This window comes from Physella acuta, unplaced genomic scaffold (genome assembly GCF_028476545.2).
Source record: "Physella acuta isolate Inbredline_101_S28 unplaced genomic scaffold, ASM2847654v3 ptg000067l, whole genome shotgun sequence".
Lineage (NCBI taxonomy): Eukaryota > Metazoa > Mollusca > Gastropoda > Physidae > Physella > Physella acuta.
Genome location: NW_026731587.1, coordinates 345,465 through 464,948, shown reverse-complemented (window position 1 = coordinate 464,948; position 119,484 = coordinate 345,465). Strand labels below are relative to the sequence as shown.

The 119,484-nt window shown below is 35.8% G+C and overlaps 3 protein-coding genes across 8 annotated transcripts; 1 reads left to right on the top strand and 2 right to left on the bottom strand.

Annotated features, from left to right (window-relative positions):
- The first annotated feature begins 5,320 nt into the window (after positions 1-5,320).
- Positions 5,321-39,855, top strand: LOC131951893 (FAS-associated factor 2). Of its 2 annotated transcripts, none has more exons than XM_059314320.1 (13): positions 5,321-5,425; positions 14,715-14,899; positions 15,049-15,164; positions 20,015-20,044; positions 20,252-20,352; positions 20,665-20,750; positions 33,604-33,695; positions 33,884-33,985; positions 35,961-36,039; positions 36,791-36,872; positions 38,171-38,260; positions 38,417-38,560; positions 38,847-39,855. In XM_059314320.1, the coding sequence occupies exons 1-13, from the start codon at positions 5,366-5,368 to the stop codon at positions 39,024-39,026; spliced, it is 1,347 nt and encodes a 448-aa protein (XP_059170303.1). In that variant the 5' UTR covers positions 5,321-5,365; the 3' UTR covers positions 39,027-39,855. The 2 variants fall into 2 exon arrangements, with proteins under 2 accessions (XP_059170303.1, XP_059170313.1); XM_059314330.1 differs by having other exon boundaries at positions 5,340-5,425; positions 15,066-15,164.
- A 290-nt stretch (positions 39,856-40,145) lies between these two features.
- LOC131951954 (failed axon connections homolog) lies at positions 40,146-55,220 on the bottom strand. The gene is made up of 7 exons (XM_059314427.1): positions 55,102-55,220; positions 50,877-51,499; positions 50,487-50,619; positions 49,162-49,358; positions 45,062-45,258; positions 40,961-41,086; positions 40,146-40,758 (listed from the first exon to the last, which is right to left on the bottom strand). Exons 2-7 carry the CDS (start codon positions 50,981-50,983, stop codon positions 40,670-40,672), a joined length of 849 nt encoding a protein of 282 aa, XP_059170410.1. The 5' UTR covers positions 50,984-51,499; positions 55,102-55,220; the 3' UTR covers positions 40,146-40,669.
- A 6,798-nt stretch (positions 55,221-62,018) lies between these two features.
- On the bottom strand, positions 62,019-109,097 carry LOC131951834 (protocadherin Fat 3). 5 transcript variants are annotated; one of them, XM_059314248.1, is made up of 20 exons: positions 108,994-109,097; positions 106,650-106,760; positions 105,839-105,919; positions 104,340-104,436; positions 103,365-103,455; positions 94,443-94,513; positions 93,863-94,000; positions 92,651-92,776; positions 91,844-92,026; positions 89,036-89,132; positions 86,498-86,594; positions 86,056-86,150; positions 81,314-81,497; positions 78,239-78,413; positions 72,237-72,470; positions 71,458-71,515; positions 68,347-68,388; positions 63,356-63,385; positions 63,168-63,235; positions 62,019-63,015 (listed from the first exon to the last, which is right to left on the bottom strand). In XM_059314248.1, the coding sequence occupies exons 2-20, from the start codon at positions 106,713-106,715 to the stop codon at positions 62,966-62,968; spliced, it is 1,983 nt and encodes a 660-aa protein (XP_059170231.1). In that variant the 5' UTR covers positions 106,716-106,760; positions 108,994-109,097; the 3' UTR covers positions 62,019-62,965. The 5 variants fall into 5 exon arrangements, with proteins under 5 accessions (XP_059170231.1, XP_059170219.1, XP_059170228.1 ...); XM_059314236.1 differs by having other exon boundaries at positions 108,918-109,077; XM_059314245.1 differs by having other exon boundaries at positions 108,933-109,077.
- Positions 109,098-119,484: the final 10,387 nt, after the last annotated feature.

The following is a 119,484-nucleotide window of genomic DNA, read 5'->3' as shown; positions in this document are numbered from 1 at the left end:
ATCGCGAGTTCAAAAGGTTAACTCGACAACTATGTTTGTTCGTGGTACTAAACATTTTGCGACCATCAAGGTTATAGAATTATATTTATGGTAAAAACGGTTAAATATCAAGGTATCAAGGGAAGCTATTCAAAACAAAGGGATGCAAGCACGTACAAATCTTGGCCGTATCCTGGCATAAGCATGGCGGGACCTTGGCCAATTTATCGCCAAGATAGAGATATTGAAAGAAAGTCACAAAGGAAAAATTTTATCGGAAAGAAGTCACAGAAATAAAGTCACAGAAAAACAGTCGCTAAAATATATTAAGAAATATTTTCATTTAATTGTTGAGAATTGTAAAATTTTGGGTGTTTATTAATCATTAATTTAATGTGTGTGGTGTTTTTATGGTCACATATTTATAAAAATTAAAAGTTGTATGGTTTTAAACAATAATAAGTAAAAATACTAAATGATAATTTACAGAGCATCTTCAACTTTTGTTAGGTATTTAATTAAACACGCGGTAAAAAAATAATTATAAACGAAACTTAAGCACATCATTGTTATTTGCATATGTTTTTTTGCCGTAGGCCTTTCCTTAGTCTGCTTCTCCTCAATCAACCTTGTCCGTCCTTGTTAACGTTTTGCGTCAGTGACAGCCTTTGTACCGTGTCGGCTTTCTGTTTTGATCTTATGCTTTGTTATATAATGAGCAGAGCCGGCGTTAGGGGGTGGCAAACGGGGCGGTCGCCCCAGGCCCCGCGCTTGAAGTGGCCCCGCTCTTCAGCACCGTCACTGTTATCTGAATTAGTTTGTAAACTTAATTAATTGTTGCTAAATTAAATTAAAAAAAAAAACAACAACAACTAAATGGCCGAAGTTGTTGTATGTTAAAACTGAAGCCACGGCTGATGTTAGTGAGTTATCTTCTACATGGACTGGGACAGACCATTATTCTAAAGAAAGACGTTATTGTCACACATTGCTGGCACGGTCGACTCGCAATTGTCCTGAGGTGACTGGAGATGGCGGTCGCGAATTGGCCCCCGACCTGACATGGGAGGTAAAATCGGGAAAACACTAAAGAGATAACCTATTGTATGCGGACCATTGAAGACGTTTTTTTTTTTAGTGAGCAGGCGGGGATGCCTGTAGTAAACAGTCAGTAACCTGATGATGGCTTGCAATGGAAGGGGGGGGGGGGGGGGATGGGGACATGCCCCGGACATCCAGAGTATTTATCCCTAAAATCATAATGTATACACTGTATGGGCATCTTTTGTGTAATTATGCTTATTTACCACGATACGTTTGATAGACATCCATACAGTAATTATGTTCATATTCATTTTATATATTGTCACGTCATCTTTAAATACATTATACTTGTATTTATTTTTATATTTTTGAAGGGCATTTATACAGTATTTATGTCCATATTCATTGTGGTGAACTTTAACGGTATTCGTAAAGTGATAAAGCACATGCTTTTTTTACTTGATTGTAGGGATATTCAGTATAATAGTTAAGACCATAGTGATTCTTGTTTTAAAACAGTGCAGGCATACTAAACAAATTATAAAGTCTATACTGTTTGATACATCGGGCCGAGACTGTTTTATGGTAAAGTTCTCCTGATTTCTCAAACGTCTAAATATATATATATATATATATATATATATATATATATATATATATATATATATATATATATATATATATATATATACTAGACTACCCGTCATCCGTTGGATAAATGTGGGTTTCGGGGGTCATCCATCAAGAAACATCACGTCTGTCACTCAGAGGCATAGCAACCCTTCCCGGCGCCCGGGAACAAACTTTTCGATTTGAACCCCCCCCCCCCCCCCCGCAGGATTTTGATTTGCAACCCCCCCCCCCCCCAAACTTTTGATGTGCACCCCCCCCCCTCAAGATTTCGATTTGAACCCCCCCCCCCACTCAAACTTTCGATTTGCACCCCCTCAACCTTTCAATTTATTTTTCCAACCCATTTTGGCGCCCCCTAAGGTCGGCGCCCGGGGACATATGTCCCCCCCCCCTCCTCGCTACGCTACTGCAGTGTCACTTATCGTCACAAAAAACAGACCCCACATTCAAAAATATGTTTTTTATCTTTTAAAAACACCGAAAACACCGATTTCGGACTATCCCTTCATATACTGACGTCACAGGTGACCTACTCAACTCTACTTCACCTGCCCAGTGTCCCGCCAAGTCTCAGACAACATGTTTTTATCGTTTAAAAAACGATTCCAGCCGAGCATGTCTCTGACCACACTTTCCTTTCATATGCTTAGGACAAAGAAACATATGAACTCTACTTCACCTGCCCTGTATCCTGCCAAGTTCAGATAGGCAACTTTATCATTCACATCTAAAAAAAATTGAAAAAAAAATATCATTGACGAATTGGTCTAGAACCTGTGCCACCCGCATGAGAGCCGATTACACTACCAACTTAGCTATTTACCCGTGACGTCACAAGTGAATTTTTATACTATACTTTGAGTCTCCCTATGCAACTTGATTTCCGCGCGTTGATCTAGAACTAAGTCTAGTAGTAGTAACTTTCAAATTAAATTTTATCTTAAATTAGCCAAACAAAGATGTTTATATAAAATAAAGAAGGTCTGAAATTATCTAGATCTAGATAGAATTATCTAGATCTAGATTCTACTACTCGTTTGCTTAAGTCTTAAGTTTAGTTTTTCTTGCTAGATCTAGAATCTAGATTTTCTAGATCTAATCATTAGCTAATAGCTACGCTAATAGGCCCGGGAGCGAGCATTTCAAAATTACCATATTCCAAACAAAGATTTATATAAAATAATAAAGGTCTAAAATAGTTTAGTATATAGAAAATCATTATTAACTAAATCTAGATAGAATTATCTATATTTTAGATCTACGACTGAGCTATATTTAGAATTTACGTTTATAATTTAGCAAAATTAGCGGTATCGAAGCCGCGTATGAATCTTAAGCTACGCAAATAGGCCCGGATCCAGCATTTCAAAATTTGCATAGTCGAAACAAAGATTTATACAAAATAATAAAGGTCTAAAATATTTTAGTATATAGAAACTCATTATTATCTAAATTTAGATAGAATTATCTATATTCTAGATCTACGACTGGTTTGCTTAAGTCTCGTTTTTTTTTTTTTTTTTTTTTTATTGTATTTATAACTAATAAATCTTTGATTTGACCTAGATTCTAGATCTAGATCTAGATCTATAAATAACTTTCTTGGACAGATTGTAGATCTAGAGAAATTTATCGTAAAACTAAATGAAAAAGACAGTTGAAAATTGATATAAGTGTTGGAACGTAATAAATACAGCAAACGGACGTATTGTTAAAGTTAAAGCCGACAGAAAATTAGCTTTAAAACGCGTTAAACATTGGAATGGGAACACAGTCTTCTTCGATAGGCCCCCATGATTATGGATGTAAAAAAATAAACACATCATGTGACGTCACTGTTTCCGTCGAGTCTAGTGGTTTTTGTAATCTTTTTTAAAAAAAGTGGTTAATCTACCTATGAATAAATCAATAAATTAATTAACGTCTTTAAATAAATTTTTGATTAACAGTCTGTCTTAAAACAACATTTTTTCTCTACCTACATACTATTTTACAGCTGTCCACGATGAATAGAAGTATTCACAATACTCGATCAGCCAAACAAAAAAAAAAAAAAAAACAAACAAAAAAATAAATATTCAAACATGTAAACAAACTTGAGTTTTAGTAGTATAATATATATATATATATATATATATGTACAATAGCCGTACAATTGAAGATAAATTACAACATGCATTATATTATTAAACAGAATACAAATAGAAAAGCATTAAATAATTGACTTACCTAAACTCTTGAAAAAACTGCGTACAGGTAAATAACTGACTCAAAAATGTAATAATGGGTAGAAATGCTGGGAGGGGAGATAATTTGGGGGATATGCCGAAAGAGGGGGGGGGATGTGGCTATTTTTCATGCCCTACAAAATAGTTTTTACATTGTACTAGCGGACCGGGCTGCGGTTACATAGGTAAGGTATTCTTTTTTTAATTTAATTGGGAAAAACTAAAGGTCAAAGTTCACCATTGTTGATTGTTACAACTGAGGCCACGGTTGATGTGAGTGAGTTATCACCCACCTGAACTGCAACAGGAAGACATTAGTGTCACACCTCGATGTGTGCCGGTTCCCCTGGTTATTATTTGACCCGAAATGGCTGGCGATGTGAGTGACTTGAGTGAGCCATCCCACCCCATCCCACCCACCTTTAGTCTGGTATGTAAATTTGGGAAAACACGTAATGTTTAATACCCGTATTAAATATTGTACGTATAACGCAATCAAAACCTACAAACTTCATACTAAATATTTTTACATGTCTTATAAATATTACTATACGCACATTACATTACATTTAATTTGTCGTAAGTTGATTTGCACTTTCTAAATATTTAATACATAAATCTATTAACAAATTCCATGCAAATACACATTTGTGACTTTTTTCGAGTGTCTTTTTTCCTGTGACATTTTTTTTCCTGTGACTTTTTACTTTCTCGTATATACGAAGTATAGAAAAAGTCTTGTAATCGTGCAAAAAAAAAAAAAAAAACCGAGATTTTTGCAAATCTCGACGTTTACAGCTCCCTGAGTCGGAAAAGCATAGTTTTGCAATTTTGTCCGTATGTCTCTGTGTGTGTTAGTGTGTCTGTCTGTCCGTGTGTGTGTAAACACGATAACTTGAGTACCGTTACAACTAGGTTCAATGATGAAATTTCATATATTAGTATTATATCAAAATTGTAGATCCGTAACAATTTTTGAGCGATTTCCAATAACCTGAAGTGGAACCGTTTCTACTTTGAAATTTTCAAAAGCCTATAACTTGAGTACTATTTCAGATAGATAAATTAAAATTTTGAGTAATTTCCGTTGACCGGAAGTAGTAATTTTAGCTATTTCCGATTTCTCAAAAAACGCATGGGAATTTATAAAGTTCTAATAATATTCCGCACTATTATGCACATTTTATTTGGCAATCACTTGTGTGCAATTCTTTTTTCTAAGAGATTTTATTCCATTTTAAAAAGTTGAAGTATTTAAAATCTATTAAAAATCATGTCTATATTCCGAGTTCCGATCCCCTGTTGTTTCATATAAGAAAATTCGAGAAAATTTAGGGGAGATCAATCCCGGTTTATTTTTTCCTACAATCGTTTACCTAGGCCTAGGCCCTAATGAATTTTATTTTGTTTCGAGTCAAAATAAAATAAAATTGAATTCTAATTTTGAAAAGAAAACGGAAGTTTCACGCAACGCAGTAAACATGGACGACGCACAGGATGATTTAAATCCTGAACAAACGGAAAAATTATTACAATTCCAGGTATGTTAGACAAATTAAATTAGGTCTATTTAATACACGAAATCGCATCTAATTACCGATGTTCGACAACGGACTCATCCGGTAATTAGATCAATTGTTTAGGTAGTAAATAGGTAGGCATACGCAGTAAAATAGGCCGAAGCTAAATCCTAGATTTTCTCACTAAATCTAGAATTTATGCAATTTTCGGTAAAATCTTAGTTTAGCGTCGTAAATTCCAACGTAGCTAGAAAGTCTAGTAATGTGCGATGAAGGTAACTAATGAATATTTCTTTCATTTGGCCATATTTATGTCATATTTTACATAATATAACAGATAATTGAATATCACAATCCAAGACCAAACCAGTCATAAATATCCTGAAATAAACTTTAAACTACCCCGTTCGAGACAACAATGAGTAAATATAAGCAGCGGCCATGTTTTAAAAACAATAAATAGTCTATTCGCATGTCTTTTGTGTAGATTTTGTGGTTTAATATGATTGTTTTGTATTGTTTTAATATATGCCGGGGGTCGTCCATAAATGACGTCACACTCATAGGGGGAGGGGGGGTCCGTAATTTTGTGACGTTGTGTGATGAGGGGGGGGGGGGGAGGGGTTCAGATGGTGCGACGTCACACTTTCGCATTTTAAAAAAGCAATGTTAGAAAACGAATTTTAGACGTTATTTTGCGTTTTAAAAAACTGTTTTAATACATTATAATAACAATTGATTAAAATACTCTATTTTGACAGAGTTCAGACAAGATTTTGGAAAAATATAGCTGTTTAAAAACAATTCAACTGCAATTTTGAGGGGGGTTGTAGGCTGAGGTGTGACGTCATTTTAGGGGGGGGGTCTGGCTTTTTGTGACGATGTGTGACGGAGGGGAGGGGGGGAGGTAATAATCATCAAAAAAGCGTGACATCATTTATGGATGACCCCCTGTATAGTAATTTTTCTTTTTTTTTTTTTATAGTTGACATGAATGACTAATAGACCTTATCAGACTTAATAGTGTGCATCCAAGACCACAACAATTGTTGGGAGGTCGAACTTTTGAACACTTTATTTGCAGTAAGCAAATCATTATTAGATCGCTCATAAATGACGTCGCTCTTAAGATAGTAATGACAGCGTGCATTATTTCAGAGCAAACATATGAACATATTGTTTCAGATAGAAATTGTGATTTGTAGTGGGGAGAGGTTGAGTAGAACTCAGCGATGTGATTTTGGAGACGGGTCAGGTTTTTTTTTTTTCGTGAAAACGGGATGGTTGTGGGAGAAAGACCAGCGGTAGAAGTATGAAGCGTCATTCATTGGTGATCCATTTTCTCAGTGGGGACGAAAGAACTATTAAGAAGGGTCAAGAAATGTAAAAAGCTTGCTGAGTCGCATTTCTTGAACCCCACCTTTTTCATTCCCCCACTTAGCACATCGCCACCGAGTTAACGCTCGCACGTGACGTCATGCAACGGTACCGCCGACCGTTAGGCTAATTTTATAGAAAAAAAACAACAAGCACTGCCTTTTTGACGCTTTTGCGACGTTTAATTTGATTACATAAGTTGGTGTTCATTAAACAGCCCCTAACACATCTATCACTCGTCCATTTAAACGTACGTAGTTATTTCTGCAAGCTTGCTGTCTTGAGACTTTCGGCCCTTTAAAAATGTATTAAGCTCACACCGTATAGAACTAGACTACCCATATTAAGCTCCAAAAAAAGCTTGGTGAAAACAGGATGGCTGTCCGATTTTGAAGCTGCTCTGCGCTTTATAAAAACCACAATAAACGATAAGATGACACTTATATTAAAGTAAATTATAGTTCTGAATCTTGATACATTAAAAGTGATATTCGGAAATTAAGAGCCAGACAGTCAACATGATATTTCAATTTAAGTCCAAGAAAATAAATTTCCTCAAACGATGGAACATTACTAAATTTTCGCGCAGTTTAGCGAAATTGAATTTAAGTATTTACGTCATCTTACAAAGCGCGATAGCTTACTGGTGCTCTAACACGGCCCATGCTAATGGCCGTATTCCTAACGCCCCGCATTAGACGCGGCTTATTCGTCGGCAGGCATTTGGTGGCAAGCCTTTTTGACGGGGATAATGTGTTGCGGCCGTTTTGCGGAATGTCTTAAACTAGCAGGCTTGCAACATTTGTGATGATTCGTTTTAAGCAAGGTATACGTATACTAATGCTTATTTATCGTTATTTTGATTGAACAAAGCATTATAGAGGTTCTCCATCAACCACCTAGGTATTTTTCCCCGTTCACCTCCTTTCATGAGACCGACACGTCATAAATTGCAAAGCCGCCTGAGTTGACGTCACAAATCTTCACTCACTCCCGTAGCAAATCATATGTGACATCATTTATGGACAACCCCATATCACTCACTTGTGTACTTGATATTGACAATTTGACAACAAAGGATAACCAACATGTGTCTGGCAGGTGGAGACTTGCGATCGACCATAATGACAACACGCACTTAAGGGGTGGACTGGCTCATTGTTTTAGATGATGTTTTACGAGGGAAGCTGGTGGATAATACATTTTGTCTCTCTGTATATATAAATGATGACAAACATTTATTGTTCTCAAAATTATGGTTAGAGATCTTAGATAAGGCAGAGTGAAGCCTAATTTTTTACATTATGACTTGTGACATTGACGACAAAAATATGAAGGAGGTTGGGGTTTAATTAAGGTAAAGAGAAGTAAAAAAAATGTCATAAATTACGATAGAATTACTAATTGATGAAAAGAAAAACCTGAAATGAAAATAGTGAACATTCAAGCAATAAGAAAAAACTCACAACTATTTAGTAATAGTAAGATCAAATAAACATTAGTAAAAAAAACGTGATTTAATACATGGATACAAGTTGCATCTCACAATGCTTCTAGAATTAATAAAGTTGTTTGTTAGGAAATTCACATTTTAAAAAATGCTTTGTAATACGGACTATACAACAAGACGATCATATTTAAATACATTTTCATATGAATAGAAATGAAAGGGAAGCTACTCTCAATAACATTTTCTTAAGATGGCTGCTGTTTTTAATAGCAAATTTACTATATCGAAGAGGGTTGATAAAAATTAATTTCAGGATATTTAAATTGATTTAACCATCAATGGTGATCTATTATTCAATTATCTATAATACTTTATCAAAATATACGAAAATATACTCATATTTAATGACATATTCATTAATTCACTCTCTCCTACATTACTAGTTTTGGCCGAATTTACGACGCTTAACTAAGATTTTACCCAATTTTCAATTTAAACATGACCACTGAATAATAGACATACATATTTAATCCATAAGCCACTAATTTTGAAGTTTTTAGTTCGTTTTAAACTAAATTAGGCCTACTTAATTTAATATTTATTGACACTCACTGCCATGACCAACACACCTCTCCATGACAACTCTTCTTAAGCTTGAACGTAAAGAAAACCACAAATCAGGTTAGACTTTTTAAGTGGCCATGCACCCAGAGTTCCTCACTAGTAATCATCAAATAGCGGTCACGTGGTTTTTAAAAAATAAAAATAAATTGGTTGTGATACGGACGCCGGTCTTATAAAAAAGGTCGATGCTAGCCGGAATAAGATACGCATGCGCAATGGAGAGAAACTACGACTTGCCTTTGCGGCGATGTTTTTGATGGTAATGCGCATGCGTGTGTTTACAACCGCAGAACCATAACACCAACCCTAATCCTAACCCTATCCCTAATCCTATCCCTAACCCAAGCCCTAATCCTATCCCTAACCCTAATCCTTCCCCTAACCCTCATTCTAGCCCTAACCTTAGCCATAGGTCACTGCGCATGCGCAGAGCTATCTTTTGCCGACTAAGTGGAGACGTTGGGGAGAAAAATCTTCTTCCGAGTAGTCACTTCGTATAAAAAAACAGCTCACAATATTTGATTTCTTTTTTCATAGACTGATAAAACTAATAATGCTTTACGTTCTCGCTCATTTCTGTACCTACACTGTTGATATTTTTTAAATGCTATTAATTTTAATGAAACCAACTTTTGAATTTAGCCTCCGTTCTCCAAACCAAATTTTAAAATGCTTTTCTGGCATATCTAACCCTGCCACCTATGGTTTGACATGGAAATCCCGCCATTTTGCGCGTGGTAAACATTTTTAAATGTAATTAGTTGAAGGTCTCTGGAATTTGGCCGAAAAATCGCCGGAAATCAAACGTCCGGTCCGGGCGCCATATTGTTGTTAGCAACCGACCACGCCTCCAAGTTAGCGAGAAATACTACTAAATCCAGACTCTTGATAGCTAGATCTAAATATATTATCTAGATCTAGATTTCTAGATCTATATCTTCTTACTAATTAAATTACTTGATTTTAGATCTGAATCTTAAATCTAGATATACATTTTTCATGGACCTATTTTTATGTGGCTACAAGTCACGTAACAAGTCGTAATAGTTAGCGAGACTCACTAACTAAAAAAACTTGAAAGCGTCCTTGGTTGCTAACCAGAACATGGCTACGTCACCTTGGCCTACGATTGGGCAATTTTTTCTGCTTTGTTCGAGAGACCACCTTAACATTAAGTTTAAAAATAATTATCACGCCAAAAATGGCGTTTTTTTTCACGTATTTTAAGCTATCTGATGATGACAAAGCTATTTTAGGCAGAATTTTTTTTTTAATTTACTTCCGACCATGGAGGTCAAACGTAAACATGGGTATAGTTTGAGTTGTTTAAAAACTTTAAATAATGGTCTGTAAGGTGTCCAAATGGCACTGTAAGGTAGAGTATTATTAGATTGATCGTTTAGTGAAAAAATATTGTAGGCCCTAATTACTTTGTATCCATTTTAAGAAATCGGCATCTGAAAGCACGTAATTTTTTATTGTGACATCATCGCTTTTGTTACGGAAGCTGTACATTCTCTCGCTGCTTATATAATTGTGTTTTCTTTTCACTTGACACTCTTTTTCAGCTTATTTTGCTAGCGTAATTAGACTAATTAAGCCTAATTATGGATATTTCACCTGGCTTTTGGATTATACTATGACTCTAAAAACCCTTAAACCACAACGATCTTTTATTTATTTTTTTTGTTGATCCCTGGCCTGGAATTAGATCTAGATCTAGTAGTGAGCGTTGGTCTTTGTGTGCTTACTTAGGCTAATGACTTAGGCCTAATTTTTTGTTTTCAACTTTGTTATAGCTTAATAATTTGTCTTAATTCTTATTGATTTCATAAATTTTAATTAGGCTAATTGTAATATTATTTTCACTGGTCTTCGTTGCCCAATTATTTGTTTTCAAATTTGTTATAGCTTAATTAATTTGTCTTAATTCTTATTGATTTCATAAATTTTAATTAGGTTAATTATAATATTATTTTCGCTGGTCTTCGTTGATACATTTATTAGGCTTAGTAATATATTTAATAAATATATTTATATATTTTATTATATATTATTAAGATTTTAGAGGCCTGATAAATTAAATGATTTTAGCGTTGAGTCTAGGTTTACATTACTAATTAGTACTTAGTAAACCAAGTACGCATGGACTAGGACATGTGTGTGCTGTGCCGGGGTTGTGGCAGGCGATGCCTCTCTCGCTGACAAACCAGCGCGAGCGAGCGAGTCGTGTGTCACACTTGGCCTGTGTCGGTGTTTGGAATGCATAGGCATAGGCCTAATTCTCGCTCTCGGGTAATCAATTTTTATGCTCTGACATTTGAAAAATCAAATAGACACACATCTTAATTAAATACATTTAATTTGAACTTTATATTAATCTAGGCCTACAATACTAATTATAACTTGGGATAACAAAGTAGGCCTACTTGGACTAGATTTAGCGCATGCTCACACTGTGCTGTGAGTTTTCTCTCGCTGGTTGATAAAAGAACGCAGGCGGGCTGGCGATGTTTGTAATTTGCATATATCTTCGCTCACAGTCAATAATTTTAATGTGATTGGCCTCTTTTTATTTTATAGGCCTAATTAATTGTATTTGATAGGCTAACATTTCTCGTTGACAAAATTACGCGAGCGAGATGTCTGTCACGCGCACTGCCCGTGACGCTGGTTAGAATGCATTTCTCGCTAACTTGATCAATTTTGATGCTATTGCAGTTTTTTTTTTTTAAATAAATCAAATACTTACAAATCTTAACATTTTAAACTGAACTGAGCAACAACAACATTTTGTAAATAACACACCTGTCACAAGTCAAGTGAGAGAGGAGGGTTAGATTCATTTTACAATGACATCGCTATATTTTATGAATTGCCCTAATAAATTAAGCATTGCTAAAACACACTAGTTAATAAAACATGCACGGGATTGAATATCTTTTAAAAGATTAGATCTAGATCTATACTATAATATATATATTCTTAAACATGTTTTTCATTAATTTGGGTTTAGTTTTCCTTTTTAAACACCCTTCCATTTAAAAAAAAGTTAAATCAAATATTTAAAAATTCTAGAACATAGATCTAATTCCATCATGTGATTTTTATTCTGACGAAGACAGTGTCCATACGAATAGAAAAGTGGTAATAAAATCAAATGTACTGTGCATATTCTGCTAAAATCAAATCAGCTGCAAGGTCAACCCTGCAGAGTTCTCCTCTTCAGATAGGCATATGGTTGTCACGGATTGTTTGGCTTGCAATGCTGGAGTGGCCAATTAATAAAAATCAGTAATTAAGCTCCAGTAATAGGTAGGCCCTAGGTAGTTTTTCTTACTAAATCTGAAATCTAGGCCCCCTACTCAATTTTCAATTTAAACATGACAACTGAATAAAAAAACGTCCATACTTTATCCACTAGGGGTAAAACCTTAGTTTAGCGTCGTAAATTTGGCCAAAACTAGCAATGTGGGAGAGAGTGAATTAATGAATAGGCCTATGTCATTAAATATTAGTCTGGCTCATTGCTGAGATAGCGTGATGACTTCTGACCCTGAAATGTCACTTGTCATTTTTTCGTTTTTTTTTAGGGGTCCTATACACACGACAAATGAATAAACTGCTAATATCGCAAAATCTCATCATTATTTTAATGTGAGATGCTAACTAAATGGACGCCATGCCTTAAAGTGGCCGAAATATTCACGAGGTTTTAATTAATACACGCTATTCTTGTCGAGTACTCTTGGGAAAAACTGAACTGCCGCCTTAAACGGCCCAGTACATGGTCGAAACCCCCTGGTACAGATGCAGAAATATATAATTGAGATATTTATATTGATTAATTACAGATCTGTTGATACATTTTTTTTTAAATCGAATATGAGGATGAGGTACCCATGCAGACATTTCTGTCCGCTTTGTTTACTGTCGTGACGTCATTGTTACGCTAGTTACCTCACAGAAACAACTAGTTTTTGTTTTTTGCGGAATGAACTGTTAAGTCTTGTTTTCTAATTATAATTCAACTGTAGCGTGTGCAGAAAAATTAAAATTGTGGAAATACTTATTGTATTAGTAATTTTATTAGTATATTGATTTTTTTCTTCACTGTGGGCCGACAGTAGCTGCATTGAATTTAATTCGTGACCGGTGGTTAACCTAGTCAACGCTGCGTGGCATATTCGTTTATACAATTTGTGATGCTCGTTCAGTGGCCTTTTTCAGAGCTAGACCTAATTACAGGCGATTTTTACTTATTTGATAGGCCGTTAGTCTTTTTCATTGCTTTGTATTTTAAACAATGCTCGTTCAGCTGCCTTTTTTGAAGTTTATCCAGTAAGCAGTAATTTTTAGCAGGAAACCATTTAGCGAGACTAAACTATATAGATGCGTCTTTGACCATACATTGGTACCACCTTTTATAGTTCAGGCCTGCTAAACAAGATATTGTGGTTTATGTGCATTGGGGTGGGAGTGGAACTGTAGAGTAGCACATTAGGGGGTAGAGATATGGGTCTAAAAATATATTAAACAAATTTCATTATACACACAATACTTTAAATATTAATTTTTGATTGAAGATTGGTACAGAAATTGCCACTAAAGGACTATGTATAATATAATTATATGAGCCAAATGTCTAAAAAAAGGTAATGAAATAATTGTCTGTTTTAAAATTCCGTGCGACTTTAAGTTTCATGGTTTCAAAAATTTCAAATTTTGGTTTCAGGGTTGGTAAAATTTGGGAATTGATTTTCAGGATTCGCTTAAAAAATGAGCGGCACCCCTGCAATTAATCGTAATTGAATGTCCTACACACTACTATATATATTTTAAGTAATTATTAATTTATTGAAAAATGATAATTACTGAGTTTTAAATAAGAAAAAATAGAGTTGATTTTTTTTCAGCATTATTTTTGTGGCATTTAGTTTTGTTTTGAAAATTTCCTATTTGTTCCTTGTAAAGTCACGGTCGTGGGAAGTTAAGTTTTTCATTTGACTGTGTTTTTATTTTCCTTGTTTTCTCTAGATTGTTGAAGACAAACAGAATAGAAACTATTATAGTGATAGGCCTACTAATAAAGTTCTACTATCAGAATATCTACTACTTTTTAATTAATAGTCTAGATTATGTTTGGAATTACAATATATTTTGTACAGAGGAAAGAAAATGAAGCAGTGTTTATTTCCTTTGGGATTAGGCATCTACTTATTGAAAATGCTTAATATTTTAATTGATAACCCATTGGGCTTGGTAGGGTCATCTGTGCGGAAGCTAATTTCGATAGTCCTGGAGCTCAGGGTTATCAATACCGGTAATCAGTATCTATTGATACTTTATTTCTTCATATCGCAAACGTCATATAGCATTCTGCCAACAAGTTTTATAAGACTGTACTTAACATACTCCAGATATCAAGTCCACAATATGAGGCACTAGTACAAACATAAAATTACAATACTTTCATCTTGTCTATACTCATTCTCTCATCTCAAGAGATGATTCAACTCATGACTATATTAGCACACTGTCAAGATCACTCACAGTGTGAGATGGTAATGCTGCCAAGAAAGCTCCACTACCCAGATTCCCAGAGGTCCCATGACACTGCTTACACTAATTATGTGTTGCACTTTTAATAAACAGATATGATGATAAAAACTTAATAGCAACTCATTCTGTGTAGTTATCTTGTAAGTCTGACTACCTTACAAATCAGCAATTATTTTTGTATAATCCTTTTAGTCCTATTCCTAGTGAGTGCTAGTTTTAGGTTTAATATATAATGGTTTTATCTGTAGAAATAAATGACTAGATATATACAGATACTAATGTGTATAACAACTACAGGATTTGACTGGCATAGAACAAATCCAAAGGTGTCGCCAAATTTTGGAAGGACATGATTGGAATATTGAGGCTGCTGTACAGGACACCTTTAATGAACAGGAAGGGGCACCTACAGTGTTTGATAGACCTCCATCAAGGCAGGAAGAAAGGACCCCACTTGTCAACTTGCAGCCTGCTAACCAACGGTAGAAGAAATGAATATTTGTTCAAATATCTCGTCATTTTTACATTTTGATTTGTTCTCCAGAGAGAATTTCCCTGTGAAATTAAGAATCTTATTTTACACATTATATTACAAAATGTATGAATATATAAATGATAATCATATTTTTAGGGTAATACTTTACCCAGGCAGGAGGCCGCAAGGCATATTTCAGTGGACATACTACCTCCTCACTATGCCCATCCGTTTTGTGTGGACTACCATTTTTGACATTCTTAGAGTTTTTGGTGAGTTTTTTTTATCTGGCATTGTCATTCTTGTTGTTGTTATCATTTGAATGTTGTTTGTTTTCTTTGATGTTGAAAACGTCTTACAAAAACAACTTTTAACTATAGCACACTTCTTTTTACCTCTTCCCCAATAATACCACAACACGCTGTGTAGACACAGACCTCGCCTAGTTCAGCTTTCTAGCTCCTGTTGTTTTCTGATTAGACTGTTTTATCTATTAAGAAATTGATCTATTGAAACCTAGGGTATAATACAGTGAAAATAGTATCTAAATAGCATCAATCACTATCACCACAGTTTGCATATGGTTTGCCACTTATTGGCAGTATCAGTGTAACTTAATGTGATATTCTGGAACTACTGCTTTTGGATGAATCAGAAGTTATAAAACTAATATAAACAACTGAAGATCTCTTGAGAATTACATGAATTACACAGCACTATATCTTACATTATACATGTGATGTCAAAATTGCTTGAATGAGATTTGTCTTGATACTATGTTAAAATGCTAAAAAAAACTTATGCAAGTTAACCTTCACATTGATAAAACCTGTATTTCTTCTATTTTGAAACATAAAAGTGTATAAGTTAAATTAAATATTACTTTGGATTATAACATGAAGCTGTTTATAAGTGAGGTCTGAATGTACTCAATGAAGCACATTTTTCATAAACAACAGTATGGCACAATGTAGCACGTTTGGCAGAACAAGATGAAGAACAAATTGCTATCTATCCTAATATATAAAAGCCCCTGTGCGCACTTCTCTCTCTCTCTCTCTCTCTCTCTCTCTCTTTCCCTGTCTGTCTGTCCGTCCGCAAAATATTTTCGCTGGACATCACATCAGAATCTGCAGCGATATATGAAGAACTTTATACGGACTTTTGTTGAAAATAATGTTATATGTTTTAAATGTATAACCACAATTTTTTTAAAGAAGAAAAATAAAAAATAAAGTAGAATGTAGAAAAACAATTTTAATTATGCAACCGGAAAAATGTATATACTTGGGACAAGAACGCATTAACAAAGACGTCGCTTATTGTTTACACTTAAAAAAAAGAGCACGAAACTGATGACGTCATCTTTCGAGTTTAGAATAAAATAAAGAAATGAACTATTTCATTCAAATATGATTTAGAACTACGTACGCTATAAAATTTATACAATACAATTTTGCTCGGGCTAAACTTAAAAAAAAAATTCTATTAGGATTCTAGATCTAGATATTCTAGATAATATAGATCTAGAAATTCTAGATCTAGATGATCTAGATCTACGGAAAAACTAGACTTACACAGATGTAAACCCTACCTAGATCTAGAATCTATTCAAATAATACATTTCTATACTAAAGTATTTCTGGCCTTAATAACTTTATTGAAATCTTTGTTTATCTATGCAATTTGCTAATCTCTATAATATATAAAGCAAAGTTGTCGGGTGCCCGATAGGGCACTTCCCGGCGCCGCAGGCGCTTCAAATTTGGCAGGATCTTGCCTTGGGGCGACAGAACACGGGGGCCGGTTGGCCGAAAAGTCTACGATGAGGGGGTCAAAACTGACCTCGACTGACCGGGGCCTTATATGAGCTATAAATCGAAAAAAATTGGCCACGTAGGAACCTCTTCATAACTTTTGAGGTCGCAGAACAACCCTCGGGCGAATTAATTAAGCATTCAAATTCTCAATGTTTTCGAAAGCCTAAGCGAAGCTGGGCAGCATGCCTAGTATACTACTAAAAGCGATAAAGTTTATATATTTATTTATTTTTTGTATGTCTTTTTTGTTACATGAGAGCATCTGCACTCTATGTAGAACTGTAAAATATGTATATTTATGTACACAATAATCTTTTTTTACCAAACTGTTAAACACAAATTTATTTAAAGCCGTTATTTAATTTATTGATAGATTCATTGGTAGAAACACCACTTTAGTTATAAAAGTTCAGAACAATCAGTGTTTTAAAAGGCAAAAACATGTTTGACGTGTAACGTCCTATTGAGTGTGGTGGTCTGGGTTTTTGTGAAGATGTGTGACAGTGGGAAGGGAAAAGCTAAAAATCGTTAAACAAATGTGACATCATTTAAGGGTGATCCCCCGAAACACACGGTTATTCAAAAATGTGTGACAGTGGGAAGGGAAAAGCTAAAAATCATTAAACAAATGTGACATCATTTAAGGGTGATCCCCGAAACACACGGTTATTCAAAAATGTGTGACAGTGGGAAGGGAAAAGCTAAAAATCGTTAAACAAATGTGACATCATTTAAGGGTGATCCCCCGAAACACACGGTTATTCAAAAATAACAGGTAGTCTAGTACTATTTGAAAACAAAGTGGTTTCTCTGAAGAAGCTTCTTCCCTCCATGCAGAAGACGCAAAACGCCATGAACATAATAGCTGCACAATGTGCTAAAATTACGTTTCTTCTTTCTTCTTTTCGTTGTTAATTTTATTTTTGGAAGGGGATCCCCTCCAGCACAATTAAGTATACGTGTCAACTAGTTATGCGCCATTGAGGTAATTGGCACTGATTTCAGCCTGCTTTCCTTTTTGGATTTGCTTCCATAGCCTTTGTCCACCCAAGAACAAACTACAAGGCAGCAGTTGTTTGATTTTGGAGTTGTCTCACCTAGAAGAGTGGCTGTCCCCAACTAACGAGCCTCATCTGCCTGAGGGTTTGAACTTGTGACTTTTTAGCAGCCATGAGCTTTACCAACTCTACCACGCCGACCCCCTAAAATTACCTATAATACTGTAAATAGTTGCATAAAAGGCTGAAGTTATGCTTTTATAGCTGTGCAATGACATCAAATTACCCTTTTTGCCTTATTCTTTTGAAAAAACTATCTGTACTTGTGGTCAGGCAGTTGCGCTTAGTGGGTCATCAGGGATTGAGGGTTCATAGTCTAGTTATTGTATATCTATGTAGATCTATGGTCTATAAGTATAAATTAATTTTTAAAAATCTTTTTTAAAAGCCTATTTAAATGTACTATTTAAGTATTAATCATGTTATCCCTGTCCCATCATGACAACACGACAACACATAGGCCTAAACAAACATAGGCCTAAACAAACATAGGCCTAAACAAACATAGGCCTAAACAAACATAGGCCTAAACAAACATAGGCCTAAACAAACATAGGCCTAAACAAACATAGGCCTAAACAAACATAGGCCTAAACAAACATAGGCCTAAACAAACATAGGCCTAAACAACAAACATTTAATTATAAGAAAAACCAGGTCACTGTAGTGCATGTACATCTTCTTACTAGAATCGACCATTTAATAATAATCATTAAAAAAGTTTTAAAAAACCCACGTTTTCTGATTGAACTAAAAAGTAGAAAATAAACGCTATACATCACAATAATGCAAGCGATCACTCTACTATAAGCGATGAAAAACGTGGGGCGCTGAAGTAAAAGTTATATTACTATTGATTAGATAATACTATTGACTTTTATTAGGGAGCTTGTAGAGAGTCAACAGTATTAGAAATTGTAAGAAAATCACGGCGCCCCACGTTTTTGATCGCTTATAGTAGAGTGATCGCTTGCATTATTGTGATGTATAGCGTTTATTTTCTACTTTTTAGTTCAATCAGAAAACGTGGGTTTTTTTAAACTTTTTTAATGATTATTATTTTCTACTTTTTAGTCTTTGTCTGTTTGTTTGCATTAAAATCTTGCTATCGATTTTATCTTCTCGCATTCACTTTTGTTTTGGGTAAACGAAGACAAACACTCACAAAGGACGAACACCAAAAAATCCGATGGATTCCATCTGGTCCAAAGTCAATGCTTAAGTCGGGAATGTCTTTATCAATCTGGTCGCGTCTGAAATTTGGCCAATGGCTTTGTTGTGTGAATACGTTACTGACTAGAACACATAGATTTGAACCCGTGTCGAGTGGGATAGCAATCGTGTGCCCAACCACTCGACCATATCGTCTCCCCCAAACTGGCCTACCTCCTGTAACTTTAAACTCGGTTCAAACTAAATTATCTGCCCCTAAGCCTGTGGCGACGTGGGATCGTTCGCTTCACTGCGCGCGAGGTACGCGTCGCTCGTTTTTTTTCTAATGGCTCGCAGAGGAGAATTATATATATAGATTATATAGCGGTCTAAAATGCTCAATAAAATGTTTCCAATGATCAATTTAGTAATAATAACAATTGCATATTCTATGGTCATCCAAAAGAAAGCTTCCCTGAAAATTTCAGCGCGCTAGCTAACTGGGAAGTGCCAGAAATTTCGATCGCAAGATTTGATTGGAAAGACAAACAAACAGAGAAAGCAAGTTAAAGAAAACGTGGGAAAAATAGCAAAAGGTCACAGAATAACCTTTGTCTTTTTTACTTTCTTGTATATGAAGTATAGAGGACGTATTGTAATACTGCAAAAATCATAATTGATATTTTTACAAATCTCGACGTTTTGCAATTTTGTCCATATGTCTGTGTGTGTGTATGTCTGTGAACATCAATAACTTGAGTACGTTACAGCTAGGTTGATGAAATTTCATATATAAGTAAAAGATCTAATTCTCTGCCTTCTTTAAAATTTTGATGAGTATTTTCCGTGTACTGGAAGTAGTACTTTACACTATTTCCGATTTCTCAAAAAACATATTCTTTTTTTATATGAGATTCTATTGTATTTTAAAAAGTTTAATTAAGAATTGATAAAAAATGTCTATATCCAGAGTAGCCATCCCCTGTAGTGTTATTTAAGAATATTCGAGAAAGTGTAGGGGAGATCACTCCCGCTTTATTTAATATGTAATTTTCTATATCTTTGATCCAATAATTTTACCGTTTGTTTCAGTCAGCTTTTTCCGCCCTGACCCTAGGAGATGTAAGTGTATTCATTAATTTTAGTGGTGATTTAAAAGCTCAATAACTCTTTCTGAACGAGTAAATCTTCATTGAATACTTTTTTTTTTGGAAAGTTTGCGTGAAAGCTACAGTGTTTTGTTTTTAGTTTATGTGGATTTAGGTATGTATTTTTGTTAAAGTTATTGTTAAAATGTGAGATGTAATACTTGATTGCATTTGATGGCAGTTATCACAGACCCACTAGGAGATGTTACAAAATTTATTTCATCGTTTGAGTCAAGATATGGCCAGCGTCATCCAGTTTTTTACCAGGGGACTTATAGTCAGGTGCATATTACTTTACTTGTTCCATATAGTTAGGTGAACACTATACTTGTTTGTACTATACAGATCAGTAACCGTAAACACATTACTTGTTCTATACAGTAAACACATTTTTTGTTTTATACAGTAAACAAATTACTTGTTCTATATAGTGAACACATTATTTGTTCTATATTGACAAACACATTACTTGTCTATATAGGCATGTAACCAAATAAAATAATTAAAATCAATAAGTGCTGAAATTTTTTATTGCTATAGAAATCAGCTAAGAAAATTATGTTCCTTTTTTTCTAAATTTTTATTTTGATGCAGGCTTTGAATGATGCTAAGAAAGAGTTGAGGTTTCTCTTGGTATATTTACATAGTGAGGAGCACCAAAACACTGAGCAGTTCTGCAGGTCAGTGTTTTTCTCTTGAACAAAATTCCTTCACAAAGACATTTCACTCAGAAAACCACCTCCCTTTACCCACCAACAAACCACTTTTCTCTCATACACTTGTCCACTACATTCCGAACACTTGTCTTCCATGGTTGTATTTTCAACTTCACCCTGACACCCACCATCCATTGATTTACTTTCCTTATATACTCATCCCTTCACCCTAAACCAGAGACCCACCATCCATTGATTTACTTTCCTTATATACTCATCCCTTAACCCTGACACCCACCATCCATTGATTTACTTTCCTTATATACTCATCTCTTCACCCTAACCCTGACACCCACCATCCATTGATTTACTTTCCTTATATACTCATCCCTTCACCCTAACCCAGAGACCCACCATCCATTGATTTACTTTCCTTATATACTCATCCCTTCACCCTAACCCAGAGACCCACCATCCATTGATTTACTTTCCTTATATACTCATCCCTTCACCCTGACACCCACCATCCATTGATTTACTTTCCTTATATACTCATCCCTTCACCCTAAACCAGAGACCCACCATCCATTGATTTACTTTCCTTATATACTCATCCCTTCACCCTAAACCAGACACCCACCATCCATTGAGTTACTTTCCTTATATACTCATCCCTTCACCCAGACACCCACCATCCATTGATTTACTTTCCTTATATACTCATCCCTTCACCCTAACCCAGAGACCCACCATCCATTGATTTACTTTCCTTATATACTCATCCCTTCACCCTGACACCCACCATCCATTGATTTACTTTCCTTATATACTCATCCCTTCACCCTAAACCAGACACCCACCATCCATTGATTTACTTTCCTTATATACTCATCCCTTCACCCTAAACCAGAGACCCACCATCCATTGATTTACTCTCCTTATATACTCATCCCTTCACCCTAAACCAGAGACCCACCATCCATTGATTTACTTTCCTTATATACTCATCCCTTCACCCTGACACCCACCATCCATTGATTTACTTTCCTTATATACTCATCCCTTCACCCTGACACCCACCATCCATTGATTTACTTTCCTTATATACTCATCCCTTCACCCTAAACCAGAGACCCACCATCCATTGATTTACTTTCCTTATATACTCATCCCTTCACCCTGACACCCACCATCCATTGATTTACTTTCCTTATATACTCATCCCTTCACCCTAAACCAGAGACCCACCATCCATTGATTTACTTTCCTTATATACTCATCCCTTCACCCTAACCCAGACACCCACCATCCATTGATTTACTTTCCTTATATACTCATCCCTTCACCCTAAACCAGAGACCCACCATCCATTGATTTACTTTCCTTATATACTCATCCCTTCACCCTAAACCAGAGACCCACCATCCATTGATTTACTTTCCTTATATACTCATCCCTTCACCCTAAACCAGAGACCCACCATCCATTGATTTACTTTCCTTATATACTCATCCCTTCACCCTGACACCCACCATCCATTGAGTTACTTTCCTTATATACTCATCCCTTCACCCTAAACCAGAGACCCACCATCCATTGATTTACTTTCCTTATATACTCATCCCTTCACCCTAACCCAGACACCCACCATCCATTGATTTACTTTCCTTATATACTCATCCCTTCACCCTAAACCAGAGACCCACCATCCATTGATTTACTTTCCTTATATACTCATCCCTTCACCCTAAACCAGACACCCACCATCCATTGATTTACTTTCCTTATATACTCATCCCTTCACCCTGACACCCACCATCCATTGATTTACTTTCCTTATATACTCATCCCTTCACCCTGACACCCACCATCCATTGATTTGCTTTCCTTATATACTCATCCCTTCACCCTAAACCAGACACCCACCATCCATTGATTTACTTTCCTTATATACTCATCCCTTCACCCTGACACCCACCATCCATTGAGTTACTTTCCTTATATACTCATCCCTTCACCCTGACACCCACCATCCATTGATTTACTTTCCTTATATACTCATCCCTTCACCCTAACCCAGACACCCACCATCCATTGATTTACTTTCCTTATATACTCATCCCTTCACCCTGACACCCACCATCCATTGATTTACTTTCCTTATATACTCATCCCTTCACCCTAAACCAGAGACCCACCATCCATTGAGTTACTTTCCTTATATACTCATCCCTTCACCCTGACACCCACCATCCATTGATTTACTTTCCTTATATACTCATCCCTTCACCCTAACCCTGACACCCACCATCCATTGATTTACTTTCCTTATATACTCATCCCTTCACCCAGACACCCACCATCCATTGATTTACTTTCCTTATATACTCATCCCTTCACCCTAACCCTGACACCCACCATCCACTGATTTACTTTCCTTATATACTCATCCCTTCACCCTAAACCAGAGACCCACCATCCATTGATTTACTTTCCTTATATACTCATCCCTTCACCCTGACACCCACCATCCATTGATTTACTTTCCTTATATACTCATCCCTTCACCCTGACACCCACCATCCATTGATTTACTTTCCTTATATACTCATCCCTTCACCCTAAACCAGAGACCCACCATCCATTGATTTACTTTCCTTATATACTCATCCCTTCACCCTAACCCTGACACCCACCATCCACTGATTTACTTTCCTTATATACTCATCCCTTCACCCTGACACCCACCATCCATTGATTTACTTTCCTTATATACTCATCCCTTCACCCTGACACCCACCATCCATTGATTTACTTTCCTTATATACTCATCCCTTCACCCTAAACCAGAGACCCACCATCCATTGATTTACTTTCCTTATATACTCATCCCTTCACCCTAACCCTGACACCCACCATCCACTGTTTTACTTTCCTTATATACTCATCCCTTCACCCTAAACCAGACACCCACCATCCATTGATTTACTTTCCTTATATACTCATCCCTTCACCCTGACACCCACCATCCATTGATTTACTTTCCTGATATACTCATCTCTTCACCCAGACACCCACCATCCATTGATTTACTTTCCTTATATACTCATCCCTTCACCCTAACCCAGAGACCCACCATCCATTGATTTACTTTCCTTATATACTCATCCCTTCACCCTGACACCCACCATCCATTGATTTACTTTCCTGATATACTCATCCCTTCACCCTGACACCCACCATCCATTGATTTACTTTCCTTATATACTCATCCCTTCACCCTAACCCAGACACCCACCATCCATTGAGTTACTTTCCTTATATACTCATCCCTTCACCCTAACCCTGACACCCACCATCCATTGAGTTACTTTCCTTATATACTCATCCCTTCACCCAGACACCCACCATCCATTGATTTACTTTCCTTATATACTCATCCCTTCACCCTAAACCAGACACCCACCATCCATTGAGTTACTTTCCTTATATACTCATCCCTTCACCCTAACCCTGACACCCACCATCCATTGATTTACTTTCCTTATATACTCATCCCTTCACCCTAACCCAGACACCCACCATCCATTGATTTACTTTCCTTATATACTCAACCCTTCACCCTAACCCTGACACCCACCATCCATTGATTTACTTTCCTGATATACTCATCCCTTCACCCTAAACCAGACACCCACCATCCATTGATTTACTTTCCTTATATACTCATCCCTTCACCCTGACACCCACCATCCATTGATTTACTTTCCTTATATACTCATCCCTTCACCCTGACACCCACCATCCATTGATTTACTTTCCTTATATACTCATCCCTTCACCCTGACACCCACCATCCATTGATTTACTTTCCTTATATACTCATCCCTTCACCCTAACCCAGACACCCACCATCCATTGATTTACTTTCCTTATATACTCATCCCTTCACCCTAACCCAGAGACCCACCATCCATTGATTTACTTTCCTTATATACTCATCCCTTCACCCTGACACCCACCATCCATTGATTTACTTTCCTTATATATTCATCCCTTCACCCTAACCCAGAGACCCACCATCCATTGATTTACTTTCCTTATATACTCATCCCTTCACCCTGACACCCACCATCCATTGATTTACTTTCCTTATATACTCATCCCTTCACCCTAAACCAGAGACCCACCATCCATTGATTTACTTTCCTTATATACTCATCCCTTCACCCTAAACCAGAGACCCACCATCCATTGATTTACTTTCCTTATATACTCATCCCTTCACCCAGACACCCACCATCCATTGATTTACTTTCCTTATATACTCATCCCTTCACCCTAACCCTGACACCCACCATCCACTGATTTACTTTCCTTATATACTCATCTCTTCACCCAGACACCCACCATCCATTGATTTACTTTCCTTATATACTCATCCCTTCACCCTAACCCTGACACCCACCATCCATTGATTTACTTTCCTTATATACTCATCCCTTCACCCTGACACCCACCATCCATTGATTTACTTTCCTTATATACTCATCCCTTCACCCTAACCCAGACACCCACCATCCATTGAGTTACTTTCCTTATATACTCATCCCTTCACCCTAACCCTGACACCCACCATCCATTGAGTTACTTTCCTTATATACTCATCCCTTCACCCAGACACCCACCATCCATTGATTTACTTTCCTTATATACTCATCCCTTCACCCTAAACCAGACACCCACCATCCATTGAGTTACTTTCCTTATATACTCATCCCTTCACCCTAACCCTGACACCCACCATCCATTGATTTACTTTCCTTATATACTCATCCCTTCACCCTAACCCAGACACCCACCATCCATTGATTTACTTTCCTTATATACTCATCCCTTCACCCTAAACCAGACACCCACCATCCATTGATTTACTTTCCTTATATACTCATCCCTTCACCCTGACACCCACCATCCATTGATTTACTTTCCTTATATACTCATCCCTTCACCCTGACACCCACCATCCATTGATTTACTTTCCTTATATACTCATCCCTTCACCCTAACCCAGACACCCACCATCCATTGATTTACTTTCCTTATATACTCATCCCTTCACCCTAACCCAGAGACCCACCATCCATTGATTTACTTTCCTTATATACTCATCCCTTCACCCTGACACCCACCATCCATTGATTTACTTTCCTTATATACTCATCCCTTCACCCTAACCCAGAGACCCACCATCCATTGATTTACTTTCCTTATATACTCATCCCTTCACCCTGACACCCACCATCCATTGATTTACTTTCCTTATATACTCATCCCTTCACCCTAAACCAGACACCCACCATCCATTGATTTACTTTCCTTATATACTCATCCCTTCACCCTAACCCAGAGACCCACCATCCATTGATTTACTTTCCTTATATACTCATCCCTTCACCCTGACACCCACCATCCATTGAGTTACTTTCCTTATATACTCATCCCTTCACCCTAAACCAGAGACCCACCATCCATTGATTTACTTTCCTTATATACTCATCCCTTCACCCTAACCCAGACACCCACCATCCATTGATTTACTTTCCTTATATACTCCAGGGATGTGACTTTTCCGAATTTTAGCGGAAATCCGATTTTTCCGATTCAGTTGCGATTTTCCTCCGCTGATTTAATTTTCGCCGAATTTTTCCGCCGACTTTCAATTTTTGTCGATTTTTTACGAAGTTTTAAAAATTAGGAAAAAAAACGGAAATGTCTTTTACGGAAAGGGCCGACATGCTCATTCCTCTTATTCGTATGTAAATTTAAATCGACAACTACTGTACTTAGGTCAAACGGACACTCGAATATGCGCATTTCTTTTTTACTGGTCGATTGCGCTAGGTCTGACGGTGCTAGATCAAGATTAAATGTAGATTAAGATTCGGAATTTCGGCGGACTTTCGAATTTTTCAATGCACTCTTTTTTAGTCCAAATTTTCCGCTGATATTTTCAGTTAACTATTAATCAAAGACACGGGAAAAGGTAATCTAAAATAATGAAGTTATTTAAATGAAACTTACATCTCTTAAGCCTGGTAATCTAGCTATCGATATAGCCTAATTTACCTATCGGTATTTTAACCCGCCTAAACCTAGAGTTTCCTTCTGCTTCTATTTTATTTCGCAATCTCAAATTAATATTGAAATCCTTGCAAAAGGTGACTATGAGGACTAGACTAACCCGCCCCACATCGTAGCAACGGTGGCTCTTGTGACCACACCTTGACCCCAAGTACGTGTTCGGTACTGCTTGTGGGAAAAAAAATGACGTCACACCCAATTTCAAATAGCTGTTCCTGCAATACGTATGCTTCGCTTCGTAGGCCTACAGATTAAAAAAAAAAATACTAAACTCAACGTGACTACGACCGTGTCTTGTTTGTGGAAGAAAAAATACGTTCAGACTGTTTTTAAATTTTTAATAAGGGGTCTTCCATAAATAACGTCACACTCGTAAGATAGTGTAACGTCATATTTTTGTATTTTTAAAAAAGTAATGTTAGAAACAACTGTATTTTAGCCGCTATTAGAAAACTGTTGTAAAACATTGTAATAGAAATTGAATAAAATACCCTTTGTTGGTCGACCTCAGTCAATATTTTAGAAAAAAATCGATGCTTAAAAAAAAATTAATTTTGAGGAGGGGGGGGGAAGCATTTGTTGGCTGAGGTGTGACGTCATTATAAGGGGGGGGGTCTGGCTTTTGTAGTAGAGAGGGGAGGTAAATATCGTCAAAAAACGTAGATGACCTCTAACACTGACAATTTACATTTATTCCAAAAAAACATAAATATTGATGTGGCTTGGCTATCAAAATGATTAACTTTGGTTCACACATCAGACCCTTTCTAATTTTAGCTAACCTGGTCCATTTCATTGTTCCATCACATGAACCTAAAACTTTCAAATCATAACTAATCTAAATCTATGCTCTTTACAGTTGAAGACAAATATTTTTACCAATCCAATCTTTAAAAGAATATATATTAGGCATTAGGCCCCCTATTAAAAAATTGAAAACAGGAGTACATCTAGAATCTACACTAGATTAGTACAGTTTAAATTAGCTTCATGGTAAAATAAAACTTAATTGCTACTTTTGTTACATTGTAGTTTTTAAAAAGTTGTTTATAAGGTAAACATTAAATTGCAATTAGACAAGACTTTCAATGTTATTTTAGAGTAACATAAACTTCTTGTATTTAAAATATTAACTTCATTAAACAATTAATTAGTACAATAACAGTATGAAGCTGATTAACTGCGATAAAAAGTAGATAAAACATATTGAGTTATTATCCGAAGAAAATTTCCTAATTTTTTTTCCTGGTCTGGTCACATCCCTGATACTCATCCCTTCACCCTAAACCAGAGACCCACCATCCATTGATTTACTTTCCTTATATACTCATCCCTTCACCCTAAACCAGAGACCCACCATCCATTGATTTACTTTCCTTATATACTCATCCCTTCACCCTAAACCAGAGACCCACCATCCATTGATTTACTTTCCTTATATACTCATCCCTTAACCCTGACACCCACCATCCATTGAGTTACTTTCCTTATATACTCATCCCTTCACCCTAAACCAGAGACCCACCATCCATTGATTTACTTTCCTTATATACTCATCACTTCACCCTAACCCAGACACCCACCATCCATTGATTTACTTTCCTTATATACTCATCCCTTCACCCTAAACCAGAGACCCACCATCCATTGATTTACTTTCCTTATATACTCATCTCTTCACCCAGACACCCACCATCCATTGATTTACTTTCCTTATATACTCATCCCTTCACCCTAACCCAGAGACCCACCATCCATTGATTTACTTTCCTTATATACTCATCCCTTCACCCTAACCCAGAGACCCACCATCCATTGATTTACTTTCCTTATATACTCATCCCTTCACCCTGACACCCACCATCCATTGATTTACTTTCCTTATATACTCATCCCTTCACCCTGACACCCACCATCCATTGATTTACTTTCCTTATATACTCATCCCTTCACCCTAACCCAGAGACCCACCATCCATTGAGTTACTTTCCTTATATACTCATCTCTTCACCCAGACACCCACCATCCATTGATTTACTTTCCTTATATACTCATCCCTTAACCCTAAACCAGAGACCCACCATCCATTGATTTACTTTCCTTATATACTCATCCCTTCACCCTGACACCCACCATCCATTGATTTACTTTCCTTATATACTCATCTCTTCACCCTAACCCAGACACCCATCATCCATTGATTTACTTTCCTTATATACTCATCCCTTAACCCTAAACCAGAGACCCACCATCCATTGATTTACTTTCCTTATATACTCATCCCTTCACCCTGACACCCACCATCCATTGATTTACTTTCCTTATATACTCATCCCTTCACCCTAAACCAGACACCCACCATCCATTGATTTACTTTCCTTATATACTCATCATTTCACCCTAAACCAGACACCCACCATCCATTGATTTACTTTCCTTATATACTCATCCCTTCACCCTGACACCCACCATCCATTGATTTACTTTCCTTATATACTCATCTCTTCACCCTAAACCAGAGACCCACCATCCATTGATTTACTTTCCTTATATACTCATCCCTTCACCCTAAACCAGAGACCCACCATCCATTGATTTACTTTCCTTATATACTCATCCCTTCACCCTGACACCCACCATCCATTGATTTACTTTCCTTATATACTCATCCCTTCACCCTGACACCCACCATCCATTGATTTACTTTCCTTATATACTCATCCCTTCACCCTGACACCCACCATCCATTGATTTACTTTCCTTATATACTCATCCCTTCACCCTAACCCTGACACCCACCATCCATTGATTTACTTTCCTTATATACTCATCCCTTCACCCTGACACCCACCATCCATTGATTTACTTTCCTTATATACTCATCCCTTCACCCTAAACCAGACACCCACCATCCATTGATTTACTTTCCTTATATACTCATCCCTTCACCCTAAACCAGAGACCAACCATCCATTGAGTTACTTTCCTTATATACTCATCCCTTCACCCTAAACCAGAGACCCACCATCCATTGAGTTACTTTCCTTATATACTCATCCCTTCACCCTAACCCTGAGACCCACCATCCATTGATTTACTTTCCTGATATACTCATCCCTTCCCTACTAGCCTTGTCCTTAACAAATATTTGATATGCCAGTATTATTGCCTTAGTTTTCAAGCATTTGACAGTACTGAAACAGTTTATTATTGTTATATGACAAAAGAAAATGTTCACTAGACTTTGCTAAAGTTTAGATTGCCAAAACCTTTATTAATTTTGGTGAGACTTGATCAATAGGTCTGTTTTTACTTTCTCGTATACAGAGTAAAGAGGAAGTATTAAAATCGTGCAAAAAATCAAATTCAAGATTTTCACAAATCATGACGTTTTAGGCCTCCCTGAGTCAGAAGAACTTAATTTTGCAATTTTTGTTTTAGCATTTACCTTAATTGTAAACCTAGCATTTAAAGTGAAGTCTATATCAGTAGAATATCCCTCAGTCCACCCAGCTCTGATAGGTACCTGTGGGAAAATAAAGGCGGCTGGGCATAGTGTTTACCACATTATCCCTTCTTATGCCTAGGTCACTGAAACATGTGAACTCTACTTCACCTGCCCCATGGACTGTCAGGTTTGAAAGGACATTTTACTTACTTACTCTGTGAACAACGCCTTTAATGTAACTGTATTATCCTAACTATTGTATTTATGTTAAAAGACATGCCTACCGTCCCGCCAAAAGCGGAATTGTTCCACTTTTTAAAAAAAAAAGCGTTTCCTGTTCCGCCGTCCCATTTTTGTCAAAGTTTGTCCCGTTTTTTTTTTTCTGGTAAAAATAATTATTAAAGAAAAGTAATAAATCAAATTGAAAAAAAGGCAGGGAAAAATGATTATCTCCCTTTGGCATACGTTTCCTAGTTTACTTTCAATATTTATAAGTATCATCTAATACTAGTACTAGATCTACCTACAAATAATGTGGACAATCTAGTTTTTACTTTTGGGGAGAAGAGGAGCTCAGGTTACTGGTTAACTTTTTAAAAACAAATTAATAAAAAGTCTAGTGACAATTTAAGCGCAATTTCCTTAATTAACATGCGTCAAGTAGACGTTACCTCTCACTAGCGACTGCCTGAGCCGGTGTGCTTGGTTTGGAACTTCACCGCTTCGCTTCTTCTAGTAGGCCTACACGATGCTCAGTTTAAAATATCATCCTAGGCCTACAAGATGCTCAGTTTAAATAATTTTAAAAAATATTTTGTGACCAAACTTTCTTCGGCAATATTTGGTCTAAATTATGGCAGGAATCGATTGGTATATGTTTCAAGTCGCTAAGTGGTCTGGTTGCCGAGATATGGAGCAAAAACTGCATTTGTTCAAGGTTTTTTGGCTTTTCCGGGAAATCCAGGAAGGAATTCCGGGAATTATTTTAGCCCACAATCATCCTTGGAACTTGCTTAACATATTTGCTTTTGGAACTAGTCCTCGATATTGCTTCGTTGAGGAGGAGATACGACTTAAAGCTGCGGACACACATCCATCCATTCCCAGAAATGACGAGTTAATAATCGCAATTCTCCAGAATGGAAATTGCGCTAAAAATGTAAGCTGCCATTTAAGCAGTATTTAAATGTAGCCTAGAGACTAGGCTATTTGATGAGAATTTCAGAAAGATTTTTCTATTAAAAATTTATCAATAATAGCTAGCACATTACTAAACTAAGCCAATTTAGCATATTTTAACTTTCTGTGCAAAGTCATTATTATGGGAAAAAAATTCAAAGTCAGGTCAGCATATGGCACCCTCCACTGAACTTGACTGAAGGAAAAAATACTTGACCTATGACCTTCATTAAAACAGAATTTACTATTGTTTTTTTTTTTTATTATTTGTAAAAATGTGCTTAATCTTACCCAAATAAGTAAAAAAAAATTGAAAATTAATTTTAATTACTGTAGTAAAGTGTGATAAACAGCTTAATAAACACATGCTTTCTTGAGGGGGTGTGGCCTGGGTGTGGCACATCGCAATTGGAACTTAATATTTCTGTGTTTTATGACTATTTATACACAATCAGCATGCTATGCTTTTGAAAATTGATAAAGGGTAAGTATTTACAAAGCCTGCAGTCTGACCAATAATTCATAATTTAGTTTAATAAATAATAAAAATGATCATCAATGAAGAAAGCGTAAACATCGTAATCAATAGTTTTATCCCTCTACCATTTAGTGAAAGCGAAACTGCTTGCCATTTTAGTAAGCGCATGAGCCGTGAGATGCCACAAAAATGACAAACCTTGAAGCGTTGAATCGATTGGCCTACTAGAGACTAGTAATATATAACTAGAAGCCTTCTAACTAATGTCATTAGACTTCTTTAGTAATTTTTTTTTTTGACAGTAATTAACGTCGGGGCATATGTTCCTCTTTTTGTCTTCAAATTCCTCTTTTTAGGCATGACTGTTCCTACATTTGGCTGACGGGTAGGCATGTCTGTGTTAGTGGTTTTCATAATAGTTGAGCCATAAAATCCTAAACGTTAGTCATGGCAAATATAATATTTTCCAAACATTTATTTAATCATGACACTTAAATTATTATAGAAAAATCAGCAAGAATTTTTAAAAACAAATACGTACTGCTAAGACAACGCTATTAGTTACCATAAAGCTCTGTGCCAACTTAAGGAACTTAAGGAAAATAATAAACTTATTATTAAACCTTCAACCTCACTAAATCTTGACCCTTAGCATAAAAAAATAGATAAATGGAAATTTATATCTGTTTGTTTGTTCTGTATGCATTACTACACCTTTAATCCGAGCGGTATGGGGCCCATGTTAATTTTAAACAGTGCGATAGCCTATGGATAAGATGGTATATTATAGTTGTTCACTAAACTTAATCAAGCGTCGACGTCGGCAGGGTGCGATTTGGCACCCCGGGCTATCCTGTGAGTTATATGGTGCCTATGATAGTTTTAAAGAGCATCCTACATTATTAACTTTGTGGCACTAGACATTCAATGATTAAACCGAGCCAGGGGCTGTAAGTGGTGCCCCTGCGTTCGTGTAACCGCAGGCTCCCGAGAGTGCTCCTCTACGTCCTTGTCACCTGAGCAGTTGCCGAAGTGTGTTCTACCTTATTACGGAGAGTGATTAACCTATACTCTAGGCTTTCATACAGCACGCTGGTGTGCTGGGTGATAGTGTGGGCAAACCCATGACCAACAAATAATTAATATGATCCAAGAAATACAGTGCAAGCAAAAATGTTTCTTCAGACTTACTTCTGAGTCCGCAGCAACACACGTATGGCACGCTAGTTAAATATAAACTTGGATATCAAAGTATTTCCCTTTTATATTATCTCCCCTACCTTCAAAATTTAATAAATTAATTTTATTTACTCTACCGTTGTAATTTTATTTCATTCCAGCAGACTAAAAGAGTATATTATTTGACATTGAGTAGGTATACCTAGTTTAAAAATGTGGAAGTAAACATTATTTTCTTTGTTCTTTTGTCAATTTGCGAGCAGCTGGAAACTTTGCAGACAACCAAAAAATTTAGGCAGTACATAAGACTTCAGTCTTGTATTTGTTAACAATCCAATGCATTGCATGCAAGGATGTAGCATTTTTGGTTCTCTATTTAAAGTACAACTTTATAGATAAATTGTAATGGCAATGCAAGTTATTTTTATTCAAATCTGTTTTCTTTCCAGGGAGGTTCTATGCAGTGATAATTTAATAACTTTTGTCAATAGCAGTATGTTGTTCTGGGCCTGTAACACCAGTAGTCCTGAAGGCTATAGGGGTGAGGCATTCATTTAGCTTTCTTGTGTTACCTGCATTGACCACTATTTGCATATTTAAATGATCATATCATACTTAAATGATCTTATGGCACCTTAATGATCTTTTTATACCCAAATGATCATATTACACCTAAATGATCTGATCATACCATTCCTGTTCTATTTTGAGAATGAAATGTTATTTCAGTATCACAAGCCTTGAGGGAACACGCCTACCCTTTTTTAGCTGTCATAGTGCTGAGAGAGAATAGAATGAGTGTTGTGGCTCGCATAGAGGGGAGCATCACAGGTAACTCTTTATTTTGGATATTTGTTGATTTTACAAATAAGGCAGCATATTTGACAGCTTTTAGTTAGCTATACATTTGGTAGCTAAGTCATTGACACTTGGGGTAAATGACTTAACTACCAAATGTATAGCTAACTAGTGTATCATGCTTTCAAAAGTTATAGACAGGATGGAAAATCAGTTTTTGTTACTGAATTTATTTTTTGGGGGTACAATTTGTTTTTTACAGATCATGCAATTTTAAAGTATTAATTTTTATGCAGTATCTATATATATAATTTTCTCCATGGGGACCATGCGAGGCACCACCACGTCAGGGCTAAGCAGTTCCTACCCTGTTCTCTAGGCATATCGCTACTGGCCCCACCCCACCAGTCTGGTGAGCTGTGGTTCACGTCAAAGTTTACAATCGTAGAACCGGGTCGAATCAGTGACAGCTATTTGGGGCAGATAATTTAGTTTTTAAACAAAGGGGAAATAATAAAAAGTTCTGCTTTAATTGTTTTTCATTTCGACTGTAAACTGTAGTCACAGACGACTGCTTTCAAGTGGGGAGGGGGAAGGGATTGTTGATAATCGACCTTCACAAGCTACTGATAGTGCTTTAAACCAAAATATTTTCATTTACAGCATTGGTAGCGTCTAAGTGGAAAATTAAACAACTAAATAGCGGCTACATCGCGGGTCGGCTTGTTTATCTAATTTAGTATGTTAAAGGTGTGATGCTTTAAAACAAACTTTTTCCACATGCCACTTATCTAGACACATTTTCTGTTGCACACTTAAAATTTTCCTGATTAAATACACATAATGTATTACAAAGTTGATCTTGCTCTAAAATTCAAAGTAACATCTTAGTTAATTAAAATATAAAAATCTGCTTCTAAAAATGAATATAGTTCTTTTGAAGCGTTTGAGGACATAAATTCTTTTTAAAAAAATGTCTACTTACTTATGTGAGTCTTAAATCTATATCTATATTACGCTTTAAGTCAAAAGTTTGTATGTTTATTTTTTGTTTGTTTGTCTGTTCCGTTAGATGAGAGCATCTGAACTATGTGTAGAACTGTAAAAGAAGTATTAATGTAGAGAATAATGTCCTTTTTTACTTTGTTGTATACGAAGTAAAGAGGAAGTTTTGTAATAGTTCAAAAAATGGAAATCGAGATTTTCTTAAATCTCGATGTTCACAAATCTCACCGTTTTACATTTCCCTGAGTCGGGAAAACTTAGTTTTGCAATCTTGTCCATATGTTTTTGTGTGTGTATGTCTGTGAACGCGATAATTTGAGTACCATTACAGCTAGGTTGATGAAATTTCATATATACATAAATTAAATGTGTAGTTCTGTATCAACTTTTCAGCAATTTCAAAAGCCTGTAACTTGAGTACTTTCAGATAGATAGACAAAATTTCACATAAGTAAAAGATCTAATTCTCTGCCTTCTTTCAAATTTTGATGAGTGAACTATTAGGGGCTACAGGACATTACAACCCCCATCCCCACCCATCCTGTATTTACCCCCTGGAGCAATTACCCCCCTGTCAATTACCCTTTCCCCCTCAAGTTAGAATCCTAACTCTAACTTAAATTCTATACCTATATATTACCTTAATCCTAACCTTCAGAAAAAGACCAAAACCTAAGCATTCACCTCAGCCTAAAAACACAAAAACAAAACTAGCCTTTACCATAACAGTAACCCTGACCATAAAACTAACCTTAATTTATCCTAAATCTAGCCCTAACCTTAGCCATAGCCCCAACCATAACCCTAACCATAGCCCTAACCCTAGCTGTACTTAAATCTGTGTCGGGGGAGGGGGGGGGGGGGGTAATTTCCTACTCGGGGGGGGGGGGGGGGGGTGGGGGTAATGCCCTGTTCCCCTTTTAATTGTCAAATGACATGTATATCAGGTTGAGTGAACTATTAGTTGACCCATATGAAATGAAAAGTTTCTCTCTTACTCTAGGTACACAAGAACTGATTGACAGACTTGAACAAGTTATGGCTGAAAATGAAACTTCTTTAGTTGCAGCAAGAGCAGAAAGGTAAAGGGTTACACATAAACAAGGTAGCACTAAAGGACATAATAGATAGATAGCACACTCAATTTTTTTTTGACATTAGGCAACTTACCATGACTTAGTGTTGTGATTTAGATCTGATGTTCTCAAACGGTGTAATGGTTGCGTGGGCAATGGAACTTTGGGTGTATTCAGAAGGTAGAGGAAAATGGTGTGACAAAAATATAAAACGAGTATCTGCAGGGTGAAGGTTTCTTCTTTAAGCATTCACACACCCCCCCCCCCCCCTCTCCCTCCCCCACCTCGTTTCTCTTAAAATGATAATGAGAGCCTATGTTGATAGTCTTATGGTTTCTTAAACTCATCACTCAATGATTTCTTAGTAAAATATTTCTGAAATATTTTGTGACATGAACTTCTGAATCTTGCGCATTATTTATTTTATTTCATTACATTTAGCAAAGGGGATAGGATAACAGCCACAAAATGGAAGAAAATAGGAGTTTAAATGTCATGTGGCTCTTACATAAATTACAAGTATAAATACAGTACCATGTATGCCTAAGTAATACAGTAATAGTTTTATATTAAGGATAGTGGACATGGTTTTATTAAATGACAACACTTGGGAGGGACATGGTGAAAAGTATTTGTTATTGAAATGGGTTTGGTGAATAGGTGTACTCACCTGGCTCTGTGTTGAAAGAGCTGGTGTATAGCAGTTTACATTTCACCACTTGTGCAGTCTCATTGCAATGTTGTTATATTCGTACAGAGCTGAGCGAAGTTTCAACCAATCTTTACGCCAGCAACAGGATGAGGCATATTTAGAGTCACTGAAGGCTGACCAGGAAAAGGTTTGTTTTCTTTATTAAACACATCAGATTTATATATTGGGCTCTCTGTAACATCACATCAGATTTATATATTGGGCTCTTTGTAACAACACACATCAGATTTATATATTGGGCTCTCTGTAACATCACATCAGATTTATATATTGGGCTCTCTGTAACATCACATCAGATTTATATATTGGGCTCTTTGTAACAACACACATCAGATTTATATATTGGGCTCTCTGTAACATCACATCAGATTTAGATATTGGGCTCTCTGTAACATCACATCAGATTTATATATTGGTCTCTCTGTAACAACACACATCAGATTTATATATTGGGCTCTTTGTAATAACACACATCAGATTTATATATTGGGATCTCTGTAACAACACATATCAGATATTTACATATTGGTCTCTCTGTAACATCACATCAGATTTATATATTGGGCTCTCTGTAACAACACACATCAGATTTATATATTGGGCTCTCTGTAACAACACACATCAGATTTATATATTGGGCTCTCTGTAACATCACATCAGATTTATATATTGGGCTCTCTGTAATAACACACATCAGATTTATATATTGGGCTCTCTGTAACAACACACATCAGATTTATATATTGGGCTCTCTGTAACATCACATCAGATTTAGATATTGGGCTCTCTGTAACAACACACATCAGATTTATATATTGGGATCTCTGTAACAACACATATCAGATATTTACATATTGGTCTCTCTGTAACATCACATCAGATTTATATATTGGGCTCTCTGTAACATCACATCAGATTTATATATTGGGCTCTCTGTAACAACACACATCAGATTTATATATTGGGCTCTCTGTAACAACACACATCAGATTTATATATTGGGCTCTCTGTAACATCACATCAGATTTATATATTGGGCTCTCTGTAATAACACACATCAGATTTATATATTGGGCTCTCTGTAACAACACACATCAGATTTATATATTGGGCTCTCTGTAACATCACATCAGATTTAGATATTGGGCTCTCTGTAACAACACACATCAGATTTATATATTGGGATCTCTGTAACAACACATATCAGATATTTACATATTGGTCTCTCTGTAACATCACATCAGATTTATATATTGGGCTCTCTGTAACATCACATCAGATTTAGATATTGGGCTCTCTTTAAAAACACACCATGTTACACTGGTTTCTCTGCAGCAACACATTTTCTATGTATATATTCATCTCTTTGTTATATTGATACATTAGAGTTTACACACTATAAATTGTGCTACAATTATAATTTAGGAGAAAAAAAAACGCGAGGAAAGGGAAAAACTTGAGGAAGAAGAAAATCAAAGGAGGCGTGCTAATGAAGAGCGCGAACAGCAGTTTTTGGTAAGTTGTAAACTACTATCTGACGTAATTCCGTCTTGTTTCTCACAAGGCCCACTCTGTGCCACAGAAATTGACATCTATTGAATCAAGTCTGATTTCTGTCAAGTCTGATTTCTTGCTAGATTTTTCAACTGAGTAGGTTCTGTCCCATTTCAGGAAAGAGAAGAGAAAAAAAGTGACTTGGAGAAACAGCTGCCCCCAGAACCAGATGTTTCTGACCCTGACTCTATTAGAATCATGCTGAAAATTCCAAATGGTAGCAGGATTGAAAGGCGCTTTCATAGACATCATTCTCTCAAGGTATGTTTAGCTTATGATCATTACAATTCGTAATATGGATGTTAGATGCCCAGGCAAACATTATTCTCAAACTAAGGCTGCCTGAAACCTATTCTTGAACCTTGTACGTTACATACTGTTCAATCAGGCTTGATCTTCTCACTTAACACTAATGAACATTTGATAAATTTTAATCCAAGGTTAGACTAGCCTAACTAAATGTTTGAAAAGTAGATTTGTTATGAATTTGATCAGACTTGCTACCTGTTTGATATCACTTGCTATGTGTTTGATGTTTCTTCCCCAGTGGCTTTACTATTATGTGTTCTGTCACAAAGACTGTCCAGATGATTTTCAAATAGTCACAAATTTCCCGCGAAGAACATTACCATGTGAACCAAAAGATTCAGATAGTGATCCCCCAACCTTTGCTGAGGTGGGTCTAGGCAAATCAGAAATGCTTTTTGTCTTTGACAATGAGGCATGACACTAAGGGTTGCTATGGCAACAGACAATCATTGGTTAAAGATTAAAAATTATGCAGTACGTAATAAAGTAGTTGTTCCACTAAATGTGGTTTGATGTGACCAGTTACTGCCACTTATCCACATACTACACTAGTCCAGTCATTTCTGACTTGAATAAAGGTTGTAATACTTTCCTACTGGGGTTGTCAAGCTATCAGCATACAGTCTGACTGGGTTGTCAAGCTATCAGCATACAGTCTGATTTAAGTCAGTTTGGTGATACGATAGAAACAAATATTCCTACTTGGTGCAGTTTTTGCAGGTTTACTATGTTCTATTTGTTAGGATTGCTGCAGTGATAATATATGATTTTTGACTGTCCAAATTCTGTTTTTTAAAAAAACCTGTATAATTGGTTGTTGAGTGATTTTAAATAATTATAGCATATGAAGTGTCTGATGTATGATTTTTAAAAATTGTAGCATATAAAGTATTTTGTATGATTTAAAAAATAATTCTAGCTTATGCACTGTCTGATGTATGGTAGGATGTTGAATGATTTAAAATAATTGATAAGCTTAATAATTCCTCTTCTTATTCTTTTCTATATCAAACATAGCTAATTAAGTTACAAAGCTGGTTAATGACACATTTTTTGTAAAGTATGAATCACTGCTAATGACAATATTTTTGTGAAGAATGAAGCATGGCTAATATAGTTTTGACAGACATAAAATATGGCTAAAGTAAAGAGTTTTTATGGTAAGAAACAGCACAAGCAATAGCTGCTAAAAGAGATATCCAGATTTGTTTTTAAACAAAATAAAATATATTCACGATGTGATCATTTCTCAGTGTTGAGTCTTTGATTACTGTTAGGGTTTTATGTTACATTTATGCATCTCTCCACACCTCACTACATTTATTCTAGTCATCTCTCCACACCTCACTACATTTATTCTAGTCATCTCTCCACACCTCACTACATTTATTCTAGTCATCTCTCCACACCTCACTACATTTATTCTAGTCATCTCTCCACACCTCACTACATTCATTCTAGTCATCTCTCCACACCTCATTACACTTCAATTTTTTGTTTAAGAAAACTCGATGCAGTCAACACAATTTTAATAGCACATTTTTATTTATTTATTTTATTTCACAAACATGTGAATTTTGGTTCAGTAAAAATCTGTAATTTATTTTGAAAAAGAGCCAATTTGGCATACACGTGTAAGCATTTATAAAATGAAAATAATTCGGATAAACAGCGAGTGTTCATATGTCGTAGGTTTATATTGCACGTTTGGCGTCCACTTGTAGTGGACAGTGTTTATTATACATTATTTTACATAATTTTATGACGTAACCTGTTTACCACCTTGAAACCCTTTAGACTATGCTTATCTACACATTGCTTATTTGCAGAAAGATAACTTTATTAAAGTAGTAAATTATCCACTAACTTAGGTGGTTGGAAACTAAAATAATTTCATAACTCCAAATTTTCACACTTTTCCCTAGAACTTTAAAAGAAATAGATGTGAAATCAGACATAAAGTGGTAAATTTATAACTTGAATGAAAATATGTGCGGTCTAATATGAATGGCGGTTTTAGGGTTATGAGATATGCGCTGCTAACGTTATTTGTAAGGTCCGTTAATGCTGCTTGAGCAACCTCTGCTCCCAGTCAGCCCAGAATTCTGTCTTCATCCTTGTACAGTATTCCACCAGATTAGGAAAATTTCCTGGTGAAATTAATATTAAATTAGCACCTGTTTTAGTTTTTATTTAGCAACATCGATTTAACTAACATGTCTTACATAATAAAAAACCTAAGTACAGTTAAAATATAATTTCTTAATGTTAATTTCAAACAAAACATAGGCTTGCAAATGCGGACCCATAAACATAATGTATATGTATGTGGTAGTATGTAACAAAACCAACCAGCAATAACGTCTTCTACGTGACAGTCTGGCATCTGCCACACCATCTGACAAAGCTGACCGAACACAGCGCAATCAAACTCGGTCACATCTTCAACTGAGTTGCCAAACAGAAAACGCTTCTGGCCTGTTGATGTATAGAAATGTTCAATGCATGAGGTAATTCATAGAAATGTTCGAAGCTTGGGCTAATTCATAGAAATGTTCGAAGCTTGGGCTAATTCAAAGAAATGTTCGAAGCTTGGGGTAATTCATAGAAATGTTCGAAGCTTGGGGTAATTCATAGAAATGTTCGAAGCTTGGGGTAATTCATAGAAATGTTCGAAGCTTGGGCTAATTCATAGAAATGTTCGAAGCTTGGGCTGATTCATAGAAATGTTCGAAGCTTGGGCTAATTCATAGAAATGTTCGAAGCTTGGGCTAATTCATAGAAATAACTATGAGACCAGGTGGTAAATGGCATATTTTTTACGTTGGTTTTTTAATTGGGTAAAATGTCAAACGTAGGTGATGTGAAAGTTTTAGATGACTTTCTCAAAAACATTCTACAGGTGCAATCATACAATCGTCTTTATCAGACAATGGAGCTGTTTCTTTTTTTAATCCTATCTATCTATCTATCTATCTATCTATCTATCTATATATATATATAGAGAGAGAGAGAGAGATAGATAGATAGATAGATATATATACGTGTTGTTTGGTGGGGGTTTAAATTACGCCGCGAGTTCGGGGAGGAGAGATGTCTAGGCGGACGTTCGTGAGAGCGTTGGTTCTCTATTTTTTTTTACCGTAATTTAATTTTCGTGAATATACATATTCACACCTAAGTGCTACAGATACCGCTGAAGGAATATCCGCCCCAATGCGGTGACCCGCGCCCAACGCGGTAAACTGAGGTAATATTTATATCCACACCGTGGCGAAGCACGGATATAAGCTAGTATATTGATATATATATATATATATATATATATATATATATATATATATATATATATATATATATATATATATGAAAGTATTTGTGTTTGTTTGATGCATAACTGCACCCTTCATTCGATCACCATGAAACTGGGGAGTTGATAAGAATACTCCAGGGGAGGTGACTGAAAAAATAAATTCAATTTCGCTGATGCGGCGCCCCTGTCATTCCCGTTAGCGCTATGGCGCATACGTTCGTTTTGAACAATGCGATCGGCTATGGATAAGATGGGGCATTATGGCAGTGGCGTAGCGAGGTCGGGTGTCACCCGGTGCGGCACTTAATGGTGTCACCCCCCCAGAGGCATAGAGACCCTTCCCAGGGACAAACTTTCAAATTTTCGATTTGCACCCCCCCCCTCAAACTTTCGATTTGCACCCCCCCCCCCTCAAGTTTTCGATTTGCACCCCCGCCTCAAACTTTCGATTTGCACCCCCCCCCTCAAGTTTTCGATTTGCACCCCCCCCTCAAACTTTCGATTTGCACCCCCCCCCCCCTCGAGTTTTTCTCTATATATTTTGCTATTTTTTGCCTTGGTGTCACCCCCCTAAATGGTGTCACCCGGTGCGGTCCGCACCCCCCGCCCCCCCCCACGCTACGCCCCTGCATTATGGTTGTTAAATTGAATCAGGAGCCGTGATTGCTATGGCGCCTACAATCGTGTTAAAGAGCAACCTACAATATTGATACGATGATTAAACCGAGCCAGGGGCCGTACGCAGTGCCCCTGAGGTTTTGTAACCGGAGGCTCCCGAGAGCGCCCTTTTCGTCCATATTACCGGGCGTTCGTCGAAGTGTGTTCTACCCACTATTTCGGAGAGTGGTTAAGGTACACTCAAGGTTTTATACAACACGACAAATATGACAAAGATATATAGCGCAATATTGTTTAAATTTAAATAATGCAGTGTTAGAAAACAAGGTCACACATCTAAGAATATAGGATTGGTAACGCACTGATGAAATCCTCTTAAATTGTTTAATAGAATAGAGTTGCATTACAAAACTATTGCGCACCAAATGAACATGATAACGCGCATATAATAGTGCTGGATAGTAGGATAGGACCGCTACTAGTTTCAGAAAATTGTAATTAATTAATAAAAATTAATTATTCATCCAATTAAATCAAATTTAATACCATATTGCATTGTCGTTGGGTCTTGACCATCGAGCTGAATTTCAGAGAAATTAATCGGTTAGAAGTACCAGAATTTTCGCGAGGCCGTTTTAAGACAGGAAGGATGAAACTTTGGGAGGTGGGTTAGGGTATGCGTTTACATTTAAATAACTCAGTGTTAGAAACAAGGTCACACGTCAAAATATGTAACGCATAGACGAAACCCTCTTAAAATATTATGTTAGACCTTCTTTTGAAACCGTAACAACACGCGGGGACGGGCACGCTAGTCTGTATATACAAATGAAGGTGTGTGTGTGTGTGTGTTTGTCCTTTATGCCTTCCTACTACTACATTGTTCATCCGATCGCCATGAAACTTTTGGGAGCTGATTAGAATAATCCCGGAAAGGTTTCTGTGAAAACGAAATTCAATTTTCCAAGGGCTCCATAATAATAATAAGGAATATTATCTAATTTTAAAAAATCAAATGAATTAACCATGCTTAGATTATTTCGCAAAATAAATTAACCTTGTTGTTTCCTTTTGTCCATAAAAAGTCTAGAACTAAAACTGGAAAAGGCTACAGCCTACTGTTCTAAATATAATTAGTAGTAATAAAAATAACACATCTAAAAATAGAGATTGTTAATGGTTGTAATTTATGCATTACAACAACTTTCGAACGTTGTGGAGAGTACTAATTGAGAGGTTTCTGCGAAAAAAAAAAAATTTCAGAGGGGCGGTGAGCCACTAGGTTGCGATTTGGCGCCCCGGGCTCCACCGTGAACACTATGGTCCGTATGTTTGATTTAAAGAGTGTGATACACTTTGGATACGATGGGTTACTATAACATTCATCAACTCAAATCAGGAGCGTCCTCTAGCGCTCCCACCATGAGCACTATTGAGCCTATATCCGTTTTATAGAGCACCCTACAATAGAGACACGGTGGCACAAGACAGATGATTTAACCGAAGTAAGTGCCGTACCCGGCACCCCTTCAGTGTAACTAGTAGTTTCCAAGAGCGCCCTGCGACATCTAAACAGTCGCCTAGGTGTGTTCTAACTGATTAACGTCCACTCTAGGCTTTTATACAGCGCCCATTTGAACGTCTGGTGTCAGCTGGGACAAATAAGATCCAAGAAACATAATGCCGGCATTGTTTACATTTAAATAGCTCAGTTTTTAGAAACAAGGTCACGCATCTAAAAATTCATCATTAAATAGTAACGCATTGTTGAAGTCCTCTAAAAATATTGCGTCAGCAACGCGGGACGGATCAGCTATATTAAAAGGAGTGTAGGCCTATGTGTCTCATTATGCATTGCTACACCTTTCATATTTAGAATACTCCTGGGGAGGTTTCTTCAATAAAATATTTTCGGAGTGGCGTGGCTCCAGCAGTAGAGTGCGCTTTGGGTAAGAGTCCTGCACATGAGGTCAGGGGTCCTACTTCATTCAACTGTCAAACTGCTAGCCAGGGTTCCCATGTGAACACTATAGCTGCTATATTTCTTTTTAAAGATTCTCCTACAGTAGTGCACGTCATATATTTAACGACTACACCAAACCAGGAGTTGCACTCGGAGCCCCTGCGGTAATGTTGTAACCAATGGCTTCCGATATACACGTCTAAATATGTAATGTATTAATGTAACCCTTATAAAATGTTGCGTTACTCACTGCATAGAACTAGATCACAGCAACGCGCTTAACAGGTACGCTAATGTTTATATATCTGCCTATCGGTGTGTAGAATGGCGTCACTTTGTCGGGTATAACCCGATGCTGTAAATGAAAGTGTCCCACAAACCTTCCAACAAGCCATTTTGGTTTGGTGTCATCCCTCTCCTTCTGCTGTTTAAGATTTTCAACTGGATCAAGTATTAATTTGTCAGTAAATGAAAAATTATTTTTCACACCCCCCACCCCTACGTCTTGTGACTGGGCCTGTAAATCAATAAATAATGAAAAAGAAGACTGATGCGAGACCTAAAATAGCCGAGATAGCACTGAGGTCATCTTCCATCAACTGTCTGACCTCATCCTCAGAATGGCGGGAAATACCATGAGAAAAAAGCCTGCCCTTAGCAGTGGCGCGCATGTACCAGATGAAAAACATGGGTAGACCAAGTTTCTTGTAGATGGTGCCGCATTTCTCAAACACTAGACGAAAGGTCAGCATAATCCTGTGGAATAAACACACGAGAGGCATCAAAATGGTAGGCGTATATCTTCTTGGCTTCAAAATGGTTGACATAAAGATGGCTGAGAGATGTTCTAATTAGTTTCATGTCCACATACACAACGTTCTAATTAGTTTCATGTCCACATACACAACACAATGTTCTAATTAGTTTCATGTCCACATACACAACGTTCTAATTAGTTTCATGTCCACATACACAACGTTCTAATTAGTTTCATGTCCACATACACAACACAATGTTCTAATTAGTTTCATGTCCACATACACAACACAATGTTCTAATTAGTTTCATGTCCACATACACAACACAATGTTCCTGATGAAGTTTGAGAAACCGCAAAAAGAGTACAATACTAAAGTTTTCGTATTCACTAGACTACCCATTATCCTTGGATAACTGTGGGTCTCGGGGGTAATCCATAAACGACACCACGTCTGTCACTTATCGTCACAAAGAAACCAGACCCCACATTCGAAAAGACGTCACACATTAGACGTTTTTATCTTTTAAAAACTCCTATTTTGGCTGAGCATGGGTCTGACCACACTATCCCTTCATATGTTGAGGACAAAGAAACTGTTGAACTCTACTTCACCTGCCCCGTGTCCCGCCAAGTCCCGATAGGCAACTTTATCATCTATCTATCTATATACTACTAAAACTCAAGCTTGTTTACATGTTTAAATATTTATTTGTTTTTTTTGTTTGTCTGATTGACTATTGTAAATGGTTCTACTCTATGTGGAGAGCTGTAAAATAGTATGTAGGTAGAGAAATTTTTTTCAGACAGACTGTTAATCAAAAATTTATTTAAAAACGTTAATTAATTTATTGATTTATTCATAGGTAGATTAACCACATTAATTTTAAAAGATTAGAAAAACGACTAGACTTGACGGAACAGTGACGTCACATTTTTTGTTTACTTTTTAGTACAATAAAATGGCGGCGTTTATCGAAGAAGATTGTGTTCCCATTCCAAAGTTTAACGCGTTCTAAAGCTAATTTTCTGTCGGCTATAACTTTAACAATACGTCCGTTTGCTGTATTTATTACTTTCCAACACTTACTTATGGCGGGTTTTCACGTTATATAAACATTTAGGTGGCCAGGGCCAGATATGCAAGAAAAGCATTTTAAAATTTGCTTTGGAGAATGAAGGCTAAATTGTAAAGTCGGTGTCATTAAAATTAAATAGAACTTTTTAAAGGTCACCTGTGACGTCAGTATATGAATGGATAGTGTGTTTTTAAAGGATAAAAAAGTCTTTTTGAATGTGGGGGTCTGGTTATTTTGTGATGATTACTGACAGACGTGATGTAATTTATGGATGACCCCCGAAACCCACAGTTAGCTAACTAGATAACGGGTAGTCTAGTATACTACTAAAACTCAAGTTTGTTTACATGTTTGAATATTTATTTTTTTGTTTGTTTTTTTGTTTGTCTGATTGACTATTGTAAATGGTTCTACTCATTGTGGAGAGCTGTAAAATAGTATGTAGGTAGAGAACAAATTTTGTTTTAAGACAGACTGTTAATCACAAATTTATTTAAAGACGTTAATTAATTTATTGATTTATTCATAGGTAGATTAACCACATTAATTTTAAAGTTTTAGAACAATGGCTTAACTTTGACTGAATAATGACGTTTCATAACTCATTTTTTTGTTTGTTTGTTTTTCTGATTTGTTATTGGGGAGAATCTGCATTATGTGTAGAGCTGTAAAATAGGATTTTGGGTGGTAAATATTGTTCCTTCTTAAACACACTGTTAATTACAAACTAATTTAAAGCCGTTAATTAATTTATTGATATATTCATAGGTAAATTAACCACATTAATTATAAAAGTTTAGAACAATGACTTTAGTAATAGTAAAAAGATTTATTTTCTTTTTACAACAATGTTTTCAATTATTTTTTTCTTAAGTCCTACATGTGAATGATAAGGTTGACTATCAGGACCTCGCGGGGCACATGGCAGGTGAAGTAGAGTTCACCTGTTTCTATGTTCTCAGCATATGAAGGGATAGTGTGGTCAGAGCCATGTTCGGCCGGAATCTTTTTTTTTTTTAAATACAAACACGTCTGAGACTTGGCGGGGCACTGGGCAGGTGAAGTAGTTTAGTAGAGTTTTTAAAATATAAAAAAACGTCTTTTTGAATGTGGGGGTCTGGTTATTTTGGGATGAAAAGTGATGGCAGACGTGATGTCATTTATGGATGACCCCCCGAAATCACAGTTATCTAACTAGATAACGGGTAGTCTAGTTCAGATCTAAACGTGATGAGTCTTGAACCCGTACCACCCGCATGGTAACTATTACACTATCATCTCAGCAATCTAGGCACATCTGATTGGTTACAATATTAGCGGGATAGTAGAGTTTCTTGTTTTTTCGTAGACCTAGATATTCTAGATCTAGATTCTAGAATTTAGATCTCGATAGATTTATTGCATTTTTCAATTATAAGATATGTGATATTTACGAACTAAATTAGTTTAATAAAGACTTTTAAATATTAATTGTGTTTTTATTGTGTATTACTTATTGTTGTATGTTTTTCTTTTTAACTAATTATTTTTGGTTCGGCCTTATAGATCATTTTTCGGTGTGAGTTGCCTTTTATTCCTATACGTTTCAAGAGCAGTGGCTTGCAGAGGGCACCTATAAGGCGAACTAGGCGGTCGCATAGGGCGCCATCCATAGGGGGCGCAAAAATGTGTAATTGCTATAGGCCTAATAAAAAAGTACCTAATAATTAATAATTTTGATTATATTATATAAACTAAAGAAAAGGTAATATTCAAAGTCGTTAGTTGCCCATGAAGGACTATCAATTTTTCGCCCCTCCTCAAATTAGGCCTATAAATAGCTATTCGCTTCAAAGAAAATGCACCCCCCCCTCCCATTTGGAAAGGTCGGGGTGCCGTTTACCAGTTACTTTGCCTTTTTTTGGTGTCACACAATTGATGTATACACATTTAAAGAAGTCCGTAATGATTTGAGTCTGAATTTAAATCTATATTCGAGCCGACCCGCAGCGTATCACACGCCGCTATTTAGTTGTTTTATTTTCTACTTTTCAGTAATTCATAATTTTTGAATTCGACAGTACCAATGCTGCCACTGAAAATATTTGCTCTAAAACACTATCAGATGGTTTAGGACGATACCCCCCCCCCCCCCTCTAACCTCTACCCCACACCACCCCCCCCCCCCTGAAAGCAAACTCCTCTTAGTTACCTCCCCTAACTTTAAAATCGTTTGAAACTACATTATCTGCCCCTAATAGCCGTCACTAAGCCCGGCTCTACGATTGTAAACATTTAGCGTGAACCACAGTTCACCAGACCATGTAGGGGTGGGGGTGGTAGGGAGCGCGCTTACAGCCAAGAAGAGAATTATATATATAGATGTGGTATTTCTACCAATGAATATATCGATTAACGTATTTAAATGAATTTGTGATTAACAGTTTGGTAAAAAAGAACATTATTTTCTACCTAAATATGTATTTTACAGCTCTACACATAGTGCAGATACTCTCATATAACGAAACAGACAAACAAACAAAAAATAAATTACAAACATGTAAACAAAGGAGTTTCAGTAGTATATAGATAAACAGAATGAACGACAGACAAAATTGCTTTTCTGGTCATGAAGGTTTAAAATGTCTATTTTAGCACGATTTCAATACATGGCACAGTGTTTTTGGCGTTCAACAGAAGACAAAATACGCGACGCGCTATCTTATAAATATAATAAGATAAATTTACGACTACCATTGAACGATATAAGCACTTCCACTCCGTATTGGAGAAATAGAAACAATAAAAAAAATCAAATAAAATCAGCGTTGCTGCAAATCTTACCAGTAAAGCGATTCTTCAACTGTCCTCCGTGCCATGTGACCAATCGCTAACTGTTCTCTGCTCAGGTTTTTATTCAGGTCGATGTGAAACTTTTTGTTCAAGAACTGAATGATGAAGTGTGTATCGGGTATCACGTGTTCATTGAACTGTATCCATGGAAGTTTGCCTTTAGGTCCTGGCTTACGATCGTAATGGTTCTAAACAAATATATTACCGGAAATTAAATTAAAATTTAATATATTCAAGAGAATAAAATCTTAAACCTATACATGAAATTTCGTCTACCTAACTGAAACGGTAATCAAATTGTAGGTATTTTAGTAACATTAAACAGAGTTAAGTGCACTTCACCTTTGAGGTCACTCAAAAATTGAAAGTAATTCACAAAAATAATCTTATATTTACATATGAAATTTCTTCTACGTAACAGAAAGAGTACCTAGCAATTTTGTCTACTAAATTTAAACGATACTCTAGTTATAGGCTTTTGAGAAATCGGAAATAGAGGAAGTACCACTTCCGATTTCAAGAAATAATTCTTAAGTTGAAAAAACAATGAAAATATAAAGTTCTTCAACCTAACTGAAACAGTACTCAAGTTATCGTGCGTAAACACAGACATACACAGAAAGACGTAAAAACGGGAGGCAAAAAAGGGTAAAATCTCAATATATTTGTTAATTATTCATCGCGATTACAATGCTACCTCTATACTCTGTATACGAGAAAGTAAAAAGATGCTCTTCTCTCATTAGTTAGGGGTCATCATTTTATGATGTCCCCAAAAATTTCAGATTTTAGACCTCCCCCCCCCCCCCCTCGTCCACAAAAGTCGATTTTTGTGTGGATCCCTCTGTCTGGGCGTGATATATGGGTGACCCGTTACATGCAGGCTGCAGCTAGCCACTCAATGATAGTTAACAGGACTTGATGACGCATGCTCCTGGTATGTTAGGATTGTGCTTGTAAGGGTGTCCGGAAATATCAAGAGTGAACGGAAACGTGAAGGGTGAACGGATGTATCATATCCAGAAGTTACAGAGTTGAGTGTAGACAGACATGTACACACAGACATGTACACAATAATATAACTCAGAAAACTTATTTAACGTCCATGAAGTAAAATATATGCATCTATATCTTGAAGATTTTAATCAAAAGCTAAAACTCTATTTGCGATACATAACATGGTAAGTGCAAGACCCTTAAGTATTTTATGTTTTGTTCATTAGCACTGACAGTTAAAATGAAAATAAAAAAAATCTTTGTACGAAAGCAATAATTCTCAATGTATTCAAACTACTTAGAACCATAACCTAACTCACAACGTAAGGAATTTTGGCCACTTTGAGGTATGTTTCAAGTTTGATGACGTAAGGTGATATACTAGGTACTGTAGGAGAAGCGCCATATTGGTGGAGGATCACGGTGTCTTTTGGTGGGTTTTTCACCAGGAACCTGAAGATAAAAAAATCAAAGGCTTTAAAAAAATGTATAAAATATTTGATAAGCCGAATATAATGGTTGCACGAATGTGTAAAACCTTAGGTCCACCATCATGGCAGGTCTAAACGCTATCACATGACTTGGTTTACGGCCACCTCAACCACGGGGACTGGTCTGCACCTGCCAGTTTTAAGACTGCTGGACCATGGACAACCTTACATATTTTGCAAAGTTTTTTCACGTCATTAACATGTATTACTTAGGGTTACCTGTCAACTGTTTGCGATTTAACTTTATGAACAACAGCAATCAAGATTGCAATTAGGACCACTAGGGCGATCGTTGCAAACAATATCAGTTGAATGGTCAGCTCCATAGATGCAATCAAATACAAGCTCCAGTAGATACAACTAGTAGATGTAGTTAAATGTCAGCAGATCCAGTAGATACAACTAGTAGATGTAGTTAAATGTCAGTAGATCCAGTAGATACAACTAGTAGATGTAGTTAAATGTCAGCAGATCCAGTAGATACAACTAGTAGATGTAGTTAAATGTCAGTAGATCCAGTAGATACAACTAGTAGATGTAGTTAAATGTCAGCAGCTCCAGTAGATACAACTAGTAGATGTAGTTAAATGTCAGCAGATCCAGTAGATACAACTAGTAGATGTAGTTAAATGCCAGCAGATCCAGTAGATACAACTAGTAGATGTAGTTAAATGTCAGTAGATCCAGTAGATACAACTAGTAGATGTAGTTAAATGTCAGTAGATCCAGTAGATACAACTAGTAGATGTAGTTAAATGCCAGCAGATCCAGTAGATACAACTAGTAGATGTAGTTAAATGTCAGCAGATCCAGTAGATTTATTTCTAGCCATAAGAAGTAATCTGCAATGAATTGAAACGTATAGTTTTTGTAACCAAATACATCCATTACATATCCAAATTTTACGGCTAAGTAGGAACTTAACCACTGTTACATTCGATTGTATCATATATCATTTTTGGTGTATTTAAATTTTATCCCGCACTTTGTTATTTTTACAAAAAAGCAAACACAAACGCAAACGCTAACACAACCCCAACCACAACTTAAAGAAAACACAAACGAAAACGCAAACACAAACACGGATACAAACGCAGACCTAATTGCAAACAATAACTCAAAATAATGCAAAAGTAAACTCGAACATAAACACAAACTTAAATGAAAACATAAACGCATAGATCTAGTGCTCACAGTCTGTTAGACAAAAATATGTAGAAAAATGTTACCGTGAAAAAAAAAGATAAACCCTAGTACAATAGAAGAAAAAAAGAAACCACCGATACAAATAACCTACACGGATTTTCAATCATATTATAATAAAACCCACGTGCACACTTCTCTTTCACTCTATCCGCAAAATATCTTCAGCGATACATGGAAAACTCAACGATACGGACTATTTAGTTATTTCTTTGCTTTGTCACTAATACCGTTCAACGTGCAGTAAAGCACATTGCGTTTTTGACCGACAACTATTTTATAAAATAATTTTCTCAAACTAGTATAACATTAAAATATACAGGACTATAATTCACGTGTAACGGGAACCGACGGCAAGTTACATTATAAAACACAATAACACACAAAAAAGGTAACACAAGCCACTTTCTAATTATTGTAAAATACATGTCTGTTTCACCTGTGTAATATTACACTTTTAAAGACCAGAAACGGTGGGGAAATGATGACTCTGTTTAATACATTTCCACGACCTCAAAAATGATCAGGGATTTTTGACTTTGTTTCGATATACAGTTTATTGAAGGCGCTGGTCAGTCGCAGTCTCTCGCCATTTCCCCCGTGTTCTATTCGCTTGATGCAAGGGCTCTAACTACAACTTACTTGTTATATATTTACTAGGCATGCTGCCAAGCTACGCTTAGGCTTTCAAAAACATTGAGAATTTGAATGCTTAATTAATTCGCCCGAGGGTCGGTCTACGACCTCAGGAGTTATGAGGAGGTTCCTACGTGGACAAATTTTTTTCGATTTATAGCTCATATAAGGCGCCGGTCAGTCGAGGTCTGTTTTGACCCCCTCATCGTAGACCCTTAGGCCAACCGGCACCGGCCCCCGTGTTCTGTCGCCCCAAGGCAAGATCCTGCCAAATTTGAAGCGCCTGCGGCGCCGGGAAGTGCCCGATGTCGGGCACCCGACAACTTTACTTCATATATTATAGAGATTAGCAAATTGCATAGATAAACAAAGATTTCCAAAGTAGATCCTTTCTTTATAGTCTAAAATAGGAAGATTCACATATAAAAAAAATTAAGTTTGACTTGGTGTGTCTCGATCCGGCACCACCTGTGTGGTATCAAGTACACTATCATCTCAGCTAGTACACTATCATCTCAGCTAATTAGGTACCTTTTAAAATATGGAGAATAAAAGAAGTGTTTTTAAAAAATAACTTACGCGAATATGCCTATTTTTTTCAAATTATTTTTTTTACCCAAAATTAGCCAGTTTCATTGCTAAACAAACAAAGATTTCTATAAAATATTTAAGTCCTGAAAAAGTTTATTATAGAAATTTATTTTTGGAATAGATTCTACAGTAGATAGAGTCTAAATCTAGATCTAGAATCTCTGGATCTAGAATCCAAATAGATAAAATAATTTTTTCAAGTTTAGGCCGAGAAAATCGTATTGTATACATTTTATAGCGTACATAGCTCTAAATCATATTTGAATGAAATAGTTCATTTCTTTTTATTCTAAACTTGGAAGATGACGTCATCAGTTTCGTGCTCTTTTTTTTAGTGTAAACAATAACCGACGTCATTGTTAAATGCGTTCTTGTCCCAAGTTTAAACACTTTTCCGGTTGCATAAATAAAATTGTTTTTCTACATTCGAATACGCCTTTATTTTTTATTTTTCTTCTTTAATTAAAATTTTGGTTATACATTTAAAACATCTAACCTATTATTTTCAACAAAAGTCCGTATAAAGTTCTCCATATATCGCTGCAGTTTCTGACGTGATGTCCGGCGAAAATATTTTGCGGACAGAGAGAGAGAGAGAGAGAGAGAGAGAGAGGGAGGGAGAGAGAGAGAGAGAGAGAGAGAGAGAGAGAGAGAGAGAGAAGTGCGCACGGGGGTTTTTATATATTAGGATAGAGATTCTCATAGATTGTTACCAGTGGCGTAGCGAGGTCGGGTGTCACCCGGTGCGGCAGTTAATGGTGTCACCCCCCAGAGCCGTAGCGACCTTTCCCGGCGCCCGTTGACAAACTTTCAATTTTCGATTTGCACCCCCCCCCTCCCTCAAACCTTCGATTTACACCCCCTCCACCGTTGTCGGGATTTGTCAAATTTGCTCTTAAAAGACTATTTAAATCTCGAATTAATCACTTAAGTGGAATTATTTTTTTCTCTATATATTATGCTATTTTTTGCCTTGGTGTTATCCCCCTAAATTGTGTCACCCGGTGCGCCCCCCCCCCCCGCTACGCCACTGATTGTTACCTATATGTGTAATCTTAAATAAAGATTCTCATATAGATTATTACCTTTATGTGTGTTCTTAAATAGAGATTCTCATATAGATTATTACTTTTATGCAGTAGCGTAGCGAGAGGGGGGGGGGGGACGGGGCGGGGGACGGGACATATGTCCCCGGGCGCCGACCTTAGGGGGCGCCAAAATGGGTTAGAAAAATAAATTGAAAGGTTGAGGGGGGTGCAAAATCGAAAGTTTAAGGGGGGGGGGGGGTGGTGCAAATCGAAATTTTGAGAGGGGGGGGGGTGCAAGTCGATATGTTTGTCCACGGGCGCCGGGAAGGGTTGCTACGCTTCTGCCTTTATGTGTATTCTTAAATAGAGATTCTTATATAGATTTTTACATTTTTGTGTATTGTTAAAAAACGAGCGGTTAGGTCACAAACTTCTACATTTCTTGAGACAGATTTTACAGGATGTGCCCCCCCCCCCCCCAAACTGTGGTATGGAGATCACGAGATAGTTTAGGGGAGATCACTCCCGTTTTATTTACAATGAATTTTGAGACCCTAATCGACTCTACAGAGAAGCATGGTCATGTAGGTGGCCTACATGTTTCTACAGCAGCAGATGTCTGAGTGTAGGGAACTCGGCCTCCACCGTGGTTTAAAAAAAGGAAATTTAAGAAAGAAATTAATACAAAATTATTTTAGCGCTCACTTTTTACCCCTAGTGGGTCTGTCCCGTTTGCCTTTACATTTATTTAGTTAGAAATGTATTTATTTATTATAAATACCCAATTTTGAACAGTCCACTTAATTGCCTTGAAATAAGCTAAAAAACTATGCAGTATGCAGTCTCTGTTCATTAAACGTTTGTTTATAGTAATTCACTAGGTTTTTATTCAATCTTGAATTACTTTTTCAAGTGATGAAATTGGAGAGATTCACCAGTCGATATGTTAAACATTGAAGAAAAGTTTACAGTAAAATAAAACTTACCCTCTACAAGTTGGTTGCATCAAGCCTTCATCCGTCACCTGCTAGGCTAGAATGTTACGAAAGTGAAGAATGCAGCTGTATTTGTTTATATAGAGGCGTCTGTAGGTGTGGGATTGCCCACTCGTGTGTGTGTGTGTGCCCGTGGCTGCATTCAAATCTCCCAACCCTTGTGGATTAAACCAGGTTAAGACTATTTATATCCTTCTACTAACCCAGCTAATGCGTACACAAAACTATGACTGCTATATTAAAGAAGTGCATTTTACATAGCCAGCAAGCAACCTCTAGTAATTAAAGTAAAGTAAAATTGAAACAATAATACCATTTCAAACAATAACTAGTAATACTTGTAACACTTTAATGTTTAGGTCGACAATTCAAGGATGTTGAGAAAACGACGTAAACTTGATAATTACAACACCACAATGAAAACGTGATAATTACAACACCACAATGAAAACGTGATATTTACGACACCACAATGGAAACTTGATATTACAACTTCACCAATTAAAAAAAAAAATAACGGAAAACATAAACGTAAAAATGTAAAAACGTGAAACTCAATACTCATACCCAAATGAAAACTCACACCAGCACCCCGACACACACCCCACCCACAGACACACTCACACCTATACCTATACCTACTACGTGTTTAGGCTAATATATATATATATATATATAATATGTACATATATATATATATATATATATATATATATATATATATATATATATATATATATATATATATATATATATATATATATATATATATATATATATATATATATATATATATATATATATATATATTATATATATATATATATATATATATATATATATATATATATATATATATATATATATATATATATATATATATATATATATATATATATATATATATCAGCAGTAGACATTTTGGTGAGAATTTCTCTTGTAGGATTGAACATAAAATGCACCAGTAACCCTACCATTTCCCTATTTGTTGACTGATTTCCTTATTTGGCAAACATGGCGTTAAAGCTTGTGTGGGCAAAAACAAAAGAGTTCCAATATATATATATATATATATATATATATATATATATATATATATATATATATATATATATATATATATATATATACATATATATATATATATATATATATATATATATATATATATATATATATATATATATATATATTCATCATAAAAAAATGTCAGAAGTAAATATTGAAAGGCCTACACAACCAGTAGATACAAAAGATACTTATTTCGTTTATTTTAACGTTCTACCCTTCACCCTAATTCTTAACCCCTAACTCATAATCCTTAATTCTTAACTCCTAACCGTAAACACCTAACCTTAACTCCTTATCCATTATCCCTAATCCCTTCTTGCTTACCCCTAACCCACAATCCCAAGCCTCTTAAACCTAAACTCCAAATACCTAACGACTTTCCCGCTACCCCTAACCCCTAACCTCTTACTCATAATACCTAACCCCAGTGGCGTCGGTCGGTCGGATGTCACCCGGTGATGCACCTAATGGTGCACATTGCATTTGTATTAAATTATTAAATTTTGTGTCACCCCCAACCCCACCATAGACGGTGCTTGACGTGTCAATTATTACAATTCTCAAGAAAACATTTTATCCGCAGGCAAATTTTGCAACGTTTAGTTGGTGTCACCCCCCCCCCCCCCTCTGTACCGGTGATAGATTAAAAATTTGCACAGATAATACTAACGATGTCAACAGATAATACTAAAGATATCCACATATAGAACTAATGATTTTCATGTATAGTCGGTTATAAATACAGCTGGGTGTAGTGTTGTTTTCTATATCGTTAGCAGGTTTACGTCATGGTTACATGGTGTCACTCCCCCCCCCCCCCCCCCCCCCACTTGTCGGGATTAGTCAATGTTTCTCTTAAATAAAAGACTTTTTAATTAATCATGTATTTAACTGGAATATTTTTTATATTGCTTTTTTCGTCTTGTGTCACCCCCCCCCAATGGTGTCATCCAGTGCTGTCCTGACGCCCCTCCCCCCCCCCGCTACGCTCTGCCTAACTCTAACCCCTAACACTAACCCGTAACTGCTAATATCTTACCCCCTTACCCCTAACCACTTACACAATACGTATCTTCTAACCTCTAGCCCCTAGACCTAGCCCCTTACACCTAATAGCCCATGCCTAACCCATAAAATCTATAAACACACGGTTATGCTTATCTGAATGGTTGCTTTGGTTTCAATGTATTCAGGAAGGGGAAAAGGTCAAACAGCCTAGACGTCTATTTATAGATTCAATGTCGCGACGTAGAATGGAAACCTTTGCTATTTGCAGAGTTTGTACATTATATTTCTTGCACAACTACGAAAGGTTTTTTGACGTTTAACCAGATTTAAGCTGTCCTTTCCCCAGAACTTCCACCGCTTGGTTTTTTAAAAACAGTTTAAACAATATAAATTTCATTAACAAAATAATTGACAAAATATAATTAACCCAACCTTGGGTAAGGGTTACCAAGCTAGCAATTACAAATAAACTTCTACCAACAGCAAGCCAGCTTGTAGGACTAGAACCACGAATATTTCACTTTCATTCTCCTATGACCACTACAAGCGGATACAAGTGGAAACGAATGTCAATAAACGACCTAGCACTTGTCAATGTTACACAACTCTTCACGAACGTTGTGACACCGAACTTTTAATATTGACTTGACCTCAGAAGGGTATGAGATTGGGGGGGGGGGGAGTTGAGACCGTTTTAATACGCTTTGTAGATGCAGTAGTTTAAGTTACAATGCTTGTGTGTCAATCTGTTGTTCTTTCTGTTTGTGGCGATTCTTGAAACGAATTTTCAACCCACTTTTATTACAACGATATTGTGTTTTACGGCAGTGGCGGACTAAGCGAGAAGCTGAGCAGGCAGCAGACGGGGCCCTTGATTTTTAGGGGGGGGGGGGGGGCGCCTTAAATAAAAAAACTCATTGTCATGTGATTTTTTTACTTTCACGTTTATACGATGTATAGAGGAAGTCTTGTAATCGTGCAAAAAAAAAATCAAGATTTTTGCAAAGCTCGACGTTTTACAGCTCCCTGAGACTGAAAAACATAATTTTGCAATCTTGTCCGTATGTCTCTGTGTGTGTATGTGTGTGTGTGTCTGTGTGTGTGTCTCTGTGTGTGTGCGTGTGCGTATGTAAACACGATAACTTGAGTACCGTTACAGCTAGGTTGATGAAATTTCATAAATAAGTATTACATCGAAATCGTAGATCCGTATCAACTTTTGAGCGATTTCCGATAAAAGAAGTGGAGCTTTTTCTACTTTCAATTTTTCAAAAGCCTATAACTTGAGTACTATTTCAGATAGATAAATGAAATCTGACATGTAAGTAAAACATCTAATTCTCTGCCTTCTGTCAAATTTTGAGTAATTTCCGTTGACCGAAAGTAGCAATTTTTGCTATTTCCGATTTCTCAAAGAACGCATATAAATTTATTAAGTACTAAAAAAATCAAACACTACTATGCACATTTTATTTGGCGTTCACTTGGTGTGCAATTCTTTTTTCGACGAGATTTTATTCTATTTTAAAAAGTTTAAGTATTTAAAATGGATTAAAAATCATGTCTATATCCCGAGTTGCCATCGCCTGTTATTTCATATAAGAATATTCGAGTAAGTTTAGGGGAGATCACTCCCGGTTTATTTAAAAATACATTCTGTTTTAATACACACACTCAGACACAAAACAACACCAACAGAAAAAAATAGAAAAAGCAATCAAAGAGTGTCTTTAAAAAAAAAAAAATTACGAATCTTAAAATAATTTTTTAGTGCACACGGTGAAAGCTTTGTCTATTACCTGGCATACTTTATGAACATCAGTTAACATTGTAAACGTTATTTGTTATTGTAAATATCGGTTGTCATTATCAACCCTAACTCTAACACGTGTGGATGGGAAGTGGGCCAACAAGATTTTGCTACTTTTGTCTGGAGACTACTTGACCCTTCACCCCTGACTGAATGCTGGGTATCTAATCCTCAAGCATTCAATCATCGTAGTGACTAGATCTGGCACGTGATAGTGAGGCCACACCAATTCAAATATTTTTTGTGGACTACATTTACATTGAACCGACAAAATCATATCTGATGCAGACAAATATATGTATGGTTTTTGAACTTTCAGCCTTCTTTTAGTGCATTTGTTTATACATATATATATATATATATATATATATATATATATATATATATATATATATATATATATATATATGTATATATATATATATATGTATATATATATATATATATATACACAAAGCAAACGTTTTTTTTTTGTTATTTTTAAAAAATTCATTTTTAATAATTACTGCCTTTGCGAAATGATAAATGACTATTTCTTTGTCGTTGTTGTAATTGACACGAATGTAGATAAAAGAACACCTGAAGCGGATACACTACACCGTACCGTACCGCAACCCAAATGAAATCCCTACACTCCTCGTTTTACACTCCATCCCCACCCCGCCCCATGACCAATGTGACGTCCCACACTGTCCCGAATATTAAAACCCATAAACCCACAAATTGAAACCTACGCCTCATCCCACTAACTCCACAATCCAAACTCAATTACTCATTTCATACAACTCTCCGTATCACACACCACTCTCCGTATCACACACCACTCTCCGTATCATACACCACTCTCCGTATCACACACCACTCTCCGTATCACACACCACTCTCCGTATCATACACCACTCTCAGTATCACACATCACTCTCCGTATCACACACCACTCTCCGTATCATACACCACTCTCCGTATCATACACCACTCTCAGTATCACACACCACTCTCCGTATCACACACCACTCTCCGTATCATACACCACTCTCAGTATCACACATCACTCTCCGTATCACACACCACTCTCCGTATCATACACCACTCTCCGTATCATACACCACTCTCCGTATCACACACAGCACTACACACTGACCAAACCCCACAACACCCCCATAAGACGCCCTCCCCACTATCCCCACTATCCCCCATAAGACGCCCTCCCCACTATCCCCCATAAGACGCCCTCCCCACTATCCCCCATGAGACGCCCTCCCCACTATACCCCATATCGAAACCTACATACCACCCAAAAAACCCAACGACTCACAACCTGTCTCTCATCCCACAAAATACACACCTTTCCCCATTCCCACATACCAACCACGAAGCAACACTCGATCTAATATAATCCCATTTAGCACACCTGAACCAAAGAAAATATTTAAATAAATAAGTATATATATTTTAAACTACAGCAGTAATATATTCGAACCCTGATTCTGACCCCCCCCCCCTGCACCCGAAAGGGCATATGAGCTTCTAAAGGGAATTTCCATGTTTATTTTTAAATATATTTTAAAACACCAAAAATATTACCCTGGGTAATATCAGTACATTTCACATATCTGACACAGATTGTTTGACCCAAGCACTTCATTATACGGATGTGCGACGATATCGGTAACCGGTAATTTCTTAAAATTTGAAACAAGGCAGAGAAATCAATTACTAATATGTGAAATTTCGTCTATCTATCTAAAACAGAAATCATGTTATAGGCTTTTGAAAAAAACAAAGGTAGAATAAATTCCACTTCCGGTTACCGGGAATCGCTGAAAAGCCGACACACAACTACAAATTCTGTGTAATGCTTATATAAGAAATTTGATCAATCCATCTGTAACGGTACTCAAGTTATCGTGTTCCCTCTCTCTCTCTCTCTCTCACACACACACACACACGTGCACGCACACACACACACACACATACAGACAAGATTTAAAAATTAAGTTTCCTCGACTCAGGGAGGTCTAAAACGTCAATATTTGTAAAAATCTCAATTTCGAATGTTTGCACGATTACAATACTTCCTCTATACTCGGTATAAAATAAAGTGAAAACGATTCCAATCCCTATAGCTAACTTAAATCTATTTCAAAATCTATCCCTAATCAATATTTACTAATTTTGTTGAAATCATTAAGATGAGCTTAAAACAAATCGTTCACGATCGTTGATTTTCGTACATTTGTTTCAAATTAATCCAGTTACAAGATATCGAGTCTAAAATATACAGCATTGGGGGTCATCTATAAATGACGTCACGTTTTTTTGACGAATTTTACCTTCCCTCTCCACTCCGTCACACATCATCACAAAAAGCCAGACCCCCCCCCTAACACGACGTCTCACCTCAGCCTACAACCCCCTCAAAATTGCAGTTGAATTTTTTTTTTAAACATCGATATTTTTTCCAAAATCTTGTCTAAACTTTGTCAAAATATAGTATTTTTATGAATTCCTATTACAATTTATTAAAACAGGTTTCTAAAACGCGAAATAAAGTCTAAAATTCTTTTTCTAACATTGTTTTTTTATAATGCAAAAATTGTGACGTCGCACCATCTAAACCCCCCCCCCCCCCTCCCACCCTCCTCCTCATCACACACACCGTCACAAAATTACGGAACCCCCCCCCCCCCCCCTCCCCCTACGAGTGTGACGTCATTTATGGACGACCCCCTTGCCCAGTAGAATGAAATAACAGTTTTATTTCTAGTGGCCTATGTTCCAGGAGGGGGGGGGGGGGGCAAGAGGCAAGCCTAACCTAACCTTTCTATTGGTTATTTTACGTTAAGTTTTGGACCTGGTGGTTGATAAAGCAGATAAAGTAGAGTCTATCTATTTCTGTATTTTTGGCATATGAGATATAGTACGGGCGGGGCTGAGTGAAATCAGGGTGTCTTACAGAACTCGAGACTTTTTACCAATCATTCAAAATACATTTCAGCTAACGCCAACAATTGTCAGGCTCAATAAAAAATGTTTAATATCTTTTTATAATCGTTTGGGATTTCTCTGCTCAAAGTTTTAGAAGTAATTAACAGTTTTAAATTTCAGGTTTAACTAATATTAAACTGGACATTTGCATTTTATGTACATGCATAGATTTTTAAACAATTAAAACATATATTTTCAATGCAATTAATTAAAAGCTTTTCATTTTTATGATTTACACATTTATTTCCTCAGAGTTTTAAAATATTTGTTTGTTGGAAAAGTTTTTTTTTTTTAAATTTTTATCAAAATGTGTGATCAACACTCAAAGCCAAAAGATTTTAGTTGCTTTTTTTTAATGCTTTCCTTTCAATGGTCGAGGACAGAATTTTTTGTTTGCATTGTTCAACCTTCGATCTTTAGTTGTGATAAAATAAATGTTTAACAATCATAATATCTTTTACTTACATTTTACCTACTTATTTGTGTTGTCGTTTTTTTGTCAATACATTTGAAATATACATTTAGTTATTATTGCTGGTTTGCCAATGGTTGTTTCAATTCTTTTTAGTTTGTCTACATGTGTGTTTTTGTTCTTGAAAATGTTATCTTGAGTATGTTGTCTCTAATTAATGTGTTTACATGTGTTGTTTGTGTGCGCGAATAAAATACATCCCTTACAAAACGTTCAGCATTGTAACTTTGTGTAATCAGACTAGTTTGGTCTTTGGACCTGTGCAATATTTCAAGTTCACCCTATCAGGTTAATGTGGAGTATGTTGTGTGGTCTATCTACCTGATGTTTTATAGGGGTTAATTTATGAAGAGTTGTCTAATGTTTTAAGTTATAGATTTAAAAAAAAAGACATTTTCCAATAGATAAAACAAGAGTTGTCTAATGTTTTAAGCAATAGATTTAAAAAAAAAAGATATTTTCAAGTTGATAAAAAATAAAATTAAAAAACTCCAACATTTTCATCGTTAGTGGTAGTGGAAGTAATGCGTTCCCTCTGGTATGGGTCTTGTGTTGCCTGTAAATAAGAGGAAATTATTTCTAGCATCAAACAGAATGAGAAGACTGGCTCGCATCTATCTCTATTGCTTCACCGGAAATCTTCTTTACATACTTTTCTGCTTCAGAGTAAAAAAAAAAACGACAAAAACTAAAATAGAATTGACCTACTTAATGGCCAGGCCTGGGGAGTCCAACTGTGATCTAGCGGCGGGGAGGGTACAGTCCTTTGTTCTGGTCTGTGAGAAAGTCAGATTTGTTGCTCAAATGTATCAACAGCTTCAGTGACACAAGAAAAGATTTTTAAAATATCGAAAAGAATTATAGAAAGATATTCTTAAAAGAAGAAACAAGCCTACCTAATTTGTTCCAATTGATCCGTTGAATTTCTGAAAAATAGTAACAACCAGTAAAAAGTGTAGCATTACAAAAAATGAAAAAACAAACAAAACCCTTTGAACTAAATTACACATCAAATCTAACAGACCTGATCTAACAGACCAGATCTAACAGACCAGATCTAACAGACCAGATCTAACAGACTTTAACAGACCAGATCTAACAGACCAGATCTAACAGACCAGATCTAACAGACCAGATCTAACACACTTTAACTGACCAGATCTAACAGACCAGATCTAACAGACCAGATCTAACAGACCAGATCTAACAGACTTTAACAGACCAGATCTAACAGACCAGATCTATCAGACCAGATCTAACAGACCAGATCTAACAGACCAGATCTATCAGACCAGATCTAACAGACCAGATCTAACAGACCAGATCTAACAGACCAGATCTAACAGACTTTAACAGACCAGATCTAACAGACCAGATCTATCAGACCAGATCTAACAGACCAGATCTAACAGACCAGATCTAACAGACCAGATCTAACAGACTTTAACTGACCAGATCTAACAGACTTTAACAGACCAGATCTAACAGACCAGATCTAACAGACCAGATCTAACAGACCAGATCTAACAGACCAGATCTAACAGACTTTAACAGACCAGATCTAACAGACCAGATCTAACAGACTAGATCTAACAGACCAGATCTAACAGACCAGATCTAACAGACCAGATCTAACAGACTTTAACAGACCAGATTTAACAGACCAGATCTAACAGACCAGATCTAACAGACCAGATCTAACAGACCAGATCTAACAGACCAGATCTAACAGACCAGATCTAACAGACCAGATCTAACAGACTTTAACAGACCAGATTTAACAGACCAGATCTAACAGACCAGATCTAACAGACCAGATCTAACAGACTTTAACAGACCAGATTTAACAGACCAGATCTAACAGACCAGATCTAACAGACTTTAACAGACCAGATCTAACAGACCAGATCTAACAGACCAGATCTAACAGACTTTAACAGACCAGATCTAACAGACCAGATCTAACAGACCAGATCTAACAGACCAGATCTAACAGACCAGATCTAACAGACCAGATCTAACAGACCAGATCTAACAGACTTTAACAGACCAGATTTAACAGACCAGATCTAACAGACCAGATCTAACAGACTTTAACAGACCAGATCTAACAGACCAGATCTAACAGACCAGATCTAACAGACTTTAACAGACCAGATCTAACAGAGCAGATCTAACAGACCAGATCTAACAGACCAGATCTAACAGACCAGATCTAACAGACCAGATCTAACAGACCAGATCTAACAGACTTTAACAGACCAGATCTAACAGACCAGATCTAACAGACTTTAACAGACCAGATCTAACAGACCAGATCTAACAGACTTTAACAGACCAGATCTAACAGACCAGATCTAACAGACCAGATCTAACAGACCAGATCTAACAGACCAGATCTAACAGACCAGATCTAACAGACCAGATCTAACAGACCAGATCTAACAGACCAGATCTAACAGACTTTAACAGACCAGATCTAACAGACCAGATCTAACAGACCAGATCTAACAGACCAGATCTAACAGACCAGATCTAACAGACCAGATCTAACAGACCAGATCTAACAGACTTTAACAGACCAGATCTAACAGACCAGATCTAACAGACCAGATCTAACAGACTTTAACAGACCAGATCTAACAGACCAGATCTAACAGACCAGATCTAACAGACTTTAACAGACCAGATCTAACAGACCAGATCTAACAGACCAGATCTAACAGACCAGATCTAACAGACCAGATCTAACAGACCAGATCTAACAGACCAGATCTAACAGACTTTAACAGACCAGATCTAACAGACCAGATCTAACAGACTTTAACAGACCAGATCTAACAGACCAGATCTAACAGACTTTAACAGACCAGATCTAACAGACCAGATCTAACAGACCAGATCTAACAGACCAGATCTAACAGACCAGATCTAACAGACCAGATCTAACAGACCAGATCTAACAGACCAGATCTAACAGACCAGATCTAACAGACCAGATCTAACAGACCAGATCTAACAGACTTTAACAGACCAGATCTAACAGACCAGATCTAACAGACTTTAACAGACCAGATCTAACAGACCAGATCTAACAGACTTTAACAGACCAGATCTAACAGACCAGATCTAACAGACCAGATCTAACAGACCAGATCTAACAGACCAGATCTAACAGACCAGATCTAACAGACCAGATCTAACAGACCAGATCTAACAGACCAGATCTAACAGACCAGATCTAACAGACCAGATCTAACAGACCAGATCTAACAGACTTTAACAGACCAGATCTAACAGACCAGATCTAACAGACTTTATCTAACAGACCAGATCTAACAGACCAGATCTAACAGACCAGATCTAACAGACTTTAACAGACCAGATCTAACAGACCAGATCTAACAGACTTTAACAGACCAGATCTAACAGACCAGATCTAACAGACTTTAACAGACCAGATCTAACAGACCAGATCTAACAGACCAGATCTAACAGACCAGATCTAACAGACCAGATCTAACAGACCAGATCTAACAGACCAGATCTAACAGACCAGATCTAACAGACCAGATCTAACAGACCAGATCTAACAGACTAGATCTAACAGACCAGATCTAACAGACCAGATCTAACAGACCAGATTTAACAGACTTTAACTGACCAGATCTAACAGACAAAATCTAACAGACCAGATCTAACAGACCAGATCTAACAGACCAGATCTAACAGACCAGATCTAACAGACTTTAACAGACCAGAATTAACAGACCAGATCTAACAGACTTTAACAGACCAGATCTAACAGACCAGATCTAACAGACCAGATCTAACAGACCAGATCTAACAGAATTTAACAGACCAGATCTAACAGACCAGATCTAACAGACCAGATCTAACAGACCAGATCTAACAGACTTTAACAGACCAGATCTAACAGACCAGATCTAACAGACTAGATCTAACAGACCAGATCTAACAGACCAGATCTAACAGACCAGATCTAACAGACTTTAACAGACCAGATCTAACAGACCAGATCTAACAGACTAGATCTAACAGACCAGATCTAACAGACCAGATCTAACAGACCAGATCTAACAGACCAGATCTAACAGACTTTAACAGACCAGATCTAACAGACCAGATCTAACAGACCAGATCTAACAGACCAGATCTAACAGACCAGATCTAACAGACCAGATCTAACAGACTTTAACAGACCAGATCTAACAGACCAGATCTAACAGACCAGATCTAACAGACTTTAACAGACCAGATCTAACAGACCAGATCTAACAGACCAGATCTAACAGACTTTAACAGACCAGATCTAACAGACCAGATCTAACAGACCAGATCTAACAGACCAGATCTAACAGACCAGATCTAACAGACCAGATCTAACAGACTTTAACAGACCAGATCTAACAGACCAGATCTAACAGACTTTAACAGACCAGATCTAACAGACCAGATCTAACAGACTTTAACAGACCAGATCTAACAGACCAGATCTAACAGACCAGATCTAACAGACCAGATCTAACAGACCAGATCTAACAGACCAGATCTAACAGACCAGATCTAACAGACCAGATCTAACAGACCAGATCTAACAGACCAGATCTAACAGACTTTAACAGACCAGATCTAACAGACCAGATCTAACAGACTTTAACAGACCAGATCTAACAGACCAGATCTAACAGACTTTAACAGACCAGATCTAACAGACCAGATCTAACAGACCAGATCTAACAGACCAGATCTAACAGACCAGATCTAACAGACCAGATCTAACAGACCAGATCTAACAGACCAGATCTAACAGACCAGATCTAACAGACCAGATCTAACAGACTAGATCTAACAGACCAGATCTAACAGACCAGATCTAACAGACCAGATTTAACAGACTTTAACTGACCAGATCTAACAGACAAAATCTAACAGACCAGATCTAACAGACCAGATCTAACAGACCAGATCTAACAGACCAGATCTAACAGACTTTAACAGACCAGAATTAACAGACCAGATCTAACAGACTTTAACAGACCAGATCTAACAGACCAGATCTAACAGACCAGATCTAACAGACCAGATCTAACAGAATTTAACAGACCAGATCTAACAGACCAGATCTAACAGACCAGATCTAACAGACCAGATCTAACAGACTTTAACAGACCAGATCTAACAGACCAGATCTAACAGACTAGATCTAACAGACCAGATCTAACAGACCAGATCTAACAGACCAGATCTAACAGACTTTAACAGACCAGATCTAACAGACCAGATCTAACAGACTAGATCTAACAGACCAGATCTAACAGACCAGATCTAACAGACCAGATCTAACAGACCAGATCTAACAGACTTTAACAGACCAGATCTAACAGACTAGATCTAACAGACCATATCTAACAGACCAGATCTAACAGACCAGATCTAACAGACCAAATCTAACAGACCAAATCTAACAGACGTTAAAAGATCAAATAAAATATACAAAAGGTGAAGTGAACTCTTAATTTTTTTAAATAAGGGAGGCAGATTTGAAGCTGCATTAGAAGAGAAAATCATAAATAAAGATGATAATACTATCCAGAGAAAATCATAAATAGTTTTTTTTACTAACCAGAGAAAATTATAAATAAAGATGATAATGCTATCCCGAGAAAATCATAAATAAAGATGATAATACTATCCAGAGAAAATCATAAATAGTTTTTTTTTACTAACCAGAGAAAATTATAAATAAAGATGGTTTACTTGCCAGAGAAAATCATAAATAAAGATGAATTACTAGCCAGAGAAAATCATAAATAAAGATGATTTACTAGCCAGAGAAAATCATAAATAAAGATGATTTACTAACCTGTACGGCTCTACTTTTTTGGGTGGTGTCTTTATTTTGGGACTGTGGAAGAAAAGAAAATGTGTTCGAATTTTTAAATAATGCTTATGGTCAATTTGATTCATGAGATTATGATATAAAATTATTAAATTCTGAAGGTTTTTGAAAGTTAAAACTAAGTAACATGATTTCCAAGTACCGGAAATCATCCATAAGTAAATTGAAATCTACGTACAGTACCTAATAAATTTATATATTTTCCCCACTTGACTGAAAGGGTATTAAAGTTTTTATGTTCACTATAATACAATAAATACTTTTCTTTTCACTGAGTTAACTCAGACCTTAACAGAAATCTACATTCATGATATACATTCGTATATATATATATATATATATATATATATATATATATATATATATATATATATATATATATATATATATATATATATATATATATATATATATATGTATATATGTATATATATATATATATATATATATATATATATATATATATATATATATATATATATATATATATATATATATATATATATAGAGAGAGAGAGAGAGAGAGAAGTATAACTTTTATATAATACTTAAAATAACATTTCGTTGACCAAACTGCGCACGCACACACAGCAATAACGCATACGGTTCCATGAAAAATGATCTCAGGACAAATGATCTCAGGACAAATGATCTCAAGGACAAATGGTCTCACGGACAAAAGATATCAGGACAAAATATATCAGAACAAACGATATCATGGACAAATGATGCCAGACAAAATATCAGACAAAATATCTCACACAAAATTTTAATACTATTTACGACGATTTTAATTGATTTGAGCTTTTTTTTTATTGACTGTCAATATGGTTTTTTACTTTTTTACGCATAATAATTGTGAATAAAATGAATTTGTTAAACTTAACAAAACATCAAAAGATTTATGTAACTCAATCTTTGTGATAGCATTTGATTTGAAAAAGTAAAAATTAAAACAAACGTATAATAAATGATAATGTATAAAACAAATAAAGTAACATAAATATTCAAAACACGCGAAACATTTTACAAAAATATGAATGGGTCTTCAGGCCAGTGGCGTAGCGAGGTCGGGTGTCACCCGGTGCGGCACTTAATGGTGTCACCCCCCCCCCCCCCCCCCCCCAGAGGCATAGAGACCCTTCCCAGGGACAAACTTTCAAATTTTCGATTTGCACCCCCCCCCCCCTCAAACTTTTGATTTGCACCCCCCACTCGAGTTTTTCTCTATATATTTTGCTATTTTTTGCGTTGGTGTCACCCCCCTAAAAGGTGTCACCCGGTGCGGTCCGCACCCCCCGCCCCCCCCCCCCCCCTTCGCTACGCCTCTGTCTTCAGGTTCGTAACGTGAAACTATGGTTTTATTGCATCATAAACCCAAACATAACGTTTACTTTTCTCTGCTGGCAGGTACATCGTTATGATCACGCCTCTCCAATACTATGTGATTATGTATGGTGTGAACTCTTGCTCGACATGTTCTAACTTCACATTTCTAAATCTCTTTGCCTGCTGCTCCACTTCTGGCTTTAATAAACATAAATTCACGAGAAACTAATGTCCTAAAACCTTTCTGCGAGGTAACGAATGAGGCCATAGCTGAATAATCGGTACCAATACTGCTTTGTTTGCATGCACACTACGACAAACTTAGCTCCGCGATGACCGCTGTCGTTTAAATAAGCATTTGTCACCTGATCACCAAGGTGTGACCGACGCATAACTATTGGCTGTAGATGCTAGTTGTATTGTCCATGGAGGGCGGATGTCTTTCCCTTAAGGCATGTCTCTGCCATCAAAGCTGGCGGCCATCTTGATACGAAGGTTTATCTTTATTGTTATTTCATTCCATTTGATCTAGTTTCGTCCACCTGACGTAGTAGGATTGTCTCATGTTTGTCAAGACCACCTACACTATCTATCGAAATAAAATTCTTTAATATTCGCATACTATATTAGCAATCTTAATTTTAAAATGTTTAGTTCAATATGACAGATATATACGGCAAACATTTCTCACAATTATTATATAGGCATATAAACAATAATAAACATAGTAAACAAAACCATATGACAGTCAATTCAAAAAATGTTCAGATCAACTAAAATAATCAAATACACTATTAAAATTTTGCTGTGAGATATTTTGTCAGAGATCGATTGTCCTGAGATCATTTTTCCTGATATATTTTGTTCAGGTATCTTTTGTCCGTGAGATCATTTGTCCTGAGATAATCTGTACGTGAGATAATTTGTACGTGAGATATTTTTGTCTGAGATATTTTGTCTGAGATCATTTGTCTTGAGATCATTTTTTCTGTCACCACGCATACACACTCGCACGCGCGCGCGCACACACACACACACGCACACACACCACACACACATATACAAACAGACATAATTGTAAAACTAGGTTTTTTTCCAACTCGGGTAGGTGAAAAATGTCGACATTTTGTGAAAATCTAAATGTATTACTATATGTAAATAATAATATATGTAGCGTTTGCTGACCAGAAAAAGATGTATGAATTTTACGACAGCATTTCATGGTAAATTTTTAATTCATACTTTACTGCGTTGTTGGTTTGATTTCACCATGAAATGAAGTTGAATGGCTATTTTTAGTTTGAAATTCTAGTTATTTTTTATAATACGAAAGAAGAAAACGAACACAGTTTTCCAACTCAAAACCAACAAAAAAATATACACAAAAAAAACAAAATTTCAAGTACACACACAACCATAACAGCCAATAGAACTAAAATGTTAAAACAATCAACGAAAAACATAGACTTTAAACACAACCATAACAGCCAATAGAACTAAAATGTTAAAACAATCAACTAAAAACATAGACTTTAAACACAACCATAACAGCCAATAGAACTAAAATGTTAAAACAATCAACGAAAAACATAGACTTTAAACACAACCATAACAGCCAATAGAACTAAAATGTTAAAACAATCAACGAAAAACATAGACTTTAAACACAACCATGAGCTGCATGTACAAACACAGAGCAATTGGTCAGAGAGAAACACCAGCACATCATTTGAAATCAAAACGTACCGATACTTGCTGCAGCAGTACGCCACCAATGCTGCTAGTCCTACCACAAACAGAAGGCCTGCAGGACATACACATTGACATCAGTTATCACATTAGTGGATGGAACTAAGTCATGGGACATCAAACGTCACATGAATATGTCACCATCATGTGACATATGACTTCACATTGACTGATGTACTTCCCACCCTAGCCTTAAAATAATTCTAACCTTAGCATTAAACTCTATCCCTAATCCTAGAATTAAACTTCAACTCTCATTATAAAACACTACCAGCCAGTCCAATGAGGGAACCAAATTATAAAACTCTACCAGCCAGTCCAATGAGGGAATTAAATGATAAAACTCTACCAGCCAGTCCAATCAGGGAACCAAATGATAAAACTCTACCAGCCAGTCCAATGAGGGAACCAAATGATAAAACTCTACCAGCCAGTCCAATGAGGGAACCAAATTATAAAACTCTACCAGCCAGTCCAATGAGGGAACCAAATGATAAAACTCTACCAGCCAGTCCAATGAGGGAACCAAATTATAAAACTCTACCAGCCAGTCCAATGAGGGAACCAAATTATAAAACTCTACCAGCCAGTCCAATGAGGGAACCAAATGATAAAACTCTACCAGCCAGTCCAATGAGGGAACCAAATGATAAAACTACCAGCCAGTCCAATGAGGGAACCAAATGATAAAACTCTACCAGCCAGTCCAATGAGGGAACCAAATGATAAAACTCTACCAGCCAGTCCAATCAGGGAACCAAATTATAAAACTCTACCAGCCAGTCCAATGAGGGAACCAAACAACGCTTTGAACTCTGTCTTGTCCCAGATGTCGGCCTCAGTTGTTGTTGTCGAGGCTGTGGTACTGGCTGTTGGTGTTGTTGATGGTGTTGTAGCCGGGCTGTAGGTGACGATAACAGCTGTTGTGGTGTTTAGCTGTGGTGTGCCGCTATCAACACAGACGACATTGACCTTGAAGGAGGTGCCGGCCTGATCGGCAGCAAACAGTTCTAGTGATCAGATTAAATCAATCAATAATCTGATGGCTAGTAAACAGTTCTAGTGATCAGATTAAATCAATCAATAATCTGATGGCTAGTAAACAGTTCTAGTGATCAGATTAAATCAATCAATAATCTGATGGCTAGCAAACAGTTCTAGTGATCAGATTAAATCAATCAATAATCTGATGGATAGTAAACAGTTCTATTGATCAGATTAAATCAATCAATAATCTGATGGCTAGCAAACAGTTCTAGTGATCAGATTAAATCAATCAATAATCTGATGGCTAGCAAACAGTTCTAGTGATCAGATTAAATCAATCAATAATCTGATGGATAGTAAACAGTTCTAGTGATCAGATTAAATCAATCAATAATCTGATGGCTAGCAAACAGTTCTAGTGATGAGATTAAATCAATCAATAATCTGATGGCTAGCAAACAGTTCTAGTGATGAGATTAAATCAATCAATAATCTGATGGCTAGCAAACAGTTCTAGTGATCAGATTAAATCAATCAATAATCTGATGGCTAGTAAACAGTTCTAGTGATCAGATTAAATCAATCAATAATCTGATGGATAGTAAACAGTTCTAGTGATCAGATTAAATTAATCAATAATCTGATGGCTAGCAAACAGTTCTAGTGATCAGATTAAACCAATCAATAATCTGATGGATAGTAAACAGTTCTAGTGATCAGATTAAATCAATCAATAATCTGATGGCTGCGGTTAGGGTTAGACTTAGGAATAGGGTTAGGGCCCCATCTGAACAATACATATATATATATATATATATATATATATATATATATATATATATATATATATATATATATATATATATATATATATATATATATGGTAGTTTACTAACAGAGGCACACATTACAACATTAAAATGACAATAACATATACACTAAAATAAGGATTGTACGGTAATAGCCAACGATAATTATCAAATGTTTTTTTTCTTTCCTGACAGACATCACCGGCTCAGGAGGTGACTCCCATTAGCCAGACAGGCCTCAAACTCCGAATACCTGTCTTGGATGTCGGTTTGATTGTTTTAAAACAAAATAATTTGGACAGTAGTCTACTAAGGAACTAAGGATATAGATTAAAAAAAAAAGAACACATAAAGCAGTGACTCATCTTGGTGATCATTTCCATTTAAACCAAACAATTATTCGGTATTTACTATTACACTAGCAGTCCCGGCCAGGCCCTGCACTGGCCTCTGAAAAACCTATCTCTCAAGGACCGTGCCTTGTGTATTTATTAAGTAGCATATAACAAGCATTGCCCGCGTTTAGGAAATATATCACTTCTCCAATTAAACTGAATGAGGGGGAAGGCCCGGGGCGCCTAATAGCACCCTGTCGGGGCGCCAGATGACGCCCTAGATTCGATTTAGTAAACGACTATAGTAAACTTTTTTATTCACAGCCTATCGCACTCTTGAAAAAAAAACGAACGTATACACCATAGCGCTCACAGGTGGCCCGGGGCGTAAATCATACTCTGCGGATGCGCCTGGTTCAATGATGTGAACGACTCTAATACTCCATCTTATCCGCAAACGGAAAGATAAAAGTTACAGGACATTTAGGAACGGCTTCTAAACTGTCATTCATTAAACTTAATAATTAGTATACGGTACATTTAGGGTATAAATTAAGTTTTATTTTAAAAATCGAAACAAACTAATAAAAAATATTTTTCCCGATGGGTCTAAGGGAAGTAATTTTTTTGTGTGAACTATCAAAGCAAGTAATTGATGGTAAAAAAAAATAACGGATTTAATTTTTTTGTGTGAACTATCAAAGCAAGTAATTGATGGTAAAAAAAAATAACGGATTTAATTTTTTTGTGTGAACTATCAAAGCAAGTAATTGATGGTAAAAAAAAATAACGGATTTAATTTTTTGTGTGAACTATCAAAGCAAGTAATTGATGGTAAAAAAAATAACGGATTTAATTTTTGTGTGTGATCTTTCAAGGAAAGTAATAAGTAGTTTGTACACTTCGTTTTTAGACACAATTAAACATTTTCTGAATTGTCTTACATTTAATTTGATTTTGTTTTTAACAAGTTACGTGAATTAAAATGTAAGTTTGGAAAATGAAACTGTTTTTACAAAACCATCAATATTAATTTTTATTCAAACACTTTAAGAATATTACACAATGACGATCAAGTAGAGTTTTTTTTAGCACATTCATGTTATCCACGAGTCCCCCCCCCCCCCAGGCTATCCGCTGTCACATACAGTGCCACATTCCTTACTGCCACTATGAACCCACTCCTGTGTTGAATTACTATATTTAAATAATATATAAATTAGAATAATTCCCACATGACACTCTCCCTGCTCCTATTACAACTCCGCCCACCCCACCACAGGTATCGAATCGAGTTTTCCCTCTCAAATGTAACCAACCCTGTGCCCGCGGGCGCCATGGCGCCCGCTGAACGATTCGTATGTGCCCGCCTCTCACTATTCGATAGAGACAGAATTTTTTTCATAAACATTATTTTAAAATATGATTTATTTTTATTCATGTGTTACAGTTTTAATTTTTTATTGACTGCCTAGGTTTATTAAATATGTTTGATTCTTGTCCCAACTTGTCTAGCGGCGAGCCAGACTGCACTATTTACGTTTTGTAAATACATTTCTCAGTGTGTATGCAATTTGAAAAAAAAAAATTGCCAAATAATTTTATTTTTTTGAAACATTTTTGTTTATTATTTATTAATACATTATGACTATAAGAAAATAAGAAAATAAGAAATTTTAGGAAAATAACAAGTTATGGAAGGAGTTTGTCGATTTAAAATAAGTGGTGCCCGCCACCCTACCGATATTTTAGAATGTGCTCTAGAGTAAAAATGTTTGGGAACCCCTGCTGTAGTCTATGTAATATTTTAAATTGTTTAACTCAACACGGCTTTGGTAAACCAGAGAAGAACGTACGACGTACGGACGTTGTATTCCACGGGCACTTCGCCTACGTCACGCCTGCCCACCCCTACCCCATACACATCCTATAAACATTGTTTAAATACAAATCAATGAACCAGAACCCTCACAGTTCAATGATTTTGCCCCCAAGAACCCTCTTCTCACTCGACTTTGAATCTTTTCACAAGCATATACTTAGTATTTATTACCTACCTGTGTACACATTGTATATAAATGTTGTTTGAAATGGTCTAAACAGTATATCCATTTGTTATTTTATGTAGACATATCTAAATCCATCTTCAAGATTTTAAAAATACGTATATTTATAAAATACTTCGATTTCATTAGATCATTGAAATTATGTAAATTATGTTGATGTACTTGTTTTAAATTACAAATAAAATTATTCAATAAAATAAACCGTGAGTGATCTACCCTAAACTTTCTCGAATCTATATATATAATTCTTTTCTGGGAGACGCTAGAAAACAAGCTGCAAGCGCGCTCCCTACCACCCCACCCCTACATGGTCTGGTGAGCTGTGGTTCACGCTACATATTTACAATCATAGAGCGGGTTTAGTGACGGCTATTAGGAGCAGATAATTTAGTTTGAAACTATTTTAAACTTAGGAGAGGTAACTAAGAGGAGGCTGCTTTCACGGGGGGTGGGGGGTGGGGGTGGGGTGAAGTGGGGGTGGGGGTGGGGGTGGGGGGTAGGTGGGGGTGTAGGGTAGGGGTTGGGGTTGGGGGAAAGGAGGGTATGGGTAGTATCGTTCTTAACGACCTACTGATAGTGTTTTAAAGCAAATATTTTCAGTGGCAGCATTGGTACTGTCGAATTTAAAAATTATGAATTACTGAAAAGTAGAAAATAAAACAACTAAATAGCGGCGTATAATATGCCGCGTGTCGGCTCGTATTCTTATACAATAATACGGAGGATGGAAACTCGGGATATAAACATGATTTTTACAAGCTTATATTTAACTCACTTCCTCGTCAGTCTATCATAAGACTGTCGTCAGTCTTTCTGTCTAGATCGAAACGCCCGAGCGAAATTGCAGGCACTTCTAACTGACATGAAGACAATGCATCATGACATTAAATTTGACTTAATTGGTTGCCTGATTAATTTTTTATGAATTGATTACAATTTTGTCCAAATTAGTAGGCTGTCTTATCAAACTTATCCGCGCTATTAAACACGCGTTATCACGTTCAGTGGGAGCGTACTGGTTTTTAGTCAAGCAACTCTTGTGTAAATAAAACATGTAAAGTACTAAAAACGTTTTTTCATAAAAACGTTTTAATAACAAGCTTTTGTGTAATAATGCACTAAAAAGGAGAAAATAAATTATACACTACTATTTAAATAAATTTAAAGAAAAGCGTGGTTCACTTTAGTATCTATTGGATAACTTTACTAATATTTAGGAAGAGCCCAACGCTTTTCTTTATAGTTATTTAAATAGTAGTGTATAATTTATTTTCTCATTTTTAATGCATTATTACATAAACGCTTGTTATTAAAACGTTTTTTATGAAATTTTAAAAATCCATTTTTAATTACTTATTTAAAAATAAATAAATAGAATCTCGTAGAAAAAAGAATTGTGCAATAAGTAAACGCCAAACAATATGTGTATAATAGTGCGGAATATTATTAGTACTTTATAAATTTACATGCGTTTTTTGAGGAATCGGAAATACTACTTTCGATAAACGGAAATAACTCAAAATTTGACAAAAGGCAGAGAATTAGATCTTCTACTTACATGTGAAATTTCATTTATCTATCTGAAACAATACTCAAGTTATTGGCTTTTAAAAAATTAAAAGTAGAATAAGTGCCATTTCCGGTTACCGGAAATAGCTGAAAAGCTGAAACAGAACTACACATTTGATATAATACTTATACATGAAATTTCATCAACCTAGCTGTTATCGTGTTCACAAACACACATACACACACAGACACACAGACATACACACACAAAGACATACGGACAAGATTGCAAAACTATGTTTTCCGACTCAGGGAGGTGTAAAACGTCGAGATTTGCAAACATCTCAATTTTTTTTATTCACGATTACAATACTTTCTCTATACTTTGTATACGAGAAAGTAAAAAGAGTCACATAATTCATTTGAGCTTTATATATTAGAGTAGGCATAGTGCCTACCTTCGCTTAGGTTTATAAAACACATTTGAGAATTAGCATGATTAGTTAATAGGTGAATATACTTTAATTTGAAGTTAAAACATGTAACATCAACATGTGTGTGAGTACATTTGTCTGTAAAAAAATATATAAAGGTTTTACAGCAAACCAATTTACATAAAATTTACATAAAATTTACACGTCATATCGTCTCTGTTTAAAGCGATTATACGATAAAGACTGGGGACCGACTTTATCAACTGTAACAGAGCACCTGGCAGCTAAGACAAGATCGCTAAACTATTTGCATATGATATTGTACCTATGCATACATTTTTTTTTCTTTTTGGCTTTAATTTAAAAAAAAAAAAACACACAAAAACAAAAACAAAAATAAAAGCAAAAACAAAAACAAATCGATGTAAATAAGTACATACACTGACAAACAGTTAGTCCAGACATTGAAGACAAGATAGGCGTTTCTATTTCACTTTCATTAATTTAATTGTTCAACACCGACATTTCCAGATAAAGACGACAATTTCTAAAAATACACGCAGAGAGTGAGGCCTATCTACCTGCATTTCTGGACACGCCACTACATTTAGCTTTATGTACTACTACGTTTAACTTACTCGTGTAATAGACTTCACCAGTTCGTGTCACCATGATATGGTCACTTGATGTTTTAGGTGACACAGAAAAAACCTCAAAGTGTGTATCCTTGTTAGGTGACGTCACATCCTTGTCAAGCTGTGTCAATGTTCCCAATGTTTTGAGCGGATCAGTATCTGTCAGTGTGACGTATGTCTAAATACAGTACAAGAAATACAGTGAGATAAACACAAGCTTGACTTGAAAAACGTTTCGATAACGTTATTAAAAATGTTTTAATAACACGCTTTTATGTAATCTATCTTTCTATCTATATACTAAGGTATATATATGCTTGTAAGTGTATATATAAATATTTTTGTTTGCCTATTTGGTTACAGGAAATAATCTGCACTATGCGTAGAGATGTGAAATACGTATTAAGGTAGAGAATAATGGGTTTTTTACCAAACTGGTCATCACAAATTTAATTAAAGACGTTAATTAATTAATTGATACATTCATTAGTAGAAGCACCACTTTAATTATAAAAGTTCAGAACAATTACTGTATTTATAGTGACGTCACATGATTCATTTACTTTTTACAACAAACATGGCGTCTTCCATGGTAGATCATGTTACCCTTTCAAAAGTTTAACGCATTATAAAGCTAACTTTTCTGTCGGCTATAGCTTTAACGATACGTCTGTTTGCTATTTTTATTAGTTCCAACACTATTTTCAATTTTCAACAGTTCTTCTAATTTGAGTATAAAATTTATTTAAATACCTAGATTCTAGATATAGGGTCAAGAGCTATGGAAAAACTAGACTTAAGCCAGCCGTGGATTCTAGATCTAGATCTATATCTAGCTCTATTTAGATCTAGAATTTAAGCCAATAATGAATCTCTACACTAAGCCGTTTCAGGCCTTAATTATTTTATATAGATCTTTGTTTTTTTAGCTATGGAATTGGCTAATTTTAGGATAAAATTTAATTTGGAATAAATTGGGCATTTTCGCGTAATTCTTACGCTAACTCTAGATCTAGATAAAAAAAAAGAGTACCCCACTAATTCTGCCCCAATCGGAAGTGCCTCGATAGCGGAGATGATAGTTTAATAGTTACCAAGCGGGCGGTACGGGTTCGAGACACATCACGTTAATGTTAATTTTTTTTCAAATATTTTTTTCTTCAGCATATGAAGGGATAGTGTGGTCATACCCATGCTAGGCCGAAATCGGTGTTTTTATACCATAAAAACATGTTGCATGAGACTTGGCGGGACAATGGGCAGGTGAAGTAGAGTTGGGCTGGTATAGAGTTCACATGTGACGTCAGAATATGAAAGGATAGTATGGTCAGACCCATGCTCAGCCGAAATCGGTATTTTAAAAGACAAAAACTTGTCTGAGTTGATGGGACACTGAGCAGGTGAAGTAGAGTTGACCTGTTTTTGTGACCTCAGCATATGAAGGGATATTGTGGCCAGACCCATACTCAGCACCGTATAGTAACTGTTAGTATTAGGATTAACGTTAAGGTTAGGATTATTAGGTGTTTTATTTCAGGTTTAATTTCCAGTTCTGGTTAAATTGCCAGTTTCAAATAAACTTTTCTTTCCAGTTAAATTTCGTATCTATTAAGATTTCCGATTTCTGTTAAATTTCCGTTTGAGTCAAATTTCCTTCTCCGGATAAAAGTTCTGTTTTCACTTAAATTTCGTTACCGATTAAAATGTCAGTCTGTAGATAAATTTTCCGTTATCGTTTATATTATCCAGCTAAATTTGTATTTCTGATTAAAAGGCCGGATTAAGTTAAAATGCCGGTTCCGAATAAGTTCCGTTTCGTTTAAATTTCGTATAAGATAAGTCCTAATTTTACGTATCCGGGACAAGTGCTGATTCCGGAGAAAGTTCTGTTTTTAATAAAATTTCGTATCTTTTAAAATTTAATTTCTGTCTAAGTTTCCGTATCCATCCGATTAAGATACCCATTCTTGATAAATAAAAATCCCTATTCAATGAAACAAAAGTTCCTAATAAAGTCCAAATAGAGACAGAGCAGTTTTAAATCCAACGGGATCCCCACCTACCCTTTGTCTAGCTTTGGCGTGGAAATATCACTTTTCTTTTTATAGTTCTATTTCAGTAACAACGACTGCTACCTTACCTTCTACGCGTTTAAACTATACCCATTTTAGGAAGTTACTATGTGTCTGTATTGTTGTTCCTGTACTTGTGTGTCGCTTGTCTGGTTGAATAATAGTCCTTTTTGTGTTTATGAGGCTAGCGGTCAGACCCTTCGGGGTTCAGAGGTCAAGCCAGCCCTCATCTTCCGTGCACCGGTTGTGATAGTGGTCTGCCATGAAAGCTCTATGTAGAGCTGATTGGCAGAAGTGTTTACTCGTCTGACTTGATGCATGGAAGGCGAGGCGATTTGGTGCCGCGTGAATTGGTAGGTTCGGATCCCGTTGGGTTTAAAACGGCTCTGTCTCTACTTGGACTTTATTCTGTAATTTTGCCTAGCTTTGGCGTTAAAATGTCAATTTCTGATTTTGGTTAAGTTCCTTCCGTTTCTACATACATTTTCGTATCCGGGTCTGGTTAAAATGCCGATTCTAAAAAGAAAAATCCGTTTTCAATGCATTTTTCGTTTCCGGTTAAATTTGAGGTTGAGGTGGTGTGTCTGTTTTCGGTTTAGAGAAAAAGATGATACTATCAACCCAACGCCCGTTGTATTTCTCCCAAAACGGGCTATTTATCTAGTATATAAAAATACACTACTATTCAAACGACCGTAACGAGAAGCGTGGATCTCTTCCTTTTAGAAAAAGTCTCCAATAGATAACATAGTAGCCCATCATAGATTTAAACCAATCTAATTGTTCTATTTAAATGATGTATTAATGCTATATATTTCACCCTATCCAATTTTTCAATCTTATTATAATGATCGAACTACATCACCACATACGGGGCAGGTTACTGGTCACATAAAAGGTGTTTGACCACATGGTTTTACCTTAACCTAAGTACGAGCCATATCGTTGACCCGAACCTTAACCTAACTACATGCTGGTCCATGTACCTAATGTCTAATCAACTTACTAATCCAGCATTGGTCACACATGCGTTGTCGTTGACGTCAGTCACGTGCACATAGACTGTCGCTGAGCTGGTGGCCCCCTTGCTGTCGATGGCTTTAAATATGGCCGTAATGTCTTGGGCCATGCCCACCTGATCAAGGTCATAGTCTTTGGCGAAAGTAATCCTGCCGAGACCTATGTCAAACCTGAAGAACAAAATGTCAAAAACAATTTTGGTCCATGTCACAGTTAAGGCCCATGTCAGAGTTATGGCCGATGTCAGTGTTATTGTCCATGTCAGAATTATGGTCTATGAAAAATGTATGGGCAAGATTAAAAAATAAATTAAAAATAGGCGGCGGTAGAATAGCATAGGCCAACTAGACATTGGTCAAAGAGAACCTATAGAATTGCAGGAGAACGATCTGACCGGTGATCAGGGGCGGAACTACCATACCGCCAGACCCCGCAATGCGGTGGGGCCCAGGTCGTTTAGGGGCCCATTTCCGACCAAAAAACAATGAGTTTTTTTTTTCAAAAATTATATTTTTCATGCATCTTGAAAGTGGTTTTGTAAAAAAAAATTTAAAAAAATAAAACAGGTCTACTATAGCAGAGATTGTTGCGTAGAAATATATTTTAAAATCTACAAGGGCTATAGTTTGAAAGGTAGCAAACATTCACACAACTTCCATGACTTACTGCCCTTCTTTAAAATAGGGACGCCCACGAAGCTCATTAAAGTAGTGTTGTACTATGTATAGTAAAAAGCAATTGATTCTCTGAATTTTTATTTAAATAAGACTACTAAACAATGGTATAACTATAAAAATCAATGTTTTCAAAATTGATATTATAAAAGCCAAAAATGAAAAAAATAAACATAACGCGAGAAACCATTCACGAATCAAGCTTACGTATTTATATATTTTTGACCAGCATTTTAGCAGGGTTCATGTAGCCCAAGATGAGTTTTGATTAAATTTGTCTAGTTTGTTCTCTCAGAATGGTTATATATTGCAATGAAGTACATTAAATTACTCAGTTAGGATATAGATTATATATATATATATATATATATATATATATATATATATATATATATATATATACATATAGGGGGCCCTAATTTTTCCTTTGCGGGGGAGCCTTTTTTTTCTAGTTCCGCCACTGCCGGTGATGTGTGACGGTCAGCTGATCAAGAGTTAGCAGTTGTCCTAGAACTTTGTTAGAGAGTCCAGTGGTTTAGAAAGGAGTTGAATGTAGATATTTCTAGGACTAGGAGGTAAGTTATGGTATAGATGAGATGTTGGTATCAGTGGCGTAGCGAGGTCGGGTGTCACCCGGTGCGGCACTTAATGGTGTCACCCCCCCAGAGGCATAGAGACCCTTCCCAGGGACAAACTTTCAAATTTTCGATTTGCAACCCCCCCTCGAGTTTTCGATTTGCACCCCCCCCCCTCGAGTTTTCGATTTGCACCCCCCCCCTCAAGCTTTCGATTTGCACCCCCCCCCCCTCGAGTTTTTCTCTATATATTTTGCTATTTTTTGCCTTGGTGTCACCCCCCTAAATGGTGTCACCCGGTGCGGTCCGCACCCCCCGCCCCCCCCCTCGCTACGCCCCTGGTTGGTATGACTAATAATAAAAGCCTTGACGCTCAATGATGAAAATAGAACTTCGGTAGTATTATGTTATATAACATAAACCTATTAATGAACTCCAAACGAAAGGGAATATATTTTTCATAAGGGAGTGCCCAGTCGTTTGTTCTTTCTTGAATTCTGGTAAAGATATTCAATACATAATATTGCGACCCATGCTTTTCTTTTTAGTTATTTAAATAGTAGCTCATTATAACATATTTACAGAAAATGATTTATTTTCTATTTAAGCGTATTATTACATAAACTGATAAAAGCTTCTTATTGCAATGTATTTTATGCAGTTTTAACAAGCTTTTATTTTACTTGCTTCTAACCGACCACTATCAAGGACAAAAATGGAAAAATTCTCACAACAGATAAAAAGCAACTGGAAATATGGGCAGAATCATTTGAATTGACCATGAACAGACCAGGCCCAGAAGAAACTGCTAACTTCACACACCAAATATTTGTCTTGCTCACCATAGTGGGACAGTCCCTGGAAGGAACTCTTCTCTCTACATTAACTACTTAGATTTTGATAAGGCATTTGATAGCATCCACCATCCATCATTTAGAAGATACCAGAGCTATATGGCTTTCCAGGAAAAATCACAAACATACTTAGAGACATGTACTATCAAAACCAATGCTGTGTGCGACATGAGAATCAGCAAAGTAAATAGTTCAAGGTAAAAACAGGAGTCAGACAGGGCTGTGTTATCTCACCTGTCATCTTTTTGGTGGTAATAGATTGGATTATGAGAAGAGCCACTGAGGATAAGCCAAGAGGAATTGTTTGGGAACTTACCAACCACCTGGAAGACTGCGACTTTGCTGATGACTTGGCTTTACTCTCACATGCCCAAAACGACATCCAAGAACAAAATAGAGCAAATTGCTAAAAGCTTTGGGCTAAAGATAAACTCCATGAAACGAAAGTAAGGATTTACAAGTCTAATGTACGTTCTGTACTTCTCTATGCTGCAGAGTCATGGAAACTAAAAAAGAAAGTAGAGAGCAGCCTTACAGGTTTTGAAAGAAGATCCCTCCAACTTATTCTTAGGATAAAGTGGGACGACAAAATCCCAAACATGGAAATACGGCGAAGGACAGGCTTAAACGACATTGTAGTAGAATTATAAATGAGGAGATCAAGTTGGCTGGCTCATGTTCTTCGCAACAGTAGAAGAAGACTCCCGAACATAGCGCTCAAATAGAATCCACCTGGATCAATATTCTTTGTCTATTCGATATGATACTGAACATGGAGAAGCCATCGAAAGATTTATTCAATTTTGTGAGCTTCCTGAAGCTGGTGCAGGTTTTTTTAAAACACTTCTTACAGCAGTCACAGATTTAGGGCTGTCAATGACAATGTGCTATGGTCAGTCCTACGATGGAGCGAACACCATGTCTGGTGGAATATCAGGTCTACAAAATCAGTTAGGGAAATAGCTCTATATGCATTCTTTACACACTGCTGTATTCATAATTTAAATTTAATTCTCATAGATGTCATTTCATCTAATATACAAACACAGCTATTTTTTTAAGTTCTGGAAAGCATTTATAATTTTTTATATTTTTTTTTAACCGGAAGTCTACCTAGTCTTTCTATATTGAAAGAGGAGCAAAGCAACACCATAGAATCATTTTCATTAACACTGAAACGACTTAGTGATACAATATTGGCTTCTATAAAGACATCAGTAGACTCTAAATTGCAGAATATACCAGCACTAGTTCTTGCTTTGAGAAGAATAGTTGACGGTGAAGTTAAACACTTTACTTCTAAGCAGATTTCCGAAGGAAAGGGAATTCTTGAGTTTTTAGTTGTTTTAATATTCAAGAAAAGAATTCTGCACAAGACTTTTAACGTATCCATTTATTTACAGAAGAGTAGCATTGACGTGTTAACAGATTTTCGAATAATTCAGCTTTTTGAAAATGAGATGAGAAGCTGGAGAGATGAATTTGAATCATAATTTGAACAAATTGAGAAAGAAGCCAACGTTCTGGCTGAGAAATGTGATATTTGTAAGCAACACAGGGTATACAAATGGAAAAGATTCCATGACGAAGGTGCAGAGGATGCTCAGATATCTGACTCTAGGAAAACGTTCATTGTTCAAACATATTTAGTGTCACTGGACTCAGTCATAACTAGTACAAACACAAGGTTTCAAAATTTTAAGGATGTGTCATCAAAGCTTTGTTGCTTAGAACCAAAATACTTTGCATTATATGACAGTTTGATACATTTGGAGCAATTTACAATGATCTACTCGTATAATGTTGAAAGTGGGACTGAAGAAGTGCAGGAATTCGTATAATTTAGAACATTTTACCAACAAGTTTTTAGTGTAAGCAGTGCAAACAAGGGAGTTTCAACTGAAAGGAGCCTCTGGAAATAGCGGTGACAATTAACAGCATTCTGAAATTCATTATAGCTAATGACTTGTGTTCCATGTATCCAAACCTGTCTAGTTGTGTCTTATATTTCTGACTTTGCCATCAACAAGCAGTGCCGGAGCAGAAAGATCCTTCAGCCATCTTAAACTCCTGAAAACATACATCCGTTCTACTATGACAGAAGACAGGTTGTCCATCTTAAACTCCATAAAACATACATCCGTTCTACTATGACAGAAGACAGGTTGTCCAGTTTAGCCCTGATTACGATTGAACGGCAATTAGCTTCTGATGTTGATTTAAAAGACGTAATTGATAAGTTTGCTAAAAAGAAACCTCTACTAAACAGGATGTTGTAGTTCTATAAAAAGTTCTAGAGTACAGCATAAGCCATAATAAATTAATGTTGTTTCTTTTTTCAATTTAAAATGAAGACCGTTTTGTAAAACTGAATAAGCAATAAAAATATGTGCATTTATGCGTCTTATGTATTCCAAATTTTAGAATAGACATAATGCTATTATAAAGTAAATTGTACGTGAATGCCAAAAACAGACTGCACCCTATATATTATATATATATATATATATATATATATATATATATATATATATATATATATATATATATATATATATATATATATATATATATATAAAGAGAGAGAGAGAGAGAGAGATTGAGATATCAGACTAAAACACTAACTTTAAATAGCCGCTGTCTCCTGAAATATCCACTGAAAAACTGTCCCCTTCAGGGTCAATCACACTCCCACCAAGGATGCATGACGGTACGTTAGCCTGCAGATAAACATAGTGAGCAGTCAAGACTAATGCACGCGCAGATACGCGAGGAGCTCTAACTTAACTCTTGACTAATTTAACTTAGAGGATAGTAGATTTGTTAGAGATATATTACGAGAAGCAAGTAGTTAGGCTTTTGGTTAGTTACTCATAGCCTTGTATGAAATTTCCTGTCTAAGCTCATTAGAAATAAAGGAGGTGGGGGTCGTGAAATTATTTGGACAGCTATTTACAAGAGCTATGTTATGAATATGAGAGCTGAATTACAACCCCTTCATTATTGAAATGAATATGATTGAATTATAGCCCTTTCATTATTGTAATGAATGTGACAAATAACTTACTGCCCCTTCATTAATATTGCAGAAATAATTGTTGCTGGACCACACGGGCGCTTCGTTCACATCTGACACAAAAATAGTGAGTGTTTCGTCACCTGAGCTGTTAAGTCAAAATAAAACAAAAATAGTGAGTGTGTCGTCACCTGAGTTAAGTCAAAATAAAACAAAAATAGTGAGTGTGTCGTCACTTAAGCTGTTAAGTCAAAATAAAACAAAAATAGTGAGTATGTAGTCACCTGAGCTGTTAAGTCAAAATAAAACAAAAATAGTGAGTATGTCGTCACCTGAGCTGTTAAGTCAAAATAAAACAAAAATAGTGAGTATGTCGTCACCTGAGCTGTTAAGTCAAAATAAAACAAAAATAGTGAGTATGTCGTCACCTGAGCTGTTAAGTCAAAATAAAACAAAAATAGTGAGTGTTTCGTCACCTGAGCTGTTAAGTCAAAATAAAACAAAAATAGTGAGTGTTTCGTCACCTGAGCTGTTAAGTCAAAATAAAACAAAAATAGTGAGTATGTCGTCACCTGAGCTGTTAAGTCAAAATAAAACAAAAATAGTGAGTATGTCGTCACCTGAGCTGTTAAGTCAAAATAAAACAAAAATAGTGAGTATGTCGTCACCTGAGCTGTTAAGTCAAAATAAAACAAAAATAGTGAGTATGTCGTCACCTGAGCTGTTAAGTCAAAATAAAACAAAAATAGTGAGTATGTCGTCACCTGAGCTGTTAAGTCAAAATAAAACAAAAATAAAACGTGTATAATAATAAGAAAAAAAAAACCTGTGTTATAATGAACTTTTAAAAGTACTGAAAATAAGAAAATGAAACAATTTTAAAAACTTCTTTAATAAAAAGTATTTGAATTCACTTTAGTTTTAAAAACAGTAGAACCAACTCGCTTTCTTTAATAAAGGTATTGATCGATGTATGGTATAATAGAATGAAAATTTGATTTGTTATTTAAAAAAAAAATTATGTAAACGTTTTTAAATTTTGTTTTATTTTCTACATTTTTGAATAAAGTCGACATCCCATTTGAATAATATTATTTGCTTTAAAACCTGATCAGTAGCTTGCAATGTCTAAACGGCAATTATCTGCCGGCTTAGAGTAAGTTGTGGTCATCTCTGGATAAAACTAAACCAGCCGTGGTTGATTATCTCCCTTTTATTGTTGAATTTAGTGATTTTTAAATTTCATTTTATTGACTAAGCTTATGTCTAATTAAATTAATTATTTTTTGTCTTGTATTGCCATCGGAGGCGAATGTATTTGGAGACTGAGTTTCACGAAATGGCTTGTAATTTTAGTATTGTTTCGTCGCATGAGATGTCAGGTCCATCGTTTATTAACCCTTTATCTACTGACGGTACTTATAAGTACCACTTTAATTAAGTGCCTGTATTATTTTTAATTTAATACGAATTTTAAAAATTATTGAGGTAATTAATAGTATTATCTCCCCTGAGTCGCCGGTAGTCGGAGGTATCAATGTTTTTTTTTAAATTAATGGTGTGGCGCTATTTTCAATGTCTTGCTATATCGGTAGTTCACAATTTTTCTGTATAGTTCTCACACACGTTCTTGATTTCCCTTTGTTTTACCTTATTTTTCATGTTTTCAACCCCAAATTTTTTTTATTGGCAACTTCAAAAGTCAGGCAAACGCGTTTAACTTGTAGTTATACAATTTTAATCAAATTGTCTTTGTATTAGAACGATGTTTACAAGTGGACTTATAAGTACCGTCAGGGCACACGTACATTTTTTTAGGATATTTGAAAATGGCAGAATTTTTATGTGGAGTTACATAAATATTGTCTTGATAATTAATTATCGAAATGTACTCAAAAAATGATATTTACACATTTATAAGAAGGTTGGCATATGGTTTACCTAAGAAATATTGCAATTACATGTTAATTTCTAGTAGTAAAAAAATAACAAGAATAAAGGTATCAGTTGCAGGCTCGGTTACAAGGTTTAGTATGCTTCATGTGTATACCAAAGCCTAGTTCTAGTTGTAAGTTTCGATTTGTTAGTTATATTTTCTGCAATTAACTGTCTGCAACTGCAACTGTCATGTCGGCAACTTTTGCTGTGAGGTCTAAGATGTGTTCCGATAGAAAATCCAGTAAAAATCGTACTCAAAATATACTTTTGTGCTGTATTTATGTGTGAAAATTACAAAAAGTGATTGTTATAATGATTGCCATGTTATTAGTTGATAAATTGTATCGTTTGTTCCTATTTTGTAAAAAAAAATTTTTTGAAAAAAAATGTCCTACATTCCTGACGGTACTTATAAGTACCAATATACGTTTGGGCCATTACAAATTTATGAAACGAAATTTCCTTCGACATATGCTTTGAATGTGCCAAAAACAATATAGTAACACATTGTTTAAGTAAAAATTTCATTCAGAACATAATTCCGTAAATAAAGGGTTAAGGTCAATGGACGCCTGCTAGAAATAAATAATCCACCTCTAAGTATTATATAATCTGCCGTAAATGTTAAATAATATATCTGCTATCATTTACCTGCTCAGAAACCCGTCAAATAGCGTACATGTAATCTTGTAGGTTGTTTTAGTTTCATAGTCCAAAGCATTGTCATAGGCAACCAGAATCTGTGTAGCTTGTGAATGGTTAGTATATAGAATTATGAGTAACAGTGTTAAAAAAAGTATTGTTTTTACATCCTAAATATCTCATTAACTGCATTCTACGATATAATTTTTAAATAACAACCACGTTTAGATCGTCTTTGGATTTATTATAATTGAAATACCTTTTTAAAATAAAATTTGTTTTTTTATATGTTAAAACATTGGTGGGTATGTTCATTGTTTACTTATGGTGACCAGAAAGATTCGCAAAGGAAATCTGCATAACGGAAAACGGCGCACAAAAACAAAATGCTGATTAGCTAAGAATTACCACACGTACACCGTAGCATAAAAACATATTTCCAGGAAATAAGAAAATATATATTGTATTATTAAAATTAGATTCTATTTGCTCAATGTTGCGCAATTTTCCGATGCGAAGTTTTTCGATTGGGCAATTTTATGGGAAACTTTACCAATACATTTTTACTTTATCGCATACAGAGTAGGACCTATAGAGAAAGTATTGTAATCGTGCACAAAAATCTTATGAAGTTTTGAGACAGTTTTCATCGTTTTACACCTCAGTGCTTCATCATATACGGAGTTTAGGGGAATTATTTTAATCGGGCAAAAATAATAAATGCAGATTTATCAGAATGTCAGAGTTCTATGCGTAATCGAGTCGGAAAAACTGGGCTTTGCAATTCTGTCCTTATGTCTCTGTGTGTATGTGTGTCTGTGAACAAGATAACTTGAGTACCGTTACACCTAGGTAAATGAAATTTCATATACAGTATTATTTCAAATTCGTTGTTCTGTATCAACTTTTCAGTGATTTCCGGTAACCGGAAATGGAATTTGTTCTACTTTTAGTGTTTCAAAAGCCTATAAATTGACTACTATTTCAGATAGATAAACACAATTTCACAGAAAAGTAAAACATTTAATTCTCTGCCTTCTATTAAATTTGGAGTAATTTCCGTTGAATGGAAGTTAAGTAATTTACCCTTTTTCCGATTTCTCAAAAAAAAAAAAAAAAAAACGAATGAGGATTTATAAGGTACAAATAATATTCCGCACTATTATACACAGATTGTTTGGCGTTCAGTTGGTGCGCAATTCTTTTTTCTACGAGATTCTATTCTATTTTTAAAAGTTTAAGTAATTAAAAATGGATTTAAAATCATGTCTATGTCCCGAGTTGCCTTAGCCCGTCGTGTTATATTAAAATATTCAAGAAAGTTTAGGGGAGATTACTCCTGGTTTATTAAAGCTAGTTTTTGTATTGATCATGATCTAATGCATAACTGATCATACAATGAAATAGGGCTTGTAGGTATGTCACAAACTTTTTTCTCGTCCTGGTCCAGTCAGAAAAAACATAGTTTTGCAATCTTGTCCGTATGTCTGTGTGTATGTGTGTGTATGTGTGTGTGCGTGTGTCTGTAAACACGATAACTTGAGTACCGTTACAGCTAGGTTGATGAAATTTTTAATATATAAGTATTATATCAAAATCGTAGAACCGAATAAACTTTTGAGTGATTTCCGATAACCGGAAGTGGTACTTTTTCTACTTTGAATTTTTCAAAAGCCTAAAACTTGAGTACTATTTCACATAGATAAATGAAATTTCACAAGTAAGTTAAGATCCAATTATCTCCTCTCTATTAAATTTTGAGTAATTTCCGTTGACCGGAAGGAGTAATTTACGCTATTTCCGATTTCTCAAAAAACTAATGTAAATTTATAAAGTACTAATAATAATGCGCACTATTATGCACATTTTATTTGGCGTTCACTTGGTGTGCAATTCTTTTTACTACGAGATTTTATTCTAATTTAAAAAGTTTAAGTATTTAAAATGGATTAAAAATCATGTCTATAGCCTGAGTTCCCATCCCCTGTTATTTTATATAAGAATATTCGAGAAAGTTTAGGGGAGATCTATCCCGGTTTATTTTGTTTTGTGCACGATTACAATACTTTCTCTATACTCTGTATATAGGAGAGAGTAAAAGTTACGCTATAAAGTGGAATTTACTATGATTTGTTAGAGGAAACTTGGCGACCCGCGGCTGCAGCCCTCCCAGCCTCTCATTTAATCCGCTTCTGGTTAGGGTTACCGGTAAATCTAAACTTAATTTGATACTAAGTTAGGGTTACCGGTAAATCTAAACTTAATTTGATTGATACTAAGTTTACCAATAAATCTAAACTTAATTTGATACTAAGTTAGGGTTACCGTTAAATCTAAACTTAATTTGATACTAAGTTAGGGTTACCGTTAAATCTAAACTTAATTTGATACTAAGTTAGGGTTACCAGTAAATCTAAACTTAATATGATTGATACTAAGTTAGGGTTACCGGTAAATCTAAACTTAATATGATTGATACTAAGTTAGGGTTACCGGTAAATCTAAACTTAATATGATTGATACTAAGTTTACCAGTAAATCTAAACTTAATTTGATACTAAGTTAGGGTTACCAGCAAATCTAAACTTAATATGATTGATACTAAGTTAGGGTTACCGGTAAATCTAAACTTAATTTGATTGATACTAAGTTAGGGTTACCAGAAAATCTAAACTTAATTTGATTGATACTAAGTTTACCAGTAAATCTAAACTTAATTTGATTGATACTAAGTTTACCAGTAAATCTAAACTTAATTTGATTGATACTAAGTTTACCAGTAAATCTAAACTTAATTTGATACTAAGTTAGGGTTACCAGTAAATTTAAATTTGGTGACGTCGCTGCTGTCAAAAGTTGCGCAAACAGGAACGAAGGGGTTAACGTACGGATCAGGATCCACCACATTAAAAGTCCAGATGACGTCATTAGCCTTGGCTGATTCGAGCACCGTTGTAGTAACAGCCGGTAGGTTGCTGATAGATGGGACAGTGTTCAGATCTGTGTCATAGATGGGACAGTGTTTAGATCTGTGTTATAGATGGGACAGTGTTTAGATCTGTGTCATAGATGGGGCAGTGTTTAGATCTGTGTCATAGATGGGACAGTGTTCAGATCTGTGTCGTAGATGGGACAGTGTTTAGATCTGTGTTATAGATGGGACAGTGTTCAGATCTGTGTCATAGATGGGACAGTGTTTAGATCTGTGTCGTAGATGGGACAGTGTTTAGATCTGTGTTATAGATGGGACAGTGTTCAGATCTGTGTCATAGATGGGACAGTGTTTAGATCTGTGTCATAGATGGGACAGTGTTTAGATCTTTGGAGGTAGGTAGTCTATGGGTCAGTGTTCTATTTTTGGTACTGTGTAAGAATATAATGATGGAATCTAACAGGGACTTACAAACGTATGTAAATCAGACTTACTAGTTAGTGAAAGTTTGGGTACTGTGGTGATCTGGTTATATAATCTATAACCCAAATCAGACTTACTAGTTAGTGAAAGTTTGGATTCTGTGGTGATCTGGTTATATAATCTATAACCCAAATCAGACTTACTAGTTAGTGAAAGTTTGGATTCTGTGGTGATCTGGTTATATAATCTATAACCCAAATCAGACTTACTAGTTAGTGAAAGTTTGACGATGAAATCTGAGATCAGATTATGGCCGTCGTTGGCAGTGACCGTCAAGGTGAAGGCCGAAACTGTGGCATACCTGAGGTCAACAGTGGATCGGATGATACCGTCAGCTAGCAGATAAAGGTAGACTTCATCATCGTCCGCATAGAGCAATCAAAGGTACATAGCCAATAAAACATCATAGTACACATAGAGCAATCAAAGATACATAGCCAATAAAACATCATTGTCCACATAGAGCAATCAAAGATACATAGCCAATAAAACATCATAGTACACATAGAGCAATCAAAGATACATAGCCAATAAAACATCATAGTACACATAGAGCAATCAAAGATACATAGCCAATAAAACATCATAGTACACATAGAGCAATCATAGGTACATAGCCAATAAAACATCATAGTACACATAGAGCAATCAAAGATACATAGCCAATAAAACATCATAGTACACATAGAGCAATCAAAGATACATAGCCAATAAAACATCATAGTACACATAGAGCAATCAAAGATACATAGCCAATAAAACATCATTGTCCACATAGAGCAATCAAAGATACATAGCCAATAAAACATCATAGTACACATAGAGCAATCATAGGTACATAGCCAATAAAACATCATAGTACACATAGAGCAATCAAAGGTACATAGCCAATAAAACATCATAGTACACATAGAGCAATCAAAGGTACATAGCCAATAAAACATCATAGTACACATAGAGCAATCAAAGGTACATAGCCAATAAAACATCATAGTACACATAGAGCAATCAAAGGTACATAGCCAATAAAACATCATAGTACACATAGAGCAATCAAAGGTACATAGCCAATAAAACATCATAGTACACATAGAGCAATCAAAGGTACATAGCCAATAAAACATCATAGTACACATAGAGCAATCAAAGATACATAGCCAATAAAACATCATAGTACACATAGAGCAATCAAAGATACATAGCCAATAAAACATCATTGTCCACATAGAGCAATCAAAGATACATAGCCAATAAAACATCATAGTACACATAGAGCAATCAAAGATACATAGCCAATAAAACATCATAGTACACATAGAGCAATCATAGGTACATAGCCAATAAAACATCATAGTACACATAGAGCAATCAAAGGTACATAGCCAATAAAACATCATTGTTCACACTACGACATGACTTACCTGCCCCTATTGAAAACAGTCCGAGGCTTGGAGTTTGCTTCATTGTAAAAGACACCGCGTCTTTCTCTGGATCTGTGTAAGCGATCTTGTAGACCTGATCGTACTGACCTGTGTTACTGGCATCAGTAGACGTGGTGACTAGTGGAGAGATGTGTTTACAGTTGAGTACAAACACTTCCATATAACATGCTCGACGGTACTAACACACACCATAACACACCTACACCCAAACACTATAACACACATAGAAACACTCACTCTCAACTCGCACCCACACCCTAAAAAACTCACACAAACACACACACAAGATGGACCATAAACACGATAAAACATACATAATCACACACAAACACCAATACACACAACACACACAAATAAAGTTCAAAGGTAAACGAGCTCAATTACGTCCACACACACCCAAACACTTGCAAACACATGCACATCCACACAAATGGTGATCTGCTTATGGTGACTGTAGTGGTGATCTGCTTATGGTGACTGTAGTGGTGATCTGCTTGTAATTTTATTTTATTATTATCAATTGAGTCCTGCAGTGAATGTTAAGATTGTTTGAACTGACCTGTTGGGTAGCCTGTAATTGTTGGTGGCTTGTTGGCTGTAGCCTCTACTTGTAGCGTTCTTTTGAAGCCGCTATAGACAGTAGCAGTTGGTTCATACAGGCTACAATGCAGCTACAGGCGGTGGCGACTGTAGGTTCTTAGTTACACAGTGCGTTCAGTCTAACTGTCAGACAGTGCGTTCAGTCAAACTGTCAGACAGTGCGTTCAGTCAAGCTGTCAGACAGTGCGTTCAGTCAAGCTGTCAGACAGTGCGTTAAGTCAAGCTGTCAGACAGGGCGTTAAGTCAAGCTTTCAGACAGTGCGTTCAGTCAAGCTGTCAGACAGTGCGTTAAGTCAAACTGTCAGACAGTGCGTTAAGTCAAACTGTCAGACAGTGCGTTCAGTCAAGCTGTCAGACAGTGCGTTAAGTCAAGCTGTCAGACAGTGCGTTAAGTCAAGCTGTCAGACAGTGCGTTAAGTCAAGCTGTCAGACAGTGCGTTCAGTCAAGCTGTCAGACAGTGCGTTCAGTCAAGCTGTCAGACAGTGCGTTAAGTCAAACTGTCAGACAGTGCGTTCAGTCAAGCTGTCAGACAGTGCGTTAAGTCAAGCTGTCAGACAATGCGTTCAGTCAAACTGTCCCATTAATCGGTTGATAGCGTCTAGCAGTCTAGCTAGGTACCTCCCCTTCTCTTATTGAACATAGTTATCTATCGACTGATTTAATTTTGTTATCTCCTCTTAGTTTCGAAACCATTAAATTAATTTTTAATGAATAATTAAACATCTAATTAATTTTTTTAAAAATAGATAGACTTGTATAATAATCGAAATGGAACCTATCTAGAAAGTTTGAACAAAATCGCTGCATTAGACGTGGGTCAAAATTGAATTACAAGATTTACCACAAACCAACAAACAAACTACAAACAAACAAACAAACAATCAGACGTTGCGAACTAAGTAAAAGCTTGTAAAAATGCGAACTAAGAAAAACAGTTAAAAATAAGAAAATGATGTGCTCAGATATAATACTAACGATTTTTATTTAAATTCGGTTATAAATACAGCTTGAAATAGCATGTTTTCAATATCATTAGCAGGTTTACGTCATGGTGTCACCCCCCCCCCTCCCGCCACACTTGTCGAAATCTGTCAGATTCGCTCTTAAAAGACTATTTAACACTATAATTAATCACTTAAGTGGAATTATCATTTTTCTATATAAATATATTTTGCTATTTTTTGTCTTGGTGTCACCCCCCCCCCTAAATGGTATCACCCGGTGCCTTCCGCTCCCTTCCCCCCCCCCCCCCCTCGCCTCGCTACGTCTTTCCGCCGAACACCAACATTTTGATAAATCTGGATTCAGAAGTTTTGCCCGATTAAATCAAGTCCACTACAAACCCAAAAGAAAAAAAGCGCAAATACAAACACAAAAGAAAACGTAAACAAAAACACAATGCACAAACGCAAACGCAAAAAAAAAACACAAACACAAGCGCAACACAGAAACGCAAAAGAAAACACAAACAATGGACAGCAAACACAAACCTATAGTGCACACAGGATAGCCCATCGCGCAAAATCGAACCCTGCCCGGGCGCTCGGATGCGCCTGATTTAATTTAGTAAACGACTATAAAAACCAAAGCTTGTCCCCAAAAAAGTAAACATAGGCAATTTTTTAGGAGTGACTTCTAGAATGTTAATGATTAAAAATAAAATTAGTTAACAGAACGTTCAGTGTATAAAATAAATAAAGGCAGTATATTAAATATCCGTGTTTTACCTACCATATTGCACTTTATCAATCCCTGCTAGTTATATTATTACAACTATAATGTTCTCTTAGAGGCAGAGGCGTAGCGACCCTTCCCGGCACCCGGGGCGATTTTTCAATTTGGCACCCCCCCCCCTTATATATATATATATATATATATATATATAATATATATAAAGCTCAGTTCTGTATGTAACGCATATGTTTGTCGTTGGTCTTGGATGGATTTAAGTGTTAGACAATTATCGTGCGCATTTGTCTAAATTTATGAGTTAAAAAAATAATATTGAAAGTGTTGGGAAATAATTTTCATTTTTCAAATTATAGTAATAATTGTCGACATGTTCATTAAACACAAGTTTTAAAAAAATATCATCTTTTACAAAAATTCTAATTATGTCTTTATTTAGTCCTATAGCACTTACTTCCCTTTGATAAATTAGGAAAACACAATTACTTCCCTTTATAAAACCATTGCATTAGTGGAAAATAATTTACTTTTTATTACTTTGTTTTGGTGTTGGGAAAAAAAATAATTACATAATTAGCGGGGATTGATCAAGTGCAAATGTTGTAGGTATTTTACGGATAAGCTTGGAGTATTAAAATTGTTCATTAAATTGAAACAGGCGCGTTCGTTTAAGTGAGTGCAAAAGACTATGAATAAGTTGGGGTACTATAGTCGTTCATTAAGCTAAAACAGGTGATTCCGCCCCGGGCGTTTATGTTCGCGTTAGTGTTTTCTTTGTGTTTAGGTGGGTTTGCGTTAGTGGTTGCGTTTTGATTTGGTTCGTTTTTGTTCTTTCTTTTTTCGTTTTTGTTTGTGTTTTTTTTGTTTGGGTTTGTATTTGTGTTTTTGGTTGGTTTTGCGTTTGGATTTGGTTTGTTTTCGTTTGCTTTTTCGTTGTTGTTTTTTTTTGTTGGTATTGGTGTTTGTGGTTGGTTTTGTTGTTAGGTTTTTGTTTTCGTTTGCTTTTTTGTTTGTTTTTTCTTTGTGTTTGTATTTGTGTTTGTGGTTGTGGTTGGGTTTGTTGTTAGGTTTTTGTTTTCGTTTGTATTTGTATGTGTGCTAGCGTTATGTTTGCGTTTTGTTGTTTTGGTTTTGGTTGGTTGTGGTTTGGGTGGGCAATGCCGGGTTTATGATGATTACTAAACACACAGGTAATGGTCTTTAACAGAAAGGTTTTTCACAGAAGCCAGAGCAGGGCCTATATATATGTGTGTGTGTGTGTGTGTATAAGCGTGTGTGTGTAAGCGTGTATGTGTGTGTATGTATGCGTGTGTGCGACAGTCCGGAAAAGGTTTAATAATTACAGTGTATGATTTTCGTTCTTTAAAACTTTACGCCAGTTAAATTCTTATTTAAGATGTGTTTTCCCTTTTACGAAAGATTAGTAATGTCAGTAAGAAAAATATTCCAGATATGAGTTAGAAGGTGGTTTGTAGCAAGCGCTAATTTGTTTACACCAGCCTTTTATGTTCTATTTTAGGAACGATCTCAGTTGTGATATGGTACATAGTTGAATAATAAGTTTGTTAGAATAAGGTCATACAAGTGACATACAATAGCAACATCTCAGAAACATTTATTGTTCGCATTGGAATACGACATGGGTATTTCGTTAACTGGTTGATGGTATAACGAAACAAACTAGAGGAAATAAATTGGAATCCAATTGGAAGACAATGTGGAATTCAAATGCATTGTGAAAAAATATCAATCAGGATCTATAGCTAAATGTGAAGTCTCTTTTACTGTATGGCTCGGAGCTAGATTATTGACAGTGGCAAATGAAATAAGAACATGGAAAAAGTGGTGGTTAGGGCACAGTATCAGAAAGACAGTAAATAACATCACTAAGCAGGTGCTGGTGTAAAGTCCACGGGGAAAGAGAAAGAGAAGGAGACAAAAAATGTCTGAAAAAAATCGTTTGAAATAGAGATGTGGGATGTATCAGAGTTCTATCTATATAAATCAAGTTAGTTGACGAAGTGTTGCCTATGCCCTACGTCTATGCTCTTTTGGAAATCGAAACTAAAAAAAAAGAAGAAAATGAAAAAGCTTAGAGCAGCGGTTCTCAGTGTTTCTTCCAGGGGGGGGGGGGGCAATTGAAATTTTCGGGGGGGGGGGGGGGTAGACTTTCTTCGGGGAGGGGGGGCGGACACTGTTCAATGTATATATTTTCTATATAAATTCCATTTCGTATGGGGGTGCGATAGACTTTTTTTACGGGGGTGGCGCCCCCCCCCCCCCGAAGAGCTGTCTGGAAGAAACTCTGGTGGTTCTTAACATGGGTTCAATCGAACCCAAGAGATGGTATGTAAGTCTCAGAGCCTCGGCGGAGGTCTAGACATACACCTTACATATAATTCACGATAAGAATTTGTCAATGTGGACGATAAAACTGTTAATAAGGATTCGGTGAAGGCGAATATGAAACTGGTAAGATTCCGTACCTCCAAAAACATTAAGAACCACTGCTTTAGAGTGAAGTTTGTATACGGTGCAAGCTTATTTGGTCTACTTTTGGTTGTGTCTTTAGAACAATTTCGATAATAGTGTTTTATAGTTTTAAATTATCAGTTAGGTTGGACAAAATGACAAAACATCATCTGTTTTCCGTGTTGAGCCATTGTTTTACATCGTTTAGTAGGTCTAGTGGCCTAAACTATATGAAAACTAGGCATGCTGCCCAGCTTCGCTTAGGCTTTCGAAAACATTGAGAATTTGAATGCTTAATTAATTCGCCCATATAAGGCGCCGGTCAGTCGAGGTCAGTTTTGACCCCCTCATCGTAAACTTTTCGGCCAACCGGCCCCCGTGTTCTGTCGCCCCAAGGCAAGATCCTGCCAAATTTGAAGCGCCTACGGCGCCGGGAAGTGCCCTATCGGGCACCCGACAACTTAACTTTATAGATCATCTAGATCTAGAATCTCTAGATCTATATGATCTAGAATCTCTAGATCTAGATGATCTAGAATATCTAGATCTAGATCAATATCTACATCTAGAATCTCTAGATCTAGAATCCAAATAGATAAAATAATTTTTTAAAGTTTAGGCCGAGAAAATCGTATTGTATACATTTCATAGCGTACATAGCTCTAAATCATATTTGAATGAAATAGTTCATTTCTTTTTATTCTAAACTCGGAAGATGACGTCATCAGTTTCGTGCTTTTTTTAGTGTAAACAATAAGCGACGTCATTGTTAAATGCGTTTCTTGTTCCAAGTTTAAACACTTTTCCGGTTGCATAAATAATACTGTTTCCCTACATTCGAATACGCCTTCATTTTTTATTTTTCTTCTTTAAATAAAATTGTGGTTATACATTTAAAACATCAACATATTTTTTTCAACAAAAGTCCGTAGCAAGTTATCCATATATCGCTGCAGTTTCTGATGTGATGTCCGGCGAAAATATTTTGCGGACAGACAGAGAGAGAGAGAGAGAGAGAGAAGTGCGCACACTGGGCTTTTATATATTAGGATTGCAGTATTAAGACTTGTTATGAAACAAGCAATAAAACAATGAACTATTCGGTTCAATATGCTTATGTTTTTAGCTCTTAAAATTTCGACTAGAGTATCGTCTTTCGACCCCTCGCTCCGACCGTAAGCTAATTTACTGATAGGCTAGTGATTCAAGAATACGTGATATTCATTTCTCTTTACTACAGTGATCCAGGCAAGATGTAATGCAATAAAGAAATAGTATCTGATCTCTCGCGTTGAAGTTGAGAGAATCATAAGAATCTTACAAAGAACTAGTCGCGTCATTTCTTGACAAAACTGGCTAGTAAAAGTGTACATTACCCGTTAATACAATTGGTTTCTTTTCTAAGTGTTAAAAGAGTGATCCACTCACCAATCCAGAACAAATATTTTGCGATTTTTGTTCGCGAAAAAAGCGCTCCCATCCCTCTAAAAAAACACATACACACACCTCCCAACCATCTTGGACAAATTGTGTAGAGCGGGTTTTAAAGTGACTAACTTTTTTTAAAAATGTTACACAATCGTACAATGCACTTTAATACTATTAGTTTCGTTTTTAAGTGCTAAAGGTTGTTTACTCAAAATCCAGTGTAATTTTGCGATTTTACTTAGCCTAAAAGCGCCTCCCCCCCTGCAGCATCTTGATAAAAGTCAATAACGTATTTTACGGTTAAACAATCGTACAATACGTTTTAATGCAATCGGTTTCTTGTATAAGTGGTAACGTTTATCGACTCACCAATTTTCCGATTTTAGTCTCGAAAAAGCTGGAAAGCAGCATAAAATCATCTTTAAAAAAAATTATTTTCCCACCCCTTTTGGCGCTACCTAGGGTCGGCGCCCGGGGCGGCCCCCCCCCCGCCCCCCCCCCCCCCAGCTACGCTTCTGCTTAGACGTCCGTAGCATATGCATTCACATTTTTAGCGCAATTTCCATACGGACAATTGCGATTATTAACTCGTCATTTCTGGATGGATGGATGAATGAATGAATGGATGGATGGATGTATGTGTGTCCGCAGCTTTAAGTCGTATCTCCTCCTCAACGAAGCAATATCGAGGACTAGTTCCAAAAGCAAATATGTTAAGCAAGTTCCAAGGATGATTGTGGGTAAAAAAAAATCCCGGAATTCCTTCCTGGATTTCCAGAAAAAGCAAAAAACCTCGAACAAATGCAGTTTTCGCTCCATATCTCGGCAACCAGACCACTTAGCGACTTGAAACATTTACCAATCGATTCCTGCCATAATTTAGAACAATATTGCTGAAGAAAGTTTTCAAAAATATCCTTTCGTTCGGTCACAAAAAATTAATTAAGAATTTTTAAACTGAGCATCGTGTAGGCCTAGGATATTTTTAATTTAAACTGAGCATCGTGTAGGCCTACTCGTTAAAATAAAACTAAGTTTATTTTTTACTCATTAATTTTTTGAATTATTAAAACTACTTGTGTTGCATTATTTATTTGCTGAATATATGATTTATCTCGATTTAAAATTGTTATGGATTACATAAGAAAATTGCGCTTAAATTGTCACCCTGGTCGACGGAAGGACTGTGTGAGCGACTAGTCATGTTTTTTCCAAGCATTTGTGAGATCACTCATTGACGTAAGGGGAGAGAACGTAAGGTATAAAAGGGGAGCGCAAGGTGAACGAGTGTGCCTGCCTGTGACTGTGTAGTAAGATGTCATGTTAGAATACAATATAATAATCACACCCATGAATACAGTCTGTTACATAATTAATTAGTTTTTTCGACACTACAGTTATTAAAATGTATCCGCTTTTCTCTAGGAATTTAAACGAGAGTGTTATTTGACATTCATCCGTTTAATATTTTTTAGTAATGTGCGTGTATTTAACATTTTCCTCACGATGTGCAAGAAAGTAAAAACTGTAGCAACTATAAAATAAATATAAGTCGTTATATAAACAAACCCTACTCTAGCAGTCATAATAAGACAATGAGATGCAATTTGAAAGCACTGCATGGTTCGATGTTTACTTTTAAGGTTCCAAAATCTATAGCGAAGACGGACTGACACACTACCAACAGCGTTTTATAAACAATTGTGAAAAAGTAAACAAAGGGGAAGTACCTTTTTAAAGTAATAAAGTATTTTAAAGAAAAAAAGAAAAAAAAATCACAAAGTATAGCATTCGTTTAAATAGATATCTCGTTATAAATTGAGTTACGTATTGTATGGAAATTGTAAAAATTGATTGCAAAGTGAATTTAATATAATATTTGATTTATACTATTAAGGAAGTCTTTGCGGTTATAATAACCTTGCGAGTAATAAGTTTGCGAATACTCCACCAATACTTGCATGACATGAAATTACTCAGACTGTTCAAGTTTAGGCCATAAGCACTCCACATAAGAGCCAATAAACAATGAATTAATCATTCAAATTCTCAAAAGTTATTTTGAAAAACCAAAGCGAAGCTAGGCAGTATGCCTAGAATATATATATATATATATATATATATATATATATATATATATATATATATATATATATATATATATATATATATATATGTATATATATATATATGTATATATATATAATTTTTTTTCTTGATATACCTCCCTAATTCATGTCATTGTTTGTTCATAACCGGCTTAAACCAACAGACTACCACTGTTTTAACAACTAGTTTACCACTGCTCTAACCACCAGACTACCACTGTTTTAACCACCAGACTACCACTGTTTTAACCACCAGACTACCACTGCTTTAACCACCAGACAATTACTGTTTTAACCACCAGACTACCACTGCTTTAACCACCAGACTACCACTGTTTTAACCACCAGACTACCACTGCTTTAACCACCAGACTACCACTGCTTTAACCACCAGACTACCACTGTTTTAACCACCAGACTACCACTGCTTTAACCACCAGACTACCACTGCTTTAACCACCAGACTACCACTGCTTTAACCACCAGACTACCACTGTTATAACCACCAGACTACCAATGTTATAACCACCAGACTACCAATGTTTTAACCACCAGACTACCACTGTTTTAACCACCAGACTACCACTGCTTTAACCACCAGACTACCACTGTTATAACCACCAGACTACCACTGTTTTAACCACCAGACTACCAATGTTTTAACCACCAGACTACCACTGTTTTAACCACCAGACTACCAATGTTTTAACCACCAGACTACCACTGTTTTAACCACCAGACTACCACTGTTTTAACCACCAGACTACCAATGTTTTAACATGACTACCACTGTTTTAACCACCAGACTACCACTGTTTTAACCACCAGACTACCACTGTTTTAACCACCAGACTACCAATGTTTTAACATGACTACCACTGTTTTAACCACCAGACTACCAATGTTTTAACCACCAGACTACCAATGTTTTAACCACCAGACTACCAATGTTTTAACCACCAGACTACCAATGTTTTAACCACCAGACTACCAATGTTTTAACCACCAGACTACCAATGTTTTAACCACCAGACTACCAATGTTTTAACCACCAGACTACCACTGTTTTAACCACCAGACTACCAATGTTTTAACCACCAGACTACCACTGTTATAACCACCAGACTACCAATGTTTTAACCACCAGACTACCACTGTTTTAACCGTAAATTTTTGTACTCACGGATTGACATTGTTTTCTTTGCACGTGACCTCCACGTTGTAAATTGTAGCAGCAACCAGACTGGCAGTACCATAGTAGTAAACATAGGGGTCTATAGGGGTCAGACAGTGGCATTTTTAGTTGTAAACATAATGGGCTATAGGGGTCAGACAGTTCAAAGTGGCATTTTTAGTTGTAAACATAATGGGCTATAGGGGTCAGACAGTTCAAAGTGGCATTTTTAGTTGTAAACATAATGGGCTATAGGGGTCAGACAGTGGCATTTTTAGTTGTAAACATAACGGGCTATAGGGGTCAGACAGTTCAAAGTGGCATTTTTAGTTGTAAACATAATGGGCTATAGGGGTCAGACAGTTCAAAGTAGCATTTTTAGTTGTAAACATAATGGGCTATAGGGGTCAGACAGTTCAAAGTGGCATTTTTAGTTGTAAACATAACGGGCTATAGGGGTCAGACAGTGGCATTTTTAGTTGTAAACATAACGGGCTATAGGTGTCAGACAGTTCAAAGTGGCATTTGTAAACATAGGGGTCTATAGGGGTCAGACAGTTCAAAGTGGCATTTGTAAACATAGGGGTCTATAGGGGTCAGACAGTTCAAAGTGGCATTTGTAAACATAGGGGTCTATAGGGGTCAGACAGTTCAAAGTGGCATTTTTAGTTGTAAACATAATGGGCTATAGGGGTCAGACAGTTCAAAGTAGCATTTTTAGTCGTAAACATAATGGGCTATAGGGTCAGATAGTTCAAATTGACTTTTTAGTTGTATACAAAGTGGCTGGGTAAATGTCTAACAATTAAAATATCCTTCACGCCAATCACGTCAATCACGTCAATCACGTCAATCACGTTATTCAGGTAACCTTGACTGGTACATACTTCTGGTAAGTTTTACGTCATTCATGTAGAGGTCAAGACATTCAGATAAATGTCACAGTATTCATGGGAATAAAACGTCTTTGATGCCAAATTTTACCTGTATCTCCTGAAAGTTTCGTCAGCTCAAACGGTATACCTGCTGTGGTGACGTCACATGTACAAAATCCACCAGGTTGATCTGAGCTGCATTTTACCTGGCGGCAAAGTAACAACCTACTTACAGGTAAAGTAACAACCTACTTACAGGTAAAGTAAAAACCTACTTACAAGTAAAGTAACAACCTACTTACAGGTAAAGTAACAACCTACTTACAGGTAAAGTAACAACCTACTTACAGGTAAAGTAACAACCTACTTACAGGTAAAGTAACAACCTACTTACAGGTAAAGTAACAACCTACTTACAGGTAAAGTAACAACCTACTTACAGGTAAAGTAACAACCTACTTACAGGTAAAGTAACAACCTACTTACAGGTAAAGTAACAACCTACTTACAGGTAAAGTAACAACCTACTTACAGGTAAAGTAACAACCTACTTACAGGTAAAGTAACAACCTACTTACAGGTAAAGTAACAACCTACTTACAGGTAAAGTAACAACCTACTTACAGGTAAAGTAACAACCTACTTACAGGTAAAGTAACAACCTACTTACAGGTAAAGTAACAACCTACTTACATATAAAGTAACAACCTACTTACAGGAAAAGTAACAACCTACTTACAGGTAAAGTAACAACCTACTTACAGGTAAAGTAACAACCTACTTACAGGTAAAGTAACAACCTACTTACAGGTAAAGTAACAACCTATTTACAGGTAAAGTAACAACCTACTTACAGGTAAAGTAACAATCTGCTTACAGATAAAGTAACAACCTACTTACAGGTAAAGTAAAAACCTACTTACATGTAAAGTAACAACCTACTTACAGGAAAAGTAACAAACTACATACATGTGAAGTAACAAACTGCTTAAATGTAAAGTAACAAACTACCTACTTGTAAAGTAAATACAAATGCAGTGAGGTTAATATAATAAGTTAATAAAACAGATATTTTTAGTTACCTCACAAGTTAAAGACAGATGCAAATGCTATTGACGTTTCGAATGTTGCTTTGTTTCTTTATCTGCGTATGTGTGTTACATACATACTTCATTTAACCACACTGTTGTGTGCTGACGAAGACCTTGGGTCGAAATGTCCATAACGAAACAAAGCAACATTCGAAACGTTGCTAACTATTAACCTACATAAATGTAACGTAACAACCTACATAAATGTAAAATAACAACCTACTTACATGTAAAGTAACAGCCTTCTTACATATAAAGTAACTACCTACATAAATGTTAACTAACAACCTACATGTAAACTAATAACCTACTTAAATGCAAAGTAACAACCTACATAAATGTAAAATAACGACCTACTTACATGTAAACTAATAACCTACTTAAATGTAAAGTAACAACCTACATAAATGTAAACTAACAACCTACATGTAAACTAATAACCTACTTAAATGTCAAGTAACAACCTACATAAATGTAAAGTAACGATCTACTTACAAATTAAGTAAAAGCAACTTACTGGACTGTTGATTTTTGTCAACTTGGGTGACGTGTACGGTATAGGAACTGAAGTTGGACTGAAAGGGTCAAAGGTCATTACCTGGCGAGAATAGGCATAAATATATTGACAGAGGTAAATATAGAAATATAGACATAGACACATACTGAGATACAGAAGTAGATATAGAAATATAGATATAGACACATACTCTGATACAGAAGTAGATATAGAAATATAGACATAGACACATACTCTGATACAGAAGTAGATATAGAAATATAGATATAGACACATACTCTGATACAGAAGTAGATATAGAAATATAGACATAAACAGATACTCAGATACAGAAGTAGATATAGAAATATAGACATAGACACATACTGAGATACAGAAGTAGATATAGAAATATAGACATAGACAGATACTCAGATACAGAAGTAGATATAGAGATATAGACATAGACACATACTCAGATACAGAAGTAGATATAGACGTACGTTTCCATGTACAGTTGCTCGTACCCGCACACGTACTCATAAATATATGCATACGCGATCACAAATACACATGCATATACATATACTCATATGCATACCCAAAGATCTAGATATAGATATAGATAAAGCTGATATAGATAACATGATACAGACAACATGATATCGACAACTAGATTTTGTTATAAATATATGTATCTCTCTCACGTGAGCTTCATTCTTAATCCCCATCCCCTTCCAATCTTTCGTATCCGTTTTAGTTCACGACCTAATACAGATTTTAGTAGACAAATGAATACAGATTTTAAAATTATATTTTGACGGGTACCTACCATTTCAGTAGCTGGTAGTAGACAAATGAATATTGCTAACAAAGGCAAGACTTTGTCTGTGTACATTTTAAATTCAGATTTCAGCCTCACATGAAAAGTTGATCAGAGGAACTTAGAATAAAATCAAATGTACGTAAATTATTATCAAACCAGTTTAGCTTCATCTAAATTTAATTCTAATACGAAACTTTATGAATACTTTATGAGACTGTCAATTATTTTAAATTTAAATGTGAGCGGCTGGAGTGTTATAATTATTATTTATATGTAACTTAAAAGGCGGAATGTATAGTTTCGTTTCATTTTGTGAACTGTTCGTACTTTTGAGTAGTGTAGTCCCGTATTATGGTGCCGCTGTGTAACTGTTTATGTCCCTGTCTACGGCTAGTTTGTGTATATTTTGTTTTATAGATTGTTGTCACTGTTTATATTAAGTGTCTTTTTGTATAATTCTGTTGTATGTTTCGTGGCGTGTTGTTTGTTATCTGTGAATTAGGGACTATGTGTTTACGTGTAGTGTGTGAGGTGTGTGAAAGGCAGTTTCCGGCGTGGTGTTCGATTCACTTTTGGATGTCGTGCGGATGAGGTGAGGAAGTCAGATCCTGGACCATCCGAGGCATCAAAGTCAGGGAACGCCATCAAACTGTTGCATTTAGTGAATCTAATTCTTGTAAGCCTGGTAAGCTAGAAACGTTATTTATTTTTCTATTTTCTTATGTTTGTTGGCCATGAGTCCATGAGCTAGCTCTTTCTGTGGCTGTTAGTTTTCTTATTGCCATTGTGGTTTTGCCAGACCACGTGGAAAAATAATCTGCTGTGTCGACGCTGTCTCAACGTTGTATTGTCTATTTTTTTATTATCATATTTAGTATTTGATTTTTTACTTTTTTGTATCCTTTGGGCGGCTTTGGGCTTGTGTTACGCCAGGGATAATGTTTATTTATACTTGACCCACAGTTATGGTTTACTCCTGGCTGTTGGGCTTTCACTTCCTGTGGTGATCTTTGTTGATCCCCAGCAGAGTGTTTGGTTTATGCTAGTCAATATTGATGTGCAGATAACATTAAGAGATTTTATTTTATGTGAACCTTGTATATAACTTTCTTTCATTCTAATTGATTTGCCTATTTTTCCTCTTTTTTAGGACGGTAGTCCGTAATTGGGTGCTTTGTATATATTGTTTTGTCACGTTCAAGTCTGTTTTGTTTAGTCGTGTCTGTAGTTTTTTAAATCTATTCTTTTTTTTTTACAATTTTATGATTGTTTCCATTTGTTTAATACATTTAATAAATTGTTAAAGTCTTTTTTTGTTTTTATCTAGACTAAGGTTAAGGATAACTTTTTTTTATTTAGACTAAGGTTAAAGATAAGATTTTTTATTTAGACTAAGGTTAAGGATAAGATTTTTTATTTAGACTAAGGTTAAGGATAAGATTTTATATTTAGACTAAGGTTAAGGATAAGATTTTTTATTTAGACTAAGGTTAAGGATAAGATTTAACCACCGTGGGTTTCACCACGGTTGCACTGACCAGATTAGTTAGATAAGCCTAGAAGGTTAGTAGAATAGTTATCCCCCCCCCCTAGCAGGACTAACATAAAGTTTGGCAACTGTATGCTCAATGCTAGAAAATGTTCAAGCATAACAATAAAATTAGGATTAGTACTTGGTTAGGAATAGGCTAACAGTAAATACCAAAAAGTATACATTCTTCTTTACACCTTGTGATCCATTGGGCAGATGAAGTAGAGTTTATGTTTCTTGACCTCTGCATATGAAAGGATGGTGTTGTAAACCATGATCATCTGCGTTTACTTTCCCCAACTTAAGGCAGGTACCTATCTTGTAAACCATGCCCATCTGCGTTTACTTTCCCCAACTTAAGGCAGGTACCTATCAGATCTGGATGGACTCAGGGACGTCTTACAGTCACAAGTCCGAACCACCGAGATCCGAACTCGGACCTTCGAACTAGAAGCCAAACGCAATACTATTCGAACACACCATCCCACATTTTAATAATATATAAAATTCTAACCTAGGTCTTAGAATTTTAGTACGCATGGCTTACACTAAAGAATCTAACATTAAAAAAATAAATAAAATAAAACATTAAAAAATACTAATAAATGCAGCAGAAACATTTCAGTTACATTAAAAATATTAACTAACTTTTAAAAATTAAATTTCCAAGCAAGTTGAAAAAGATTATCGAATTAACAACTACAAAAAAAAAAAAAAAAAAGAACCACAAAGTTAAAATATACCACATAATCAACAACCATAAAATAAAACACAACGTTGAAATAGATCACAGAATCAATAAACATGATTTAAACCAACTCAAACTAAAAGGCCATATGGCCTTAAGCGGCGTGACGTGGTCTAAGTCAGCCACTTGCTCTGTTTGAATACCAGACACCAAGTAGGGCCATTGATATGTTGAGAGGGCCTAACAAATTGACGAATATCTTTTATCTGTCCTTATAACCTCTCCTTTCCCCGACAGTGTGTCAGCAAGCACTCCACTCTCACTCCTGTCACAACATAATAGGCCAATGATACCCCCCCCCCCATAGTAGGCAAACGTTCTTGTGTTACTTGCCAGGTATTGATTTTAGATTTTGTGTTTTTAGACCTATACTCAGATATATATATATATATATATATATATATATATATATATATATATATATATATATATATATATGTATATATATATATATGTATATATATATATATATATATATATATATATATATATATATATATATATATAATGTATGTATATATATTTATATATGTATATATATGTATATATACATCATTTATATATATATATATGTATATATGTATATATTCATCATTTATATATATATATATATATATATATATATATATATATATATTTTACATCATAGCAAAGCAATGACATACAGCTAATTTATATATATATATATATATATATATATATATATATATATATATATATATATATATATATATATAAACTAGCTGTATGTCATTGCTTTGCTATGATGTAAAATAAATAGAAACTAGTTCAATGAAGACATAAGAAAAAAAACACTAAACAGGCCGACAAAACAATACATGTATCACTCTAAACAATAAATTAAATAATATACACACAATACAACCAAAAACAATGAACTCAATCTGTTTTGTGAAAAAATGATTCCTAGAATATTAACAAAGACAAGCGAACTAGGGGAAATAATTACTCACTTAATATAGAAATGTATATGTCTACACATTTAATTGTAAATATCAAAATAGATCAATAACTACTTTAGTTTGTAATATATTTGTTTTTACAAAAATATTATCTACAATCAGAATTAAATATGTTGTCATCATAAATGATGAAATATTACAGCAGTGGTTCCCAACCCTGTGCCCGCGGGCGCCATGGCGAGAGCTGAACGATTCGTATGTGCCCGCCTCTCACTATTCGACAGAGACAGAATTTTTTTTTCATAAACATTATTTTAAAATATGATTTATTTTTATTCATTTGTTACAGTTTTAATTTTTTTTTGACAGCCTAGGTTTATTAAATATGTTCGATACTTGTCCCAACTTGTCTAGCGGCGAGCCAGACTGCACTTTTTACGCTAGCCTGGAACGGCCAGTGCCATTTGAATCATTTTTCGGTCCGACATATTTATGCCAATCATTGTTTTCAAACACGACCTTAATAAAATCAAGATATAGATCTCGACTCAACGATGAGCATCTTTATGATTGTCTGCTAACAGGATTATCGTCATACGCTCCTAATTATGAAGCTCTGGCCGATGAAATGCAATGCCAAAGATCACATTGACTTTATTATATTTTTTATTAAATGTTTTCTTTGTATTTATGTGTTTTGTTTACTTTCTTTACGTTTTGTTAATACCTTTCTCTGTGTGTATGCAATTTGAAAAAAATGCCAAATAATTTTACTATTTTGAAACATTTTTGTTTATTATTTATTAATGCATTATGACTATATGAAAATAAGAAAATAAATTATGGGAAAATGACAAGTTATGGAAGGAGTTTTTCGATTTAAAATAGGTGGTGCCCGCCACCCTACCGATATTTTAGAATGTGCTCTAGAGTAAAAAAAAGGTTGAGAACCCCTGTATTACAGCATAATGCAAGTTTTTTAAATCAGAGTTGGTGTAAAACCACGCTTTTAATTTCACTAGAAAAACTAAATTAAATAAGTGGAATATTCTAAATAATAGCCTACATATAACTAAAATATTTGTTTTGCAGTTCAGGTCATACATTTTTTAATTAGCTACTGCTTTTTGAGTTCTTTAACGAGCATTTTTAAACATTATGATAAGGTATGGGTTAGATCACTGAATTGCTCACACACCTCTTTACTGGTAATTGCAAAAACAACATTTACAGAGTTTTACCTGTTTCAAAAGCTATGGTACTTTGGTACCTCATTACTCGTTTTCTGAAATGTACTTAACACATCAGTGCGGGGTGGGTTGGGGGGGGGGGGGTCAATTTCATTCCCCACTGTCCGGTCACTTTAGGTCAATTATCCAACCCAGTGTATACCTAGGTGTGACATTAATGTCGCTCTACACAATTACGGCTTGTCCAGTTCTGGTGGTGAAGTGGAGGAGGGGGAATAACCAAGTCAGAGTGAACATAGCGTCAGTTTTAGGTGACTGTTCTAAACATACATATACAATTATACATATATACTGATTCAGAAATAGATTCAAATAAGTAACAATGGTATTATGACAATTATTTTTTTTTTACAGAGGGGTCCATGGGGGGGGGGGGAGGTTTAGGGTTAGGAAAGAATACGTTTTTTGACAGTACAAAACCGATAACATCCGCCCGGCTTGGGCACTAGGACACAGGGAGAACAATAGTTAGTTGTAATAGGTTCAGTAACATCTATTTCTAGGCTCCCGGACAATAACCCCCTGCACATAAACCCCGGACATACCCCTCTCCTTCGAAATAAACCACTTGAACACCAAACACCCTGGACAAGACCCCCCCCCCCCCCAATATTGAGGCTGATATAAAGAAATACTAACGATGATGAGAGTCAAAAATCATAGTTAAAACAAAATGAACGTAAGAACAAGGCATTAACAATGTGCCCGTTTTGCACCAAATCCCCAAATCCAGCGCAGACAGAAGACAACGTTTTTACAAGCTTTTATTTAACTCGCTTCCTCTGTCGTCAGTCTAGATCGAAACAGCCGAGCGAAAATTCGGACACTTCTACTTGACAGATACGGTTCACAGTTGGCGCATGGGTCAAGACATGAAGACAATGCATTGTGACATTACATTTGACTTAATGGGATACCTAATTAATTTTTTACGAATTAATTAAAATTTTTACCAAATTAGTAAGCATTTCTATCCAACCACACCACGCGCGTCATCACGTTCAATAGCGCGACATCACGTTCAATAGGCGCGCAATGGTTTTTAGTCATAAAACTCTATTGTAAGTAGAAACATGTAAAATACTAAACATTTTTTTCATAAAAAAAACGTTTTAATAACAAGCTTTTACTAGACTACCCGTTATCTAGGTTTCGGGGGGTCATCGATAAATGACATCACGTCTGCCAGCACTTATCATCCCAAAATAACCAGACCCCACATTCAAAAAGACGTGTTTTTATATTTTAAAAACTCTACTAAACTCTACTTCACCTGCCCAGTGCCCCGCCAAGTCTCAGACATGTTTGTATTTAAAAAAAAAACTATTCCGGCCGAGCATGGCTCTGACCACACTATCCCTTTATATGCTGAGAACATAGAAACAGGTGAACTCTACTTCACCTGCCCTGTGCCCCGCGAGGTCCTGATAGTCAACCTTATAATTGAAAACATTGTTGTAAAAAAAAAATCTTTTTACTATTACTAAAGTCATTGTTCTAAACTTCTATAATTAATGTGGTTACTCTACAAATTAATTAACGGCTTTAAATTAGTTTGTAATTAACAGTGTGTTTAAGAAGGAACAATATGTATCACCAAAAATCCTATTTTACAACTCTACACATAATGCAGATTCTCCCCAATAACAAATAAAAAAAAATGAGTTATCAAACGTCAATATTCAGTCAAAGTTAAGCCATTGTTCTAAAACTTTAAAATTAATGTGGTTAATCTATCTATGAATAAATCAATAAATTAATTAACGTCTTTAAATAAATGTGTGATTAACAGTCTGTCTGCAATAAAAAAAAATTCTCTACCTACTTACTATTTTACAGCCCCCATATAAAGCAGTTTCCTTACAGTACCAAATCAGACAAACAAACAAATAAATATTCAAACATGTAAACAAACTTGAGTTTTAGTAGTATACTAGACTATCCGTTATCTAGTTAGATAACTGTGGGTTTCGGGGGGGGGGGGGGGGTTGGGTCATCCATAAATGACATCACTTCTGCCAGCACTTATCCCAAAATAACCAGACCCCACATTCAAAAAGACGATTTTATATTTTAAAAACTCTACTAAACTCTACTTCACCTGCCCAGTGCCCCGCCAAGTCTCAGACTTGTTTGTATTTTTAGAAAAAAACCGATTCCGGCCGAGCATGGCTCTGACCACACTATCCCTTCATATGCTGAGAACATAGAACCAGGTGAACTCTACTTTACCTTCCCTGTGCCCCGCAAGGTCCTGATAGTCAACCTTATCATTCACATGTAGGCCTTAAGAAAAAATAATTGAAAACATTGTTGTAAAAGGAAAATAAATCTTTTCACTATTACTAAAGTCATTGTTCTAAACTTTTATAATTAATGTGGTTAATTTACCTATGAATATATCAATAAATTAATTAATTTCAAGTAGTTTTACTAATTAGTTTGTATTTAACAGTGTGTTTAAGAAAGAACAATATTTACCACCCAAAATCCTATTTTACAGCTCTACACATAATGCAGATTCTCCCCAATAACAAATAAAAAAAAACAACTAAAAAATGAGTTATCAAACGTCACTATTCAGTCAAAGTTAAGCCATTGTTCTAAAACTTTAAAATTAATGTGGTTAATCTACCTATGAATAAACCAACAAATTAATTAACGTCTTTAAATGTATGTGTGATTAACAGTCTGTCTGCAATCAAAAATTGTTCTCTACCTACATACTATTTTACAGCCCCCATATAGAGCAGTTTCCTTACAGTACCCAATCAGACAAACAAATAAATATTCAAACATGTAAACAAACTTGAGTTTTAGTAGTATACTAGACTACCCGTTATCTAGTTAGATAACTGTGGGTTTCGGGGGTCATCCATAAATGACATCATGTCTGCCAGCACTTATCATCCCAAAATAACTTGACCCCACATTCGAAAAGACGTTTTTTATATTTTAAAACTCTACTAAACTCTACTTCACCTGCCCAGTGCCCCGCGAGGTCCTGATAGTCAACCTTATCATTCACCTACAGGCTTAAGGTAAAAAATAATTGAACATTATTGTAACATAAAAACTTTAAACTATTACTATAGTCAATGTTCTAAACTTTTATAATAAATGTGGTAAATCTACCAATGAATATATCTAAAAATTAATTAACGGCTTTAAATTAGTTAAAAATTAACAGTGTGTTCAAGAAAGATTAATATTTACCACCCAAAATCCTATTTTACAGCTCTACACATAACGCAGATTCTCCCCAATAACAAATAAAAAAAAAAAAAAAAAAAAAAATGAGTTATCAAACGTCACTATTCAGTCAAAATTAAGCCATTGTTCTAAAACTTTTTTAAAAATGTGGTTAATCTACCTATGAATAAATCAATAAATTAATTATCGTCTTTAAATACATGTGTGATTAACAGTGATTAACAGTCTGTCTGCAATAAAAAATTGTTCGCTACCTACATACTATTTTACAGCCCCCCATATTGAGCAGTTTCCTTACTGTTAGAAATCAGACAAACAAATAAATATTCAAACATGTAAACAAAGTTGAGTTTTAGTAGTATATAGATATAATAGATAGATGTACTAATGCACTAAAAAGTAGAAAATAGATTATAGACTACTATTTAAATAACTATAAAGAAAAGCGTGGGTCTATTCCTAAACATTAGTTATTTAAATAGTGGTCTATAACTTATTTTCTCCTTTTTAGTGCATTAGTACATAAAAGCGTGTTATTAAAACGTTTTTTATGAAAAATGTTTTGCTGTATGTTTCTGGACATGTTTTGGCATAAATGGAACAGGCATAATATTTAAACACATTGTCATAATACCGTTCTATACCTTTCATCACAAGTTATTGCCATGTTTTTGAGGTTTATATTCAAGGGGTTTATATTCAAGGGGTTTATGACTTCGAATTATCCCCAGCTATTCTGGGTCGGTAAGGTTTGATCGGAGCTGCTATCCCAACTCTTACATCATGGACAATTAGCTTGGTCTTAATTGGAATCTAAGGAAATAACAGGTGACATCATGGACAATTAGCTTGGTCTTAATTGGAATCTAAGGAAATAACAGGTGACATCATGGACAATTAGCTTGGTCTTAATTGGAATCTAAGGAAATAACAGGTGACATCATGGACAATTAGCTTGGTTTTAATTGGAATCTAAGGAAATAACAGGTGACATCATGGACAATTAACTTGGTTTTAATTGGAATCTATGGAAATAACAGGTGACATCATGGACAATTAGCTTGGTCTTAATTGGAATCTAAGGAAATAACAGGTGACATCATGGACAATTAGCTTGGTCTTAATTGGAATCTAAGGAAATAACAGGTGACATCATGGACAATTAAATTGGTTTTAATTGGAATCTATGGAAATAACAGGTGACATCATGGACAATTAGCTTGGTCTTAATTGGAATCTAAGGAAATAACAGGTGACATCATGGACAATTAACTTGGTTTTAATTGGAATCTATGGAAATAACAGGTGACATCATGGACAATTAACTTGGATTTAATTGGAATCTAAGGAAATAACAGGTGACATCATGGACAATTAGCTTGGTTTTGATTGGAATCTATGGAAATAACAGGTGACATCATGGACAATTAACTTGGTTTTAATTGGAATCTAAGGAAATAACAGGTTTAAGTCTATATACACGGACTTGTTTGGCGCAAGGAAAATGGGAGTTTGACAAGATCTGAGAAGTTTTCTATTTATACTGTCCGAACTTTTCGATAAGGATCTTATCCTCTTTACAACTAACGTTGTCTTTATTAGTGCAGGTTGTCTCTCGTCTCACTTAAAATTTTCTTCTAACATTTTGACATGGCACAATTGCCTATCTGGGGTCTTTATGTAAGCCCTGCTGGGGGGGGGGGGAACTAAAATTTACCCTTTTAGGCTTATCTAACTACTGTCTGGTCAGTGCAAGTCCGGCTAAACCCGGAATGGTTAATAAACTAACTTTAGTCTAGAATAAACACAAAAAAGCTTTAACAAATTATACAGAATTTATTGCATGAATTAAATTGGAACAAAAAAAAGAATGTAAATAAAAACAAGATATACATCAATCCTAGGCAAAACAACTAGGCTAAAAATACACAAAACAAAGCAGCACTTTAACGTGACAAAAGATATACAAAACAATATACACCAAACACGACTAAACAAAACACGACTAAACAAAACACGACTACACAAAACACGACTACACAAAACACAACGGGACAAAACACGACTAAACAAAACACGACTAAACAAAACACCCAGCCAAGTTGCACAAGCAACCTCACTGGAAAGGGGGGGAGAGAGAAAAGAACAGGAAAACATAAATAAAATGCATGGCAGTGGCAGATATATACATAAATATATACACATGTTCAAAATACTACCTACTACTACTATCTAGCTAAATCCTCGAGTAAAATACTAATTCCTATTACTACAATTCTAAAATCAATTCTCAAAAACAAAACTAACCACTGTCTAACCAAGAAACTAGCAAATTAAAAATAACGTGTAAAACAAATTCATTGTAGAACCAATCTTTCCTACACAAGGAGCAGCACGAAGCCATTGGTCTACCTATACAACATCCATATTGATAAAATTGAAGTTAACACACTCCGCTAAGGCCCCAATGAAGGCAGACACAAAGCAAGTGACTCAACATGACATTGCACGAAACAGCACACACATTAATATTAAACAACCTAAAACTCGAGGCAACTTAAAATATACTAATTACTGTCTAAAACAACCAACTATTGACTAAGCCAATCCTAGTCATCGTGGGGAACCCACAATAACAACACATCATAATAAAGTAAAACAATCAAGTAAATGCACACACGCATTCGAACCAGTTTAGAAAACACTCCTAAACACACTGACCTAAATCACGTGGTCCGAAAAGGGTTCAGAAAATACCAAAATACATCTAAAAAGAACACACCACGTGTGTACAAGACCTGCTGATGCCCACTATCTCGTTTTAGACGAAAAAGAAAGAAAACGAGAAACATCGGCAGTCGCTTTCATAACAATCACACATATAAAAGTAAAAAAAAAACAAAAAACAAATACCTTCAAGCAGGAAGTGCCCACATAGAAACTGACCCGACCTACTTTTCGCATCGGGTCAAAAAGGAAAGAAATTATCCGAGCGGTCAGTTTTTATACTGACCGCTTCGGGTGGAAGGGGAAACCCCGTAGCCGCTGTTCAGTGGACCATTCACGCACAGATTCGCCAACAATAAGATAATACAGAATAAATTCACCATTCACCTCACATTTATCACATAATTCAAGTCATCCTTCGTTGACTCGACTTCAAATGGACCAAAATACCAGGCCTGTAATGTCTGATCTGGTTTGGGGAGAATCAGCAGAACTTGTTCCCTACATGAGAACAAGCGGGCCTACGCCATTCTATTATACCATGTTGTATTCGGACAAAGGTCATATTTCAAATAGAAAACATTCGGCCGGGTCAAAGAATGTAATGGACAGCGAACCGGAAACTCTAATAAGAGTTGGTCTTAGGAGAGTTGATCTTAGGAGAGTTCATCACAGGAGAGTTCATCACAGGAGAGTTCATCACAGGAGAGTTCATCACAGGAGAGTTCATCACAGGAGAGTTCATCACAGGAGAGTTCATCACAGGAGAGTTCATCACAGGAGAGTTCGTCACGAACATTTTCCATCACGTTATGTGGTGAAATTTTCCAATAATTTTAATTATTTAATTATTAGTTATTTCGAACTTTGGCGATTTCCTAACCAATAGTCTTGTGACTTTGAGAGTGACCTCCACTGGTTCTAAGGTGGCATAAAAACCTGGAACACGCGACTCTGCAGGCAGCAGTTTACCAGACATTCCGGGAGAGATTCCCACGTATGACGCCATATTGTATTCTATAGTTTAAAGCAGCATTTTCCCCCTATTACTTGTGATTTTATTACCATTCTGTGCTTTACGTTAGCTTCATATAAGCTGTGTTGATTTTCTTAGTGCTATATCCTGCGATAATTGTAACCTAGTTTTTTTTTTCTTCAACTCGTAAGTTGGGTTTTGTTTATTTTGCATATTTATAATATTTTGTATAGAACTAGAGTCATATTTTGCACTTTTAAAAGGTTATTAATATTAATAGATTAAAAGGGTTGTTAGTTACAAGAGCGTGTCTTTCCCCTAGACGTTATACACGAGTCCACGTTGAGTTTTTGTGTCTGATACTCTTTTAGTTTTGTTGTCATCTGTTTGTAACCATTCAAAAAGAATCCGGTACGTGCGTTAGCTTTATCAGAGATACAGTAGCGCTCGTCATAAATTCATGTTAAAATTTCGCTGCTAAAATATTTTGTTTCCAGCTTGACTTGCTTTATTGACGTAGGAGAGGTGAGATGGAAACAACATGGCAAGTCATTTAATCCAACGTTTTCTCACTTTTTCTGAAGGTTGACAGACTTCATAAACATCATATAATGGCGTGGTATTCTCACATGTTAAGACAATGGGATAAAATTTACTTTTTGAGATGCTTCAATAAAATGTAGTGATGTCATTTTAATGATTATGTTGTATTACAACATGTTCTGTATATCGTGTTGCGTTATACTGTGTTGTGTTATACCATGTTGTGTTATATCGTGGATGATTAGTTGGCTGTTCTAAATATCTAGATTTATTTTAGTAGTTTGACCACTTCGGGTTTAGCCAGAGCTACACAGAGTAGAGAGTCGTGCGTTTCCTCGAAAGACATTTACCCAAAGGCCGTTTTCCAGAATGCCTGAATGGGACAAATACCCGAAAGCCTCTTGCAGGAAGGCCGTTTGCCCGAAAAGAAAAAAAATATTTAATATTAGCAAGTAGATATTCAAAAGAAATTTAAAGTAAAAATTTTGATCATTCTATGTATTATTCTAACACAGTTCTAAGCAGAAATTTCTCAACAGAAGTTTGTTTATATATTTTTAAAAGAAATTAGCTTTTAATTTTGAAATTTTAGTAAATTTGTAAAAAAGATCTTTATTCTTCAGTAAATGTAAAGATGATGTTTGACGGCGAAATGTTTATATTCTTTGCTCAGATGACATGCTGCGGTGGTTGTACTACATTTTTGACGCGGTGTAGGCGGCGCACATCTTGTGACATTGAACAAAAGTGCGTGAATCTGATTCAGCGTGTTGAATCTGTGTTGTGTGGGGATAATGTCTCCAAAAGGATGAGACAAGTTCTAGGATGTCCATTGTTTTTCCAATGTGTTTAAGTGATTACATAATAAAGTAATTGGGATTTATTTTACATAAATCTGAGATAACGTGGTATTTGTTTTAGCTTCATAGA

Excerpts from the sequence above, each read along its gene's own strand:
- LOC131951893 (XM_059314320.1), top strand. The coding sequence starts at position 5,366 with ATGGACGACGCACAGGATGATTTAAATCCTGAACAAACGGAAAAATTA. Across the intron at positions 20,751-33,603 it reads AACACTGAGCAGTTCTGCAG|GGAGGTTCTATGCAGTGATA; the intron begins GTCAGTGTTTTT and ends TTTTCTTTCCAG. Across the intron at positions 38,261-38,416 it reads AGCGCGAACAGCAGTTTTTG|GAAAGAGAAGAGAAAAAAAG; the intron begins GTAAGTTGTAAA and ends GTCCCATTTCAG.
- LOC131951954 (XM_059314427.1), bottom strand. The coding sequence starts at position 50,983 with ATGGAGCTGACCATTCAACTGATATTGTTTGCAACGATCGCCCTAGTG. Across the intron at positions 50,620-50,876 it reads AAATCGCAAACAGTTGACAG|GTTCCTGGTGAAAAACCCAC; the intron begins GTAACCCTAAGT and ends TTTTATCTTCAG. Across the intron at positions 40,759-40,960 it reads CGTAGAAGACGTTATTGCTG|GAAATTTTCCTAATCTGGTG; the intron begins GTTGGTTTTGTT and ends TAATTTCACCAG.
- LOC131951834 (XM_059314248.1), bottom strand. The coding sequence starts at position 106,715 with ATGTACACAGACAAAGTCTTGCCTTTGTTAGCAATATTCATTTGTCTA. Across the intron at positions 94,514-103,364 it reads AAAGAAAACAATGTCAATCC|CGGCTTCAAAAGAACGCTAC; the intron begins GTGAGTACAAAA and ends TACTGTCTATAG. Across the intron at positions 92,027-92,650 it reads CGTCAAACTTTCACTAACTA|ATCTGAACACTGTCCCATCT; the intron begins GTAAGTCTGATT and ends TCTATGACACAG.